Source organism: Vidua chalybeata, chromosome 5 (assembly GCF_026979565.1).
Source record: "Vidua chalybeata isolate OUT-0048 chromosome 5, bVidCha1 merged haplotype, whole genome shotgun sequence".
NCBI classification, from domain to species: Eukaryota; Metazoa; Chordata; class Aves; order Passeriformes; family Viduidae; genus Vidua; species Vidua chalybeata.
Window position 1 is genome coordinate 12,820,058 of NC_071534.1, and position 144,179 is coordinate 12,964,236.

General features: G+C 37.2%; 3 protein-coding genes and 2 long non-coding RNA genes across 5 annotated transcripts in view; 2 read left to right on the top strand and 3 right to left on the bottom strand.

The window, feature by feature from the left end:
• The window catches only part of KERA (keratocan), a 5,628-nt gene extending 2,038 nt beyond the window's left edge, over positions 1-3,590 (bottom strand). Inside the window, exon 1 of the mRNA XM_053943816.1 lies at positions 2,705-3,590. Coding sequence (XP_053799791.1) covers positions 2,705-3,590 — 886 coding nt within the window. The remainder of the gene's footprint in view (positions 1-2,704) is intronic.
• Positions 3,591-14,084: 10,494 nt separating this feature from the next.
• LUM (lumican) lies at positions 14,085-25,161 on the bottom strand. Its single transcript, XM_053942940.1, has 3 exons — positions 24,925-25,161; positions 20,939-21,835; positions 14,085-15,129 (listed from the first exon to the last, which is right to left on the bottom strand). The coding sequence occupies exons 2-3, from the start codon at positions 21,813-21,815 to the stop codon at positions 14,975-14,977; spliced, it is 1,032 nt and encodes a 343-aa protein (XP_053798915.1). The 5' UTR covers positions 21,816-21,835; positions 24,925-25,161; the 3' UTR covers positions 14,085-14,974.
• Positions 25,162-41,064: 15,903 nt separating this feature from the next.
• Positions 41,065-80,281, bottom strand: DCN (decorin). Its single transcript, XM_053943964.1, has 8 exons — positions 80,135-80,281; positions 75,813-76,048; positions 60,428-60,540; positions 50,693-50,906; positions 50,392-50,505; positions 49,119-49,212; positions 43,684-43,822; positions 41,065-42,578 (listed from the first exon to the last, which is right to left on the bottom strand). The coding sequence occupies exons 2-8, from the start codon at positions 76,018-76,020 to the stop codon at positions 42,384-42,386; spliced, it is 1,077 nt and encodes a 358-aa protein (XP_053799939.1). The 5' UTR covers positions 76,021-76,048; positions 80,135-80,281; the 3' UTR covers positions 41,065-42,383.
• Positions 80,282-116,177: 35,896 nt separating this feature from the next.
• LOC128788322 (uncharacterized) lies at positions 116,178-116,780 on the top strand. The gene is made up of 2 exons (XR_008431024.1): positions 116,178-116,416; positions 116,598-116,780. It is a non-coding gene; the product is annotated as an uncharacterized LOC128788322 (long non-coding RNA).
• A 2,534-nt stretch (positions 116,781-119,314) lies between these two features.
• LOC128788323 (uncharacterized) lies at positions 119,315-123,545 on the top strand. Its single transcript, XR_008431025.1, has 4 exons — positions 119,315-119,510; positions 120,271-120,370; positions 123,079-123,235; positions 123,323-123,545. It is a non-coding gene; the product is annotated as an uncharacterized LOC128788323 (long non-coding RNA).
• The last annotated feature ends 20,634 nt before the right edge of the window (positions 123,546-144,179 follow it).

Consider the following 144,179-nt stretch of genomic DNA (forward strand, 5'->3'; position numbering starts at 1 on the left):
AAAGATGACTTCCAAAAGGGGACTGAAAGATCCTTAAGGTGGGATGAATTTCCCTATACAATTGTGTATCCCTTTCCATTGAGTAGGAGGTCTCAGACTCAATGGAAAGGGATACACAATTAAATTAGATTTAAAAATCTAGGATAGTTTATTCAAAGAAGATGAATTCCACCACTTGTCAACAGAATTGTTATGTCCTTTAATATTTAAACATGAAACCTAGAGCTGCTGTAAGGGAAAACTGCCAAAGAGGTTCTCATTAATGGCTAACACTACATGTCTGCTAAAGAAGTGCAGAAGATCTTTTTCCAGTAAAACTTACATTCTAGAAACAAAATTTAGATACATGGCCGAGGGATTTTTCCCTTTCTCTAAACGTGGAATAATATTAGCTCACAGTATCTATCTTGGCCTCCTGGTGTTCTTCCAGATGAACTTACTGTTTACTCCCTTTCATTTGTCCTTTGATAGCACTGTAATAATACCACCTGCTTACCCTTGCTCACTTGTTACATCATTTCATACTGTTTCTTAGCTTACTTTAACATTCTCTTTTCCATTCTTTAATAATTCACCAGAGCCTCACAAATGTATATCCCAGGTAAATGTGTAGGCATGTGTGTTTTAAAATGGCATAGAACAAATGTGTTGCAAATCTGTTAGAGCCATAATTAGTTTCGGACTTAAGTTGATTTTACTTCCAAAATTAGAATAGTTTTTTTCCTCTGTGTATGGAGATCCTTAGGAAAGGGATTACAGGTTAAATTCTTGTTCCACTGAGACAAATGATGAGGCTATCATTGGCTTTTCTGGGCTTCAGAAGAAGACCTTGTATCTTCATAAATGGTCTCCGGAGAAATAAGGCCATGCACTTATATGAAGAATTGATATTACAAAATAGCATACAATAAAACATAGGCAAATGGTATTTACATAGAAATGCTGATGTATGAACTCTTGGAATGACAACAGTGTAACTATGATTCACCAATAGAAAACAAAGCAGTGATTAGCAGTTGTGAAGGAACACCTGAGAATTAATGTTATAAAAAGGGCTTGTACTGCGCACATAAAAGTAAACCTTCAGCACAACTCTTTTGTGAAGAAACAAGATCAGGACTTTACAAATTTTTTTTTCAAACCTTTCATATTGATTTTCTTAAAATAATGAGTGATCTGGGTTTAAGAAGACGAAACCAAATTAACTGAACTAATGTCAGCTATTATTACTCTGGCCTGATGGAATTACATTCCTTGTTTGCAAACTTTTAAGATATTATCTATTAGAGCAATGTCTCATGGAGACAATGCCGTTATCCCTTACTTCTTGAACAATTATTCTATGTGGTAAAATACTCTTACATGATACCCAAGTTTCATTTAAGGTATCAGGTTGCAACTATTTTATATTCAGTTACTAAGAATTCCTTTTTTTTTTTTTTTGTTTTTTGGCTAAAGTCAGTTAGTCACAAGCCAACATGTGCTTAAGTTGACAGTGATTTTTGAAAAGTGGTAAAAGCATTAAGGAATACAAGATCTGTGGAAAAGCATCATGATTCACTTTCACAGGTCATGTGTCATTGGAATGTAAGGCTTGATTTTGTACGTACCACAAAACTTAATTTTCATGGACTTAAGCTTTGTCAAACTTACTCAGGGAAGGAAGAGGACCGGACAGCTCTTTAAATACTACTTAGATGCAAAACTGTTCTTAAACTGGACAGGCTACATTCCATTGATTTCATGTCCACTTGAAGTGACATAATAAAGTCTGCACCTGAGGCATTGCAGTGAAGCAATTCAAATAAATCCCTTAGTAACCAGGGGGCAATTAAATATGTTCAGAAATAATGTCTGCCATAAGCTTTAGCTCTAATTAACAGGTAGAAGTCTTGCAGGCCACTTAAATGTGTGCCAGTTATACAATTTTCTTTTTATTTATATGATTTCACATTTTTATTTTGCAAAACGCAGTGAATAAATATAAATTATCAAGAAGTATCTTCCTTTCATAGGTCTTTCTTTTGTGCAAAAGCCAAGTCACTATTTTTAGTATATCTTTGGACTACAGTGGCACAAAAAAGTGGTAAAGGACCATGTATTCAATTAAATCACCATGATGAGAAGATAAATATAGAAACTTGGCTACCTTCTGTGCAGTGGTGAATAAAAAGTCATCATTTTTATTTTGGCTTTTGGCATGAAACAAAATACTTACTGATTAGATACTTTCTTCATATAGAGTATGTAATGTCCCTGACCACCACACCCCCTCTATACCTGGATGAATTTGGAAACAGTCCTGGAAATGAAACTATTAAAACCAACAGGCTTTTGTTGCCTTGGGTACAAAGCCTTGTCTCATTTACACGAAATTGAAAACTTTTGAGGACATACATTTTAATAGAGCAAATATGCTGTAAAATCAGTAAAACACAAGAATATTTTGCTCAGAGAGGTGGTGGATGTCCCATCCCTGGCAAATTTCAAGGTCAGGCTGGACAGGGCTCTGAGAAACCTCATCAAATATCCCTGCTTATTGCAGGAAGGTTGGCATAAATGACCTCTAGAGGTCCTTTCCTTCCCAAATTATTCAATGATTCCATGATTTTAATCACTTTATCTCAAAGAGCATTTTTATAGTTAAGTAGACATTTAAAATGGATATGGTTTAAAGGGTTCCACACTGGTAATACACACTTACTTTTGATTTTGTTGTGATCAAGATGAAGGTGCTCAAGGTGAGCATTGATTGGTGGAATTTTAGTGAGCTGATTGTGAGACAGCTGTAGGTCTAGAATAGATGAAACATTAAACCCATTTGGAGGGATACCATCATCAGATAGTTTATTGTAGTTCAGCCTAAGGAAAGTCACTTTGGGTATTGCGCTGAAGTAGTTTTCTGGTATAACTTCGATGGAGTTGTTGTCCAAAAACAGCTGCAGTGTATTAGCTGGAATGCTTAAAGGCATTTTCTTGAGTGAATTTTTTGCTATGTTGAGCTGCATAAGGTTGTTGAGTCCTTGGAAGGTGTCACTTTGAAGAGCGCTGTCCAACAAACTGTTCTGGTGGAGGTCTAACATGGTAAGGTTTTCCAAGTGGCTGAAGACTCCTTCTGGGATTTTGGAGATTTTGTTTCTGGCTAGTCTTAGCTGTTCCAGACCCACTGGTAATGGGGCAGGGACCTCTTCCAATTCGTTATCTTCAAGGAATAAGTAAAGCAGTCTTTTCAGCTTGCTCAACACACCACTCTCAATTCCACCATTTGTGATCTTATTCTTGTTCAGATTTATCCATCTCAGATGAGTGGCATTTGCGAAAGGCTTCTCTGAAATTGTTTCAATTTGGTTGTTTTGAAGATAGAGGTACCAAATTCTGGCTGGAATTGGAGGTATTTCTTTAAGTCCTTTGTTGTCACAGTATAATGCATTGGGGAAGCTAGGAGGACAAAAGCACTCCTGTGGACACTCAGAAGTATAGCGAGACCAATGACCAGGATCCAGATCATCATAAACTTGTCTCACAGTTCGAGTCCACACAGAATTGACCAAGACTAAGAGCAAAAGGCTTGTACAGACTTTCAGAATCATGGTGTTAGCCTTGGAAGGGGAAAAAAACAATTAGCTGTTTCCCAATAAAACTCTCTAGCAGCATACTAGATAAACAAAACAGTTTTGCATATAAAATAATATTTCCTTTATAAACAGCCAAATTCTGTCATCTAGGGTATTATCCATCGTCTGTTAAGGAAAAACTGAAAAGTAATATAAAAGGTATATGTGCTAAATGTTGATAAATATTTTCCTGATTCAGCTTAGACTCCACATTGGCTACCAGTATAACTGGTGTTTATGCAAGTATCATTTCCAAAAATATGAAAATATTGATCATTTTTAGACAATAAATCACTACCTCTTTTAAATTTGTTGTAAGTTTTCCTGTACAGATCTATAATCTACATTATATAATGGTTAATCTTCAGAAAAGCTATCATTACCACAAAGATATAAATATTAGTGTATTCAGTGTTCCTCCTTTTAAAATTAATCATACCCTCTTCTCTTTTTTTGCTGTCTCTTAAATTATAATGGCATGTGGATCAGATTTTCCAGGGTCTTTTGTCTTCATTGAAAAGTGGAAGATCAAATAGTGTTTTAACAGCTGTTTGTTGGGCATGTTCTTAAAAGCTTGGAGGGAGTATGTTTGACTAATCCATTCCCCACCTCGTTCACTCTCTCATATCCAAAGTTACAAATTTCCTTCCCTAAAGCAAACAGATAAAACAAATGCCTGCTCTAAATGACACAAAAAATAGTCCTAACCAAATTCTATCCACAAAAAGCATGTCCTGACCAAACTATTCATATATATTTATGCATCTTTTAACTATTTTTCTTACTTAATTATTTGCTTTTTTTATCCTCTTCCACGATTATAATTATGAGCAAAATTATCACTGATAATTTACTCAGAAAGGAAATATTTGTGTAGCACAAAAACAGTGCCTTACAAACTCTGTTATCTTGCTTACTGGCTCATGGAGATTAACAAGTATTTTGCAATGCAGAGGCAAAAGACTGATAGCTGAAATTTCTGGTCAAAATTAGGAGGTTGATTTTGACAAAAATATTATTTAAATAAAAAGCAAGTTCCCTCATAGGATTAATGCATCAGTAAGGTTAAGAGCTCAGTTCAGTTGCTGCATATGATATATAGGAATTTAATAGTTTTCAACATTGTTATTAGTAGTAACAAGTGCAGAATCCTATAGCCTTTCCAGCCCCAGAAGCTGCTATCTGGAAGCATTCCAAAGAAAGGGACAAATAAAGTCTTTTTAAAGAATAACATTTCTATTTCACACAGTGAATTTGCAACCTTCTTACTCTGTAAATATTCATAACCTTAATAACACTTAAAAAAAAAGAAATATAAAGCAATTTACCTTGTTAGTCAAGTTCCTGGAGCTAACTGAAGCCAGTTAGAAATCACTGTAAATTCACCGCTTTTGGCTGCTAACCACTGTGTTTGTTTCCTGTCCTCCTAAGAATTAGCAGCATATAAAACTGGAAGTACATACTAGTACTCCCAGATGTATTTCCATGCACACCTTATTAGCTATTGCTTCTAGTTTGACATTGTTTCAGAGTTTGGGCTTACCTCAGCTTTCTTGGATCTTCTTCTCTTTCTATTGGTCCCTGTTGTTAGACTGTAATAGCTTGAGTCAGGCTACAAGCCGTGTTCTAGGAATACAGCCTCATATATACGCATCAGTGCTTACAGCTTTTAACCCCTGAAATAGCTAAGGCACCTCAGCACCTAGGCAGGGAAAGAAGGAAAGCCTGGCCTTAATATCAAGCAGCCACTGAGCTGAAGGCATTTGATTTTTTATGTTCTATCAGATGATAGGAGCTGGTCTAGATGAAGCAGGTAGCCCAAAGTGTACGTTTATTCACCATTTTTGTTAGAAGATACTTTACATGCAAAGCTGACTTACATCATAACTCATTCTCATAATACCTGACTTGGCCACAAAGGATTAAAACCAGTGCCATCTGTTTCTACGAAAATATTTTATTTGATTTTTATTAAATGCAGATGCCATTTAAAGACAAAATTCTTGATTAGGAGAAGAAGAGAGCAAATGCATTTGCTAAGAATTTTTTAATAACATATTTTCAGTTCTTTAAAGATTAAATCTTACCTTTTCCTTTTTGTTCAGAGATATTTACATGTATTTCTACAAAGTTATAATATTCCCCAGTGTCTCCTGCAATTTTTTTTTTTATCATTGATCTAAAGCAAACTCTTTGCAGGCAACTTGCTCTCCAAAGATAGACACATATTTCTCACATTAAGTAATTTGGAAGATTTTGTTTTCCTTTTTAGTCCAAACTTAACGTAACAACTTCATATCAGAAAAACTATTCATGTTCAAAGCCAGAACAATGGCATAAATATTTTAAGGGAAAAGTTAATGAAAAATATTGAAAACATAAAATATATTCTGTTACTTTAAATTAGTTATATTAGTTTTAAAACTTAGTTTCATAATTATTTTAATTCTGTTTCATCTATTTGATTTTAAACATTAAACATATAACAACCTATTTCATAATTTTCAATCCCTTGCTTCTTAAACTCAGAATGTCTCAAAAGAAGCACAAAAGACCAAAGTAGTCAAAAAAAAGGAAAGCAAATCTTAAATACATGGGCTGCTTTCACTGACTTCAGTAAGGCTAATGTTAAACACGTAATAAATTTTTTTCATTAGTTATGTTTGTACTGCCATGTTTCTTGTTTATGAAAAAATGCATCCTTATCATCAGTAATTTTTGCATTGTTTATGTACTTAAAAACAAAATAACTGCTGAAGTGTTTTACTCTGCTAGCGAACCAGGCCCTTCAACACCTCTTAAAGATTATCAGGGATTTCTTACAAAGCAGGTGTAAAACTGATTCCTTCATGCATTCTAACTATTTTAATAATTTAAATTAATTTACATCTATGCCTAAAAATAAAGGTTCTAGTTTTAAGCAAATCTCTAATTATAGGACAAGAGCCATCAAAACTGCCTATTTTCATTATGAGTGTCACTTTAAACACCTAGAACTTAAAATGTTGAAGACTTGGACCTCCTGCAGCAGAGCTGGTACTCCGCATTACTGACAAGGATTCTTACCAGCTGGAGTCCATCCAGGGGAGATAGGAAGAGGCAGAGGCACCACTGTGTGAAATCTAAAATAGTTGTATGTCTAATTATGAGCCATTTAAGGAGGCTTCACCACGAAAAGTGCATCTATGATTCTTGCAAACAACAAGTAGCGCAGTATAAAACTGCTTTGCTTTTGTGCTAAACCTTCACAAAGTGTGTAGAGAGAATATGGAGGCACTGAGGTTTTTTTGCCAGTAAAGAAAGAGCCAAGTCCTTCCCAAATGTTGTACTGAAGGGTCTAAAAGTGCAAGTCCTGATGGCAGATGATCTGCTGTGACACGCCTAAATGCATGTTGCCAGATGTTTACATTTAGCAACAACAAAAAAGATTAATTTATCTTACTCTTCATGGTGGTCTGAGTTTACCTGCTATTTTTATCTACTAATCATGTCCAGATATTTATTATGTTATCACAGAAGGGATTTACTCTTTACCTTGTGGCAGGCAGTGGTACTATTTGTATGAAATACTGTTCAGCAAGGGGTCACAATCTGCCCTTTGTGGATTTAGAGGCCAGGTATTTGATCCTTATCAAACACACGTTTCCATCCCATTCAAAGGAGGAGTTCTTCACTAGGGGAAGAATATAGCAAAATACATTTTCTAAGACTTTCTCAATAATGTGAATTTCCATTTCTTCTGATGCAAACAAAGCAGAGAAAAAATTACAAGAAATGTCTTCAAAATCAAGAAGCAAGAGTGTTTACAACTGCCACATGTATTTTCTTACATGCTCCCAAAATTTTTTTAAATATCTCTGTAGAGACAAGTGATTGACTGGGTGTCTAAGCAGGCTTTGCAGAAAGCCTGCTTTCCATGAAGATTCAAGATTATGCACATATCATGCATTTTGTGTTGAATCCTCTGTCATCTGGTGTAAAATATTTCTTATTTAAAGGTTACACTCTATGGTGATAAAGTTTTACAGACTAATAAAGACCATGGCCAAGATTTTAAAAAATGACTAATGGTTTGGGAGACTTTTTGTTTTGCGGATCCAACCTAAGACTCTTTCCAGAACCTTATTTCAGTAAGAGACAGCTAAGAATTTTGTGTTAATGAGGTAATTTTTGACTTGAGAAGCTGAGTGATCAAAGGCAAATATCAGTGAAACACAAACTGCTCCTGAGACCATGAACAATCTCTCAAAAAGTAACAGTATGAAAGATATTTGCACAACAATAAAAGGAAGTGGAAAAAATATTACAGTAAAAATACTGTGGATACCCACCCTGAATTTTGGAGATAATTTCTAAGAGATATTGTTGGGTTTGTTCTAGTTTGAGAAAGATGTCGGAAGCCATTACAGGATTTTTACTCCCTGTGTCTCCTTTCAATCCACACTGTTAATCAAGAGAATTTGTATTAAAAATGTATTAAAAAGCAAGGAGCATCAACAACTGCAGGGGGTAGTAACATTTCTTTGAGAGGAGTAATGTACATGCTTGAAACTAAAACAGCTCACAACCTTGAGAAAGACTAGAAGAGTAAAAAAAAAAAACAGACTAGAAAGACCCATTGGGAGGAGAAATGGACAACTGGGAGTGCTGTTTGGAGCTGTTCTGTTTTAGCATCAGAGCTGCTGACAGTGAAAAAATGCATTACTTTCTTTCAGTAATGGCTGCCATATGTCTCAGATTGAATTCGAAGCAAGGTCTGTTAAGCATCAAGCATGTGCATAGTTCATCACCAGCAAACCCAGGAGTGTATTGCAAGCAGAGCTTACTCATTAGCCCTATGCATTGCTCCATTTAGCAGAGGCTGCAATCCAGGGTGCCTTAATTTGGGCAGTACTTTACTAAAAACTATGTGCCTTACTCTACAGGACAATCAGTTCATCTGAAACAGGCTCTTGAACTGTCTTCATGGTTACTAGAGAAAAGGTAACACTTCAAAAGCTGAAGACAGTAAGTCCAGTTTGTGTTCTCTTATCCTATACTCCAATGGTAGCTCCAGATACCTTCATGGAGGCTTGTCTGCCTCTTTCACTTCTGATGACAGGCATGTAGTGGACTGTCTCTTTCAGCATTGCTGCTCTGAGTTGTACTCAGAGTCAAAAAGACAAAACTTCTATTTCCAAACAGTTCCCTGACCACCAGACAGTGATATATCTCAATTAAAATTATCTGCTGCTCCTTTTAAAAAACAGCCAAAGGTCAGCAAGATGAAAGAGTCTAAAAGAAAGCAGATGACTGAGCCCTTCAGGCTAGCCCAAGGGACACTGCACAAAGATCAAAGGACCAGCCCAGATGTTCCAGACCCTGCTCCTATGGATGTATTTTACTCTACATCATTCCTAGTGAACAAAAGAAATTAAAACAAAACAGACTTAGGAGCAGGAATGCTGCACCTCTACTAGAAGTCTAGAATTACCTGCTTAGACCTCACAGTGGAAGAAATTGCATTTCTTATTTAAATAGGCATTTTTTTGTGCATATACAGGCAGCTGAAGTATAGGGAGTTTATGTGGGGAGCTTTCAGTTTTCAGAATACATTGCTTAAAGAAACCCTGGGGAACAGTTTGACTGGCTTAATTTGTTAAAAGGAGATGTCACTTGATCTCTCATTTATATAGGATTTAGAAAGATAAGATCCCATTCTAAACATCCAGAAACAAAACTTTAGCAGTTTACTTTCTGCACAATTTCACTCCCTTATCAAAACTACAGTGCAAACAAAGTAGTTTAGCTGAAAGAGATCATCGCAGAGCAGCACATTTCAGAAAAGAACAACCATGGAAAAGGTCTCAGCTTTTATGGGGAATATATTGGTCTCCTGAATATGCTTCATTAAATAATTTTTGGCACTCTGTTCTCTTGCTTTCTGGTTTGAACTCTTTACCACAGTGACACCAAAAAGGTTCCATAACATAATGCCAAAATCTGATATTTGTCTTGGCTTGCTAGGTTTACTTTAGCTACTATGGAAATGTTACTGTCAATCTCTTACTTTACTTTGTTTTCATGATTTCAACAATTTCAACACTGAAACAAATCTATCCCACCCCTGGGACTCTATTTTTAAAATGCTAAATATATCTCAAATTAAATTATCTAACATGCATTTATCAATTACACACATATATTGAGTTGCTGGGACAATGTGTAGCTATTTAGATGATTTATATTTTCCAGACAACTAATGGTAAATGAAAATATGTATTAGTGATCTGATGCCCATTCTGTAAACATGCAGAAGTTCTGAACATAGACCATCAAGGATTAAATATTCTGAGATAACATAATGACAGTGAAACCAAACTGGTTTTATTATCCTTTAATTATATCCTTATCCTTAATTTATGTTAACTTCTGTTTTCTTGTTTAGTTCTGTTATTAAAGAAGTCCAAAAATATTTTAATTCATCTTCATTTTAGATCCCCACAGTAAGACAATAGATTTCAAGAAGTTTAGTTATACAAAGTTCTGTCATCTGAAATGAATGATAAGGTTTGCATAAAAGAGAACTCCCACAACTTAATGAAAAAAAAAAATTTATTCCCTTTACAGTAATGATCTGCTACAGTGATTTTGCCACATGAGAAATTCAAAGTTCAGGGGCTTTTTTAATATTTAGAAAGAAAAGCCAAATGGCATAAGCTATATGAAAACTCAGCTCTTATTTTCCATTAATTGTAGTCATTTTTGCTCTAATTTTTAATGCAGATACTCTTGGGAAATACTGAAATTAAACATTAGACTATGTGATTTTTATTTTCTTAACTTGCTATATCAGTCATCACTTTCATGAGCTGGCATTTCCCAAAGCACTTGAGTTTTCTTCCAGAGTCTCAACCTCAAGCTCAAATCTCACTCACCATGACTACTCCAGTCACTGATTATCCTTTCAGATGGAATACGTTGAAACTAAGTCTTTATTGTGTAGATGAAATTCCTCAACACCCAGCACCTTGATGCAAACTGACACCACCTTTTTCTTTGAAGACAGCTCTGGAACCCAGCTTTGGGCAGAATTCATCACCCATCCCTGTCCAAGCACCTGTCCAGAGCCCTAAATAATGACCTAAATAACCCTAAATAATCAAAGGGGTGTTTTTCAACACTACCTGCCCTTTTCTTAGATGATTCCATGCTCTTCATGGTGACAGCTGGGAATCCCAGCAGTAAATGCTTAGTTTCCTTCTGCATTTTCTGTGTAATATATACCTCAGCTGTGATTTCCATTAGAAGCAACACACCTTTCCTTCTTCTGAATTGAGGGTGAGAATTATAATATTGCAGGGGATGGTTCATCTTATCCAAACTTAGGAAGATGAACAAAAAAAAAATCTCATTTTTATACACAGGTAATCACAAACTCTTCTTCAAATCATGATTTTGAGAACTTACTGGTCTTGCTGTTTATTTTTTTTTTTGACAGCAAAATGGCTGTAATGATGAAATATAAAAGTGAAGTTCAGGAAACTTTTGTTCATGTAGTTTAGAAACCAGTGTGTGTAGCAAGATGGATGGCAAAATCACATGATGTGATACTAGAAAGATGATGGAAATAGGATTTTTGAAAGACTTGTTTATCTTCAAGACAGCTTATTGGTTTATAACGTATGGAATTGATTTATAGCGTAAGAAATTTATAAAGACTTCCAGTACTTCTGTCTGAAATATTTTGCATGTTTCAATGAAAGTGTTATCATCAACAGAAATATTTTTACAAGTATTATTTAATAGGTTCCAAAGTGTCTTCATAGTTATTTGAATATGTGCTCTGGTCAGGTTGACCAAATACTATGACAGACTTGTACGCATTGCCCCACACTGGGATTCACAGAATAAAGACAAAACTGCTTTTTTTTTTTTTTTTTTTTCACAATGCAGCTTTCCTCTTCTACAGAAGTCAGGTGCATTTGACCAAATCCCTTTGTTTCTACATTGCCATATGGAGAACATAAATTATATTTATCTTCTCATGTATTTACCTCATTTCTTCACTTTCTTCTTAATTAGACTTTATTTTCTGCTTTTCTTTAACAATTTTATAATAAAAAGGTAGCTGTACCACAGAGCTACCACATAAGAGGGATGATACTTAAAAAAAAATTATTCTAGTAATCACAATTTGTTAAAAATATTGTGTTACTTGATCTGTAGATTAAGAATTCAAATTATGAAAATGAAGATAATTCACCTCTTAAAACAGGTAGAAGGGGTTACACCCACAAAGCATCATTTTATAGCACAAAAGAGTAGCAATATGTACATTTTAGCCCACAGACACAATCTTATCTCAGAACAGTGTGATAAAAAGTGCTCCAGCCTCTAAAGCTACTCTTCTTTACATAATGAAGTGATAATTTGCCCTGGTACTTGAACCTGACCTTTCTACATTCAAGGTGAGTGTCCTAAAGTGCAGCTAGCACTCTTTTCTTTCTCATTTCAACTGATGAACTTTTCAGACCAAGTGGAAAAGAGAGTTATTTCTGTGTGAAAGCCTTAAGGCCTACAGATCAAGTTCTTTTTCTTGCAGATGGAAAGCCTTTTAACCAATGTCAGAATCTGGAAAAAAATTAATAACCAACATGTCCTCCATGAGTACTCTGTCTATTAGGATGGTGGCATGTTTGCTAGTGCTGTCCCACATGGGAGAGTTAGAAGGGATGGATCTCTGATTTCTGCCATTACTCAGTAAATCACAAGTGTTAAAATGGGAGCAGATTTGCACAAGCCAGCAAAGGTATAGAAAAAAAGTTCCTGCCTGTGGAATCTATATCCAAATCTATATCTAGATCAACTAAGTTAAGATTCTGTGAGTATCACAGGAGTTGGAATTATGGACTGGAACCTGAAACAAGAAATTTTCCACATGAATTTCATGCTAAACTCTTCAGCTGTAGAACTGGTTAGTAAAATTGATATTTTTCCCCATTGGTTACTAGTATTCTTAGAATCACAGATTCACAGATGTATAAATCAGTTTGAAGAAACATATGAAGGTTTTTTAGTTCAATCTCCTTCTAAAACTAAGTCTAGCTTCAAAGACAAATCTGTCCCTTAGGATGCTGCCCATGCACATTATGAAAATTTCTGAGGATGCAGAGTCCACAGCCTCCTTGGGCAATCTTGTGACACTCACTGGGAAGAATTTTTTGCATGTCCAGCTCAAGTTTCTCTTTCTGGAACTTTGTCTTTCACCATGCACACCCAAAAAAAAGTGATACACTTTTTCTGTATCACTCTTTTCGGCAGTGGAGACTGCAGTAAGACATGGACTGAGACATATGGTATATTCAGAGAGGCTAAGGGAAGTACTTTAGCCTTACCTGGAAAGAAGAAGGTTGAGGGAAGTTCTCTTAAACAGGTTCTAATCTATCATGAGTTGGACTGTTCTCAGTCTCACTGTTCACACTCTCATTTTGTGTAAAAGTACTCAGTGTACTGAAACAAGCTGAAAAGAATAATACTTTTCTGTTGTGTTGTTAGATTACAACAACCAGGTGACGTATCTCATTATCAGTTTGTGCTCTAGAAGTTTTAGTGTTTAGTATATTTTTCCATGAAGGGAACAGTTGGGTTAAAAACTCTCTGGAAATGGTTAAATACCATTTCTCATTCAATTTTCTTTTCTTTGGGGAGTTTTGCATGCACTTCCTTCTTCTTTTTCTATGTTACAATGCCTAGGTGCTATTCCATAGTTTTTCCCACCCTGATGTGTTCAGAAAGCCCCAGATTTAGACTTCATTCTGCAATGAAAATTCTAGCCAACTTGTAACATATTTTACTGTCAATCCTTCCTGTACATGAGTAATAAAGCAGCAACATTTATGAATTCCAAAATGAAAAAAAATAAGGAGGGAAATATTTATATTGTCTTCTGAATCTCTCCTTTTGTTTTAGTCCTAGGTGTCTTTGTGAATTGTGTTTTGATTTTGAACATCTGGAACTGGCAACGTGCCAACTAAATGGTTTGGTATGAATTAGTTTGGGGTTTTTTTCAGAGGTGATAGTTTCTGCTTTTGCTATAGAAACTAGCAAAGTTTCTGTTTGAGTGTTTAATAGTCTAGTATTTGAAAAGAAAACAGTACCCATGGGATGATCTGTACTTGCAAGCAAGCCACTTGCAGCTCTCAGTTACTAACACATTTATTTTAGAGTGTTCCAAGATGCTGACAATATTTGGACTATTTAGTCCTGGGTGGAACATACTACCATGTCTTTACCATGTGTAGCTGCATTTTACTCACCACCTGTGGTTTCTGAGAGATTTCACTGTTCTTTTGACAACACTGAAACATTAATTTGCACGTTTTCATAGTGCCATAATTCCCATACTGCAAACTTCATAAGGTATCTATTTATTGGCCAACACAAGTGTAGTAGTGCATGTTAAATTATGTATACAAACATATTGAAATGTCAAAGTAGAGAAAACAGTTTATTTAACCTTACAATAAATTTTAATAATAATAGAATAGCTTAGATTGTCTTGTCCTAACCTGTTTTTTTTTTCATTTTATAAAAGAAAGAAACATAGTTGTCAACTATATGGACAAAAGGACACTATTTGATATGTTTTATTTTCTACAGTCTGGTTAAAAATAGCATGCAAGTAATTGAATAAAAATATCTGTATATATGATTTATTTTGAAATAACAATTATACCAGCAATGAATAAAAAATTTTATCATGACAGTTAAATGAAAGTATGACAAAAAGAAGAGTAAACAATTATTTAACCTGAATATTTTTTTCCTTGTTATCTTTCATGTATTCCATTAATATAACAATGTCATAAGCTCTGAACACATATTTTCACAAATTTTAAATTGTTCGTATATTGTTAAATCAATTTTTCCTTTGCAATGGGTAACAATATATAAAAGGCAGGATGATTAGGAAAGTTGGACAGGAATCTTGTATGGACACACGCCAGCCCATACTGCTCACTATAACTCACAATGAATCCCACCTAACTTCCCTGTGAGTCTGGAACCTGCTGGCATGTATTGCATGCATGAATATAGATTTTTATGAAGTTGAATCTCTTTCATCAACTCATATAGCCAGATAAAGACATATTTTGCATCAGATTTGGTAATTCTTGTGCTTTCTAAATAGAACCATTTGTAAAAATATGCACACATTCCCTTAAGTTTGCCAAGTCCTTGCTAAATATTAACAAACAGAATGGATAATATGCAGATTGACACTTGCTTTAAGGCATATCCTATTTTTAAAGCACTACCATGGTGTGTTATTCCTGCAGTTACTGCCCCTGGAAGGGAACTGGATGATCACAGGTATCTCACTCCAGTGAAATCTCAGCGGCCACCCGAAGGCAGTTGTACATCTCCTGTGGCAGGTCAGCCCGAGTGAGGTTGTTTCCATCCAGGCGCAGATGTGTGATCCTGGAATAGGTCGTCGGTCCAACTACCTTACAGAAGCTGCTCAGTGGGAACTCTGAAGCAAAGAGAACAGAAATAAGAGAAAAACATGAATAATTAGGAGAAATAGGACAAAACCATTATTTTTCTGCTTTTTTTTTTTTTTATTTAAGTTGAAAATTGTGACTTTAATTCATTTTACTGTTTTCAATATTTTGCATTTACACTGATGAGAATCAATGTAAATTTATTGTAACTTGAGGGGCTTGTGTTGGGAGAGGCTCTTTCTGTTGGTTGTGAGAGGTTCAGAATTTCAAGACTGAGTTTTTCAAATGCCATTTTCTTCCAGTACACATTTGACTTTTAGACTTCAGATTTCATATAGACGTCGAATCTGGCATATAGATAAAAGGAAAAAATCACTCTTTTTAAAAAAACTAGAGATGCAGAGGGATGAATCAGTCAGTTTGTGTACATTACAATGGAAGGGTAAAACTGTTTCATAAGATATTGAAGGAAGTAAAAAATTTCTGGAGAAATTGAAACCATGATACAGCTTTACTCTAAAGTGCAGGCAGTCCAATGGGTGTCTGTATATTTTGTATGCATTTTATTTTACCTGTTTCAGAATGAAATTTGGGTCTAGGGTTGGAGAAGAGTTTTACATTTAAACTGTGCAGTTGAACCTTTTCACATCAGAATTAGGTGAATCTGAATGCAAAAATTACTTATCAAATATATATATTTATTGTAATTTATATATCATGTTATATATGGTCTCTATTCAGTTGAGGTATTATTTGGTTCTCATAACACCAGATAGATCTTGAATGGAAATTTGTCTTGTGTCCTATGATCAGTATGAACTGTAAACTAGAAATTACATGAATCACTGAAATTTTCTGCTCAATATGAAGAGCACACACACTGTTCTGTATTATAGAACTCTTTCATGCAGAGAAGATCTATCCTCAGGAGAGAATGTATGTGAATATATTTGATGTCCCCTGCATACCACATTGTGTAATTTTGCAAAGAGGGTCTTCATTCCCTGTTTCTTTTGTCAGACAGAGGATTAGTCTATTGAAAAGCTCCATAACTACTAAAGAAACAGTCTGAGAGACTTGCTCTTCTTCAGAACACTGACATCAGATGAATTCACACAGAAAATACTTTAAAAGGTTAAAGGGACTCCTTAAATGAACCCATGAATCTCATAATTTCTGAGATACCAGGTTAGTATTATCAAAATCAAATAACATTTGATTTACCTTTCATAAGTCACCTTATGTGTCTTTTCTATGTGGCTGCTTAACTCATCTAAGAAAGTATGATCAAATTGTAGTACTAAAGGAAGTGGAGGAAGTACCTTTCATACCTTCTCATTAACTTTTGGATTAACATCCTTCTAATTGGATTCTTCCAGGACTTGCATTACAATAATTTTCTATCACTAATGAAACATGGCTTTTGCAAACTAAGTATAAATGTACAGGCAGCTCTTAAGAGCATGGGTAATAAGAGCATAGGTAATTTTTTGGACAGAGATATGATGATAAGAATGGGTAAAGACTCAGGTACCTGCCACAAAGTAAGTTGTTTTGAGTAGGGGTTAAGGAAACATAATTTAAAAGTCAGATCTTGATCTCCAATTTCATTAAAGCAAATCAAAGCAATTTCCTAGATTTTGTGTAGTGTGCAGCCTACTTTTGGAAGGGTGTGAGATGAATGGCATCCTTTGGGCAGTCCATGTTGTAATATAGTAAAATTTTAATACTTCAGACCAAATCTAATGCCCTTCTGGTTCAGAATGTACCAGCAGAAACAAACTAATGATTCTTGTTCATTAAGATCATATGATCTGAGAGATGTTTATAGGATTATGTCTGTGTGGAATTTTGCTGAATAAAACCATAAATTCCTGAGATTTAACTCATTTTCTTGGGCTATAGGCTATATCATTGACTATTTAGTTTCAATTTTCTTCAGATAATTTGGGTTTAATTTGTAAAGTTTGAAATAAAACTGAACTCTAATATCGATTTTTTCCATCTTCTTGTCATTCAGGAATGACATGGTAAGTATATTTTTGCTGACGACAAACACTTAAAAACTTTATAAATATAATTTTAGGGTTTTTTCCCATATTGTTACTTTTGAGCATAAATGCTAACATTTGGTTGCAAAAGAAGGTATGCTTATAGAAGCTGGAGAGATGGTTAACTACTCAAAAGGACATAAACTTCATACACATAAACCACAAAATTTAACTGCAATAACAAAATTCTGATCTGTTCTGACTGTTTATGAGGCTAAAACTACTTGGGAAATGGATGGAGAACTTGTCCTCCCAGAAGTTAAATGAACTCAGTCATGGACTTCATTGGGATTTTGTTCCAATATTTGGTCCGCATCATCTGAATGTGGATATCAATTTTTTTATACTCTTTATATAATTTTCAGTTGTTAAAAGCATATTAAAAAAATGTTTCATTTTAGTTGCAGTCTCTACTAGCAGAAAATAAGACCAGTGGTTCTTATGAGTGCACTGGATGAGCTGTTATCTGTATAATCTGTATGGGGAATTGCAATCCTTTAGACTGAAGTACAATGGCATCAAATATCTCAGTAGTTTACTTCCTCTTTTGTTACACTTACTAATGTTTCAGCTGAAAAAATGTCTTCCTGAATTTATGAAATTCATATTCAGCAACAGTGTACCTGGATTTTTTTCCTATATATTTTCCCAACACAGAATTCCTGCATAAGCCAGACACTGAGAGAATAAGAAGTATTGGTTGAAAATTGGATTTTCATCTAACAGTACAGTGGGCAATCCTAACAGGATCTGAAGTTACATAGTCATTATTGTTGGTTTGTTGTCCACTAATCACATGAGACACGTTTTTAGATAGGCCATGTTAAAAAAATCCTTTGGGAATTGTTGGAGTGAGCTGGATAAAAGACAATAAAGCACTTCTACAATTTGATAAATAGTCTCTTAACTGTCCTCTGGAACATTTTCATACTTCCCCTTTCATACTCCATTGATGTAGAGTATCCCCATTACTTCCTGGGGTTTCATGTGGAAGCAACAATTTTCTTCTTAATCTCTTATAAGTACAGATGAAATATGAAGAAGGCCATCTTTGGACCCTTTTCTTGTTTCACTGAACCTCTTTGATTACTGAAGTTTTTTTTCCATCCTGCAGAGTTTCTTTTTGCCTTGAGGAGCCTGTAACATAAGTCTCTGTGTGTGTGTGTGTGTGTGTGCACATGCATATGTGTGCTTATATAATAATAATGTCATCTTAAAGACATTTCAATTTAGAAACTACAGTTTAGGTTTGAGCTATGGAGAAAGCAAAAGCTTTTCTAAATCTTCCATGGTCCTATTCTAGCTTGGAGATCCAATATGCACCAAGTACAGTAGATAAAACTGTAGATTTGACACCTACAATTAATATAATGGATTTATTATGTGCTTCAATTTATTAGCTAGAAATCAGAGGAGTTACTCTGAATCTGATTTCTTAAGAGTTTGCTATCTGCTTCACCCATTGCTTCTTGCAACACAGAGGGAAACAACACATACTAAGGCAAAACCAATTCTAATACATATTTTGATGAGTTTATTATCAGTTCTTGTTCAAAAAAGTCACTCAAATAAGGGTATTTCTCAAACAAATTATTTTTTATGAATGACAATGCACAATGATTGTAGCAAGTCCATGGTGAAACTCATGGACAGTAATTTAGAGAAATATTCTTTCCAGTAATATCAACAAAGTTGGAACCAGATTATTCTTTCTTAGACAAATATAAATGTTAACTGCAAGCTTTAAGGTACCTGAGAAAAAGGGAGACATAGCAATTTAAGAACTATGGAAAAATATCTTTATGTTAGTTCTCAGTATAATGAAAACTTCAAACTAAGCAAGCACAAACTGAAAGATTATACCTTTTGTGTATCTGGGGACAAATTATCATTACTCCTTAGACTCACTGCATATGTGTGCCATAGGCCATTGCATGGAACAGAAGCTGGCCTAGTTTACTTTCATAAATCACTGGTAAATCATAACAATTTATTAAACAAAGGAACTGGTTGTTGGTTTGAGGTTTAAATAATCACAGATCAATCAACTCAATTTCCCAAAAGACTAAGCACTCATAGCTGTAAGTCAGGTGTCATGAATGGTGAAATCCAAAGGCTTTGTTTGCCCTATATTAAGGATTATTTCTAATTAATTTTTATCCCACATTGTCAATCAGCATCTTAGGGAACTATATATTGTGCCTGTAAAATTAGATAGCTGAGAAATTGATTCTTGAAGTCTGCTAGAATTTATGATAAGGGAAAAAACCCAGTAAATCATAATTCTGGTGCATCAGTCCATAGGGTAGCAATGATAGTGTAGCAGTAGCTGGTGAGCATCCACTCCCCACACCATCCCCCTGAAAATGCAGCTTGCCCTGAAAAGCTAAAATTGTTGTCATCGTCCCTGACTCTGATGTCCTTGGAAAAGTGAACACCAGCCAAGCTTGGTACCTGGTTAACTTGCAGAAAGCTCAGATCATTCTAAGCAGGGAAAAGTGCTTATATCACATGAGAAATTAAAAATAATAATTTTTAGCTGTTTTAGGAGTGGCAGAGTATCTGGTAGAGTTCCACAGGTTGCTGTATGCCTTAGGTGGGAACTATTATCTCACTGTTTTCCCTCATGAAAACAAGAAACTAAGATGCACTAGAAAAAAAAAAGCCACTGAGAAAAATGAAACATAGTACATACAAAACATGTAAAAATATCTTGCCCTCGGTCTGGCAAGATCTCCACTAAAAATACTTGGTTTTAAAGTCTACATCTTCATGGAGTTAGCTATGTATGGAGTAGCTAACACTGATACTCTTAATCCTTGATGGATACAAGCAGACAAACAGAAGGGAGGATTTTGTGGTTTACTTTATATCAACAAGCAAGATGATATAAATCTTCCTGATAAACCACAGTCATATTTGGAACATCTCCCTCTCCATCAGGGACTACACTGACAGAGGTGCAGCTGGAGAACTTCTGGCATGGTGGTGAGGCCTCTCCAGCTCTGCAACACCTCTTTGTCAACCCAGGAATGGGACAGCCTTGTGAGAGCCCTGTCTCTGCAGAAACCTTCATGGTCTGATGAAAGTTGTGGCATTTCTTGACTTCAGAAGGAACATTTTTCAGATTGTAAGAGAATGGAGACAAACTTGCCTGATCGTATGATGTGCGAAACAGGAATGAAGAGAAAGAACAGGGGCAGCTCTTTGGATTTCAAGAGAGATTTGGAGGGATGCTGCATGAAGCAAGGGAGGAAAGAAACAAATGCAGTTACTTTGATGTATCTTTTTCACGGCATCTTGTGCCTGCTATCTTATGAATTTGTTGTTTTCTCCCTTTCTCCTCCCTCCAGCATTTTGATTAGCAGCTCCTGAAAGGTTATCATAGTCATATCCTCACATGACATCTCTCTCTTTTTGTCAGCTTAAGAATTTTGAACATCTTTTTGCACTGATCAAACTTTTCAATTTTTTTTCCTGAATTGTATAAGACAACTCCATTGGCGCCTATGTAGTTACTCCAATTTACACAAGACAAGAGTTTGAGGAAAAAATCCACATCAGTATGAAAGCATAAATTTCTCATTTTAAGGATATATTGAGTGTATTCAGTAAATATCTGTCTTTTAACATGGATGTGGACAACTATTAGGTAAATGTTAGTGTGCTAACAGTCTAACCAGTACTATTTTTTCAGACTGGTTGATGTGTTATTTCAGATACTTGCATTGACCATCAGTATCTAGTCTGTGATAAAGATTAATGAATATGTGTAAATTTAACTTACTGTTAATTTTGTTGACTTGGAGGTAGAAGTTTTCCAGGTTCTCACTGACAATTGGAATGCTCTTCAGCTGATTGAAGGAGAGATCCAACTCAACTAGTGATGTGATGTTGAAGACATTACCTGGTATTCCAGAATCTGTTAATTTATTGTGGGATAAACGTAAATATTGCAGGGCTTTAAAACCTTGGAAGTACTCATCGGGAACGTTGGAAATCTGATTATTATCAAAATACAGCATGAGCAAGGAGTGAGGCAGTCCTGTCGGTAGCTTTGTAAGTTGATTGAAGCTTAAGTCAAGATACAAAAGTGAATTCAGGCCTTTAAAAGCCCCAGAAATGGAATCTGCTTTCAGCTGGTTGTTCTGGAGGTGAATGACAGTCAGATTCATCAACCCCTCAAATGCACCAGGATTGACTTTTGTGATCTTGTTGTGACTTAATTGCAGGTCATCTAGAGTTTTGGGAAGTGGTCCAACAGCTTCAGTCAAATTGTTGTAGTTAATGTGAAGTTTCTTCAGGTTCTTTAGTTTAGAGAAGACTCTTCCCTTAATTTTTGAATTTTCCAAATGGTTGTGATCCAGGATCAGCCACTGTAGGTCTGTTACATTGTCAAATGTGTTCTCTTCAATTCCCTCAATCATATTGTTTCGAAGATAAAGGTATTTTATTCCACTTGGTACAATTGGAATGGTTTTCAGCTTAAGATTGTCACAATACATGGCAGTAGGGTAGCTTAAAGGACAATTACATTCTGGGGCACAGACTGCTGCGGATGGCCCAAAAGGATCATAACCATAATCATCTCCAGGACCGTAGTCATACTGGCAAAAACTGCCACCAATCAACAGCAGAAAGACAGCTAGGGATTTTAAAGTCATCTTTCTAATGTGTCTCGTCCCTGTATGGTGAAAGGGAACAAACAGGATATAACATTATTTTTTTATCTCTCTCAGCAATATTTGAAATTTTACCGCATAAAGATTCTATTTAAAAACTAATTACAGTTCCTATTTAAAGTTTTTAATGAAGAAAAAAATATTGGGTTGTTAGTATTACATTGTTAACACTATATTACTGCCCCTGTCTTGTATAATCTTCCTTTGCAATGCAAAATTGCTGGCCATTTTGCTGTTGTAAGTAAAACTTTTTTTCATATCTTTCTGCCTTCATTGACTAAGTCACAAGAAAGATGATGAAGTACAAGATTTTTAAACTTGCCACAGAAGTTTTCCGTTTTGATGAAGGCCACATTCAGAGATAGTGCCACCATTTAAATTCTACCAAGCATTCCTAATGTGCTGAATTGTCTCATTTCTAAACATGTGGCTATTTGACTTAAGTTTGAAAGAGACAGGGAAGTTAAAACTGAGGGTAATGCTCTCATACATAGTGTGTTGTTAAGATGTGTTGTTGTGATGCACTAAAGGGAGTTTCCTACAATGTGTGTAGCTTGAAAGCTCTTTTTCTCATGGATTATGTTCTGTAAAGCATGGTCCACTAAGTTTCAAGCAAACAAATCGGAATATAAAGCATATTATCTTTAACATGCCAAACAACCAGTATTGCATATGTGTGCAGTGGATCTGAAATGACTGAATCTGACAGTGGACCTGAAATGACTGAATTTCAGATAGTGAAAATGTTCTTGCAAATTCTCTATACAACAAAGGTCTTGGTTACATTTTATGCCCATTCTAAATTAATTGAACAATAAAACACTGGCTTTACATAGTTAGTTTTTCAGTTCACATACAGCAAAAGGACATTCGGTGTCTTTGGAGATGTTTGTGATTCAGTATACGTCGGGTGACTTAACTCTTTAAGGCCATAGCTTTCTCATCAGGTACTCCACAAGATGCCAATTAATCTGGGAAGGCTAGTACCTTGTTTATACCTCTTACTGGCTAGATAGATGTTCTGCTGGAAAAGTAAGTCTAGAATCAATAAAGTCAGTGAGCTTACTTTGATTTTCAGTAGTAAAAGACAAGGCTACAAGTACTCAACTACTGTTCAGAGACTGAGAGGATTAAGAAAATCCTTAAAACCTTTTTTTTTTTCTTAAGGAATTTCAGAAAGTATTTGAAGCCTGTAAACAGACCACAAAACATTGATCTCAGATCTGGGCAATCTTCCAGCAGAGTAAGTTAGTCTTGGTATTGGAATTGTTACACAGAGGACTTAAAGTGCAGGGCCATAGCTACAAAATTTTCCCTAATTCTAAATGTCTTTGCTTCTATTGACTTCTTAAAAGCCACATCCTATTCTAGTGAGATAACAATCTCATTTAAAGCATCTCTAGGCAGGGCCTATTGATCTTGTTCAGTACAGTACAAAGAATTTTTTTAAAATGTTCTTATGTTACTTCCACTCAACAACTCATAAAGTTCCATTGCTAGATATTAAGTTGCTGTCCCCTGAAAAAGGAATCTGATTGCATATCATCTCAATGGCATTGGTCCCATCACATTTACCTAATTACAAACCCCAGGATAATCATTGAAATAGTAGTTGTCAGTGTAATTTTCTTTCATGTCTTTCATTACTGCATGAGAACACGCAACATGAACATGAGCTCGACCTTTAGACCCCTGCTGGTATAAATAAGTACAGCTCATCTGAAAGCAAAGACTGAAGTAAGACAATTCATCTCAACATCCAGTCCTATTTAGGTACTAAACATTACAGAAAGGAAATCAAGTACTTCTGTATTCAAAGTATAAAAAGAGGGTAATGAATTCCTTGGACTACATTCTTTGGCCTTACAGTAACATTTTTTACACACCTCCTTAATTTTATAGTTTTAGAATAACATAGACATTTTAAATTCAAATTCTATTTTTCTTCTAGTTTCAAATCATATCTGCAATGCTAAGTTTCATTATTGATATCATAGTCTTACAGTCCTTTAAATAGAGTACAAAATTTCACTGCTCTGCAGAACCCTAGAAGTAACTAAAAATGTTACATAGCAAGTGCTTTGAATTAATTTATCAAAATGTTTTAGAATTTATGTGACAATTCTGTAGTTAAGGGGCATATGGACATGTGTGTAACATAAAATTGCAAAGTAAATAGGAAATTTATTTAACTTGTTTTATTAATGCATTTCTCATTCAGGTATCTGAATGTTTCACTGTCTGAAGTGTAAAAGGTTAATAGATCATGCTTGTTTTTTGCACTGAACTACATAAATCCAAAATATGAAATCAGAATACATTCTTTGATGTTTATCTTACAACATAAACATGCTTTAATTAATTGCCTGTGCCTGTTCTAAGGAGTTGTGTTGCAAAATACCTGTGAAAATATTTGTGAAGTTGCTCAGGCAACTTGCCAAAACATACTAAATGGTAAATCCATGATTTTGGGAAAATGCTTGCTGCATTAGTGTAGAAATATTATTCTAACTATGTTTGACTTTGTCTATATTTCCTTATTAATTTATTGTGAAACAAAAGAAATATAAAATTAAGAGTCAATCAACTTTAATTCTGTAGCTTAACTTATACAGTTTGCAAAAGTCTGTAATTTTAAAAGTTTCACTAGTGTATTTAAAATGTGCTTTAAAACTGATTAGAAATTTAAAAAAATACCTAGTGTTTATCATTGTTTATGTGATTAATTATTTAAATATCAGGATACGTTGTCTTTTTCTAGAATGAAGCAAAATGATTTAGCAAATGGGGTTTACGAAGCTCTCACTATTATGAATGAAAAAAGTAAACAGTGAGTACTCTTACAAATGTCTTTGTACTGTATGTCAACTCTTATTCCGATGTAGAACAAAACAGACTGTAAAAAATTGCAACACTGATGTACAAAATATGTGAAGCTGTTTGAAGGAAACTGAGATAGTGAATCGACAGTAAAACTGTTGATTTGTGCTCAATTTACAAATTGGCAAACTTATCCTGTCATATTTTCGTTCCCATTGCAGCTACATTTAAACAGCTGAACATTACGGTTAAAGCATGCAGCAGCACTTACCTTACTGCCTTCAAGCTGCTTTCCTTAATTCCCAGAGCAGATGCAATAAGAGGCTGTATCGACCAATATATGCTCTAAACAGTGTCAGGAGGTAAAAGTCTGCCAGATCCTCTGTGTTACAAGAGGGAAAAAAAAAAGCCCTAGTCACGCTGTTCTCTAAAGCTGCTATGTCATCATGGTGATCTTGTGGTGTGGCATGTACAAAAATGCAGCTCTCTAATGAAGTGCAGGTGGATACCATATTTTGTACAAGGACAACCCATCTGTTCCTCCTGTGGGATCAGAGAATGATATTTCACAAACCTGAGAAAGTTAAAAAGCCATAGGTTTATACAAGATTTTTTTTTTTTGTATTTCAGAGGGAAAATACGTTATGTTGTAAAAAGAATTGCAAACAGGCTTTTGTTTTCCAACTTATTTTATACTGCTAGACATGAACTAACACACAGCAGTCAGACCTCAATGCTGCTGTTCTTCTTCAGCCAAGTGACTCATTCATTTTTCTGCCTTTTTCTTTAACTGTCTTATGACCACAGTAAAATATGTTTAATGAAAACTTTAGCCTAAGAATCAGATTCAAAATTATCTTTGAATCATACCCTTTTCCACATTGCATACTGAGTTCAAAGATTACATACTTGAGTCCAAAGATTCTTCTGCAAATCATTGGAATTGATTTGGTCTGGAGATTTTTGGTGGTTGAATGTATATTTGTTTAATGAAAACACATCCCAGGAATGGGTTTTGAGCAGTTACTGTAAACTCACTCCATACATTCGTTCATTTTGCACTTACAGTTTTCTCCTGCTTTTTCAAAATCTGGAACTACTCAGCTTTATGTTGTCTGTTTCTTATTCCATGGATGTAGTTCAAGAATGCATCTTAAGGCTTGGATGAGATGTTACTTTCACCAGGCAATGTTGAAAAATAATATTAAGAAAGTAACAGTTTAAAGTAGATCTTAATGCTTCCATAGGAACTTTCCCTTATCTCTAAATGGAGGATGCCTTCCTTTTTATGAGAAACATCTTTTTTTTTATAGATTTGTGTAGGGACAACTGTCAAATGTGCATATAGAAAGCATGCACAAGCCATTTTAAAATGTCTTGTGTGTTTAATTGCATTTGACTGTAATTGTTGGGGGAGAAATTCAGGGATTTTGTCCATTTTCAACTTATCTTTATGAAAAGATGTAGTACAGAATGTGTCTGGGCTGGACAACCCTATCTATTTCCTGAAGAGGAGCTTCTCCCAAAATTTGCTGCTGATGCATCTCAGTCTCCAGAGCAGTGAAGGCTACTGGGAGCAGGGAAAAGCCATTGCCCTTCACCAAGAGCAGGAAAGACAACAAACACTTAAAGAGCTCTGTGCTTCTGCAATGCCCCAATTTGCAAACAATTAGCTCCACATAGTGCAATGTTATGCTTTTGGAGTTCTGACATGGTGCCTGTCTCCCTGGTGTGGGAGAACCATTTACACTCTGGGAAACACGTTGGTGACGGATCGTTACTGCATTACTGCTTGAATGGTGCCAGGAAGTGAATGTGAAGCAGTGGGATTACACTAGTGAATTAATCTAAGTGAAAAACTGCACGGTATCAGCACTAGAAATGTACAAGTGGACAAAGCTGCTGTTGTTCCGCATGTAGACAAATGGAGACCAGATGGAGTTTCTCATGCACAGAATGATATTTATCTGAAAACTACTTCATTAGCTTTAGTTGACCAAAGAAACCTCAGCTGTGAGTTGACTGCAAATGTAACAACAAGCAGCACTCAGCAAGAGATCAGTTGGAATAAAAAAATATTTTTCATGCAGAAAGAGATAACCTTTAAGATAATATCAAGATTTGCTCTATGGAAGAATATATAACAAGGTGAGCAATGAAGCTCATATATAACAAGGTGAGCAATGTAAAGAGAATTTTAAAATCACAGGAAAGGCATTAATTGTGCTTTCTCTGACTATAGATTTGTTTTGAAGGACAAGCCCAACATTATGATAAATTAATGTATATTTTGAACCCTCAGTAATAGGTGTAGTTTTGCATTTGCAGTACAAATAGAATTGAACATTGGCTGCAAGTACAGGATAATCCAGGCTTAATATGCTTTTGGCACAGTTGTATTTATGAACCAGCTTTTTCTGTATATCAAGTATACATCCTTTTTCTCATTCTGATAACAGAAATATAAAACATGCATATCTTTTTAGCTTAAAAATCTTATTAAGCAAACTGATGATATTTTGAAATTAACATGGTAAAACCTTGGGTCACATAAAGTTCAGCTGACACTTGTTCATTCATATAGTTCCTGTCTTGCTGACTGTTTTAAATTAGCTATGTAAATTGCACAGTCAAGATGAAGAATCACATGCCTTCTGAGGTTAAGATAAAAAACAATAGATTTTCCTCCCTTTTTAATAAGATTTTTTCTGTCTCTCCAATCTGTTATTTAATACTGCCCTTTGGCATAATTTTTATGCTTTTCCTAATCTTACTGTTCTAATTCATGAAGCTATCACCTCATAAGCCTGTTTGGGAGAGCAGGTAGGTACTACAACTCAGCAAATGAAGGTATTGCTTCTTCTGCAACAGAGGGTGGGACTGTGGTTGCGTGATTTCTTTATTTCTGGTCCTATTTTGTATTCTGTGCAGTAGTTCTTTTGTTAGCTCTCAGAAGTCATTAAACAGCATGTGAATGAAGTCTAGCTAATTTCCAATGAATACACAAAATAATATGTAAATTCACCTATGTCATCTAAGTTGTAAACTGGTTATGAATATGCTTCACACTGATGATGTCAGGCCATATTAATATTTCACCTTTACAACCACTGTGCTGCAGTTTTTCTTTAAAATTTATTTTCTTTTATACCTTAATTATTCATCTTTCTTTGATGGGAAATATGATCAAAACCTATTATAATCTAATTGTCTTTGTCTTGTGATATATTAATAGAAATATTTCTTTTATGTGATAAAAGCCCCTTTGTGTTTTGTTTTTTTTTGTTTTTTTTTTTTTTAATTTATATTTTCATGGCTGGAGATGGCCAAGTCTAATGGGTTGTAATGAAAGAATCTGAAAGCAGAGCTCACTGAAAGTCAATTTGCACTGGCTGAGACCTGGCCATGCACTCAAATATTCTTGAGTTACAGTGTCACCATTTTGTTTCTACACTGATCAGCGAAATCCTCTCTTTTTCTCTTGTAAAACTGCCTTCTTTATAGCTTCTTTGCACTTCTGCACAAATGGAAGTGCCTCCGAATCTATTTGGATTTAATACCCTTTTCCCCAAAAGACTTAGGTTACCAAAACTTAATAGATACTATCAAAACCAACTCCTTCTTTGTTTTCATCTTAAACCTGTGCGCACATCTGGTACACAGAACCAAGAGAATTGGGTACCCAGTATCAGGAGTAGAGTATTTTTGCCATAAGAATATATAGCTCCAGAAAAATTCCTTGTGGAAATTTTCACACTGCCACAGGAAATGAGCAATGAGGTTTTCTCTCTGATCACTCAGAATTTAAATTAAATATTACTCTCAAGATGAAATGAAGGTTGGCTCATTTTATTTGGCAACCTGCAGCAGGGGTTAAGAAACCTCCATTAAGGGAAAAAGCTGTTCCATGGACACCATGCAGCAAGCCACTTAATTATAAAGAGGCAACATAATGTTCATATATGATGTTTTCTATGTCTCTAAGCAGTGAATATACAGCATGTTAGCCAATATATAGTGAATAAACAAAAATATGATATTGGCACAAATCTCCAGGAACAATTAGTTAAGTATTTCTGTAGAATTCTGCAGCATTTTGAAAATATTACTGAAAGCTGACTCATATTTAATGAGTTCCACTAAAAACAATTCAGTTCCAGATTCTGGAGGCTGTAGGTGCTTATTTTTTCATCTGAAAACTTCCATTCCTCCTAATTGAAATTTTATTTTTTTCAGCCTCTACACTGGACTTACATGTTAAATGGAAAGTGTTAGAGCACATACTATAAGCATTACAAACTTTGTGGTGATCCAAATCCTTCTTTTCCTTTCTCCTAAAAAGGAAATACCAGCTATGGAAACTTACAAAAATGGTAACAGTGTTACAACCTATTAGCAGACCGCAACAGATATTTTAGTTAGCACGAATCTTTGTTTTTGTCCTTCCGAAAGACTGCTCGCTGTTTTGCTTCAAACTTGACAGTGTCTATATTCTAGTACTGTTGTCCTCCTCTCTGTTGCTTTTCAGACTGTTTTTGATTTGATTCAAATAGTCAACAACAAAATTTCTTTGCGTTGATCCAAAGTCTGATCAAAGCTTTTTTTTTTTTTAATTAGGACTAAACATGAAGGCAAGAGTCTGTTTTTAAACCAGACTCCTTAATATATCCTGTAGGTTTTGTCATAACATTTAATATCTGCTGATCCATGTATAATAGAAAATTAGGTGGCCTTGGAGCATGAGACAATTCAAATGATTCCTAATGTAAAGAATCCAAGAGTATCTCAAGGAGCTGTTGAATTTGTGGGTACATTGTGGTTACATGTAAAAATTATAGCAGCATCTCTGTATTTCTGTATTGTAAACAGTACAGATAATTTATGGAAAAGGCAGAGTTGGACTTGGCCAACTTGGTTAGTTCACCACCTATTATTTGTATATGCTAATGTTGTACCAACATAGACCTGCTTTGAAAATCATTGGATACTAAACACCTTCCCAGCATCTAAGCATTATCAATGTCAGTTTGCAATCAGATCACTACAGCTTAAGGTCAGAAGAGATGTTAAATCATCTGGATTCTGTACAACAAGAATATAGCATTTGGACTTCTGCTAGTTTATGTGACCTTGGAGTTAAACAGATCCACTAAGTCATAATTCATCTTTGCCATGACAGTGGGACAGTTTGGGAGCCACTTAATATGCAGCTTTTAAAAATACTGCCCATTGTCATTTCTAAAATGAGGCACCTTGGACAAATCTATAGCAACTACAGAAGATGCTTTTACCAAGTTTAAAACCTCAGCAGCAAGTAAAGTTTGATAGATAATATCTATTATATCATTGGCTACCTATTAGTATCTATTTTGACATTAGCTGTCACTTAGTTCATTACCCCCTGAATGCTGTGTGAAATTTTTATATTATTTTCCCTAGGACTGGTGACAGATTAATAGTCTTGAGGTAGAGACAGCATTTACCTATTTAAAATCCATGAACAGTAACAGCACATCAGTGTTCTGGTATTCCCAGGTTCATGAAAATGGACTGTAAACGAAGCAAACTCTTACATGTCTTCCTGAGATGTTTAAGTACAAACTATTAATGACAACCAAATCTAAAAGTATTTCTCACTATCAAACATTTTTGTTTGTTTGTTTTTTTTTTTTTAGAAAGAACATGATATAATAAAAATACATCAGTCTGAAAAACAGATCTACTCCTTTCCAAATGCAGTAAACAATGATTATTTTTATTCATACTCCATTGCTAACCATTGGCTTGTGTCTTTTTAGTTGTACTAAAGATAGATATATCTACTATATATATGTATAGTAGTAGTAGTAAATGATGTACTATTATAGATAACATTACTAGAATTTCTCTTCCTCAAGAAAATCTCCATCCTCTTCCAACTGTCTTCTGCCATATGTACAGGGACACTATTATTTAATTTGAACCTTTCTTTTTTTCTTTATGTCTCATGATGTTTTTCCCTTCTACTTACATTTTACTTTTCAAGTGAAATAAAGAAAGTTATGGTTAAAACTGCCCTTTTTTGGGTGTTATATCAAGAAACAAGAGGTATATGAAGAGGTATTTTTATTTTTCTTACAATTTTTTCCTTCCAGACAAATTTGTTCATCCTTTTCCTGTTTAGAGACATTGAGCTCCTCTGAAAGACTGGCTGGAAATATGCTTTTGGCCATATTAAATGGTCAGTTTTGGCAACCACAGATTCCAATCCAGTGATTTAATTGTCTTTATTTTTATCAAGAAATCTGGAGTGGATTAACCTCATGCTGTATGAAACAAATTTTGTCTTAGGAATTGTGCAGTGTTGAGAAGCTCTACTAATGCTTTACTACATGGCCACATAGCCCTGCTAAAAGCATCTCAAAAATCAAATTTCCCATTCGAAAAGCTATTTTTTTTTAAAGTTACTCCACCTTATATCTCACTAAGATTTCCTCCACTTCTCTGCAAGCTGCAGACTATCTATTATTATAAATAGTGTCAGATATGTGATGTATCTGACATTTTGGTCCTGGGAGATAGCAAACACAGATGTCTAAATGTGAGATAAGAGTCCAGGCACTCCTCAAGACAAGTGGGGATGAAATAAACAGTTGTGGAGCCTGGGGAGTGATTCAGTTGTCCAACACAGACACAATAACAGTATTCACTTACCTAAAGGTAGACCTCCAGTATTATTTGAGCGGCTCTCAGGTGTCCAACTCACCTGTATAGATTATGGAAGATGACTTTAACACCTGTGCCCTTTTCAAATGGTAGCTGGTGGCAAAGCAAAGAACTTCAAAGTGCTTAATAGCAAGACATCTGCATTTAGGCAGTTGCCTGTGGTCAAGGGGTTTCAGTCAGGTAGTGCAAGGACATCTAATTGTTCTCTGACATGCCCTGGGCTGCACAGCAAAGCCAAGAGGGTCTGGCTACTGTGACTCAGGATTCTGAGCAGACTTGTCCTGTCCTGAAGTAGCAGAAGGACACCAGGCACATATAAGCAATCCAGAATGATATTAGACACTTATCTTTTGGAACATAAGTTGTGCCCTTGGAGCTCCAGTCCAGGAAATAATCAGTCTCCTAAGTAATAGCTTCACTTTATGTAAACTGTCTGAACAGTATTCTCCAATAATTTTCTCCACAGTCCTCTCTTAGCTGTGTATTCAGCAGAATACCTGCAATGAAATGTTGCAGAAATAGAGCCAAGCAAAATGGGATGTACAAATCTGGAAGCAGTCATGGTCTATTAACCCACAGGTATTTTCCACTTTCTTGCCACCTCTAAAAATCACACTAGTAAAAAAAGCCAAAATAAGCAATTCTCTGAAAGGTCAAATAAAAATTTTGAAGACAGTTCTCTGATTCCATTAGACCATCACCTGAGGCCTCACTGATCAGTTTTCTTTTCTTCAGTCAATCAAAGATTTTCATATATAACTGTATCAGTTGTATACATTGGAAAGGAGAGAAACTATTTAAGACATTTTGTGTCACAGAGTCAAGCTTTGTAAACTTATTTTGAATGGACACAAATGTGCTTAATGTCTGAGTTGATCTCCATCCAACTCAAGAATGACCCAGCTGCACTAACTTTTCCCTCATCCTGCAATGTTTTAAGGAGAATACAGCATTTCCCAATTAAACCTGTTCACCTCCCATAGATTTCAGACTTCTGTCTATTTAGCTTAATTCTTTTTTCTTCATCTCATTTTTTTTCAGGCTTCAGCAATCACCTAGTTAATGTATTTGGATAATTCTGTATCTGTATATTTTTAAAAATGTGTGTCTGTTTGTTAAATGGTAAACTGAATTGACCCAAAACCTGGAATCAACATCTGGCCCTTTAGCTTCTGAGTAGACCTTTTAATGCTTCCATACTATTTTAATTTATATATATATAATATATATATATATTATATATAAATACATAAATACTTTATGCTAAAAAAACAGAAGAGCATTTTGAAAGATGCTGCATCTTTTTGGAATAGTGATAGAAAGCTAACTCAGAGGGAATGTCTTCCCTTCTCTCTTCTCAACTGGGTTGCAACGGCTTCTGGGTTGTGTGTATGGAAAGTACTGCAATCAAATTCTGTAACTCTTCCCAAGTCTCAGCTGTTCAAAGATATAAAAAACCCAGAGATTAGCATTACCGTGAAGGATTGCAGAGAGCATTATAGCTGAATGAGAAGAAAAAGTAAGGAAAGCATTCAGGTAACAGGCAGCTTAACAGCATTCTCAGTGTTTGGGTAGATAAATGCAAAATATTAATGTCACAAAAAAATTATTGTATAAAAGGAAATTGATGACTTCTCTCTTCTTTAGGTTTTACCTACACTAATAAATCACATAATGCCCCTGAAAATGGCAAGTTATTCTTTGCAGTATTAGTATATAAGAATGGGATTTTGCATGATTCTAGCCTGAACTAAACAATTCCTAGCCAGGGTTTGGGACTTATCACTCTCAACATAGAGCTTAAATGAAGCCACTGCGTTTCATGAGGCAAGAAAGCCTTACAACAAAGATGAGACTAAGTCATGTTCCAGCCTTTGAAAATGGCATGATTTCACTTAATAACAAAAATGTAGCTTTAGACTCTAGAATATAACCTAAGCCATCAATAAGAAAGTAGACATTCAGGTCCTAAGGTTTGCTGACATGCCCTGATCCACAATTTGAATTTTATCAGATTATAATTTCGTTATTTCCACCATTTTATCAACATTTATATGTGTTTGCCTGTGTATGGTTGTATTTATATACACTTTTGCCTTATACTGAGGTTTTGAAGAAGATACTATGGACTATTTTTAATTTTCAAAGGAGAAACAAATATGCTTGAGAAACAAGATCTGATTCCAAGATTTAGGAGAGGAATAATATTTAAGTGGAAAAGCTGGTTTCACATAGAACTGCTGACACAAACTTAGCTACAGCAGTACCAGTGAGCAGCACTATAATTTAGGCCATTTTCCTACCTCATAGCAGCTTCTAGATAGACACAGATAATATGACTACTCAGTTGTAGTATGGCAAACCCATTGCTCCTATTCAATTTCATGAAAATAGAATGACAGCTGGGATCACATATTTGTAATAACTTCACTCATAAAAGGAAGGGTTTTACACTGTGTTTTAGCAGTTAAATCTTTACCATTATTATGGACCTTTTAACACAAGCATAATTAAATAACCCTGAGACCCATCAGATATGTGTTGTCTCAGAATGGTTATTTTTCCAGGGAGTCTACATGAGGGCCATTCTTTCAAACAAGTAGGGAATAGATGTGTGGGTGATGGCCCACATCAAAATGTTGACTCAAAATGTTTGATTCAAAGCTTGGTGAAGGGAAGGAGGTGTTTGCTTTACCAATTAGCAGGAAATCTTTCTTCTGAAAGCCACCGCTAATGACTTGTCACAAACATCAAAACATTTTTAGAGAAGTGCCTTGCAAGGCTTTGGAGAACAGGGCTTGTGTTCCTAATTAACTCAGGTGATGTTGTAGATGTTACTCCAGCTTCATCCACATTTTCCAGCCACACTGCCTCCACCCACTGTCCAGCAGCTGTATTCCATCTGAATCCCAGTCCTAGCTCTGTCCTGGGTACACTGTTCCTAATTTTGTACCTGGCATTGTATTATTGACTTGCAGTCTGAGCTTGACCTTAAGCCTGCCCTCTCAGGGGACATCTTTTACAGTCACAGACTGTCACAAACAGCTTTGCTGTGCTTCATGGGGTACTGTGGCACTGTTACCTCAATCCTGAGGCTGCTGCCCTGCCTTATGTGACTGCTTGCTCCCAGCTTGCCTTCTCCTGCACAGCTGGTCTCTCTTGCTGAAACCCAGCTGTAAGCTCAGGGAAAAGACAAGGAATTGAGCTAAAATGTAGCTCTTGGACAATGTGAGGTAGAAATCTAGGTGGACAGACGCTGTGGAAGAGATGGTTATGGCAGCAAGAGCCTACTGGTGTACTTAGTGCCCTGTTATTGCATTTGGAATCACAGAATGGTTTGGTTTAGAAGGGACCTTTAGAGATCATGTAGTCCAACCTCCTTACAATAAGCAACACTTTCCATGAGTCCAGCTTGCCAAAAACCCAATCCTACCTGGCCTTGAACGCTGCCAGTGATGAAACAGCCACAGCTTCTCTGAGCAACCTGTTCCAGTGTCTCACCAGCCTTAATTTAAAGAAAATCTTCCTCATGTCCAACCTAATTCTACCATCTTTCAGCTTAAAACCATTGTACCTTATCTTGTCACTACAGGCCATGGTAAAAAGCCTCTGTATTATAAACCTTCATTATATAGTGAAAGACTGCAATAATGTCTCTCCTTAGTCTTTTTTTACCCCAGAACAATTCCAATTCTCTCAGAGTTTCTTGGGCAGGAGAGGTGCCCCAGCCCTCTGACCCTTCTTGTGGTTCTCCTCTAGCCTCACTCTATCAGCTCTTTCCTGTGCTGAGGACCCCAGCACTGTATGCATAACTGCAGGTGGGTTGCTCAGGAACGTGGGGAAGAGGAGCAGAATCAGCTCCCTGCATTCCCTGATGGCCACACTGCTGTTGATGCAGCCCAGGATATGTTTTGCTTTCTAGGCTGCAAGTGCACACTGCCGGTTCATATGCAATTATTCATCCACACATATCCCAAAATCTTTCTTTGCAGGACTGGTCTCAGACTATTCATCGCCCATTCTGTACCAATGCTGGGATTGCTTTGATCCTCACGAGGTTCACATATGTTCATGTACTACATGCTTTCATACCAGCCCAAAAGCTGTCCATGAGGTAACCAAGGGGCTAGAAAGCTCTTTTATCTCAACTTCCTCACTTGAAAGGTGAGGGAGGGTGGAGATGGGCTGGAGGCATCCTCAGCTTCCTCCTCTGTAGGACAGAGCTTTGGTAAATGGGACATGTCTTCTTCAATTCATATTAATGCTATTTCTTTCTGCAGAATAATCTAAAATCCTTGTGCTGTTGCATTTTTTTTTCATACTGTGAGACCATTCCCACTGTCTAAGATGCAGGAAACGTGACATTCCTGTGTGTCAGAATTCTAACAAGGCAGTTCAAAGGGACTATCACCACTTCATTGTAATTTAGTCCTTTGAGAGCAGTAAAGAGCTAATATATTTAACTTTTTCCATAACAATTCAATTATCTGTATCTGTTAAAGAGAAATTCACACAGTCTTCTCTATCTCTCTCTAATCTACACATGCAGATTGGCATGTCTTTAAAGAATTTGGTGCTGAAAATGAGCAGTAAAGGATAGAAATCTAAAATATAGCCAAAAGGCTAATCTTTTTGCTTTATTTTCTTGGTGGCATGATGGAATATTAAGTGACTCGAGGTTTAAGATCTCTCAATCACTCTCGGTTAGGCAACTCTTCAAAGTCAGCCCTTTGTTTCAAGAATTCATTGCAATGTATCCATGTTTTCCTTCCATGTTAGAATTATGTGTATGGACAAAACTCCGATATTCTCAGAAGGGAATATGAAATGCTTTTGAAGCATTTCAATTGTCTAGAGTTTCTAGCATAGGCCAGCAGTAGTTAGAACTATTCTGTCTTTCATGTTGAGATTATTTCATGCATCTTGAAATTTCTTTTTTTTTTCTTCACTCTGGAATTTGGTTTATTCTTTACAAGCTTTTGATTCCTGCAAAGATTCAATACCTTGAAATGAAAAGATTAAAGGATTCAGCATCAGAATGCTACATGATTAGCTTTAATTGGCTCTGAGTTTTTCCTGTTGAAAGGGCTTTCTAACATGCGCTTAGTAGCAGACACATGGTCCCTATTTTCCATGACTTTAGGGATTTGAACACTTTCAAAAATTACTCTGTAGAGCAGTACTAGCCTAATTAATCTCAATTAAAGTCTTCATCTGGAAACAATAATGTAACTTGCATAAACTTGTAGTTTCAAAAATAGCAACAAAATTCTTAAGGCTTTTTTATTCAAATATAATATATGCTTTAATACACTAATTGAAAATGAATAAAAGGTGTAAGTATGATTTATCACAAAATATATACTGCAATGCTGATTAGACAATAATATAAAGAGTTGGAAAAATTTTGCTTGATTTCATGTTAAATATGAATATAGAAAGTTTTATAAATTGTAATAATTCATACAGAATCACAATTAGAAGGGACCACCCTTAGTGTAAAGAAATTTTTCCTCATGTTAAGATGAAACTTCAGGTGGTTTAATTTATGTTCCTCTCCCTGTCGCTGGGCACCACTGAAAATAGTCTGGCACTATCCTCTTGAAACCTACCTTTGAGATATCTACAGGTGTTGGTGAGACCCACTCTCAATCTTCTCCTCTCCAGACCTAACAGGCCCAGCATCCCCAGTTTCTCCTTATAAGAGGGATGCTCTTAATCACCTTTGTAGCCCATCACTGGGCCCTCTCCAGTAGGTCCTTTTCTTTCGTGTCCTGAGAAGCCCAGAACTGGACACAGCACCAGGACTGGCCTCACCAGGGCTGATTAGAGGGGCAGGATCACCCCCCTTGGCCTGCTGGCCACACTCTTCCCAATGCACCCCAGGACATCATTGACCCTCCTGGCTGCAAGGCTGCTGCTGGCTCATGGCCATCCTTGCAGAGCTGTTCTCTAGCAGGTCAGCTCCCAGTCTGTGGTGGTGCCTTGAGCTATTCCTGCCCATGTCCAGGACCCTGAATTTGCCCTTGCTGAACCTCATTGGTTTCTCTCTGCCCAATTCTCCAGTCTGTCAAGGTCCCATTGAATGGCAGCACAGCCTTCAGCAGATCATCCAACAACCCCACTCCCCAGTTTTGTATCATCAGTGAAATTTCTGAGGGTTCATTCTATCTTTTCATCCAGGGAATATCCAGAATAAAGCAGTAAATATTCTACTGTCCATTCTGTCAAAAGCTAGGAACAACACCATATATCAATTAATATTTGTGCATCTAAAAAAAATATCATGCCATTTATGACTAGAAATCATAATTTTCAAGTATTCACCTTCTCTCCTTCTAGGAGTGAGCCAAAGGAAGTACCTGGGCCATTTCCTGGCATAAAAATTTCCTGGATAGAGGTGTTTTAGACAGTTCAGGATTTTTTTTTTTTTTTTGTTTAAAAACAGCCTTTTGTATTTATAGAGTGGACAGTACCTTTTTTTTCTTTTTTTCTATTTTTTTTTTTTTAGTTTACCTTCAAAATTGATGCCCATCTATATTTTTTCAGCTCCTCTGAGTGAAAATATTGGAGCTACTCATGTGGGTAAGTGTTTGCAGATGCAAGGCCTACAATTATTGCTGCTTTTCAAAAACTTCTTCACTTCATGCAGTGGAGGTACACATGGATAGATATAGAAACGCAACCATCACTGCTTCTCATCACGCTGTTATAATTTTGTTATTATTTTTGCTGTAGTCTAAAAAGATATGTGAAATATATTAATAAATATATAATTAGAACAATAAAATTTCTTGCAGTTTTTTTTCTATTCTTTCTCCTGCAGATTTAAATCCAATTCACCCAGGCAGTAACAGACCATTAACATTCTTCTGGTCTGCTGACTTAAGACACCCACATAGAGGTAATCTCCAAAGCTTTCAAGCAGCATAATGTACACACTGAGACAGAAAACTGCCTGACAAAGCAGTTATGGAGAAACCACTTCTTTAAATCTCAGAAAGGAAAGTGTGGTGTTTAAGAGGCAGGGTAAACAGCCTTCAGTAGTGCCTGTATCCAGACTGATCCTCTTATGCACTTATGGCACAGTAACAGCCCTGAACTTCCAGAGCAGGAAGCAGGGCAGGAGGCCAAAGGCTGGTTTGTGTCACTTAAAATGCAGCCATTGATGAGTCTTGCTGTTTGAGTGTTTGTGTTGAGTGTAATCCAAACAGCTAAACAGTTTTTGTGCCTTTTCAGGACATCCACAGAAAGTTTGTTCTTTTGCAGATGGAGCTGCTGGGGCATTGTTAAGATAATGTTTTATGCTAAAAATTATCAACTATTTTTAATTTCACAATTTCATTTTGAAGATGAGGCAGCTAATATTGAACCTCTATCTCACAGCCCATATTTCCACTCCAGTGCTCTGCAAATTTTCACTAACATGACTCTTTAATTTATTTTCCTTTTTTTTGAATGAACTGCTTTCAGCTAAACTAGGGCAACTCTTCAGAAAAAAAAAAAAAAAAAAACACAGATGTAGGCAGTTCTCTGAAGAAAAACTGAATTCGGAGCAATGTATGCATATAGAGAGAATGAGAAACAACCCATCCTTGTTCAAAGCAAATGCATTTGATTGTGGGTGTGCAAAAAGACTATTGATTTCACAGCTCTGCACCTCTGACTTAATAAAAAGAGAAAACCAAAACAACAGATTATGTGAATTTGAGTAATGCAGTAACTTTGTTACTGTCCCTCAGTGACACTAGATGGCACTTCAGAGTAGTGGTGGGATCAGAAAGTCTGTAATCTTTTTTAGGTATTTTGCATATGCTATTAGAAATACATAAGTTAATGCTTGCTTTGAACAAACACAATTTTTCAGCTTTTTCCCATTTTTTACACATAAGTGAGTGTGAGGTGGAAAATGTTCTGTGTTTTAAAAAAATAGCTAACATAAGCAGAAATAGATTATAACAGAGAGGTTTACTAGCAGCTCAAAAAAAAACCCCAAAAAACAAAACAAAAAAACCAACCAACCAACCACCCCCCCTCCCAAAAAAAAAAAAAAGCCCCCAAAACCAAATTATTGGCCAAAGACCTGTTATCAGACCTTGTGCTTAGATAATTTTAGAAACAGTTTGTGGAGCCAGTTGAAAAAATGTATGGTCTTGGAAATGACAGCAACACACTGATGCCAATAATTTAAGAGCTGATCCTTTCCTGGAAATAAAATTAGATTTAGTATCATTTATACATCAGCATTTGAGTATATGATAACTGTCCATAACCTGGTGCATTATAGGAGAAACCAGACTAAAAGATGGCCACACCCTTGTTGACAGTAAGGGATAAGATGCCTTAGGCTGCATCAGGAAACAAGGGTATTAATTATTCTTGATGTGTTTGAGTCCAACAGTTGTGACCATTTACTGTCTTCATACTTTACGAAGAAGTTGAGGATGCACTGCAGGGCCCAAAGGCTTTTTACTTTAGTTTTCTTATTTCTTTCCACCCAATTGTTTATACATTGTTTGTGTGTGGTTTTTTTTTTTTTTTTTTCTTGTTTTGTTTTTAAGTGGAAGTACCATCTGTTCTTTATTTATATGAAAAGCAGTTTTAAAAGTATTGGGCTTCCCACTGCTTTGAATTCTCTGCGGATGCTGTATGTAGATAGAATCCCATCAGTCAAATATTATTGGTGTGGCTGCACAACTTATGGAAAACCAACAGCAATTAGTTTACCTTTCAAATCTGTCATGATCTTGCTTAGGTCTTTTGTTAAAGGATTTGCTTATTTTGTTTCATTGAGAAAGACTGAGAATCACGAAAGTCCTGCTATCTTTGCAGCCTTTGGTTGTTAGAAGGGAATGTATTTTATGAGAAATAACTTATGCTTTAGCAGTAAGCTGCAAGCTTGATAGGGGACATATCATGGGTATTACATAGGAGGACCAGACTCAGATATTTTCTTCTGGACTTGTTGAAGTTTGTTCTATTTTGAAAGAAAATCCTTAGTATGTGAGATTAAAACGATGGATGGAGAAATGGAGAGTTTGTGCATATGTTTGCATGATGCTTTATGTAATTGCTATTATTTTTTGTGTGAATCTCTTTCTGTAATAATGTACATACAAACTCAGTGGAGTTTCTCAGGCTAAGACAATGCCTTTGTTCTCGCTTGAAATGCTAGTGCTTAGTTTTCTGCAAGAAGTCCTTGTCTGCACAATAGCCGACATCCAACCAAGAACCAAAAGGAAAAAAAAAATCATAACTGATGATTTTCTGGAGTGTTTTCCCTCCTCTGACAGAAAGATATCATATACTGTTTGTTTTATTTAAAAATAACTCTCTGAAAATGTGAAATCCAGAAGAAAAACAGATAGAAAGCAGTGAAATAATTGGCTACTATATGAAGAAGATAGCCCAGAAGAGTGCAAATATGCTTTTTTTGTGTAGTGGTTATAGTGAGTCATAATTGTTTCCAATTATTTACTACTGAATAAATGACAGCTATAAAAAGACTAAATTTGTTTGCTCCTAAAAAAATACCTATGAGAGTTAGGCATGAAAAAGTTCCTTGAGGCAAAAGAATTTCACACAACTTATTCTTACTTTAGCTATCACTATGCCAAAGACGTTCATTTTTTCAAGACTTATTTAAATTTCTGACACACTTATGTTATTCTATCAAAACAAAAGAAGAAAGACAAACACTTTGGAGTTTGCCTGTATTACATTATTCTTTAATATAAATGACATATAAGTTTTACAAATTAGAGAGATTGACTTTGGAGTATTAAGAGTCTGCAGAAGATTCTTTTCAGGTGATGTTTTTATTGAGTATATGTTTAGCTTTGAAGATTGACAGTAGATATGTGCAGCCTACCTTTGGTGTGCTTGCTACCCGCTGGTAGGGGTTGAAGAATCCCAATTTACAGAGGGCTCCAAATCACTCTAAATAGATACATCTACAAATGATGTTCCAACAATGTCCACAATAGCAGTTATTTCACTTCATATATTTCTATACTTATAGTTTTTCTTCTAAAGTCTAAATTCCAGAAATTTGTTGGACAGAGGAGCCTGCATATCTCTACTTCACAATTAATTCCTTTTTTTAAAAAACAAAACTAGTAAAGGATGCTGACAAATGTACAATGCAGAACAAGTGAAAAGTGAACTGCTATGGTTTTTTGTTTAGATAAATATATGGTTTGATAACAATTACTAAACCCTTATACCATACTCTGCAAGGCAGTACAGTCATAAAAACTGCTCTTGTGACTAAGGTGAGAAGAATTTGCTCTAGAGAAATTTAGTCATCGAGCTCCAGATATAGGTTACAAGATTTTTACTGCAGACTACTCAATATTTTATTTGTTAGGATGATGTTAGGCTAATTCTGAATAGCATTGCTCTAGAAGAATGGCAAACTTTAAAGAACTATGTGTACAATACAAATTTATTTTATTTTTTTTTCAAAAATAATGACATTAGCAACAACTTTATTTGCTTCTGCTAAATAGATACATTCAGAATTATCTTATAGTGGATATTTTTAAACCTCCAGGGCTTGAAATAAATTTAAAGGAGGTAACTCTTACCTTCTCAAGTCTCAAGATGATTTGAGAGTCTTTTTCCCCTCTGCTATTTTTCTCTGTGTGTGGCTATAAAAATAACCTCAATCAATGTCTTTTTTTTTTTTTTTATAAATCATAACTTGACAAATATTTACTCCGAATTTCATATACAGTGGAATCTGAAAACCTGTAGCATTCAGCAAACTGAAAAATGCCACAGAAAGCATGCTGGAAAAGAAGGCTGAAATAAGTCAGTTTAAAGCACAGTGGGCAATTCTTATTGATGGTATGCTCGCTCTTGTACATCTGTAATGTCTCATTTATTCTACCTCAATGGATCATCTCCACTTTAAAGTGAAGTTTCTGGCATTTGGCGTTAATTGTTAGCAACGGTTTTTTGAACAGGCCTATAATGACAGATACTTTAGCTGGAACACAACCGAGCCCCATCTTTAGACATCTATTTGTAATTTCCAATCTGTACTGCAGAGCGTTCATGGATACACCGGAAAGCAGAGGGCTGGATTTCCCAGTACTGCACGGGGTTGCTGAAGAGGCTCACACCGGAATAGCTGGCCTTTTTGGTGTTGTAGCCAAGAGGGCAGAAGTCATTGATACCAATGGAAGCAATTTTGTTGTTATGAAGATAGACCACCTGCAAAGCATACAAGCACTGAAGTGAGAAATTGAGCTATCATGGCAAATAAGATACATTATTTCACATTAAATGTTTCATATGTGTTTTGGCAACGTTACACAACTATGTCTTCTTTCCAAACAAATCATTGACTCTGTTTACCTTTTGAAAAACCTAGCATACACCCAATTGACATAATTTCTTCAGAACATGCACAAGCTCTTCACATTGCCTTGTGCAGAAAGTGCAAGGCTATCTAATAATGTTGCTATCAACTGATGGTACTGTAACCAAAAGAGGAGACAAAGATGTGAAATTATGAATGCAGTACTGTGACTCTGGAGCATGTGCTGTATACAGAGAATGTATTTGATGCTAATTGGTTTCTCTCTAGCTCCAATATTTTCATTCTCCTGAGTGCAACTTATACAGGACTCAGAGCCAAAGTAACCACTAATGACAATTTAAAGTAGCTGATGAATATTATTTTGCTCCAGATTCACCACTTCTGGAGAATTTTTCCAAGCAACATGTAGTGGATAATTTACATTTGGGAATCTTCATTCTTTGGGAGCTTTCTTTCCTGTAAAATCTTAGCCTGAGTGATGACAGGTTTAAATTGCTCCCAAGATGTAGTATTTCTAGGTATCTGACCAAAAGGACCTCAAAAATACTGGCGATGTGAAATGCCTATTTTGTCTATTTGCCCTCCTGATGGCACTGTTTTGTTAGATAACAAAGGAAAAGTTATTGGGAAAGGTTGCAAACCACCACTTAATAGAAATGAAAAAAAAAATCCCCAGAAGAAATTATCTTAGAAGTTATTTTTTGAGTAAAGAGGAAACCAAATACACAAATAATCCCATTTTTTTATGGCTCTTCAGACATAGAGGGACAACAAATGTAGACTCCAGACCTATACACTTCCATAACCATTTCCACAAAAATTTCAGAGTGAGAGTCTTCCTGTCATATTCAACATTTCCTTGATAATTCAAGCATTTATGAAACTTGCATCAAGTTAAAAATAGTGTGCACATTTCTGTTCAAGACTGAATAAACACACAAATACCATTAGGAATCTTTCAACTATTGCTCTCTGAGACAGTATGATAAACTTTACCTGTATATATTTGTGATCACCCAGTCCACTGGGTACTCTGACAAGTTCATTGTTGTTCAAGTGGAGCTCCCTCAGATGAGGTACATTGTTAAGAGAGCCATTCTCAACTGAAGAAATACTGTTGAAACTGAGACCTAGTCTGAAAAAGTTAAAAAAAAAAAAAAAAAAAAAAAAAAAAAAAAAAAAAAAAAAAAAAAAAAAAAAAAAAAATAGTGTTAAACTTGCTCATCTAACTATCTTTCTTGGGTTGATTGCTTCTCTACACTGCTGTTGCAGAACAGACCCGGCTACTTTTCAGAAGTATATGTGAGCTAGGTAGAGCTAGGTTAAAAAAAAAATTAAATAAGTTTGACATGTGGTGTGAACAATCACAATTATCATTATGTCATTCAACTTGTGCTTACAATACTGCATCCTTTGCTATATGACTAATCCTGGTGTAGATACCTACTGATCACCTCCATAGGCACCATTTTTTCTTTAGAACCTGAAATACTGAATAAGTGATACTTATAATTTTAGGAGCACTGTCTGAAGCTTTTTGACAAACTACTTAACCCATGTTCCCAGAGCTGTCAAGCTTAAAACTCCACCATATCTTTCAAAGATAATTAAGTAGTTAGAGCCACGTTGCATGCTGGAAACAGAAGCTCTGTCATACTTCATGATCCCTTTACTAGGACACAGAAGTGGGACTTACACATTTCTCCTAAGTTCTAATTTAGAGTTTTCATCACAAAAACATTCTTTCTGCTTTACACATCCACATATTAGATTTACAGCACAATTTAAGTTCAACTTGGACAATCTGTTTCTATCTGTGTATTTCTGTTTTGATAGTATTTTGGTTTGCAATCACTAAACTACAGAAATTTTTCAAGAGACTCCCATAATTTACAGTACTCTGTGTTGCAGTAAAGAAACCAGTGACAGTACTTCAGAAGTTGTCATCATCAGGAGTATTGTCATTTGCAAAAATTATTTCTATGAAGGCTAAATTTAGCTCATGTATTTTTGCTCTGCTTTTCTTTAAGCACTTTTTTAATATTAAGGGGGAAAATGCTCTGAGATTTCCTAATAGCTTAATCAATAAGAGGCTTTAATACAAGTAATAAGAAACCTCGTGTTAAAATAATTTGCTAAGGAGTACTTTTAAAGAAAGCCTTCTTCACAGTTATCTAATAACCTGTAATTCTTTATGGCTTGTAGCAGTTTCAGAAGTCAGGGCCTGAAACTAGAACAATATCACAGGACTGAAAATTCTTGCTTGATCTTTATGGCTGAGAGGTTTCCTAGTATTAATTAGTATTACATATAATGCAAATAGTCTTATCATACTAATTTAAATATGGCAATGCTTTCAAACTATTAAATGACAAAGGAGAGTTTAATGAGAGCTCCCACTTACATCAATATGAATTTACTTCAGTCAGAAATCAATTCACAGTATCCCATCTCCTAGATAAAATTTGATAATGAAGAATTTTCATTTAAAGCTATTAGAATGAACTTTCTTTTGAATAGGGTATACCAAAATTTAGGTAAGCTTGAGGAATTGGATACTACAGAGCAATTCAGTCTGAAGTTCTACAGAATGCTTACGATGGACTTCAGTGATGGGTACTTATAGTGAATGCCTTTGAAAAGATTGGAAAAAGAACCCTCCACATTTTGTCAGAGGGCTATCAATTCTTGTTTGACACATATCTAAATATGTGCTCTCTACATATACAGGTCTACAAGCAGATGTGTCAAACCTGGGAGACCAGTACCAAAAAAACCCACTTCTGACTCTCATATTAGTCTATTGAAGGAAAATAGTCCCTTTGCACAGTCTTTTAGGGAAAGAATGAAATTATAGGAGTCTGTAGTGAAGTGGTCCTAAATCCCAGAAGGAGTGAAATTATATGTAATTACATCTCCTCTAAATGTCTTACAAAAACTCTCAGTCACCTGGGGCTATGCTTACAGATGAAGTCAATACTGTTGTGTAAAACAGAGGGTGATTTGAAAGGAATATGGTCTTCATCGCCCTTCCCATAGGAAAAAAAAGGAAGAACTTGAAAAATCATTCTTGCTTCATGCATTGATATATTACTTCATTTTTTTATTAGTGAATAAGTAACATTTTCCCAGCACTTCAGTAGATCTCGTCCAAGTATTCTAAATCATTGAAGAGAATAATCAAAAACATATCTGAAAATTGAAGAAATTCTCAAATACTTTTGCACCTTCTTTCTCCAACATCCCCGCTGAATCATTTCCACTATGTTTTTGAAAGAAACTTCATGATGCTCAACCATTATTGTCATTTTGGGCTTAGAATCATAGAATCATTAAGGTTGGAAAAGACCTCTAAGACCACCAAGTCCAGCCATTAATGTGGCCCCACCACGTTCACCCCTAAGCCATGTCCCCAGGTGCCACATCCACTTGCCTTTTGAACACTTCCAGGAAAGGTGATTCCACCACTTCTCTAGGCAGCCTGTTGAAGTGCCTGACTACCCTTTCAGTAAAGAAATTTTTCCTGATACCTAATGTAAAAGTCCCTTTGCTTGGTTCAATTTTCACTGTATGGAGCTAGACCATTTCAGTAAGTTTTTTTTTATTAGAATATAGACATTAGTAATATCAGATGTGCAATGTGAATGTCCTCTTGGAGCTCATTCCTGCATGTAATTAGCAAAGTCTTTTTGGGTTTACTTTCAGAAGATTATTGGTTTTTCACTGAATCACTCAATGAAGGTTTTTGAAAGAGTTAGGAGTAATTTTACATGGAAAACAAACAAACAAAAAGGACAAATATTGCACATCTACTAGAATGCAAGAAAACTAAAAAGAGAATGAACAATAGACCTACACCAAGCTCTTGCATGAAATATTTGACAGTTTAAAATTCCTTAACACAGCCAGAAAAATTACCTGTTTCTCAAAGCTTATCTGTGCCTTAGGGCAGCTATTAGACTGTCAAGCTTGAGTAGGCATGAACAAGGTTTTCTGACCTTGTCCTAATATCTCTGAAAACTTAGACATATAAAAAAAAGCTGTGGTTCTTTATGGTAGGATAGAGCTCTTCCATAGCTCCCTCCTTTCCTCATCTGTCTGTTATATTTGCTCCTTGTTCAGCAATCTGTGCTCTTCCTTACCTCCCACCTTTGCAAAAGAGCATCACTGACTATGCTTAGGTTACCCACTTAAGCACAGGGCAGAGTGCTTGAATCTCATGGTCTGGTGATTGAGGTGAGCCCGAGAAAGTAAAAGTCCTTGCTCCCAGCTCGCGCAGCCAAAGAAGAGGTCTGAACGCGTAGGGTCGGCTTCTCAAGGTTGTTTATTTTCTCTTATCTATAGCATTCTTTCTCTGGCCTGCTGAGCTCTGTCTAGCAAGTTGGCCATGGCATTCTGTCTGTACTCTGGGGTGGTGTTTACATTTTATACTAAAAACTATGTGCACTATGTTTACAATAACGTGCCAATATCTAACATCTATGTTGGACAGTGTGTCTCTACCTTAAACCAATAGAAAAGTGTCACCATCACAGCAAGACATGGAGGGCAAGAAGAAGGAGAAAAAGGTCAGGACATGCCCAAATCCCTCCATCTTGTCCCCTGGAACCCCATTCTAAAAGCCCCAAAATTGTACTTTTTCACCCTGTGTTAATTCAACTACCACACTACTCAAACCCTTGTGGCTTGTAATTCCTCATACAAAGTTGGCGGTTTTTTCCACAGGCTAAAATCAAAGCCACAGGTGTTTTTGACTTCATACCAAGGTCTCCGAGTCCCCTGCCAGGGTCTCGAGACAGCCAGGGCAGCCAGAGGGATGTCCTGGGTTCTCACACTTAAAAACTTAGAGCCTGCTCTGAGCAGCTCCACATTTCCACATCATGGTCAACAGAATATCTTGTTCCATACAGTACAGCCACAATAGAAGCAGCCCAAGTTTAGATATTTTTAGGACTCCATTGGCACTTGCTGTTTAAAACTTTATGTCTTTAGGCAGACTTCAAACAATGTTGTCCATGTGATGCTGCCTGTGGTGTTTTCCAAGTGTGAATGAGAAAAACAGAAAAACTGTGTCATCTGCAGGGCAGCTCACAAGCACTACAACCTGCACCTCCAGTAATGTAAATTACTCTCTACCTGAGAGGTTATCATCTTCTTTTGGTTTTGGAAGTTTTCTTCATAATTTCTCCGAAGAATGTTATAATCTATTCTAAGCCTCTGTAAAAAAAACAATAACTACTTCACAGTCCTCTAATCCACATTTATAGTATTTTTATTTTTTCATTAAAATCTAGGACAGGTTTTTTTTATTTTTTTGAGTCTGTGATAAAATACTAACATAAAACATAAGATGAAATGTCTTAATTTATAAGATCTGGAAAGCTGTTCTAAGTTTTATATCTTGGAATTTTCAGATTCAAAATAAGTATTAGGTTATTATATACTTCATTGCACTGAACTGCTGTCCAGGCAACTATAAATAGTTGTAAACTTAACTCCAGTTACTCAGTAATTTTTCTCTGATTTCTGTTTTCTACCCTCATTAAGACAAGCAGAATGATGAAGATGAAAATACATTAATCCAGTAATCTGGTTAAAAGTCTGATTATCAGTCTTTTTAAAAAGCATTTTCATAGTAATTTTTTGAATATTAAATTATAAAAATTATTGTAGTAAAGAACCATTTTTCTCTGCTACATGTTTTTTGATGTGAATGAATTCACATCAAACCATTCTGTATAAGGGCTTTTTGGGAATTGTCCTTTTTATTTTCCTACAGTTAATGAAACATTCAACAACATATTCACAGATTAGCAGAGTAAAGTCACTCTGACAGTAACAATTTTTCAATTAAATTTTATGATTTTTTTTTTCCTAATTGTGTTCCTGGACTAATTGCAGACTTGCCTTTCTTGAGAAACAAAGGAACCACTGTTGAAAGAAGTTTTGGTTCCCATGTACTTTTTTCCTCATTTTCCAGGCAAACTGCATGAGCATTGCTGTGTTCCAAGAAAACTGCACAAACCAAAGATGGACATGAAATGAAAAAAACATGATATAATTGTTCTGGGGTGGTTTTTTTTTTTTGTTTTTTGGTGCTTTTTTTTTCCCTGGGTTTTTGTTTGTTTAGGTTTTTGTGTTTTGTTTTGTTTGTTTTGCTTTCATTTTGTTTTTTTGTAAATCACATAAACAGTTGTCCTGAGCATATAACACTCATAATTGAAAACAGATGAAAAGTTTTGTCAGGAAAATAAAAGAAGTGTTTGTTTTCTTCAATCTGTACACAAATCCTTAGAAGCCTTTGCTTCTAAATTATGATTATTTCAATGATTCTAATACTCATGAAGGCCAGACTTATGTTTTATAATTGTGTTTGTGGTGATTGCAATTTCAACTAATATTTTATGTGAAAAAAAGAAATTAATTCTTACTTTGCCAAGTTGGTGAGTCCAGAGAGACTTTCAGCATCAATTTTGCTGATTTTGTTGCCATCAAGGTGAAGTTCAGTAAGGGATGGAGGAAGGCCTGAAAGACAGAACACCATCAAATTACTTTTGATTAAACTGGATTCTTATATTTAAAAAAAAAAAAAACTTGTATTATAACAAGGCTCTTTTACAGTTGACAAAATATTTTTCTAAACATGCCCATGAACTATTCACTAAATGAAATAAAGAACTTTCACAATCAGGGAAATTGAAAACAGATACTAGCCACTTATTTAGCATGAAATGAGATCAAGCTCCTAGAGTCATTATAAAACAGTTAACTCTTGAAAAATACCTAAATTAAATTCTTATCATTTATTAATTCTAGCCTTCATGATTATGTAAATGGGACATGGAAAGATGCCTCATTTTAGCTAGATTATCCACATATATAAATATGCAAACATGTGGCACCTAGATATTTAACAAGAAACATCAGTAGAAAATGCGACTGTAAGTATGAGGCAAAATAATTTTAATGTTATTTTAGTTAGGGTGCATACTAGTTTACAAATTCTGTTTATTAGGAAAAAAAAAAAAAAAAGAGGAAACACATTTTACCTATCAGAGGTCCCTCAAAAGAACATCCAAAACAGGAAATATGGGAAGAAAAAAAAATAAAAATCAGGATTATCATTCAAAAAGTATTCAGCCATTTCAAAACAATCTGTTGGCTGAAGTATGAATCAATAGAATATAATTTCCTCTGTATTGGAATCATTCTTGTTTGTTTTGTTTTTAAGAAATTACATGAAGTTGTTCTTATTTTGTAGGAATTTGCAATTAAGTACTTTGAAAAATAGCAAAAGTTTCTGTTTTGTTATAGGGACAATATTTTTGGTTTCAACCCCAAAGACTTGTGGAGGGCTGGTTTTATGCTTGTACAACTTCAGTTGATTCTACATGAGTTTACAGTTGTGCAATGTTAATCAGGCTCAATAACCAGACTTGGAGGCTGAAAACATTCTTCCATTTTATATTTCAGCTATGAGACAAGAAAAGCAAAATAACATAAAATGACATTTCACAGTGCACCTCTCATGGATCTTCTTGTAACCGAAAGCCAAAACTTTCCAAACAAATAAAAGCCATCCAGTTTAAAAACAGATACTTTAAGGACAGACTCAAAAAGCTTCCATAATATTTTTTCCCAACTGAGTAGAAGTTACCACATTATACCTGTGCAATTCTCTGAAATACTAATTGAATTTCTTACCCTTTGGGATGCTTGTGATGTTGGTGTCTGCGATGCGGATGTAGGAGAGCCTCTTCATTCCCTGGAAAGCTCCATTCTCAATGCCTGAACTCTTGATTGGATTGGTGCCCAGTTCTGCAACAAAACATGGTTGTGAGCTGTGCTGCAGTGTAGGTACCTATATTCTTCAGGTCAAAGCTAATTTGGAGGTACAATTTATTGGGGCATTTGTTGCCTTTCTACATATAATCACAGATCAAACCAAAAATAGCATCTTGAAAAAACACTCAGCTGTGTTTGTTATAATTTCTCATGCTCATACCTAAGACAATCACTTGATTCAGTCCATTAAAGACAGCTTTCCTCAACTTGGAGATCTCATTCTCATGAGCTCGTATCTCCTGGAGAGACTTCGGCATGTTTTCTGGGAGCTCCCTCAGGTTGTTCTTGGACAGGTAAAGTCTTTCCAGTTTCTTCAGAGGAGCAAAAGCTAATGGGCTTATTTTGCTGATTTTGTTGTTGACAAGGATCAATGCCTGTGGAGTAATAATCAAGGAGATCTCAGATGATCACAAGGGAAATTATTTTTGTGGTGAAACATTTTTAAATTATTATTATTATTATTATTAGTAGTAGTAGTAGTAGTAGTAGTAGTAGTAGTATTCTCTAATGCCTTTTGGGGTCTTCTAATGGCAAACTTGGTGAGCTGAAGAAGACACAATGCAGTACTAAAAAAAAAGATTATAATCTTCTGAAACAGTGAAACGTAAGTCCTATAGAACAAATACAAGTGTTACTTTGTTGCTGAGACTGCAATGCAGCTTCTGTTAGCATCAATAATTTATGTTCAAGAATAAGTACTATCATTCTATTTGAAAGTTGTGAAGAGCAAGACAGTCACAAAAAATTTAATTTTTGTTTAGGTTTTTTTTCCTGATTTTGTTTATCCTAAGGATACTGTTATACCTTACCCAACATCACACAACCCTTCTAATCAGTTTCTCCTGAACAGGAAATTCTATTACTCAATAGAGTGAAGGCACAGCCCAGCTTAATAAAAATATGCATAATTTCACCTCATTCCTCTTAGTCTTATAAAAACAGGGGAAAAATCTGAAGCATCATGCTCCAAGTCTTGCCATGGGGAATCATGGACCATAGTTACTTTGCCTTCCCTGTCAGTGCCTAATCCAATTCTCATGACTGTGATATCTAGACTCAGGGTAACTCTAAGATTATCTCTCTATACAGCCAGGGCAGAAAGACCTCCATGAAAGCACTGTTATCTGTAACAGGTGTTCTCTGCATGCCTCTGAAATTTTACATTACTTCTAAATCTCATAGATTAATTAACGATGACACAAAAAAGGGAGAAGGCCTTGTTGTCAGGAGATAACACAGTAAGGGACAGTATTTCAAATACAATAGATACTTGAATGACTCTTATCAGTCCATCTGTTTGCTATCTACTTATCAGATTTAAAGTGCTACATGATTTTGCAGTGGATTATGTAGAATGGGTCATATAAATATTAATATAATATTGATTATTGATATAATATCTACTTATATTTATTAATAGTGAATCTTTTTTCACCACCTCCATTGTGCTAGTTTCAGAAACAGAAGACAAAAATTGTTGTAAATACTATAGTGAACATCAGAGCATTTTCATACACTTTGAATATTTTCAGAATTACATTTTATTCTGTTTCTTGGAGGAAAATGGAGTGTCTGATTGATTCCATAATCAGTTAAGTATTAAAACAATGACAAGACTATCAGTCTCTGTGACAGCACCTCTCCATCATGGAAACTGGAAAGAGGAGTGGGCGGATTGAAATTTTCCCCTGATGGATTCCTCTTGCAGATCACCCTGAGCAAAGCCAGCAGTGTGTACTGGACATGGTTTCATTGAGAACACGTAAAGCTGAACATATCTGGTTTTAATTTTGTATTCTAGCTAGAAATAACTCATATGCAAGAGGAGGTAGAAGAGGTCACCCACAGTTCAGCAGAGTATTTCCCTGACAATAAGCCCATCCCAAAATAAATATGTTGGTCAGTGGAGGCCCTGGCACCAACTCTCTTTGATTTGGGCCTGTATGATAGAATCTGACATAATCTGAAGACATGGATACACATTGGGAGTGGTTTTCTGATTCATGATTGCCAGAACTGTGATAAAGATGTAGATTCTGCCCATAGTGAAATTCAGCTCCCTGTAGAGTATTAGGACATGGCAAACAATCCAGTTATTTATAAGTGGTACAGTTGGAATTATGCAGATTAATCTCTTACATCATTTTTATTTCAATGTGCTACTGCTAATTACATTGTTCTTTATTTTTATTAATTTCACCATGTATTTCTTTCATAGATCTCTGAATCAACACCCAATGAGTTTGGGCTCATGTTATGAGTATTTGAAATTTTTATCCTCTATTTTGTTTTGTACTGATTAACCATTTGTCTCAGCTAAAAGTCTGCCTTTTTTGGATTTCTTTTAACTATGTTATCTTTTAAATAAAAAAAAATGGGCAAGAGTAATCACAGCTGATGACTTGGTGTCAAATATTTCTTGATCGAAATAGGCAGGCATACATTCATCTAGGCACTGTAAATATTCTCTGAGTTGTTGATTGTTACATCTCTTCAGAGTGGAACTGATACCCCTGACCAAACCCAGAAGTTATCTAGGTACCTAGAATTAATCTGTTCTGCTTTTCCAATGCTTTCTCCTGAATATATTAATGTTATCTTAGGGAAACACACAAGTTTTTTTTATTCAAACACTCAAGGAGTCTCTCACATAGAAATGATGGTATTCTATCAAAGGTATGTATAAAACCACTAATTTCACAGTGGGGACATGTGTTTGGTGGTATAAGGTGGGAAAGCACCACAAGTCAGAGATTACAACTTTTTCTGTACCAGAATTTTATTTCCCACTTAGACCCCTCTCTGCAAGTCCCTGCTCCCAGTATTTTAAACCTGCATTATTTTCCCATTGTTGTGCAGCTGTAAAGAAGGAAAAATAAACCCACACACTACAGTTTGTAAGAGAGGTTTTACTGTCTCCCAGAGCAACAACAAATGATGAGGATAACACACCAGTATAGCACCTGGCAAGCCATAGCCCTGGATTCCTTTCCCACTTCACAATGGCTCCATTATATCCCACACTTAAAGAACTAAGTTATTAGCCTTGCAGCAATGCTGTTTACTTTCCTCAGAATGTGTCCCATATGGTTTGCATGTGACAAAAGCTAAACCAAACCAAAATAAAATAAAATTAAAAACTCAGGGGATTTAGAGGTCAATGAAAACAGGAACTAGGGAACAAAAACCTAGGGAGAACATCTGCAGGCAGTGTTACAGAGGAATGGATCTTAGGCAAAAACAGGTTACATGGACCAGCTATCCAGAATAAAGCCCAGATGGCATGATGGGACATTACTTTCAGCATGTTAAAAGACATGAAATTTTTGTACAGGGCAACAAGTACTTGGAGAGAAAAATAAGTCATCCTGAAATGCTCAAGAGTGCTGGAGCCCTCGGTCACAGATATCACTTGCAATGCTGCTGGTATGAAACAACTTGGCAGAAATGACAACTTAGAACAAAAGTCACAGGAACTAATGCCCTTATTTGAAAATCTACCTTCTTCTACACTTTCACTTTTAATGGAGGAAAAAGAATATTTCATTTAGAATAAATATACTCCCTAAGCCCTAACTTCCTCCCCACCCCAAAATTTTGAAGCATATCATAAATTAACAACAAAAAAGACTGAGCATACGAATGCACAGCTTTCAATATGACCTGATATGGGTGCAAAAAAAAAAAAAAAGAAAGAAAAAATAAAGAGGCAAAAATACATCAAGTATTAACACATCAGTTTGTTAGGCTTAGACATTTCATAGCAATTTCCCACAAATAATAGAAAACTCAACCTCCATCCTCATTTTCCTGAGATAAGGTTTTTTCCTTTGTCATAATACAGCATGTAAAATGCACAGTAAACATTGATTCAGTTATAATATTGCACCACCTTATCATGACCAGCAGTTTAAGTGGCATTCAGAGAGGAAAAAAAAATTAAGCTTTGCTCCAAATATGACTTTCTCTTTTAGTGAAACACCTCTGGTATTTCTGTAGTCAGGAGAAAAAATAAAAACCAATGTGTGACAGGAATAGATGCTGGCTACATTGAAGTCAGTGGGAGTCTGGCCATTTAGCTCCCTCTGACCTGGTTTCCACATCAAATATTTATTCCCAACACAAAAAGGAGGATTCACAATTCAGGAAAATTTTGGCACCCATGTTGGCAGGCTTTTGTCAAAATACACCCTGACAAACTGCAGAGGCAGTGTGTGGCAGTCAGGTTGGAATTAGCATAGGGTTGTTCTTGTGGTTACTAAAACTTCCAATTTTTTGCCCTGTCTAGGGGTAGGGAGCAAGGAATTAAATTTTCTGGTGTAATTTCATTATATGAGCATCTCAGGAGACTGTTCTGAGGGGTTTCAAATCCCAATCATCTTAATTTATTATAGTTTGAAGTGAGAGCCTTGCCAAAACCAGAATTAAAATGGAAAATTACCAGCAAACTTTCATCGGCCATATTACATAGTGATACACCTGTTTTGCCAGCTGGGGATGAAACTCTTATCTAACATCAATTCTTTACTGATGCATGCATCCTCCAGGGTTTAAACTGAAAAGTCAATCCCTGACCCAATGGAATTTCTTTAATTTCCTGGGTTATGTATTACATTATTACCAGTTTCTTATTACAGTTCTGCTAGGAACAGTTATATCTTAAAAACTTTAACCTCAAGAGCCAGGCATCCTAATAAAATAATAATAAAATTCATCCCTTTTGTTTACCTTACATTTTCAGTTAAGTCATACTTATAACCTGAGCATAGAGTCAAGGTTTTCTTCCAAATCATTATGGATTTATGTACATTCATGGAAAAACTAAAAAAACCAAATAACCCAAGAATAAAACAAACCAACCAACCAAACAAAACTTGCCAAAAAGCAGAACTTGACATTCTTCTCTAATCATCCAAACCTAGGATCAGAGGACATAGCCAAGAAAAGCAAGGAAAAAGGGATGACATGGAAGCAATACAGATGAATGAATTGTCAAGGAAGGAGATGTCAAGGCACTGAAGAAGCAGCCTGTCAGTACAAACAGAAGCCTGTGGAAAGCAGTTTAATCACGTGCACAGGGCCTTGTTGAATAATGCCACAAAGCAAAGGATCCTGCTGCAGACCTAGTTTGCCTAGCCTTTGAGCTCTCACTAATACCTCTCAGGCAACATGACTCGCACAGATGATGAGGAAACAGGTGGTTCTGCATTTTCCTTTTTCTTTCAACCCTGTCCTTGTCTACTATGACAAGAAATTTTGGTCATTCATTAAGTTTATTACAATTGATCTGATTTTTAAATTTATTCTATAAAAATTTCCTTTTTTCCTAGTATAAATTTCCTTTTAGCCTAGTATGCTTACTCTCTCCAGAATTTTAAGGACCTCAGAATAATTTTGTCCTGTTTTTTTCCACACAAGAAAAAAAATCCTTACCCATTGTACAAGAAAAATGTTTTCTGTGCATGTGGTCTGTTTTATACTCTTTTCTGTGGAAAATCTCATTGTTTCTTAAGCACAATGCAGAGGTGACTAGGAGGAAATGAAAATTCTCTAAGGTAGTGCTGTATTTCAGAAAGATTAACCTTTTGTTCCCCACCTTGAGTATTTGTTAGAAACCTAAAGCTTCACCTCAGTCCTGCCACTGATGATACTAGGAACTGGGTTCAGAGGTAGAACCTGGACAGTGATATCTGTCTTTGTTTTTGCACAGTATGATGGTGGTTACTGATTCTTCTTTCTGTGATTTACAGAGACTAAGTGTTTTCTTAACTTCTTTTCATGTCTGGAAAATGGGAACTGGAGCTCTAATGAGTCATCAGAAGACTGGATTATTTAATTAATATTTTTTGATGTCTCAGGGGGTTTTCTATATCTCTGAAAGATCTTAGGCTTTTCTTCAGGTTTGTTTTGTTTTGTTTGGGTGTTTTGGGGTTTTTATTTTGTTTGTTTGTTTTGTTTTGTTTTGTTTTTTTTAAAAAGGATGGCATGAAGTTTTCTATTGCCATACGTTATTTTTCCATTTGCTGTTACTTCAAAGTGAGTTTCAATTTCTCTGCCTGCACATATAGTGTTGATAATCCTCTAGTGTGGATATGGTCATAACTTTAAGTTCCAAGTTTAAATCTTTTATCTCTTAGATCTTTTCCTTCAGTTTAAACAAAGTTTGCTTTAGCATTTTTGTATGTACAGCCATGGCTTTGAACAATTCTGCTAGCTTCAATTAGGTAATGTTCTATTTGATTTCAGGCCAATAGTGCATTCATCTTCTTTCACTATACTAGCATTAAGCCAATTGAAAAATTCTTGTTGGAGAAGCATGTAGTCACTATCCTGTTGTTTGTGCTGTTCTTACAGTGATCTAACACAGAGCAGTTTCTTTCACCTCTTTTTCCAGGTGCAGGCATTCTGCTGGTTTGCTTTGGCTTTGCCACACAGCCTGCAACTCCATGTGCTGTTTGTGTAGGCTCCTCCTTTACTCTGCATGAGCACTTACTCATGTAGTATTTTGGATTCTTAATTGTGTCCATGGGGTCAAAGTACTGAACTCCATCCAGAAATGTCAGTCTGCCTGGAAAATTCTGACTGTTTCATAGAAATAGAGACTTTTTTCCTGGCTTTTCCGATAGCTTTCCTGTCTGACTTTTTTGCCACAGGTCTAAGTCATAAGCAAGTTTTTTACATAACATCAGACAGTTTTCTGAAAATGTGAAACTCAGTCCTCAGCCCTTAAAAAAAGAGTCTTCATTTTTTCCTCTATTCTCTCAAGTCCTGTGCTAAATAAACAAAACCAAAACCACAGAAACAAACAAAAAATCTTTCATTTTCAAATACAGTGAAGTCTCACTGAGTTTTAACAGTACAACCGTAATAGTTTAGGCACTTTTTCCTGGATAATTTAAAGCTATGAAAATAACAAGTGCACTATAACTGTTGACTCGGATGTTTCTTGGCAGAAATCTATTATTTGCAGGTAAATATTCCTTTAGCTGTGTCCTCTTCTAATTGCTTGCCATATTTCCACAGCTGCAAATTTTAGCTGCACTTGGGAAATCTACTTAGAAAAATTTTCAATACTAAGAATATTTTGGTAGATTCTAATTTCTCTTTCATCTCCAGTGCTGTGTACTCCAGCAATGTGTGGTATTAGCAGTTACACTTGAACTGAAAGAGAAGCCATGAACAAGTTATAGGTAAATCCTTTCTTTTCTTGCTACTTATTCTGGCTTTTAGTACCAGTCAAACATTAGGTTCACCCCAACCTATTCATGAAAATCACTTCTAAAAATAATACACTTGTGGTTGGTGACAGCTACAGTATTAGGAAGGTATTTTAATAGATTATTTAAAAGTAACAAACTGTATAAGCTGTTCATTTTTTCAAGATCTATGAATATAGGGGTTTAAGGAATCATTCCCTTAAGTGATCATTCAAGCAAGAGGTTAACTCCCGTTTCCAATTTTAGATTTTGAACCAATATTACTGTTAATTTTCGTAAATCTTCTTGTTTTAGTCGAGTAGGAAAGTTTAGTAAAGTCTAAGAAATTTTTGAATATCACACTATCAAATGTAACATTAACCCAAGCCATGTTTCTCTGGGATAAGGTTAAAAAGCACATACATTTTATATATGAACCTCACACACTCATATATCTTTAAAATAAATGAGATAATAGAGCTCTGTCAACAACAATGCTTTTGAGTTTTACTTTCTAAAAACAATACTCCCTCTGAAAAATATTTAATTGAAAGCTGGGGAATGGGAATCGTTCCCAGATATTACACAGGAATATTCCTGCTGAGAGCAAAGATGGTGCCTAGTTACATAAATATACTGTTTTACTAAATTATTTTTTGAGGAGGAGATAATAGAATCATAGTATGGTTTGGGTTGGAAGGGGACCTTGAGAGAATCATTATTGGTTCTTGAGTAAATCCAGGAAAATAGCAGTTTTGAAGGTTACTTGTTAAAATTTATGCTAATGTATGATTTCCAGTGGTACCTAAGCATGTACTGGGTACTTTTGTGAGTAAGCCAAACAAATAATTTCTTCCCTGAGGAGTTACTTATTTAATTCACTATTAAATTGTATCTGTTGCAAAAAAAAAAAAAAAAAAAAAAAAAACAAAACAAAACAAAATAAAGAAAACCCCTTAGAGTTAACTTCAATGAGATAAAATAAGTTCACAACAGCATAGCTCACAGCAGGATGTGTAATTGAGACCTAGACCACGTGCCAAGTGGGTAGAAGTCAAGTGGGAGCAGTGATTTTCATCTGCAATACCATGTTCTGACTCATTTAATACAGTGTCATGAAGAAGGATTGCCAAAAGATTAATTTAACTGATAAGAATTTTGTCTCTTTTAGCACCTCATAGATAATCTTCACTGAAGGACTTCTTTCCAAGGTGGAAGAAAACTAAAACAAATGGGCAGGAATTACAGTGTCAAATCTGTCCTGTAGCCATAGAAGGGAATTGAAAAAAAAATCTGGGGAACAAATTGTCTCATTCTTAAACCTAGACTACTGAAATGTGATGTGGAAGAATGCGTTTTGTTGACTTTAGAGGTTATCTATGGAATTAGATCAACTATAGACACCTATGCTAAAATTAGATGACATGAACGTCATCATGATTCACTCATGCAGATCCCTTCATTATGGACAGTCTGGCATTCATATTTTTTTTAAATTGTCTTCTTGGTGTTGCATTTATACAAATATTTAAGAGGGACTTTGGAAAAAATTCAGAGGTACAATTTTATAAGTTTTTCTCAAGTATATGTGGTTGAATGTAGATTCTTGTTTGCAACAGTGATTCTTTAGGTGATGATATTGGCACCAATAGTGGATGAACAGTGGGAGCTAACTTTTTTTTTTTTTTTTTTTTTTTTTTTGTGAATAGAATAGAATAGAATAGAATAGAATAGAAAATAAATAGGCTATAAAAAGCCAGGCAAGAAGAGACAAATAGGATATTCTTTATAATAATAAAGGATCAAATGGAGGAATACACAGAATAAAATAAGTTGTTGAAATGCTACAAAGTAATATTTTCAGGCATATGAGTGAATTAGGATATTACTTTCAAAGAGAGAGAATAGCCCTTTTCTGCTCTGCAGAGAAAAATATTTCAACCAAATTTAGGTAAAAGTACAAGGTATGTATTTTAAAATGTTGATAAAAACTATAGACAGGGAGGAGGACCTCAGACAGAGCAAAAAAATTTAGAAACAGAGAGGGAGGTAGCTGTCTGATGGAAACTTGGAAAAGAAGAGGTGAACCAGAAAAAAAAAAATGTCAGAGAAACCAGGAAGGAAAATACTTCAGCAAAGAGGAAACCAGACATGTGTTATAAGAGACTGGCAGGTAAAGAAGGATGAGGATGAAGCTTTGCTTGGAGAAGGTTATTGCAAAAACACAATTTCATGGCAGGGCAGGGGGCAGAAGAGTAATTTGGAAAGATTCTTGAATTAAAATTAGTACAGAATGTCTGCTGACAAACGTGGCACTTACAAATCTCTGTGAGCCCAGAGGCAGGAGGGGAAAAAGTACAGTAAGAAGTGAGTGAGGTGGCAGGGCTGAGATGGAAATAACCAAGTATCTGTGCCAAAAAGACTGAGAACATAAATAAATATGTGAGAGAAGCTATGGTGGAGATCAGGGGACTGAATGGACAGGATACAGGTATGAATAGCTGAAAAGAGGTGAGAAACTCCTGTAGTTTGGCAAGAAAGCTTTCAGGAGAGAAATGGGGATATAAATAAATAAGCTGGGCTGGTGGAAGAAGATCACAAATTATTGAATCAGTTTTCCTTAAAAAATGCATTACTAGGCCAAAGCCACATTTTCTCCCCAGTTTTGTTGGTAAATATCAGTTCATTTCTACACTTACATGAAGATTCTTCAGGTTCTTGAAATCTCCTTCTTTAATTTCAGTGATTTTGTTGTTCTGTAAGTCCAACAGAGTTGTGTCTGGGGGAAGGTCTTTTGGCACCTTTTCCAGACCTAGTGACAGTGAAAAGAACAATTAATTTTGAAAGAAACTTTAAATAAGGGACAGTGCCTTTCTTAGTAGCATTTTTCTTTCAGTAAACACCATTTCTAGAACTAATTTCCTGAAGCAGCTTATGAAGACTTATTTGAAAGTGTTTCTGTCTCCAGCCAGTCAAAGAAAGTTTTATTTTGCTAAGTTGAACTAACACTTATTTATTCACATTTCCATTATGCCTTTTCTGAGAAAATATCTGAAGTATAGCTTGAAGCAAAGGATTTAGTTTGGGAAAATAATTACTAACATGTTTTATTCCACTGAATTGTGTGGATAGAAAATCCTTTTGGACAGAGATATAGTATTTATTATTTTCACTGGGTCTTAGCTTTTGTAGACAGAGAACTTTTCCAGCTTTTAAAAGGTACTAGGCTTTTTGAAGGAAGCACGATAGTTAATTATAATAATTTCCAGAAAAAAAAAATACAGTTTATTTGACAGTAACTGAGTAAATTGCAGTAAAGTCCACCTTAAAAAAAAAAACCCAAACTACCAATCCACCTCCCCCCTTTTCTTTGAATTGAAACTATGTCCAAGTTTTCTGGAGAACAAATCTCTTGGTTTCACTACAGCTGCCAAAAGAACATCAGACAGTTTAAATTAAAGACTCTCTTTGGGACTATTTTCTGAATAGCTGATATGTAAGTCTGATGAAGTCATGGAAATGAAATTATTTAGTGTTAAATAACACTTGCTTTACCCAGTTTTCCTTTCATACTGTGACTTGGAGTAAAACAAATCTTTTACAGTCATTCTGATTTACCACAAAATTAAAATGTTCTTTCCTAACTAGTTTTTTTTTTTTTTTAATAGAATGTGAAATGCTAAATGAATAGTTGGTAGGAAAAAATTTCTAGATGCTAATGAAGTCTCTATATGGGCATGTATCAGAAGTGGACTTTTCTGGGTAAAATTGTCTTTTTACCAGTAAAGGTTTTAACTAGTGTTCCTGAAGCTATATTTGAACTCTTCTGGGAAAGCTCCCTCTGCAAGTATTTCCAGTGTCTCCCCAGAACAATGGTGAACTGCACAATATTCTTCTCAGAGGAAAGAGATATACATATATATGTTACTTTTTAAACCTATATACTAATCCCAAGCATGGCATTGCAAATACAGTGGGATATGCTTCCCAGAGACAAGATGCTGTGCCCACCATGTCTGTGGAGAATCCACACCTGGAGATACTCCAAAGTTGTCTGGATACAGCCCCAAGCAACACCCTAAGCAGGGGAGTGGCCTAGATGGTTGCAAGAGTTGATGTCCAAATTCAACGATTCTGTGATTCTGTGATACTTATTGCTCATCAAATGTGTTTTCACACACAGAATGAAGGTTTCTCTGTCAAAATCTTATGTTCAGTAAAATTCCTCTTTCAATCCTTTCATAGAATATATGTGTGTATATGTAAAGGAAAAAGTATGGTAAGATAAAAAAATATTAAAATATTTGGATCAGATTTGTATTAAAACTGAGTGCAATAAAAATTTACCTGTCTGAGTTTTAATTACACCAGAATTCAAAAGTTTTAAAAAGCAGAATCATGCAGCCTGGGATGAACTAGTAAAAGCTTCATAAACTGACACCAGCCAAAACTCACATCTCATCCTGTTTACCTTACTGATGTTCAGTGCACAAATATTTGATACAGATTAAGGTTGCTCATATTACTAAAATAACTTCTCCTCATTTAGGCATGGACTTTGTTCTTACTTCAACAGTTGCAAAACCCTCATTACTTCCAGAAGTGTAGTACTAGAGTTCCAAATATATAAGAATATGATACTGTATAATTTGCATGTTGGTTGTCTTTGGACAGTTTCTGTCTTCAGTGAACAGGACTGATGTCAGCAACTAAAAAATTCTTTCCCAAAAAACACTGCATTTTCAAGACCATAATTTTGTTATAACTTCCTGCACTTTAGCAACTTCTATAGCATTCTTTACATATGAAAGGAAAAAAAAAAAAAAAAACAAAAAACCTGAAGGGTTTAATTGCTTATATTCCAAGTAGCATTAGTATGTTCTGGTTGTCAGCACGTTTCTATTAGTAGGCTGGTACCTCTAAGAAGTGCTATGGCAGACATTAGGGTGAAAGAGCTATGCAGCCAAGCTTTATGTGAAGCCCTTGGAACATAATTTGCAAGGGCACTTGGGGAACACTTGGCTTGCCACTGAAGGGATAATTTGCCAGAGACTAAACTTCACACACAACTTCCATCTGTAATTTTCAGTTTCTAAAAGCTTAAGTGTTATTCACTAATATGGTAGAACTGATAATTTCTCAGAGCAATAAAGTTAAGCTTTCAATGTTTCATATTATAAAGATAAGACAAATTTGATAATCAGAAATCCATTTCTGAAAATTATTTATAACATCATTTTCCTGTCTTGTACTAGAAACTAGAAGGTTGTACAATACAATAATTAGCTCTGCATGCAGAGTATAATTGCCGTCACTTGGAGTTGAACATTTTTAATTACTTATTCCATGTATATTGCAATGCGTTTCCTGAAGCTCTTTTTAATTTTTTTTTTCAAAACCACCTATAGACATCATATTTCTTTTTTTTTTTTTTATTGACTTGTTTAGGTTTTGAAGAGCAAAATGTAGAAGAGTACAGGGTGCACACCATCTACTGAGGAGACCTTGTATTATCAGTGAAAGCAATTGAATACATCCTCTAGTTGAAACTTACATCATCTAAAGCTCTCCAGTAGAGGAAAAGTTTATAAATGGGTGATTCTAGACACTGACTTGCAAAATCAGCATTTAAATAATTCAGGACTAAACTGCATTTGAGGTGTAAACTAGATCCACATCTACCTTGCCTTGTGCTTCAGCCTGCAGTTCCAGGTCTCTGTATAAGTTGATGAACCTCCAGAGAGATACATGTAGGAGGAGCATTGGTGTACTGCAAACTCATCCCTGTGCTGCAGGCTCCCAGCCCTGGGAAAAAAGCTTCAAACCTTTCTGGTCAACAGCAGCCAGTTCACACGAATGGGGGAGTCTGAACTGACGTGAGAGAGTTTAAATCAAATGGAGAAAATTGAAATCCCACTGGAAGCTCAAATGGTTACTGGGATAGAATTATCATGTCCCAGAAAGATTTTTTTTTTTGGTTCTTCTGTCTGGGATACAGAAGCTTAGAGGGGAATTGTGGGCTGCCCTTACTGAGAGACTCAGGAGATGCCCATGTACATCTGAAGCCATGTTGTACAGTGTGATTACACTGTACATCCTACAACTGACTTCTGGAGAAATTTATGTAGTGCCAACCAAAAAGAAAACTAGTGTCAGAAAATATCAATTGAGTTTCCTCTCAATCATTTTAAGAACAGTATACACAGATATTCCAGCTCTTGGCTGTGAAGTTTTTATACATTAAAACTTGCTTCTGGAAAAACCATATGAAAATCTCTCATAGCAGTCTGAGTTTTTATGTCAATAATCAGTGCTACACAGTTTGGTATTCAACTCCCTGGAAGTATTTCAGGTTTCTAGTTCCTAAGATCAACTTATAACTGATTAAAAATTTAGATTCATCTGTCTTTCCCAATGTTAAATTGAAAATACATATATTCATATATCTATGTATTTTATACATATTTTATATGTATAAAATGCATAGATCCTCTTTTGAATTGTGGTTGAATAAAACAAAGTCAGTTATTATTAAAGTTGGTAAATAAATTTTTAAAAAATCAATTTATTCACAAATAATAAGAAATTATATAGCTCTACCCTTCCAAAATTCTTGTTTACACCAAGATTAAGAGCTTAAAGATTCTGAAAATAAAAGAGATTTAATTAACCAGTTCACGTATCTTAGTCAAAATACCCTTTTTATTTGCACTAAAATATTTCTTTGGGAGAAATCATTGCTTCCTTATAGAAGCTTAATAGCCATCAGTTCCTGTAGCCCAGGTCAGATCTCTAATACCCCTTTTTATAAGCAAAATTTTTCCTATTTTCCTACATTATCAACCTGGATCAAATTACTCCTGCAAGTATACATTTACATGTGTAAAAACGTATGCATATTAAAACACCTGAAGAACAGAATAAGCCACAGAACTACAAAATGACAAAAAAATTGTGTAAGGAAGTTTGAATATTTCCTTTTCTTAGGATAAGATAATCTTTTAGTATTCATGACAGAAGTTTTCTTAACTTTTTTGTATACCATCAAAATTTATTCAATAAAATCCAGAATAAATGGATTGTTAACCAATTTATTTCTCACACAAGAAAGACTCATCCACAGTCACCTTTGATGGGGAGATGTTACATGGACCAGGAATCTCTGCTTAGTGGGAGGTTGGAGAAGGTAACCTTGCAGAAATCAAACTTGTCTCTGTGGGAGCTCATCCTTGTAGCTTTTTGTCATCATACCTTAAGCAAATGGCAGTGTCTGGCTGTTTAGCTGTGATTGCCTCACCTCCTGGAGAGGACAGAAGGTTGGTGGGTCAGGAGATTTTATGAGATGGGAAATTAGGCAGAGAAGGGCCAAGACTGGCATAATTCATCCCTTACCTGTTCCCTGAGAGAGAATCAATCAGTGGCTAGCCATCTCCCGTGTAGCACTGCACCAGCCCAACTGGCACATGCTGCTCTTCAGCCAGCCAAACAGCTGTAGGAGATGTAGCAAGAATTTGGGAATAGTGTGAGGATGTTATGGGTTTTGGTGTACATACACAGCAGGCTTTATTTCTGCAGCTGAAGGAGTAACCTGCTCAGCTACAGGAGCTGAGATCAAGTGGCCATGGAATCTTTTAAACCACAACGGAGAAGGGAGAATTTTGAACCCTCCTGGTTATGCAGAGGTTTCAGTCCACTGCTCCAGCTTCTCGGCAGCGAGAGCCACAAGTTAGTCTGCGTCTTGGCATGGAGCCACATTTTTGCTGAAGCCATACGACTGTGCAAAAAAGGAATGCAAGATTTATGGGGCCAGCGAGGGAGACTAAGCAAGTAGAAGTCTGAGTCTGCAGCCCAGAGATGAGGGTGCTTTCCTGACAATTGCATCTTTCCCACACTGGGACCACAAAGCCTAAATAACAAATATGTGAACAGTGACAGTGATAAACAATTTTTACAATTTTGTGGTTTGATTTTTTTTTTTTTGGTGTGTTTAGGGTATTTTGGGAGATTTTTCCTCCACCTATCCGTTTTACAGACAGCAGGGATGGGGCTTATTCCTCTGAATAAACCTTTGCTTTCCCAGCTGGAGAGCACGGGCCAAAAGGCAGAGAGACATCTGAAGGCTGTAGCTCAGATACATGTGTTATTACATTGCAACACTTACAATTATTATCACAGGGGCCATAAAATAGTGCTCGTTTCAAGACTCTCTCAGTTTCCGCGAACAGCTGCTGCCAGTTGAGGAATTTGGACTGAGCTCCATGTAATTCCCAGCCGTGATCACCAGTGGCTGCACTCCCAGTGGAGGCAGCCCCTCCAGCAGCTGCCTGGGCTGTCTCTGCACTCTGCTGTGTGCTCTCCTTGCTCCAAGCCCAGCTCTGCTGCATCCCACTGACGGGCAGCACTCCTCCCAGGGGTGAATGACCTTAGCAATGCCCTGCGTGGACTCTGGGGCAAATGAGGCGAAAGGAAAGTTTACAGGGTCAGGATACTTAGTCACGGAAAAATAACTGGATCCAAGGACTGCTTTCTGGAAGGATGGCAAGGAACTGCTTTGAATGCTTTGACTTAGAAAAGTTTACTGATAGTTTCCCAGGCTATGTGCTACAGTATTTACTGGAAATTTGTTCTCTATTGTGTGGGATTTGCAAATATGAGAAATTTCATTATTTGCATCCATGAAATAAGAAACAGTTGTCTTTTTCTACAGACAAGTATCCACGGCCTCCTTCTCTCTCCCACTTTCAAGCTCTACTTTCTCCACTCTTACTATTAAATCAGCAGTAATATTTTTTTTTCTAACAGATATAAAAAGCACTATGGAATGCATAAGATTCTTAAAATATATATTCTTGAAGATGATTCCCAGCTGTTTTTTAGATATTTTTCCTGTTCAGTAGTCTGAAAGTCTCATAAGATCCGTTTTAGGCTTATTTTTATCACAGATTATTGTTTTTGTATATGTCTGACCCTTCCCATAGGAAAGAACAAGAAAACAAACTCCATTCCCTGCTGAGATGGCCCTTCACAAGGGTGGACCTACTGACCTATTACTACACAGAGTATTTTTCCCCCCAAACATTTATAACATTGCTTCCCAAAACAGAGTGAGAAACACAGGAAAATAAAAACGAATTCACACACACTGTGATCAAACGCATAGTTCTCCACTGTGATAGTGCTAATAATTATAAAAGCCCTAGCAAAGGTATATAAGTGAATTCATGGCTTTATCTGCTCTATTCCACCTCCACCCACTCTGAGTAGTGAACACTATTTCAAAGCATAACGAATATTGAAAGCCACAGCTGTTATGAATTATTTTTCAGTGCTAGTCACATTTTTGGTACAGAGAGAGTTATTCTCCTGGCTCCAAAAGTTAATACCTAAGAGTAATGATATATTTTTGAAGCTAAAATTCATGCAACTTTTATTTCTGACTTTTAATTACAATGATCTCAAACATGTCTTCTGAAGAACACTAGCATTTTAGATAGACAGAAAAATATTCTGAAATAATCTTTAGACTTCAGGGATCAAGACATTAAGTGAAATAAAAATCGAGTATTACGAGTTTTCTAGTTAACTCCTAGAATCATCAGCTTTATATTTCCCACTGCTGTGGTTGCAGACATAAAACATCCCATCAGACAGCAGCAACTGACCCATGTGATTCATGCAATCTGCCAGCACCATGTGTATAATGGCTTTACTCAAAGTGGATGCAATGCAGATGTGCAATCTATGAGTACTCATGCAGTAAGGTGAAACATTTATTCCTTCAGTAGACATAAGAGAGCATTTCAGTGACTCAGAAAAGTGAGCATTATCTAAAAAATTATGTTTTGAATGACCCTTTGGAGTAATGCAATTTGATGTTTTCCTCTGCTGCAGTTTAAGTTAGCAACAGGCAACAGACAACAATTTGAGGATAGTTCTCTCAATTTTTACTTTGGGATTTACCAGAATTGGCTCTAACATAATGTCATAAAGAATCATCTTGGGGAGGTCTTCTCTGGTTTCAAGTAAACTTACCCCTTCCTGTTCTGACTACATGGTCATTACACAGTCCTAGTTTATAACCTGAGGGCAGAGATGTGTTCCTGGTTATTTCAGGTACTTCTAAATATAACACAGCCATTTTTCATAAATGTTTTAGAATTGTTGTCAGCCTACTCTCATGCAAACATAAAATGGAAGAAGCTGCTGTGGTCATGTCTGGACACAGTGAATAACAAACAAATTTTGGAAGAGAATTTCCAGACTGAATTAGGAAATCTACAGACCTGCTAGTTCCTTCTTTTGACTAAAAGATGTTATATATACCCTTGTAACTCTTATACATATTTGCTTTGTAACTTTTATTTTGTCAGACATTTAGTGATAGAGCTTCCCCAGGTCTTCTGTAACTCTAACAGTCATCTCCAGCCCAGAAGATGTAAACTCTGTGCCACAGAGTGAAAGAATAAAGAGGAGAAAGTAAATTTTATCCCCTAATTTAATTCTTTGCTTTTGCTCCTGTATCTCTTAGGTAGAGATACTCAGCAATGAGTTTGATTATTGCACCACTATGGACACTTTTCTTCCATGTCGCCCTAAAATATGAATTCATTGAGAAACTCTTTAGTTTCTCAGGCCCACTCTGGAGCAATAGAAGGGAAAATATGTATTCTAGCATAGAAACTGAAATCATTCTAGGTTTTCACGTTTTAGGTGGTAGAGGAGGTGAAAGCAGAAACTGTTTCTGGGATGTCTTATTGCACATTTCTGTTGTGTAATATTGCATTACAGGACCAGACTGTAGCCCCCTTTACTCTTGTACATGTTTTAAAAGCTGTGACATTTCTATAAATAATTTCTCCATTTGGGTTTTTTTTGCCCTTAAGTCCTTTAAGTTACCATCAGGTGGGCAGAAGTGGTTTCTTGCTTTCACTGCTATTTGTAAATTACATTCCATTTCTTATTAAAGTTAAAACTGTAAGCATCCTCTCATTAACAGATTTTTGTAGAAACTAAAAACACTCCAGGTAGGTCTGAGGTAACAAACACAAAGATGGTATGGGATGCTCTCCTGGATTCCTCCTCATATGAGCATGCATGCAGAGAGTACATAAATTCTTTAAATACTGCTTTTCCCCTTTTTTGATTCCTGTTGACTACATATGAGGTTTGCAGTAGAGTTACCTATATAGCAAATGTAACCTTACTAAAATCAGGGTCATTTGTAGAGAGCTGTTTGAATCTCATAATTGGCTCCATAAGTTGAAAACTGCAACACAAATCCAATCTTTTTTTTTTTTTTTTCTCCCAAAAAACCCATACAGGCATGGTCCTTGGTCTTGAGGTCCCTGTGTGTTGTTGTTTATTTTTTCCACCTCTGTCTTTGCAGAGAAGCCCAGTAGCAAGTTTTACTCCTTTGTTCAGCCTGGAGAAAAGGAGACTGAAGGGAGACCTCATTGCAATTTACAACTTCCTCATGATGGGAAGAGAAGGGGCATCACTTTTCTATGGTGATCAGTCACAGGACCCGAGGGAATGGCCTGAAGTTGTGTTAGGGGAAGTTTAGACTGGATTTTAAAAAATGCTTCTTCACACAGAAGGTGTTTGGGCACTGGCACAGGCTCCACAGGGAACGGGTCACAGCACCAAGCCTGAGAGAGCTCGAGAATAACTTGGCAATACTCTCAGGCACATGGTGTGAATCTTGGGGCTGTTCTGTGCAGGGCCAGGAGCTGGACTTTGATAATCCTGATGAATCCTTTCTAACTCAGAATATTCTGTGATTCTGTGATTATCTATCTACTTTATTTTCATAGTGTAAAGGACAACAGTACTCTGTGTGAGCATATTAAATACAATACAGCCAAAGAGACATATAATTCCAGCATTTGTTAATATTTTTTTTGTCAGGGCAGACATGGAAAACAGGATAAATAATTTTTTTAAATGGCAATATATTTTGAAGAATAAAGTTTTTTGTTTGAACTTTAGGAAAAGACTAAAATATATGCAGAAAAATACTTAATTTTCCTGGAACCTGATTATCTTCTTTTGGACCACTTCCTTTTAATCAAAGATTCAGGGCGTGTGTAAAGCAAAATATAGACCACTGAGTCGAAATTTGTTAAGGCTGGGACACTCCAATCTGGGTTTGAAACTGGTGTTTTGAAAATCTGCTTAAAACTAGATTTACAAAATACCATGGTAACTGTGTGAACAGAGTTTTTCTGGAGAGCTGTGTGCTAATACCAGAAGTTTCTTGCTGCTATAATTGGTGACTTTTCACAGGACCTGATTTCCTAGATCTCCTCCCTGTTGCTATGGGTTCTCAGTGGGAAGGAGCTTTTGGAGTCTTTATCTCTTCCTTGGCTGGGAACCCTCCACAATTAAATACCAGAGGCTTTTTGTTGTGAAAACACATGCATTTTTAAAATAGCTATATCTTTTACCAAGTAATGCTCCCTTCAAAGGTGTCAAGAACATTACACACATACCAGTCACACCTGTTAGTCTGTAACACTAGGTCATGTAAGGAATGATTATTTAGCATTTTTTAAACATTGTAATCACCTATAATCACTTATCATTTACTCACATTTTGCTAGCTATCTATTAGCTATTTATTAGTACATTGGGGGATTTTAGAAATGAACAATTGTGACAGAGCAAGTCAGAAAACAGCCACTTATTGTACAACTTAGACTTGGCAGTCTGTATTTCCATTCCTTCCACTAGGCTTTCATAAATGACATTTCCAAGTCTGAAGCAAGCAAACAAATCTAAAAAAACTAAGACAAAAAAAGAAAACACACAAAGCTGGTCACTGTTACCTTGGAGTAAGCAGTAAATAAGGAAGGGATGTATTTAGAGTGGATTAATTTTTGATTAGGATCATGTTTATGAGCTGAAACTGGAACATCAGTAATTCAGGTAGTGATGCAAGCAGGCCTGTCTTTTACTGCCACACTGGCAAAAGAGAATGGCTTTTTGTTAATATAAAGTAATCTACATCCAAGACAATATTTTTTTCTTGACAATTTTTCAAGTATTTTTTTTCAGAATTTACTGAGCACAGGGCTTTAATTCATGTTTTTTTTTTGACTTCCAGGTCATCCCCAAAATTGTATCAAAGCAGAATATATACAAAAAATTTAATAATCCATGCCAAATTTATCACAAAACAAAATGGCAACATGGGTTTATTTTTCCTTGCCTTAATTTTAACACACAAAACCTCATTAATCTGAAAGTAAGTTGCATGACCTCCAGTGGTCATTGCCCTGTCTTGGCAGTTTGGTTCTCCAAGAGGGATGTACCCTTTCCATCAGTAACATCCACCTCAGACAGGATGAACCCTTGCATGGGCAGCCTACCTCACCCCATGTCTATGAAAGGAAAGCACACCTGTCTTAGGTTCTTAACATCCTATGATAATTCCTATAGATCCTCCAGTCTGACCTCCAACATGTTGAGGGTATTCCAATTCACCCAGTCAGCATGTGGAATGCTCAAAGGCTTGTGCTTGCTCACAGCCTAAATTATGTTGGGCTAAAGAATATCAGTTTTAAGGCCAGGGTCTTGTGATGCAGATACCATTCTCAGTATAAGTTACAGAATACTTTCCCAGATTTCATGGCTTCATTTTAATGATAATAATTTGGTAAATGATCCATTCTATGAAGCCAGGGGATTTCATGAGAATATTAGAATCTATTAAACATAAAAGGAGTAAGACTTTAAACTTCATTGTAAGATGAAAAAAAAAAACCTACATAAAAAATGGAATAACTTGTCTAAAGGCCCATCAGTGACAATGTAAATTCACAAAAAAAAAACTTTTTTTATTTAAAAATTGCATTTGTTAATGACTGGCCACTTAAGGATACATGCTTTCTTTTATTGCATGTTTAGTAACCTATAGGATTAGGTAAGATTATTGAACATTTAGCTTTAAAGATTATGTTTCAAGACAAAGTATATTGCAAAGGAGATAATTTCCTTAGTGAAAAATGAGGTGCTCACATGGAGTCAAAATCAGAAGAATGGGTGTTCAGATATTTCTGGAAGATTTCATACAGTGAGATAAATTATCTTTTGTCAACAAATAAATTGCCACGTCACGATGGTTCAAGTGTTGAAGAGCCATCAGTTGATATATTGAGACACTCTATTTGCTCAGATAAACTGCCTCATGCTACCAGATAATAATTACTGGTAATACTTTACATATCTGTGAACCTTTCATCTCCTGATCTCAAAGTGCTTTTCAAACACACCCTCCAGCATCCATGCTGAGCTCTAATGTACTCTTCTTTATATAAGCTGGAGAAACCCTGCATTTCTGAGCTGTGGGCAAAATTTGAATTTTAGCTGTAATACTGCTTGAACTGTGTTTGCTGACATGTCTCTCTCCCACATCTTTAGGAAACCACAAAGCCTCTGTGGATACTCCCAGTAACACAGATGGAGAGACCCCCACTATGTCCTGTAACTCTCCAAGGAGGGCAAGCTCATTGCATCCTGTATAGAGACACTACTCATTTAGAAGGGGCTGCCAGACTTATCTGAAGGTGAAAGAAAGCCCTGACCACCACCTCTGAGTGTGCTTGTGAAGCATTCTGCATCTGCTGCAGGGATGAGTAATCACACATGCATCCTCCTGCCTACCAGGGTGCTCTGGGATGAACTTTACTTGAGACTCCCTTTGGGAGAATGAGACTTTAAATGGAACTGTTAATCCTTGCTAGGGTTTCTGAGAGGCATTTGCCTGCCCATCTGACTGCACATCTTCCCTGTACATATTACTTTAGAAGAGGAAAAGTGGCCTCTGAGCAGCTACATCAGTTACTTTCCATCTGTACTGTGCTCTAATAAGGAAGATGTCTGTGATTCCTATGGAAAGCCTGGATATAGCATAGCAATGCCTCATACTGAAGCATGATCAAAAAGTGAACCTGTGGCTCCCTTTTAACAGTAGGAGGTAGATTAATAAAAGGCAGCACTCTTATAAAGATAGCAGAGTGGCCTTCCTTGATAAGATACTTGAGCCTGTTGGCAAAGGTAGTACTTCTCATGAAATGTAGGCACATGGGGTTCTGCTTTTGATCCATAACCAAGTAACCAAGTAACCAAAAACTTAGAGAGAATTCTTTTTCAGGATGTGAGAAGGCAGAATTATCCTTCTTGTCAACTCAGCTCTTGGCTGGGAGGCAAAATAAATTAATTTGTAGGTGTGTGTTTAGGAAGATGTGACTGAAGTTTAAGACTATAGGAATACAAAAATTCAGCTGACAAGGGTGTAATTGGACTACTGGGCATTTTTTTTTTCACTGTTTTTATTGAACCTGGATTTTATTTTTTTATTATTCCCATCCAGTGTTCATGAGAAAAGGGGCAAACCTGATCTCTGGACTCCGGATTCAATAGTTCTCCTGTGGTTTATTCACATAACCCTCTGTCAGATGGTTGTTTTTTTTCCTTATGAAGTAAGAATCTACAAATACCAAATGCCCATTTAGGCACAAAAGAAACAGGCTGAGGAAGAGGAGACGTTTCCATATGTTGCCCATGTTAGGGTCCTCCAGCTGCCTTGCTCTGGCATGACACCTGCACCCATGGGCTCATGGCTGTAAACACTCCTTCCATGCCAGAGAGTGATTCAGGTTTCAACTTTCCTTTGTGAGAATTTATTTAGGAAGGTCTTAATATGCCCTTTTGAGGACCATTGTTACTGCCTGAAATTTTTCTTCAACTATTATCTATGGGACTAGATGACTAAATTTGATAATTTTAGAGGATGGATGTAGATAATTTAGTTGGGTTGGAAAAGCACAGAGCTGAAGGGAGAGGGAGGCCAGGAGCACATGTTAATAGGGAGGCAGAATTTTCACTGCTTGTTTCAAGCCTTCCATGTGCAAATTGCGCTCCTGATCCCTGAAACACGAGCATCCTTCATCCCACTGCTCAGGAGCACGTGAGGTCACCTCGACAGTTTGCAGCAAAAGGCTAGCAACTGTCTTTTCTCAAGTCAGTAGGTAAATATGATTTTGCCTGGGTCTGTCACGCAGAAGTGAATTCAGAAGAGTAGAGGGCAGGTTTGCCTGTGAGCAGGTGACGCACAGCTCTCCCGTCCCTGCATGCAGGGCAGCCAGCAGACTCATGTCTTCATGAGCCACCCAGCTGGACTGTGTCCCATCAGAGGCTGTTACATGTGACAAAGATGGGTAAAACTTAGTGCCAAGGATGGCACTGCTTGATAAATACTTCCTTGAGCTCTGCCAGGGAAGTATTATTTATTTATTTTTCAGGGCTGTATATTTTGAGCCCAGGGAGATCTCTTTTCCTGTGTACCCAAGGGCTGGATGCTATCAGCCCAGCTGATCCAAAAGCACAATCTTTTCATTGTATGATATGCAGCATGTGGGTTTAAAGAAAGCTCAAAATATATCTCTTCCTTTTCACCCCACATGAAATTATTTGGGAAACACTGACCTGGGACCTTAATTGCTGTATTTCTGAGTCTCCTTGTCAGTATGGGTCTCTACTAACTCTGAAGTATCTTATGCAATGGACTGTAAACCATGTATCTGTGAAGAAGTGCATGACCAGAGGAGCAAGTACAGGAGCAAAGGGTCCTGTGTGAATGTCTTTACTTTTTCACCAAGTGAAAGCTCATTACATTCTGCAGAATTGAAGCACACTGAGAACAAGATCTCTAAATAACTTAAATTCCATCAGCATTACTAAGTGTAACAATAATAAAACCTAAGATTTTCATGGCATGTGGGGCAACCTCCTCCCCACTCCCCATTCCACTCTCTGGCACCTAAATGGTAAAAAAAAAACATCTTTCAGGAGGGTTAGTACTGTGGAAGCTTTCTGAAAGTATAGCTAGGTTAGCCCATGTTGTTTTGTGCAGCTTGGTTTGCATTGCTCACTGAGTCTTTGCCAAACATATCTGTTGCATAATTGCGTGGCTCACATTAATAAATTCACAGAAGTTTCTAAAGTTATATAGCTAAAGTTTTCCCTCCTTTCTGTAATTATACAACCCGCAAAACAATGAGACACAGGTCCTAATTGGTGGATTTGTGCCATGATTTACAGTAATATCAAAGCCAATGTTATAACAGGAAAATAGAAATACCCAGCTATACATTTAAAGAGCTAGGAGGACTAAAAGAAAAAAAAAAAAAAGCTCTATAAAATCATGAGAAGTTATTTGTCTGTTTTCTTGTGAGCAAAACCAACTCTAATTGATTTTCTGCACTGTAACTAACTAAATTTATACTAATTAACTAAGACTGAATTACACTCATTTAAACTAAGAGCAGTCTCACCAAAGTCATCTTCATTACTTGAGATTTCTGCATGGAAAAGTCAAATACAGTGATGGCAGACATGGCTTCATATCCTGCTACTCTGACTGTGCACACAAGCCCTTCCCTTACATAAGGGAGTAAGGAAAGTTTGTGAGGAATGTTCTCATGGTTTCAGCTTATACAGTGTCTTAGAAAGATATTTAATAAGGAATTCCATGCTGTGTTCATTATTTTGGTGTGTTTCCAAGCTCTTTACTCCAAAGAGCTGGTTCCAAGATATATGATTCAGTTGGTTATTTCATGCTCATGTATTCCTATGGAAATGGGATGAGGCACTATGTTGAGGCACTAGACAGTATGATTAAAGGTGTTGGACATTGGACAACACAATTTAGAACCTTTTAAAATGTTTTCATCCCCACATCTAACTTTACTGCATTTATTTATATTAATCTGAAGGAATACTTTGAAAAGTTATTTTCTCTGCAGGAGAAATCTGTGGCATTTCAAAGAACAAATGAAATGTACACATTCAAAATATACATTTAAAAAATAATCAAACATTCCTCATGGTCTCAACAATGCCCATCTTGCCAGGGCTTTGTGGCCTTCTTTGTATAGCAGATTCTGGATAACCACAGCTGTAGCATATTTCTTTGGAAAAAGCCAGTTAGGGAGTGACAGTCCATGGTAGCCTCAACGTCCCAGCTGCTAGCCCGTGACTAGAAAGCGAGTACAGAGCCTCTGAAGATGCTTTTGGGCTTACCTAGGTCAGAGCACTGCACCACGCGAAGATGGCACTGGCAGCGGAAGGGGCACACCGGTCCAAACCCGGATATGACGGGATCATCCGTCGGAGCCATGTCGGCTGACCCCTCATCCTCCAGCATAAAGTCAAAGAGGCCCTGCTGGTGGAAGGGCTTGGCCAAGCATGCTGGCAGCAGGAGCACAAAGAGCAGAGCCAGCCTCTTCATGGCTTAGTTCATCGACTCCCAGCAGAACCTAGGATTCAAAGCAGCGGATTAACGACAAAAGTAGAAGTTTCCCATAGCTGCACAGTTCCTCCTGAAGGAGGTCCAGCACATCCACCAATTGCATAACTGTTCCTTTCAATAAAAGAAAACTGAATTGCAAAAATAGGACAGTTATGTGATAGGAGTCTGGTAACTGCTTGTCAATAGGCCTTTTTTTTTTTTTTTTTTTTTCTTTTTTTTTTGCTGAGCAGTTTGAAGGCAACAGTAAACACATCTGTTTGCATATTTAGAGTAATATGTTTTAGAAACAGACAGCACTGTCAACTTTGTTATGCAAAAGAGTCAAAGCAATAAGCCACATTTTCTATGTGCCTATTTTCTGCCAACATAACAGTCTATTTGATTTCATTAGCATTTATTTCATAGCAATGGGTTTGACTCTGGGGACAAACCTGAGGTTCCCAAACTCACTGTAATTCAGTATTTCATGTCTTGAGAAATATTTTTAAAGTATCGGCTTGCTGTGTGTTTTAAATTATAGCCTAGTAAAACTGACTGAGAAAGAGTAGGATTTAGTGACAGGGTGGAAAGTGAGGAGAAGATCCTTAGTTGTTTAAATGCACTATACTTCTTTCCTAGATCAGACAGCACAATAAAATGGAATACAATGTTGTGTTATATTGAATAGTCTTGGCTTTCTTTCTAAATTTTGACATCCACCCTAAGAATCCTCTGCTCTGCACTGCATAAGCATTTGAATTGATGTCTGCAATGTTGTGTGCGCACTTTCTAATAGGACTTCAGGGCTTCATTCTGCAGACTTTCATGGTCAGGAGCAACTTTATACAAGTAAGTATTGACATGTTCTCAGGACTTAGGCTTAGATGCATTTCAACACACTCTAGGTTGTGCTACCTGTCTAGTTGTCCATTAAGGAGAAATTGCACAACTCTTTGCAGGTTTTGTATCAAGGCTGTAAAGACCAGCAAATTTTCTGAATATTATTTCCTTTTACTGTGTATTTTATATAATGAAGTCTATACTTTACTAATTTTAATTGATTTTTAAAAAGCCACCAAAAAACAACAAAAGCAAAACAAAACAAAACCAAAAAATCCCTCCAAAAAATAAACAAAACAAAAACCCACCCAAAACCACCAAAATGAAATCTGCCTTCAAATTGCCAAGAGACACAAAGGCAAACTTGTCATTTATATAGAAGCTTTTTCTTAAAAAAATGGATGGCATAGTCCTAAACAGAGATGCTGCTCTTCATAATGAAAGCAAAACTGTCCACTTGCTTCTTCAGGTCGATATCTTAGAAACACCTTGCCTGTGTGCTAGCTGGGATTATTTCTTTTTCTAGAAGAAGCTATCAAACAGGCTAGGGGTGTGCTAGAGCATTTTTCAGCTCCATATTGATTATTGGATAAAAAAACTGGGAGAGGCAGAAGAGGAGGACTGCCTCCCTCTCTACTTTGACATATGGAACCTACCAGGTAGATGGCAAGAATGAACAGATGATATTAGGTGAGAGTAGTTTACTGAAGCCTACCTTTCTAACATACTACAATCAGGTATTCTAAAAGAAATTGTTAGTTTTAAGAAAAAAACTAAGTATATAAAAAAGCCATGAGATTGGATTTAGATACAATTTATATTGTGCCTGTGTTCATTTTCCTTTATGAATTTCTACCTACATGTGCCAATAATACAGTTCTCCAGAAACCATTAGGTCTGTTTCTTGAGAAGATTATTAGGCTGCCTAATAAAACATGCTGGTGTCTTTAAACCATAGCCTATATTCCTGTGATTTACCTAACAGAAAGACATGTATCTAACATCTTCAGACATCCCAAAGACTTCAAAGTGAAACCACATGGAGTAAAACACTGTTTATGTTGTCTCTTTCAGGGACATATTTGTTTTCTTAGTTGGATATGAAAGTACTTCTGTTCCTGGAACAGACACCTTACTGCATGTACTGAGGGGGATCACAGACCCCAACATCAGCTAGAGAGTTTTTAGGATGTCCTATCAGCCAGTGCTGTGTAAACTCATGGCATGTAGCAGGGGCAGGCTGTGTCCCCATGTGGATCATCCTCCTGTGCTTTCTCCTGCCCTGGCTCCCCCCAACACTGGTTGTGTGTCCCTTTCTCTCCAACACCCCTGCCAGTGCAGGCAGAGTGCACAGGGACACATCAGGATGTCACAGCAAAGTGCTGCTACTGCATGGCAGTGAGCTGTTACCAGGGTTTCATCTAAAACATGATTTTTGAAAGAGTAATCATCATGTGCAAGTTATTGTAAAATAACAATGCAATTTATTAATAATCTCAGATGAGAAGAAAAATTTGCTAAACCATCACCATTCATCACAATAAGCTGCCTTGTGAAAGTGACCAATAAAATATTACCCCAGTACAAATTAATTTTCAGAATATATATTAACAACAATAAACATTGGGAATGCTGCACACTAATTTTTGAAAGGCAGTGGCAGTCAGGACCTTTAAACACCTTCCTCAGTCTTTTTTTTTATGTATTAATACATTTTTAAAGCATTTTAAAATATTTAAAACTTCTTCATTCCCTCTCAGGGTCACTGCTGAAGTACCACCCATCTCAAGAATGCACAATCAGGATCTTATCCTGGAGTTTAATTACTACCACTCAGAAAAGCCAAAAAAGAAAAAAAAAATGTAAAGGCACTTTGGAAGTGTCTTCACACTTTGCTTCTTATTCACATTAATATTGATGACTTCATTTATGTCAGTTAAACCCTGTAGCAGGCCTTTCCTTTGGTCCCTGTTTCGTAAAAACTTTAATGAAATCAGAAAAATCTGGCTATAAAGGAAAACTGTAGGACAACAAAGGATATCAAGTATATAATCTGAGGATACAGCAGAGAAAACAGGAGACACAAGCTACATATTAATCAGGATATAGGAACAGATATCTTCAGCCATATATGCACTCATTCTGCACACACATGTATCTGTTCCTATTGTTTGCATGTGTAATTGAACATAAACAAAAAGAAAAGATATACACACAAATGTACTACCAAGAAATGTTTACACTTCACTTACAAAAAAAAAAGTAGAGAGGACAAAAAAATTCTGAATTCTGTGACACAATATTTATGTCTGCAGGACATAACTGTTTAAAATTCCTTTAATTGTGTGTTTACAATGAAGAAGAGTTTTCCACAAGCAGAGGAAACTATACCATAGGCTTGGCCACATTTCACTTTAAAATACCACTGAAAATGTGCTTCATCAGTTCACGTCACCACTGTATTGGTGGTCTTCTTATCAGTTTACCTTAATATTAAGGTTAAATTATTAGTCCATCTACCGTCAGAAATCTCTCAAAATTCCACAAAGCCAAGTAAACAATATTTTCCCATTTCAAAAAATTCCCCTCCATTTTATGTTTTGCCCATTTTGTGCAATAAAGTCTACATATGCAAACATAGGAGTTGGAAGTTTTAGAGAATAAAACTCTGTTAACAGGAGTTTCAGCTGCATGAATTTTCTTTTCTACTATTTCATTCATAAGAGCCTCCTTTAATCATGATTCCCTTGTTTGTAGCCTCTAACATAGCACTTTCTAACATTACAAAGGCATGCACAGAGCCTATTAAACTTACTACTACGCATTTTTGCTCTGAAACTGAAATTATATTCATCACTGCCTGAAATATATATGAAGAAACACATGAGAAAGAAATCACAGAGTGCAGTTTAAAGCAGAAATGTAAGCATACACACATTTTTTACACTCTGTATCACCAATTCTAAACACTGGATTGCAGAGAATATACTGCTGTAAAAGTTTACAGCAAAGAAAAAGAAAGGACTAAAGCAATGCTTATACAAATCAAAACAAGAGACAGAACAGTCAAATAAACAGTAGGAAATCTGCACAGTCTTTGAGAATGTATTCTCATGTTTCCAAGAAACAAAAGTGCTGCATAGAAAACTTAACATTACTAAACATTTCGAAGGATTTTTAACTTGCTTCTCTTAAAATTCAAATAGTTCTTGCCATAGACTTGCCTGAAGTTTATTAGCACAGCATAGTTCAGGAGAATTACTAAAAACCGTACCTTTTAATCCAGGGATTTGCAACAGGAGCTCTCAAAGCAGAGATGTAATTAAACTAAATATTCAACCCAGGCAGAAGGCTTTGCAGGTGTGGAAAGGAGGAGGGGGTAAATTCAGCTCAGTGACTGTCACTTGGTGGAAAACCCTCCTGCTTCTATTCCATAGCACAGTTAAAAAATGTTTCTCTCAATGAACACAATCCAGGCTGACACCCACATTAGATCATATGGTAATGATATGTCTCCTGTATTGCAGCCAGAAACTTTATCAGCTCTTTTGCTTTCTTTTCCTCCTTTTTCCTTTTCATTTGCTTTATTTCTCTTTCATCTGTTTACAATCCCAAACTACTTGTACATTATAAGACAAATTCTTAGCTGTAATTCATCCTACTTACTTTATTTATGTCCCTACAACAGATATTTAGGAAAGTTTTCTTGGTTTAACTATGGGGGGTTTTACGACTCATTAATGAAAAAAATGTTTAGCTCTCCTTCTTGTTTATAGTATCTGGAAATCAAGGAAATGATATAAAATTAATCTTTGAGTTAGGCAAACTAGAGATCAATATCAGAAGAAAAGGGTTAGCTTTTAGTAAAACTATTTAAACAGATATCAACCAGCCTTTGCTTATGCTATAATCGTTGTCAAACTAAGTAGTATATAGTTTGATATATTATTATCTGGTCTAATAATAGAGTTTGTATGTATTTTTTCAAACGACAGCATGGTTTTGATAGATATGAAAATCATGTTTTCATTAGTAAAATGATTCTAACATTTGTGGTTAGAACTGCTTTATATAAACTTTGCTTTTTTTTTTTTTTTTTTTTTTTTTTCCACTGCCTTCTTACCAGGACAGCAAAACAGAGGGGAAATTAGCTTTAACTGATTGGGTTTTGTGTTGGTGGTTTTTTGTGTGTTTTAATTTTTTTAGGTTTTTTTTGGGGTGGTTTTTTTGTTGTTTTTTTTTTTTTTTATTGTTGTTGTTAGTTAGGGTTTTCTTAAGAGACAGAAGAATTTTTTTTTTAAACATGGGAGGGAAAATGCATCTGACTTATTGTTTAGATTTATGTTTTATTTTAGTAATTTCTGGTTTTATGCAAATGTTACTGGAAGCCAAAATGCAATTTCTTTATTCCTACATAATTTTGAAAGTCTAGTGAACTGAAATGAGAGAAAATACAACAATTGCTATTTATTTAGTAATCCAAACACATTGTGAACATGTGTAGCTTCACTGTGCTGTTAGCTGTCCTATCTAAATACTGAAGGCTTGTGTCTTGTGTTTTGACTTGCATCCTTTTTATTTCTGCCCCTAGGCAAAGACCAGGTGCAAATCTGAAATTAAAGCCTGTAAAGTGATGCTTAAAAGAAGTCAGAATTTTTTAGAAACATAATAGACTCTTGAAATTTTAGTTGCCCTCCTCATTTAAATTCAAGAAAAACCCTTATGATAGACCTTAAAATTGTTCTCCTTTGGTGGAAGAAAGCATGGTACAATAATTGTCTCTTAGTTTTGGTCTCTGTAGAACAAAGGTGTAATCAGACATCTTACATTACAGATTCTTTATATAGCTCACTTTAAAAGTTAAGGATCAGTTATTCAACCCTAGTCCTTAAGCTAACTTCTCTTCCCTGCATCTCCATTGGATTCAAGACTGCTAATGTTTTTTGTTGTGACATTTTCCTATATATGATTAGTGGTGTTCCAAGCTTTCATGGTTACAACAAAGACTTATCTTTGTCCAGAAGTGTCTCCATGAGTCTTGCTGAAATCTTGGCTGCATCTTAGTAATGTCAGTTATTTGAACCTTGGTCACCAGCTGCATCTGGTGTTTAAAAACATTTCAAAGCAAGATTTTGATGAGGAACAGGTCAGGGTAAACTTGTTGTCAGTTCGCTTCACAAAACCCATTCATATGCTTTTGCAGCACAGCCTTAATACATTTGTTCTGATATCTGTCATGGGGTTGAAAGGTGTTGTAATTTAATGCCTCAGTAATTTCTTTGGAGGCAGAGGGGGGATGAACAGCCATCTCTCCTTCTCCTTGTCTTAGACATTAGGGAGGTTCAAACCAAAATATGAAGATATAGATGGGAACAGGTGGAGCACAGGGTGTCTGCTGGATGGATTGGGGGCTCTGTTTTCTTTCATGAAGTCCATTCCAAGAAGCTCAGAGGGGAAAAGATGTTACAAGCTTTAGGAATGATGAAAATATTTATGTTACCTGTTGATACCCAGAAGTAGAAGAGCTGTGTGTTAGGTGTCCAGCCCTTCCTGAAATGGAAAGTGGAGTTAGGTGGAACAGAGCAACTGAATGGGAGAGGGCTTATGACATTGAGTATTGAAGTAATACCCTATTTATAATATTGATGTAATAACCTATTAATTGTTTTGAATCAAGGAATCACAGAATCATTTAAGTTGGAGAAGACCTCCAAGGTCATTGAGACTAAACTTTGACTGATCACTACCTTGTCAATGAGACCATGGCCCTAAGTGACAAGTCCAGTCTTTTCTTGAACACTTCAGGGATAGTGACTCCATCAGCTCACTGGGCAGCCCATTCCCATGTTTAACCACCCTTTCCATTAATAAATTCTTCCTGATGTCAGCTGCTCCTCTTAGGACTTACTCTCTAGACCCCTCACCAGCTTCATTGCCCTTCTCTGCACACACAATATTTTTATGCTTTCATGGGAATGCAGATCCTTTCTGATACAAGTATTTCTTCCATCCCACTCTTTGCCCCCTGCTGCGTCACTCAGAAGATAAACAATCATTAAAAAAAAAAAAAAAAAACAAAAAAAAAAACCAAAGAACAACATTAAGTGATTATATAATTCTATGTTCCTTGTGACACTACACAGGGCCTAGTGTCAATCAGCTATCCTTCTCAGTCTGACCTACTTTGACTACTGCTTAGTCAATATAAAAAAATCATCATTAGAACAGTCTTGGTTTCTTTGTGATTTTATTACTCTAATTTAACAAACTTTTAGGGCTACATGCTGCTCCAAATACTGATTCCCAGAAAGTTACAGGCAACTGCATGTTAATGTTATTTATATAACAATATTTTTATTAAATTTTGATGGATAACATCTGCTTCATTTGCTCTTGGCTTATTTTGTGGACCTTCCAAAGGGCAGTGGTGGGAAAGGAGGCAGGAAGCCCGCCTGCTGGTGAGTGCTTTACCTGAGTCCAGTGGAAGTCTCTGCAGGAAAGAGATGAACACTGTCCTGAAAGGACAAAGCATTTCCTGGGGAAATTGCTCCTGGAGCACGGGGTTGAGCTGGAGGAGAGGCATGTCCAGCAGGCACCCAGTGCTGCCAGAACAGGTTGAAGACTCCTCAGAGGAACTGACATAATCTGTGCCTGGGTGCGGAAAGAAGGGCTTATTTGAGGGAGTCTGGGAAAAAATGGGAAACATTTATTGCAATCCAGAAGCTCTTGGAATTAAACGAAAGCAGGACAAGATCTGTTCTGCAGGAACATGGTGTCCCATGTCCCAGAGATAGTAATTCTAAGTTTTCATTGCATTTTCTTGGACTGCCTTCTAATAAATCCCAGCTTTGATGATCAAAGACTGGTTAGCATTGTTGTGGTTGTTGTGGTAAAGAAGGGCAGGAAAATCTGCCTCAAAGTCCTCATAAAACAGAGAGTTAAGTGCCAGTCCCCATCAGGTAAGTGTTGAACCCCATCAGGAAGGGGTAAAACCAGATCTCTCACTTGGCTGCCTCATGGGAACCCTCTCCACCTCCTTGGTGTCTCACACCTGGGCTTTTATGAACAGCTTCCTAGCATTTCACCTTCCACATTCACAAGGTACTACAGACTGTCTCTTCTTTCTGCACTAGGCATAATAATGTCTTCCAATTAAGTGCAGTAAACTGTTCTTCACAGTTAGCAGTGAAGTTCCTTTACTAAAAATGTGAGTAAATATGCAACCCAGCTTAGTAAACATTGATCCAGGTAAATATTGACCCAGGCACAGCCTAACAAGGTAGTTAAAGAGAAGAAATGTAATTTCTGGATATTCTGAGTATGAAAGTTTCCTTCAGTGCTCTGTGACCTCAGAAATTATCAGCCTGAACTCCTTCACATTTCTACAGATCAAAAGGGCTAATGTATCAGACTTTGGATGTGTGCTACCAGTAACATTTTATTTATGCTTCTGTGAAAAGCAATGCTTGTACAACTGTTTGAACAAAATGCAGTCAAACTTCAAAAGACAGAGCTCTCTTTTTGGAGGACTAATCTCTTCTGTCACTGTCTATCTTCCCATCTCTCCCTTTCCCACTCTGCAAGAGCATGTACTGTTACCTCTCATGGTCATCTCTCTCCTCTCTTCTGAATGGAGTCTCTGGAATCTATAGGTCACTCTAGGAAGCTAATTCAAATTTTCCGCAGCTGAAGAATCTGACATGTGATCACATCCTTCACTTTGGTCTCTTTTCTTTGGAAAGGCCTATCTGCTCCTAAACTCGACACTGGCTTTCATTTCCACTGGCTTTTCTATTCTCTCCTGAATAAAATAATGTTGTCCAGGTCTTTCTAGTGGTTTTGAAGTTAACCACGCATTGATGTAGCCTTACTGCTCACTGTGATTTCAAACACTCTGAACTTAACTTCTGCCCTTGAGGAGGAAACATTTCCTGCCTAATCCTCATGTTTTTGTAGTGTAGATGTACATTTTCAGATTGATCTTACTTCTCTCCCTCAAAAATGCAGGAAATAGGTAAAACTAGACTTTGTATGAGTCCTACCAACTCCTAGCCACGTTACAAGCAAAGAATGGGGGAAAAGTAAGTGCTTGTGGACCAAAGATCTCAGAACTTCACTTTGACTTTACTTCTTCACCTTTAATTAAAGAAATTGAAAATGCAGGTTAAAAAGTTTGCTCTCACATACATTGATAGGCAGAATATCAGTACTCAGGTGTTCCATTTGCTGTGCTTCAGTGATAGACAGCATTAAATTTTGTTCCTGCCTGGTTTCTAGGTGAGCATCAGCAGCCTTCTGCCCTCCAGAAAAATTTCTTAGATGAAAGAAAGAGTGTGCTAATATCAATAAAGGTTCCAGGAATCTACAAGTCCCTGAGAAAGACACTTTCCCAGAAAAGAGTATCATTTTGGGAGTGTGGGCTGTGAAATAGGAAGTGATGACTGAAGAGGAGAAAGGTTTAGTTTAGGTAAGAGAAGATGAATTTTCTTTCCAGTGAGCAGCTTTTTCATCAGATTTTGGCCTTTCTCTATATATTGCAGTATCTTGAGTTGCAGTCCAATTTCCAAGGTTCAGATGAAAAATCCAAACCTTAATTCTCATTTTGATGGCCCTTAGATCATGCTCTGGATAAGCTTCGTCATCCCAGCTGAATTACACAATGCCCTAGAAAAGGATGACAGTAATTCATGCAAATGTTGTAACTGTATTCCTTGCATGTACTCTTTTAGTCATGGGTTATGAACCAGCATTTGAAATGAGGCACATCCTGTGCAGCTCTGAACAGCCTATTCCCAGATTGTGAAAAACACGTTAATACAAGGGTCAGCCTGGATTTCCAATTTAGTCATCACAGAAAGTAAACTTGTTCAGGGGGAGCTAGTGACTGTTTTACCGAGGAAAGTCCGGAAAAAGGAGTGGAACAATAAAAAAAACAACATTTACATAAGGCTTTGTGTCTTTTCTCTGTATTAAAATGTTCATTTTTGGCAATCTGTTGAGGAAAATAATTATAAATCAGCCAAACATACAAAATGGTGACTTTGAAAATATAAGCAATGTCAACACAAAACTTACCAGTTTTGTATGGACTGTGTGTTGTCATTAAAGAGGAAAGAAGGGTGAAATGGAAGTTTATAAAAGAACGCAGTAGAAGCTTTCAAACTGATTTTCACAATATAAGGACTTAAATATAAAAGTCTTAGGTATTTTGGGAAGAGTCTTTAAAATATCCACTGCATTACCTTAAGCAATTGGAGAATCATTCACTTTAACTTGCCTTAACCACATATGAGCTTTTCTTTGACTACTATTTAAAGTATATATATATATATTTCCCTTTTATTCTTGTAAATAAGCTCTTCAAAGGATTGTGCTGACTAAGAAATTCGCTGATGTTCCTCAACAGAAATTTTGCATAGCCAATCTGCATAAAACATAGTGAGGGTTACTAAAAGAAACAGAGTTTAATTCTACGTGGAAAAATGTGATGGCAATTCCTTCAGTTACTGAATTACAGCAGAATGTTAATTGGAAATCAGAAAAAAAAATGAAGGCTATCATTTTTCTAGACCTTTTTCTGCATTACTCATTGTTTTATTTCCTTCTTCACAATTTGTTTCTCAGTTTACCTTCGGGAATATTTTGTTCCAAAAAGACTGGCTACATTTTAATTTAGAGGATAGCACACATCTATCGTGTTCCAGATGGATAAAAGTTAAACTACTCTTGTTATGAATATTCTTGTTTTGCATTTATGTCACACTTTTGGTTTTTGGTTGGTTTATTTTTTAGATCTGCATATGTAATCGATGAATTTATGAGCATGGTGGGACACAGCTCCAGAAAACACAAATCATACCATCTTATTGAAATTTCAACATCCTGTGTTTTATGCCATTTCAGAAATTAGCCACTGATTTTCTTGACTCATCTTCATCTATCAAAATGTATGAGGAACACAAACCCTTAGAGGTCTAAGATTTGGAAAAGTGACTAACAGTTTTTCAAAATACCCCTGATAGATTTAGATTTTCAAAGAGACTTTCAAAGTGCAGTTTCTGAAAATCAGGTATTGCATAATGCACTGGAGGATGGACACAGAAAACAGCTAGACATCCATGCTATCCAACAGCTTTTGAAAAGATCAGTGTATTGTATCAGTTAGAAACTATATACTAAATTTAAGGATCAACACATTGTGCTTTAATTGTAAAAATTAAATAGGATGTTTCAAAATGAATGTATCCATTTTTTATTGCAAGATAGAAAACTTGCCTCTGAAAAAGCCACATGTACCTGCAAGGAGAAATCTATTCAGAGACTGTTCTCCGCTTAGAAAACAAAACCCACTCCAAACTGGATCTTGAGACTTGGATGGGTTAGAACAGTTATTTCTCAAAATGTTGTTCACTGTGCTCCTGCACACTGTATCTCCTTCAAAAATTTTGAAATCAGCTTCACAAGAGGAATAGCCTATCTTTCAGTCACAATTAGAAATTTCATCTCTCTGAGGAGTTCAGGCTGTATCTAACCCATTTTCAGCCTGCAATGCCATTCATTCTGGTGTCAATTTAAAATGAGAAAGAGTTGACAAAAGAAACAATGGAATTAAGTCAGAGAAAATAAACAATTATTACACAAATTATTAGAAGTGAGAAAAGCAGGTTTTAAAAATACATCCAAGAAAATGGTAGTAACTTGTAAACTCTGCAGAACCTTTTAGGCCTTACAAAATCTTTATTTTTGTGGCTTTATTTTGTTTGGTTGGCTTTTTTTCCCTGCAAGTCCCACTATGGCTATAGGTTAGGTCATATTTTAGCCTGAAGGACTCCTGATATTAGTGTGAAATGCCTAACTAAAAATCACCATCATTTTGTCAAGGGCATATTGGGGATGGAACCATATATAGTTTAGAATGAGTCCATCTTGCAACCCTCTCTTCCTTCCTGTGTCCCAGAGATGTTGCATTCCCCCAGCTTCAACAGAATAAACATGTATTATGGACTGCGGTAGGCTGGCAGGGACAAGCTAGGGTTACTTAGGTTTAGGATTAATTTCATACATCTTTGTTTTGTTTTGTGGCTTTGAAGGGCTGAACCTGAAGCGACTGGGATCTCTTCTCCACTTGGTTATAACTGTTCCCAGGAAACACAGGAGACAGAATTGCCAGCCTAGCCTAAGAGGCTCAAAGACTGATTTGTGTGTTGAGCCCAGCTATCCACCACAATGACAACAAAATGTTGCTCCATGTGTAGATCTCAGTTTCACCCCTAGTCACTATGGCACACAGACTCATTTCTGAATATGTTCTGACTCCCATCCACAAATGTTGCCATTTTATACGAATTTAGTACAGAGTTATGGAGCTGGCACCATCTACTGAAATTCTCCCTTTTTCCCTGCAAGTCTCCCCACAGCCTCTCCATTTTTGTGTTCATAGAAACAATTTGGTGCTGTTTTCCAAATCAAGCAGCCTCTTTATATAGTTTCTTTTTCAAACAGTGAAGTCGTAATTTATTACAGCATGTTTCAGATTAAAGGAGAACAATATTAGTGATGCCAAAAAAGTATGAAATGTAATTGTCAAATACACTGGAGACAGCAAAATGGGTTTTTTAGTTCTTAAAAGTATTTGAATCTTGAAAGAAGGTTCAGCCTGTTTTAGATTATAATTTTTTAATGGCTTTTCTTAAAAGGTATATCTCAGTATATTTTATTTCTAAAAACCAAAGCCATAATATAACCTTCTCTTTGTAGTAAAAGATCACTAGCTGTAGATTATGAAAATTCACATTGTTGTATTTCAGGTCAGAACGTTTTAAAAATAACACTGGATATCTTTCATCAATTAAAAAGAGAGTCAAATTACAGCTTTATCATGAAAGTTTGTACAATATTTACCAGTCTGAGAATTCCTGGGCCTATTCTGAAATTTACCTTCATTTACCTTTTTCATAATCTAGTTTTTAACCAAGACATAAGGGTATATTTTCATCTTGTATGGTTAAGATGTGATGTGCATTTAGGGATCTGCCAGTTTGTAGACTAAATGAGAAGGAATTTTATTTTGGTGGTGTGGATAGATAAATCTTGTGTTGGTGCTAAGTGTGATGATAAAAAATATTGTGCCGATCCTATGATTCCTATAACTATGAACTCTTGACTCAGGGCAGCTGACAATTTTATAGTAAATTACTACAAAATGTGGCTTAATTAAATATGGAATTTCTAGACATTCAGAGTACTTTACCCTCCTTTTTTCCTTAGTTTCATTTTGTTTGTATAAAGCTGGTGAACAGAAGTGACTGATGTGACATATGCAACAGCTTTACCAATCTCTGACCTACAGTGTGTCCTTTTCCCAGATTTTCAGGCTTATCTTAAGTGTAAAAGCTTGATTTTGGTTTAGATCTACTCCTTACTGAATTTTGGATTTTTGTGTTAGTTTTTCAGAAGTCCAAGACCCATAAATACTTGATTACATAAGATATAGAACTCTGTGCATCTGTTTCTTCTTTCCATCTATTTGCTCTTGGATAACAACATACTCCATATAGGCAGTAACTGGGCAAAAAGATATTTTCTATCACCATGAAAAATACTTTTACATCAACATGTATTTTGCTTTAGAAACTGTAGAATTAAACTATTTTATCTGAATATCATTTTGTTTGTCTTTGTAATAATCCATCTCTTTGAAGGCAAAAAGACACAAAATCATCAGAGGAAATCTGATTTTCCAAATTGTGTGTTGAAAAAGTACAATAATATTTAATAGAATCAAAATTGATGTTGTATAGTATTTTTAAAGCAACCAACAAAATCAAATGGAAAATCCATGAAAAATTCTATTCTTGCTAAGAACCACTTTTCTACATCCTGTTCCATGTAAAAAATTCTGTGGAAGCAATTCCATTCAGTACTTGGTTCTCCTGGACTCTGAGTAACTCCTGTACAAGCACATTTATTTTATTCCTATTTCATTCAGTTACTCAGCTCTACTGACGGTTAGCAAAGCTTTCCCAATATCTCCCAAACATGAGTATCTGCTGCAAATTAAACCAATTACACGTTGTTCTACTTTCTGTGAGACATCTCATTGCAGTCTTCTTCATAGCAACATTTTGTGTACTTGAAGTGTCATCCCTTCCTTCTTGTTCTCCAAACTGTTAATTCTCTATTTTGCTTGCTACACTTTTCATCCAAATCTTCTGATTTTTCATTTATTCTTTTATTTATGATTTTTAAGGTTTCTTCCAATCCATTCATGATTCTCCACAGATTCTTTTAATTAAAATGGGGTACTGGAAGACTGCTCCAAAATCTCCACAGGCACTTCTCTTCAATAAAGCAGAACCCAGCAAATCAGTTCTGATCAGATTTGAGCCAAGTTCCATAGTGTGTGTCTTGGAGGCAGAGGAAGTGCTCAGCATCAAAAATATAGATATGGTGGGGAGGTTTTTCCTGAACACTTCTGCATTTAGCAGCAAATGAATGACACTGGACATCCACTTCAAATGTCTGGAGTAAGAGATTTTTCTGAGACTTCACAACAAATAAGTCATGCACAAGGATTGCTGTCTCCTTGAGGCATTGCAGGCTTGGATTTCTTCAGTTTGTCTGGGGTAAATATTGCAGAATAAAATTTAATATAAGGCTATGTCCAACCAATTAAATCTGGGTTTACAACAGTAATTTAAATTGAACTGATTCAATTCTTTTTAGCCTTGCAGAGATTATTTGAAAATGTTTCATGGGAAGCACATATTATTTCAGAGAAACCTTGTGGTTAGTTTAATTTGGTAAAAAAAGATATTCCTATCTGTGCCTGAAGTTAGAAATTTTGGAGTAAATTTGCAATGCCACCGAAGCTGGGTTTTCCTTTTCATTGGTACAATGAAAATGTGGATGCAGATTTTATAGCAATCCATTTCACATGAACCATTTACTTAAGAGAACATATTAATGCTGAGACACACATTTGTATGATTTGTAGGCATGAAAGGATAGCCAGGCAACTTTAAAATTTCAACTCAACAGGACTGTAGAATCATATAAAGACAGCACAGCTGTCTTTTTCTGGCATTGAAGAGCCTGTTTGCCATCCAGATATTTATTTGTGAAAGACCTTCTTGGAGGGTGGATATGGAAAAGGCAAAGTAGTTGTGTTCATTATATTTTGTAGTAAATGTCACTAAGTGTAAGGCAGTCCAGTAAGCAAAAAAATGTATGCCTTGAAAAGTTTATGCTTTAGCACATAGTGCTATAAATAATAGTGATACCTAGGAATAAACATCTATTTTGAAAAAAATACATCAGGGGAATAAATTAAAACATTAAATAAATTAAAGGAGGAAATCAGAAGATGGAAAAGGGGGAAGGAGAGTACTAGATGGAGAAAGATTAAAATCCTAGATACACCTATTGCTCACCAGACTGAATCACTCAAAATTCTCCTCTGCTGAAACATATTTTTCTGATATCTTCTCCCATTTTTCACCAAAGAGACTTTAATAATATGTACACCTGAACATTCCCACAGGGTAATGTTTCTTTCTACTTTCTCTCACAATGACAAATTTCCCTGGTCACTCCTCGAAAAAGTAACCCAGATTGTTACAAGGCAAATTCTATGTTCCAAGTTTCTTAATTAAAACGTGGACTTCCTAAAAATCTCTAAATGGCAGGTAACTGACAGAGTGGAATGAACACTGGAATAGTATCATTAAGTGCTAGACTCCTTTCAAGCCTGCATGTGGCACAGGGGCCATGGGAAGCAGCCTGTCTGCTCTCTGACCTCTGCTGGACAGGGCTTTGGCTGGACATTTCACTGCCTGCCTTGTCACAGATTTTGGGTTTCTCAGAGTAGGATAAGAAGAGTAAGAGGCTGTCAGAGGTATGTTGGAAAGCTTTTGTAGCTTATGTAGGATAGGCCCCAAGGGAAGCAGAAGTCTCACAGACATTCATAAATTAGCAAGCAAATCTGTTTACTAGATAAGCATTGCATGTTTTGGGTATTTTAATAAAGGCTTTTTCCTCAAATATTTATTTCCCATATTTAACAACTTTTATTTGGTTTATTTAACAAATAATGCTACTCTTTGGAGTAAGTTATTCACTAAGTGAATTTTTTTTCTCCAAAAGTGGATTTTTTTTCATCCAGTTTTGCACATAATTTAAAAGAAATCATTTTTTTCCACAAGCCACAGGAAGTTCAAAATGCTTATTTAAAAGAGGGCAATGAACGCTTCCCAGTATGATGTAAAAGTAAAATAAATACCATTCTCAGTCACATATTCTTCAGACAGACACAAAACAGATTATATGAGAGGCCAGGAGAAAACTCCCTGCATTAATAGGCTGAGAAATTAAAATAGTTTGAATAGTATTGTTATAGTCCATTTGCTCATATTATCAGAGTACATTTGCTCAAGGCTATTTTCAGGGCTATTGCTCAACGCTATTATTCACCAGATACACGTCTTTTGCCCTATGGCAGAACACTGAAACACTTCTTTTCTTACAAAAAGTTTGGAAAGAAAATTTCCGTGTGAGTGTGATATTCTGAGTAAGAAACATAGTAATATAGAGATGGTTTTTTTGCAACTGATTTTTATTAACAATAAATTACAGTAGGAAAGACTTAGAAACACATTTCCCAAAATAAGCGTCAATGATCTGAAATAATAATTTTCCTCTGAACCCAAACTCAACTACATTCTTGCATTTTAAAGATTCTTTTCACAAAATTTTGTGTGAGTGAGTGTTTAAATTTAAAGGATGTAGCAAACTTCTTCATCTTACTGCACACAAGAGATTTTTTTTCCTTTATTTCAGTTGATGTTGGATAGGACCACAAATAAATAGGTCAATTTTGCACATCAGCTCAGTTGTGATTGTTCAGTGGGGCATGTGGGAAAACTCAGTCCTTCTAAAATGAGACCACAGATCTAGATATAAGCATATATTTTGGGAATTATATTAGAAAAATTAATCTACTATGAAATCATGTATGAATAAATCATTATGGGAAGGGTAGCAGGTATTTCATGTACTGAAAAAGTGTTGGCTTGCATACACTTTAATAAAGATTTGTATTTTTATTTCTGCAGAACATGTTTAAAAGGACCATCAATTTCACTAATTTGGATTTAGCCCAGATTGCATTTTTCTCCACTAATTATTTAGACATCATTTCACATCTCCCAGCTCTAGTATCTAACACATTGTCCTTTCATAGCCTGGTATTCTTCATGTAAGGAATATCTTAGAAATAGCGTGTAATATGCTGCTGTGTGTTCATGATGGTGAGTTTTATGTTATTACCATGGGCAGAGTACCAGGCACTTATGGTTAAAACACCTTTAGTAAATTATCCAGACAGAATGCACAGGCTTCTTGGCAGCACTACTCTTTTGCTTATTGCTTTTCAGTGTACTAGGAGTACTTCTAAATACCAAGTAGGAAAAGTTTTTATGCCAGAAAACATATTTCTGCCACCTAAAAATTGAAACAATAGAAAATTTAAGGCTGTAAACTTTGTTGGGTTTTGACTAGAAGTGTTTCTTTTCAGATATATATCCAGCTGCATGAAAACAAATCTTATTTGTCATTTCAGTTCTCTAGGAGCTACACTACAAATCTAAATATTAAAATTATATATATTTAAGTGACATTTGAAAGGCTGATTTTTATGTTCCATCCTTGCGATCTTTTAGAAAATGTACTTTGCATTTTGCAGCACTCATGGAAATACAGGGATATTGACAAAGGCAGCAACTAGAAAACAGCAAAAATCACTAAACTTGAGTAACATTCTTGGCATATGACTTGTCTTTCAAAGATGGATCATTTCTGCCTTTGAATTGTTCACTCTCAGCGATTTTAAAATATATTGACAGTTGTTGCAATTTCTGCAGGACATAGCACTCAGATGTTAATTTGAACCAACTTCCATGTGTATATAACTTCAGGACAAACAAACACAGTAAAAAAAAAGGAAAATTGTTTTCAATATGCTTGAATATTTGAAAATATTTTGCCCTTATATACACCTAAATGTAGTGCTAACTCAGAGCTCAGTCTTGCTTAAATACCTTTTAATTCCCATAGGTGTGTGCAATTTCCAGCTCACGTTTTTTCATACAGAGATTTCTATAGACAGGTGCTGAATCTTAGGAACAACTTCACGTTTTCTAAATACACTTACAGCTGTTTGAGATTTTGGATATGATTCATGGAGACAGGCAACCCCGAGGATCCCACAGATAAATTATTGCTTGCATTAGTCTGAGTTAAAATTATACCTTATAAGATGGTCATAAATATTAGTCAATCCACTCACTGTAAATATTGGGTAACATACTGGTTTTGACATGCACATTCATATTTCTTGATTCACTTTATAGATATGCCCAAGTGTGGACACAAAATGAAATTGAAATTGTTAGCATGGAATAATTTTCTTCCTCTAAACACTAAAACATAACCCACATATTAGATATATTGTCTGAAATCTTAGCTCAGTACTGGTTTGCTCATTACTGAACAAACTTGCTGAACCATATCTGTTCATGTCTGAAAATTAAGGCACTTTTCTGGGGCTTGCTGATGATTTCCCAGCAGCTGAGCACACAATTGAATGGATGATTTCTCTTTATTTTACTTAAAAGCCATTGAATCATTCTTCAGATTGCTGGGACCACATCAGTGTAGGTTTAAAAAAACAGAAGGCTGCAAACTATTAATGATTTCATGAAATATATGGTTTGCCTGCTGATAAATGTTAGAGACAGTAAGATGCCTGGTTTAACATCTTTAGCACTGCAAATATGCTACCTTTATAAACATCCTTTGGAAGTGCTTTGCTGCTAATTCTACTGGACCTTCATGAACGTCATTTGTAAACAGACAAAAAAGGAAAGTGTCTGAGTTACTAAAAAGTGTTAGGGCTTGCTAACTAAAATCCTGTTAGCATTCTATATGCTTCCTTAAAATTAATTAATGAGCAGACAGCTGACAAGCTAAGAGTAAAGATAAAAATTTGGGAATTATTAACAGAAAGTAAATGAAACACAGTTTTATGCATCTTGGCTACAAAGAGTCATAAAATACTACTTGTGTTATGACACTTGCTTAAATATTAAGTAGAATAAACCAATTTATGCATAAGAGAATATGAATACAAATATAACTGCAGTCAGGAAACTGTATAACTAGAAAATAAATAATTTAAATTGAAGCCAGAAGCATGGAGATGTCCTATTATCCTTTTTTCCAGTGGGAGACTGTTTTTTCATATGTGCATATCAGCAGGGAACCTTGGCCTCTCCATGGGTGTAGGAGTCTGCCCCATCTTGTCATTTTTAGGTCAGATGCCAAAGAAAGTGGGCTTTTCATCATTAATGACAAACATTTTGCTACTGATTAGTGATTCGGAGCTCTGTCACTAATCGCAAAATTTTCTGATTCCACCTTTTCCAGTGTATACACAGACAGCTTTCCATTGTTTTGTGTTGCTATGGGAAATGAGACAACTTAAATTGTCAACTACAATTGACAAAAGGAAAAGAGAAACTAGACATGAAAAAATTCAAATCAAAATAGGAAGAGGATTGAAAGTTACTTCCATTTAATATAATCTTAGTGGTTGTGTTGAAAGAAACCTTTAACAGGATCTCATTTTCCTGCCATGGGCCTGGACACCTTCCACTAGACTGGGTTGCTCAACATCCCATCTAACCTGGCTTTGAAGACTTCCAGGAATGAGGCAGTCACAGCTCCCCTGGTTAACCTGTTCCATTGTCTCATCACCCTCACAGCAAAGAATTTCTTCCTAATATCTAACCTAAAGCTAGTCTTTTTCAGTTTGAAGTCATTCCCCCTTGTCCTGTCACTACATGCTCTTGTAAATAGCCCCTCCCCACCTTTCTTGTAGGCTCCCTTCAAGTAATGGGAGGCCACAATTAGGTCACCCTAAGCCTTCTCTTCTCCAGGCTGAAAAATCACAATTCTCTCAGTTTCTCCTCATAGGAGAGGTGCACCATCCCTCTCATATTCTTGGTGGCTTCCTCTGGACTTGTTCCTACAGGTCGATGTCCCTGTGCTGGGACCCCAGAGCTGGATGCAGCACTGCAGGTGGGGTCTCACAGGAGCAGAGCAGAGGGGCAGAATCCCCTCCCTCCTCCGCTGGCCACGCTGCTTTGGATGCAGCCCAGGACACGTTTGGCTTTCTGGGCTGGGAGTGCCATTGCTGGGTCATGTCCAGCCTCTCACCCACCTGCAGCCCCAAGTCCTTCTCAGCAGGGCTGCTCTCCATCTGTTCATTCCCTAGCCTGGATTGATACCAGAGGCTGCCCCAGGTGCAGCACCTGGCACTCAGTCTTATTAAACCTCATGAGATTTCATGGACCCATTTCTTGAGTTTGTCCAGGTCCCTCTGGATGGCATCCCATCCTTCAGGTGTGTCAAAGGCACCACTCAGCTTGGTGTCATCAGCAAATCTGCTGAGGGAGCACTTGACCTCTTCATCTATGTCATTAATGAGGATAATAAATAACACTGGTCCCAGTACAGATCCCTGAAGGACACCACTTGTCACTGATGTCCATCTCTCTGAGCCACTGATCCCTACCCTCTGAATGCAACCATCCATCATCTGCCTTCTTATCCATCTAAGAGGCCACTCATAAAATCCACTGTTCTTCAGTTTAGAAGGAGGGATGTTGGGGGGGGATGATGTCAAAGGCTTTACAGAAATCCAGATAAATGACATCCTCATCCTCTCACTTGTCCACTAATGGACAAATCACAGAATATCACCGGGTTGGTCAGACAGGACTTATCCTTGGTGAAACTGTGCTGGCTGTCTTGAATCACTTTCTGGAAGCTGAGAAGACTACAAATGAATATTGCCTCTTTAAGACCAATATTTTTCCTTATTTGAGGTAAGGTGAAGCATTTATGGTAGTTAATGTAGTGAAACAGTTCTTGGTGTTGTTCTGAGTTCTAAATGAGTATAGTGATCAGAGGTTCAAATTCTTCCCTATCCAGCAAGGATAGATAATAGTACTATCCAAATACGAGAGGCTAAGTTTGGGCCTCAAAAGGAAACTGAAGCTGCATTCCTCTTGGAAAAAAAACAACCAAACAAACTTATTAAAAATAATTCTGTCACAGCAAAAGACCCTCTTTCAGAGTAAGGCCAAGGGCATTTTTGAGTCTATAGGAGGAAGGGAATGCTAGCAGCAGTGAGAACCACTCTACAAAACTCCCAATACATGATTTTGAAGAGCCAGCTTTGGTTTCCAACCCCAATATTTCAGATTTCACATCTAATTTCAGACTTCCTTTTTTCTTTTCAAAAAAACCCAAAGTATTTTGCTTAAAAACTATCTGAACTGAGGACAAAATGGCAGCTTTTATTATGAATGTTCTGCTTGTTTTTTGGTTTGAAATACTTCCTGAGGAAATATAAAGACATTTCGTACCTCAATAACATGAGTAATATATACATTGTTTTGAATGATTTAGGTATCAGAGGATTGTCTGAGCATCTTTAATTTGAAGAGCATAAGTGAAAGCATTCTCTAAGGAGTAATATCATATCTTTAGGCAAAAAGGTCACTCAAAATGAAACTTTCAGATAATTCCTGCATATTAGTAGTAGTCAGATCTCAAGAGAGTTGGTAGATATGAAGGCAGAAAGTCCAATAAAAACAGCAGAATAGGCACAAGTTCTTTGTAAACCCAGTATTACCCAAAGCCAAAGGCAAAGTACACTGCTGTCACTACTTATACAGCATTTCAACTCTTAAAAAAGCAAAATAGTGCTGTGGTTTAGATGCCACACTATCATCAAACAGCTGGGTTTGCAGGGTTTTTTATACTGGAGACGAAGAGGGAAGTATGTGCTGCTGTTTTTAGGAACTCCCTCTTTTTTGCTACTTGCCTATGTACAGTTGCTAAACTGCAAGTTCTCCAAAGGAATGAGGTTTTTGATAGAAAACTATTGTAAAATAAAATCATGGTAAGAGATCAAGTGAAAATACAAAAAAAAAAAAAAAAAAAAACAACAAAAAAAAAAAAAAAAAAAAAACAAAAAACCAAAAAAAACTCACCCAAATTTGGTACAAAGGCAAAAAAAAAAAAAAAAAAAAAAAAAAAAAAAAAAAAAAAAGATAAATTAAGAATTCCTATTCAATTGGTCTCAAACTAGCAAAACTTATTCTTCTTAAGCCAGAATTTGAACTCACTATATTGTAAAACTTGTTCTAAGAAGGGACAATTGTAGTAGAAGGTATCAAATCACTGACACAGAAACAGATTGTTGACCCTCCAACCAATCCAGGAACCTGTTACTGTGACATGAAGAGGAGCAGGAAGAAGAGTAGAAGGGGTAAGATGAAGTAGCTGCCGTGTGGCAGTGTCACCCTCCAGGACCATGACGAAATTATGAGAGGTGTTAGTGGAGAAGTGAAGAAGGCACGAGAAGCCTTCTACTGCATTATGCTAAGCCTCACAGACCCATACTCAAAAATTGTATTAAGTGTTGTTGATAGTTGTTAGATGGTAACAGAAAAGAATTTCCAAGGTGCTAAGCTCTTACTGCTACCAGTTGACTTCACAAGGCTTTTGGATGCTACATGGTTAAGTGAGAAGCTGCACCAAACTAAAAAAAATCAGCTTTGTTACTTTCATACATATCAGTATGGAAATGGTTACAAGAGGTGTGCTTGAAGAACATTTGCCACATAAACAATGTTGCATTTCAGTGCCAGAGATCTTTACTCTGTTTTTAAAATCCCATGAAAATGTTTCCAAGCAATGGTGCAGAGGAGTGCACAGGAACTAGTTAAAACAGAGGAGAGAAATGAGGAAAATTTTCCTGAGCAGAGACACAAGCACACATTATTTTACTTCTTGAATTTTTAATAAATCAAAACTTTTTATACTACCAAATACCAATTTCCTGTCCTGTCAGCTAGGAGTGCCATTCTTGCTAAGTGGATTGTAGGAGTTGGGTATTAGTTTGCTCTACAGTATCCAGTATTCTTGCCAACCTGTTTGATTACTTTCTTAACGTGTTCTACCAAAACCAATTCTCTAAAATCACCAGTTTTGACTTCAAATATTACTTTAAAATGCAAATGTTTGAAAAAAGTTCCCAGTCTACTTGAAGAGGAATTTTTGAAATATAATTCCAAGTATCCAAAAATGAAATTTTATATAAGAATTAAGTAAAGAAAATATGAGGACACACATTGTTGTTGCTGTGACTAAAAAAATACCAGAATTTTTCTCTCTCTCTCTCTTTTTTTTTTTTTTTGTTGTTATTGTTGTTGTTGTTGTTGTCTCTTCAAAGCATTTTGCCACTCATAAGGATAGTAGCCACACATATCTGAAGAGATTTGGGCAAAACTGCATGATATGAACTGCATCATTTTTACAATGCTCTTGCATCCTAAACTGATTATTCCAATCTGTGTTATTTCTGAGTACATTTTTACCATGGTATCATTTTTTCCAGTTGTGTAGTTGTGTGACTACAGAGACATAAGTAACAGGCACACTGCTCACACCGTTGAATCACATTTAAATTATCACATTTTAAAATGTACTGCAAACTATCTTTGTGAGCAGTACAGTAGAGGAAAAAATGCCATTTCAATTCCTACTTCTAATCTCAATACTAATGTATTAAATTAATGTGATAGTACCACTGATTCTTGGAGTGTTCCTGCACAGGGCCAGGAGTTGGAAGACCCTGACAGTCCCAGCTCAGATATTCTATGACTGCATGACTCTCACAAATATACCAGGCACCCCAGCTGTATGATATTGCAGCAGTGGAGCACTGTGCTGCTTTTCCCATGTAACTTGGCAATGGAGGCACTGTGTGACAGACGTGCCAGCCAATGAGCCCTATAAATCCCAACAGCATTTCCTGGATCTTTTAGTGAATTTAACCTTCCCTTGAAAACTGTGAAGATCACTAGAGTGTTCTGTAGGAGTGAAGTCATCACCAAACCCAGGTTTCCATGGTTAAAAAATATTTACAGTTCATTTGCCTATATTCAAATACATATATAAACTTCTTCCCAACCAGTAAGAGATTCTGAAGTAATTTATAACTTTTTGTACTAACTCCCAGAAACTGCAAAAACACATCTATTAAGAGAAGGGAAATGGTGGAAAGTGAACTTCCAAACTTCCACATTAAGAAATATACTTGGAAAATAGTATTTTCTATTATTTCATCACATCTAACTGCACTAGCCATCCAATAAAGGTAGATTTCTTGTTTATTGATTCCTGTGTGTTAACAATGGAGAACGACTACACATTAACACCAACCTAGGAGGCAGCTCTGGAAGAACCACAGCTGCAGATTGCTGCTAAAAGCATCTACTCTAAACAGACAGGATAGACTCCTGAATGGTTTGAAAACACAGACATTACCCCTGGAGTGGCAGCAGATCTCAGACTGGTGATAGTGTCAGAGAGAGTGGCGATACTTGGGAGGAAAACACTAAGTAAAAGCAAAGATAAGAAGAAAGGGGACGTCGAAAGGAACAGGGGATAATGAAACAGTGTCAGAGGAGAGGCAGCTGTGGCTCAGATGGAGGTGAGTTAATGGTAGTTACAGGCCAAAATATCCCCTAGGTTGGAATGTCTCCAATCCTCACAGGACCCTCCTTGGGCTACCTCTGGAGCTGCCCTTGTAGCTGAAGTCTCTGGCTAGATCTTGTCTCTGAATTTCACCCTGGAGGATGGGTAGGAAAGGAAGAAGATTACCTGAATTTTAGGTTTCCCAAAATTCTCTTTTGCATGGTTCCAGGGTCAGAATGATACCTGGGACTTCAAGAGTTAACACCTGGGCCCTGTCATATCCCTTCTCCTCCAGGACAGCTGCCCATGCCATCTGGGAGAAATGTGATTTATACCTCACACAAAGTCTCTCACCACACAGTTACTACAAGGCCTGTTTATTCCACTGTTGTAGCATATTCCCTCCTTTGCATTTTTCTGTTCCCAGCCATTTATTCATAACAGATGACATCATCTATGGTGAAGGTGTTTTCAGCTTTTGTAAAAGCTCTAAAACATGTGCAGAAAGTCCATTATTAGCCTAGGTTTGTAAAAAGCCCTCCCTCCCTCTTTTATTGTTTCCTTTTGGTATCCTTTCATATTGCAAAGTCTACGTACACATAACCCAATATTTAGGACCCCAAGCTCTCAAATGCAATCCATGCCTGCTCATTTTCCTTACAGAGAGTAAGGCTGTGATTAGACATGAAATAACTGCAGATAATAAATCTGCTCCCAAGGACTGAGTAATCTTATTACAAGTGAGAAATGATGGTTTACTCATCAACATGTGGAGTGCCTTAAAAGTGCTGTAATAGCCAAACTAATCTAGAGAGGCAGAGAAAGTCTGCTTGAAGAAAAGAAGGGACCTCTGGTGATGTTTTACATATGTAGAGACTTAATGTTGGAAAGAAGAATAATGTATCTTATGTTTACCCTCAAAAACAGGCTAACTATAAAAATATTTGGGATGTGAGGCTTGCATAAGAGCTTCCCATTAATATAGCAGGCGTGTTTGATGTTTTTAATAGAGGCAAGAACATACGTTGTACGTTATGGAATGGAGATATAAATTCACTTGGAAGTGCATTCTCTTTCTGCTTGGCAAAACTCATGGTGAGGTGTCAGTCTGGTGTTACATGAAATGCAAAGGTGTGTTCTTCTGAGCTAGCTGTGGGTGTGCTAGTGTAATTCCTTGGGACAAAAAGAAATGTATGCAATTTTCCAGAGAGAGAATAAATTTTTCTCCTGAGCTGTTTTCTTCTTTGCATGATTCAATACAATGACTATAATGAGAGCTGTTTCCACTGGGACGATGGCTGTAGTATCAGTTGAACAGAACTTGTAATTGTTGACACTCAGCATGGTTTTAAGAACCTTGATTTCCAAACTAGAATGCTTGTCACATTTTTCCTCTTTTCATCTGTGAAATGTGTGTACAATTTTTTAATTCACACAATGAAATCTGAACAAAAATCAGGCTCTAAGCAGCCTTTTCTGCTTTTTTTTTTTTTTTTTTTTTTTTTTTAACGACTGGCCGTGGAGGAGTGTTTGCTTTCAGAGGTCAGAGGTGGTATTCATTCATTGACAGTTCAGGAACTGAAATGAAGTTTTTTATTGGAAAATAAAACACCATGAACATTTTTCTCAGAGCTAAATTAAATGTTGGCTTTGTACCTGTCAGTCTACATCTTTCATACAGTAATCACAAAGACGTTCTAAGAGCTGCTAGGATTTGAGCTAGTTTACCAGCCTTGAATATTTGAATTGTTCTTCATTCTGGCAAAATGGAAGAAACCCTTGAGCTCCTTCCCAGAAAAAGATGACTGGCACCCTTAAAGACAGAGCTCCAGATGTGTGTAGAGGTTGAGTAACACTGGGGAAATTGTCTCCACAAACTGACGAAAGTACAGAACTGGGTGGTTTTTTGGATCGAAACTGGCTACTTGTCAGAATGAGAAAGAAATTCAAAATATAGGCTCTACCATTTGCAAAAATCAGTCTAATTTAATGAACTTTCAAGGTAAATATGAAACCTTTGTTCCTCTGTATCAAAGAGCAAAATTCTGAATTGCTTTTAATACAGAAAGATATCACCCTCATGTTTGATAAAATACATATTAAAAGATAAAAATAGTGTAGCAGTGGTAAGGAAAGTACCAAAGAAAAATAATGACCAGAAAAGTGAGTTAATGGTTTCAGCAAATTGAGATCAAATTAAGAATTGACCAAGGCAGTATTTTAATAGCTTTTGATAGCAAATAGCTTTAATAAGAAAAGAATCAGGGACACTTAAAACCAGGGAAGTAGACAAGACAGTGTCACCACTGTGACAGTTCTGGAGCTTGTCAATAAGTTCCAGAGGAAGCAGAAAAAAGCAACTCGAGGGACAGAAGGTATACTTCTAAGTTTCATCTCATAATGTAGATTAGCTGGTTGAGCGAACACTGTCCTGAGGCTACTTATAGCACCCTGATGAATGTAAAAATAGTTCAGAAATTTGGAAGGTGTTTTATTTAGTGGTTTTTAAAAGTATGTTGAGCCAGTACAGAGTACAGAGGGATAGGCTGGCAATCACAAGTATGAATTCTCTTGTTTATGAAATAGAAAAATAGGCTATAAATAAATGTCTGAGAAGCCCTGGTGCTTACTGCTTAAATGCTTTAGCTGGTCTAGGCAATAAATAAATAAATATTGCTACTCTTTTCCAAGCTGGTGGGTAGAATGCTCTCACAATGTTTCCAGTACTTTATGCCTATGTCTTGGTCACAGACCACAAGTAAAACTTTTCCATGAGCATTTTGGAATTTCCACTTCTGCACAAAAATTGGGAAATGCAGTCATCATTAGCACAGGAGGGAAACAAAAAGGAGTTTCAAGAAACTTCTATCAAACTCCTGCACCACAAAATTGTTTAAGACTTTGTTTTCACACAGTGTGTGTCTCCCATGGCACTCCTTAACTCGCTATTGTGCCTACAAGAGCACAGAACCATCCATAATGGGACAAACCTGAGGACTTCAATCTAGATAGCATCTAGAGCATTCATGAAAAGAAAGTGTCTGGGTCTGTTCTACAGAGGTACCACAGGACCTCAAAAAGGGAAGTAATGGTGGAATGGTCAAAGTGGAGTCTGTGTGGGGAGCAGAGGACAGCATGTGAGAAAGATGGGACAGCTACAGTGATGGAGCTGTCAGTGATGGAGGGAAGGTCTTTGTTTTGTCTGGCATCAGAGCTACTGTTGGGAGCTTTGGTCAGGCTTCTCAGACAGCCAGGGGAGGGAGAAAGAGGTCATTCTCCTCCTGCTTGCTTCTCAGGTAGTATGACATCTTCCAGCACTGGCAGGTTTCAGGGGCTGTCCCTGTACTACTTTCTTGAGAAAACATCATAGAAGCAGGTGGTTGGAAGGTGCCTCAAGAGGGCAGACGTTCAGCTCATCCTTGTGTTTGGGGGCAGCTTCAAGCATACCTATACTGTGAGGTATCTGTGTATTTGAATGAACATATCTTAGGTGTTTAAAGGAATTCTGCAATTTCTCTAAGTAACCATACACATTCTCCATTAATGACTGATCTAAATCTGTCTTGATGCAAAATAAGCCAGTGTCTGCACATCCTATTCCCTGTGATGCAGGAACACAATCAGTCACTGTTTTCCATGTAGCTGTCTTGGCATACCTGTTATCATTTCCTTTTTCAACTTTTTATTTCCAGACTAAACAAACCCAGTTCTCTCAGCTTTTCCACATAAGTCTTATTTTCTGACTGTTTAATAGAAGATCACAGACCAGCTTAGAGGCTTAACCTTGAAATCCAGGACTGAGCTTCGATTATCTGCATACTAGAAATAATAAGGTAATATAAAGCATTGCTAGACAAGTGACAGAAATTTCAGAAGGAAATTTCATATCTTGATAGCATCTAAAAAGCTATGTGCAAAGGGATTTAGTGCTCTAAATAGTTTCAAACGGGTAAGTGGTGAAGATACCAGGGAACTTTTTAACCCCCATGTTTACAATTGTGAAAAATAATCTCTTCTCCCAGATTCCTTTCTCTCTCTAGAGCTCTCCAGACAATTTCAACTGCATGATGTAAGGGAAACTTATGTCTGAAAGCTGAAAAGATGTGTGATCTCATAGGTTCCTACTCAATCTGTCCAAATTTTTCACATATTACAGCAAGTCTCTTGCTCAGCATTTACAATAGATACTTCACACTTTGTGGCACAATTGCACTTGTTGCTTCACCAAGGGCAGTGTTTGTCATTGATCCTGCAACTACTGTCAGCAGTTAGTTGTACTGGCATTGTAGAGCATTTACTGTTTAATAGTTCCAATCAATCAGGATGTGCAATTTTACCCATTTGAGATCACCTTTTACCCATTTTTTTGATCTTGATCTTGCCTAGAAACCATGAGCAGCAGCAAATAGCAAGTGTGCCCATTTTGGCAAGAGCAGTTTCTCCCAGGTTGTAAGTACCTTCCACCCCTGTTAATTCTGTGTTTCTTCAGGAGTCTGTGTGCTAATCTAATGTTTCTCTTCCTAAGGCAACATGGTTGCTATTGGGAGACCTAATTACTTCAACTCCTTCCAGTATGCCTTTTACTGTGACAAGGGGTTAAGGTAATCGGGAAATGCCTACATTTTTAAATTTCTAACAAGGTTTTTGAGATAAATAACAAATATGTAGATAGTGTTTAGTATAGAATAAATAGTAGCTATTGTAAATTAAAAAGTGTGGAAGAGAAGAGTAATTTGGGGCTGCCGTATTCTCTTCAGTCCTGATATACAGGTGTCTGTGCAAAGTGATGTAGTCAAGATGGGCTGGATCCACATACTACGCACATTTCACAATATTAGTTTTTGCAGAGTAAACGTGATTATTTCAGTACAGTAATAATGAGAACAGTTGCTCACCTAGGAAGCAGATACAAAAAGGGTCCAGAGCTTTTCAGATCCATGTATGTGTATTGCATAGTTGCTTAGAAACATACCTGAGACATTTGGATGTATGGCAGCTTGGATGGAGTTTCTGACTGAGAGCAACCACATCTCATCTGCTAGCACTATCAAACAGCTGTTTACCTGATACAAACACTTCCAGGAAAAATTTCATTTTTGAGAAATTGATATTGTAGGGAAAATACAAATATATGGTCTCTCACCTTCTTCATCTTTCCTCCCCTCCCAACAAGTTACCTGCAATTTGTCTATTTTTTTCAGTTGTTTCCTCCATCTCCCCCTCTCCTTCCTTTGCTCTATCTCTCCTTGAACAATTTACTCTGCCAAAGCCAGCTAGTACATAACAGGAGATTGTTTGTTTCAGCATCTTCTGTTGCAGAAGATGCTAGAAATAACACAGGTTTTGAAATTTTCCTGGATTGTGGAGCTGTCATTCAAGCAGGTCACATCTAGGACATCACTGCAGCTTTTTCAGTCGGTTTTCTTTTTTGCTTGGTTTATCTGATCCATGCACCTCCAAGGACTTTCTCTGCTCACAGTACATCATCTAAGCCACCAGCTTTCTTCCAGTTGTCCATGCTTTACCTTTAAATGACCTCCTTTTCTAATGATTCAATCCATATGATCTTTCTCTCTTTGTTTCTTACCTCACCCAATTTCTGACAAAACTGGAGACAGAAGGAGGGCACTATTGACCCTTGACCAGTTTCTGTAACCCAGAACACATCTGAGAAGGAAAAGCAGAGTGATCTCTGATCTCAGCCACATCTGACATTCCCCTACCTCCCTGACTTACTTTCTTTCTCTTTCTGCTGCCCTGAATTCCCAGCCCCCTCCTTTACCCTTTAACTGCTCCCTGACTTTTTATTCTTTTTATTATTCTCCGTCTCTGTGCAGTTCTTCCTTCTTTCCCAAAGTTGCTGCTGGATATTCCTCCAATACTTCCCATCCAGCACGCACATCTTACACTTTCTTTTCACAATCAGCTTCTAGTTAGCTGGAAGACTCTGATTAGATTTCTTCCATGCACATATGCCCCCCTTCAGCAGAGCTGCATTTAAGTGAAACGCCTGCAGAGGTTTCTCAAATTTCAGTCAAGAGCAAGGTTCAGATTTACATTGCTTGGGTGTGACATGGAATCAGCAACCAAAGTATGTTCCCTTGAGCAATTAAGTTCATATAACCCCTGGCTCATGGGCAGATACTTGCTGGGATATTCTGCCTGCCAGTGCTCGCTTTGATTCATCTGGTGCCTTACAGCTAAGCATAACTCTCTGCAAAAACAAATCTCTTTCTCTTTTTTCTTCTTTTTTTTTTTTTTTTCCTCGACTTTTTTTTTCCCTTTTCTTTTTCAAATTAAAAAAAAATCATTTTTCCTGGTCCTGTTTTTCATGGAAGCAGCAGCTTTGTAGTGAGCTTATAGGAGATCCTGGAATAGGAGCCAGGCTTTGCTCCATGGGCATAGAGACATAGTTACATAGAGTTCATTCACATGAAGACACAGCAACAGGTTTCATTTAATGGTGTTTTATTCAGAAAGTTGTATCTTAAGAAACTTTTGCTTATTGACCCAGGTCTGGACCACAAAGCCGATCTTGAATCATGAGAAATTCTAGACAAGACCAGAAAGAGTTTATGGTTTCACATTAAAAAAACCCCCAACTTGCAGACGTAAGGAGTTCTCCACCTTAGTTACAACAAAACTGGCAATGTACTATAATAAAGCACTTGAGGGCTCTGGCAGTCACAAAGCAGAAACATAAATGCAGTCCTACTCTTCTAACATAAGCACTATAAAAACAGTTCTACTGCAATGGGTAAAAGAGCTGTTAGATGAGAGCGTCTTTGATTAAGAAGTCTTAGACCACATCAGACTACCCCATTGTCCCATAACTATTTTCAGAAAACTCACAACATGGACTGGTTATGCCAAGTAGGACATTTTAGGATGATCTGCCACTATCACTGCCTTCCCTTTGTGATCTGGGACAGGGAAGACTGGCTTCAAGAGAGTTGTCTCTCCTTCTTCTTAATGACTCACAGATGACTTTGCTGGCATTTCCTGCAGTTCCTCCCAGAAGAAGTTTACAAAGTGTTTAGGGTTCAATTATTGCTGAATCAGTGCATCTTCATTCAACAGGAAAAGAGAAATGTACTTCCATCATCTTGCACTGAACTTAATTAAAAACAGCTCTTCAGCTGTTTGCAGCCTGTTTGCCAGTTGTATTTTGTCATGTTCTGCAGTGATATCTGAAAGCAGTGGTTCTGCTTGTGTGTTTGTACACATATATATGAATTCTGAGACCTCATTCCCTTATGCCCTATGATTGACCCGGCCATTCATATCAAGGACAACATATCCAACGATCTTTGCACACCAGATGTGATCTCATTTCTAAAAGAGTCAGGAAAATCTTGCTGCAAAATAGCAGGTCCTGAAATTCTTATTTCACAGTTGTGGCACCTCAACTACTTTCAGAAAGCCACCTCCAATATTATATTCTTGAATACTTCCTGTTAAATGGCAATGCAGAAATAAACTCAAAAAAACCAAAATTTTTTACCACATATCTTTTTCAGGGCTATACTCTGAGACTTTTTTCAGAAATACCAAGCTTGCACAGTGCTGTGGTAGCTTTTTTCAGAGGTCCTGCATAAGAATCAAAACTCTTGCTTGTACAGTTCCTCCACTGCCTTCTATCTGGTTTCCTTGATTGTTGTTGGATATTTGAAAATTTCTGCTGAAATGCTAATTACTATTGCAGTAAACATTAAAGACTTCTGCAGTTAAATTTCTCACATAGCACTGATTTTGGTTTGATTTTGTTTTTAATATGAAAACAACAAACATTCCACAACCAATTATACATACCTTAAATATAGTTCAAAGCAGAAAAAGACCCTGATCACTGGTGCTATTTGACTTCCTTTAAGCAGACAAATCACAGAACTACAGATGCAGATAAAGAAAAGCTACCAGTAATCCACAAAAATGTTGAAAACAAATGCTTGGTCAGCCTGTCTGTCTAGTAACTGTCTGCAGTTCATGTCATAAAGGCCACTGCTTATTGTTTCTCCAGAGTGCTGGTTTTACACAGGGGGCAGTGGTGAAGGTTTCTTAAAATGCAGACCCTCCCTTCAAAGACAATCCCACTGATTTTTGTCCTGAGAGGTGTTGATTAGCCCCTTTTTGACAGTGGGGAAAATCTTCTACCCTCCAAGCTCGTATGATGAAAGGTATGAAGAGCATTAAGGGAGTGGTTTCAAGAATGAAAATGCAAAAGATCAAAAGGACACCATTTGGATTTGTCTTTAGTTGGGGCTTGACTTAGGTTCTACTAACAAAGAACCTCTTTGATCTAGAATCTATTATACCTGCAGAGAATAAATGCAAGGAAGAAAATATTCATTTTAATTATTTTTCTCTGTTCCTCTCCCCTGCCCCAGGAAAGTGAACAATCCAGATTGTGATGTAGTTCTGGAAGTGAAGATGTGTACTGTATGTCCAAGTTTCTTTTTTAACTTATATTTCTAGCAACCAGCCACAAAAGTTATAAAAAGTAAAAAAAAAAAAAAAAAAAAAAAAAAAAAAAAAAAAAACCCAAAAAACTCTGGGTTTGGGCTCATGCTAAAATGAAAGACTGATTCTCTAGAAATCCCTGAGGCATAGCAAACTGTGCCAAGTGTAATTTCGCATCCTTGCTGATTGTCCTCTTTCTCCAGTGTAGTCATTCATTTGCTCTATCACATGTTCCAAATTGTAAGAACAGTATAATTTATCACCATTTATCAGAACACTTCTGGCCTGTGACTGTCAATGACTATTTGGGCTTCTCTGAAAGTTTCCATAATTTTTTTCTTCTCTGTTCCAAAAGATATTGCCTATTTCTATTTTCAAAAAGGAACTGAACTGTTATTCCCCTAATTGCAGAGATTATTACTATGTTATTCATACTTCATTTTTCTGCTTATGCAGAACTACCTGGAATGTTTTGGGGTTTTTTGTCAGGCTTTAACTGGCCAGTAAATCTAAATAGGAGCCACCTGATTTTCCAGGGGTTTGAGCAACACAAACTTGTATTTGAGGCTTTGAATGGGATAAGGCTGAGGCAGTTCCTCCACTCCACCCACTTTATAAGTATGATTTATTAGTAATTTTTTTCCAGTAAAGCTTCAACTACAGATCAGAAGGTATCCTGTTTTAGTTTCAGAAGTTCCAAGAAATTTAATCCATATCCTTTAGCCTACGCGAGACAGAAGTCAGCTTGCTCTAAAAACAGAGTAACAGATGCATGATGCTTCCACCAGGGCCTCAAAGTCATTATATTTTAAATTACAAAAAGAGAAAAAACACCCAGCTTTTAAAACAAAGTCATACAGGCTTTCTTATCATACTAGGAATGAGCTCAATAAAAATCCAGAGAGGAACTTTTTTACATTTGGAAGCCCCAGTTGTTCTACTGAACCTCTTACAATTTTCTGTCCAAATTTTATTTCTTATTTACTCCTCTGCTGTCATTTCCGTGATAGCTGTCACACTTCAATAAAGTGTGATCTTTTCAGGATTAAAACTATTGGCCTGAAGACTCTCATGAAGTGGGTCTTTTGAGTGATGATCCTTGGTGTAATGTAATCTCATATTCAGATACAAAGTAGCAAATAAGCAAAGGAAGAAGGAAATGTTATGTTTTCAAGGCATAACAAGGGAATAAATAACATGTAGTTTCACTATGTCTACCTTAGTGTTTGGATCAGCTGCTCCCACATTAGGAGCACAGTGTTCAGGGCAGCTCTGTCCCAGAGCAGGTAACAAGATGAAAGGGCACATGGGACAGCAAACATACAGGAACTTCCATTTTTAAAACCATGACTGAGAGGGAGGAGTCTTGACAAATACGTGATTCTAATTCACTCTATTTTGGTCCAGACACTGGTTAGTTGTAGTACTCAATTTTCTTCTTATTGTGGTTCTGACAGCCACAGACTCCCTCTGTAAATGTCAAACAGGAACTGTGATGTAACTAATAAAGTCTGAGTTTTCATTTTTTCCATGCTGTTTATGTAGTGGACTTTTGAATAAATTAAATTTAAAATAAAGCTCCATGGATTGATCTTGGCAGTTAATCACAGGATGTGAGCAAGAAGGAAGCTTCTACTTCGCATTTCTTTAGTTGCTGACTCCTATTTCCTAAAAACTGTTCATCTACTGCTGCCATTGTTATGAAGCAGATCTCTCTGAAAAAAAAGGCTCTGTGGAAATTTGGGGGAAATGAGCTTCTTTTCCTCACCATGATATTGAGAGACTCACTGTACATAAGAGAAAACCTGAAGTCTCTCCAAAGTTATAAGGAACTCTGCAAAACTATTTACAGTGATGTTAACCCTTGGAATTCTTTCAGGCAGCAGTTTCGATGAAGGACTCTGTACAAAGAGAAAGGAAACATAAAGAACTTGGGGCAAGTTTTACTCAGTCATATTTGAGTTTAGACTTGCAGATTTTTGTGCTTTTCCAAATAGAGTTTGATGGCAGCACTAATGTGTAGCATAACAGGAGACAGAGACCAGCTGTGCTTTGAGAGTTAATCTCATAAACTGCTTCCAGAGAAGGTCACATTCAGAACCCTGAGGGCTTCCAATCTGCTCAGACTTGAAAGGTATGTCAAGGAGGAATTGACTTTAAACCATCCAATTTTAGCGTGCAGTTGGGTCCCAGCACTGTGAATCCCCCAAGCACACATCAAAACACCAGAGGTCTTGAATTTCACCTCTCCAGGAGGATATGTGTAATAACCAGAGATACACAACACTTGGTGATTTATTTGACACAGTACCTCCTATGACCTTTAAGATAAAAAGGTGCATTTCCTCTCACAACAGTTGTACTGCTTGCAGTGAAACACTGAGTACGGCATGTAGGGCTCTGATTTGTTAACTTCCATGCTCTGTGAGTGTTTTAAGACAGAATGTCCCTAAAACTGCTGGACAAAAGTTCACATAACTTCCACATACTTGGGAAGGGAAGGGAAGGGAAGGGAAGGGAAGGGAAGGGAAGGGAAGGGAAGGGAAGGGAAGGGAAGGGAAGGGAAGGGAAGGGAAATTGAAAGTTCATTCAATATTATAACTGTGTTGTAAAAGACCAGCTGTAAATCCAAGATCTAGGATCATTTTACCCAATAAAGAAATATGTAGAATTCATGGAGGTTTCATCCAGTTCCTCTTTTTACTTGCTTTTAAATTGCTTAGAATTTTAGTAATGGTCACTTAGTAACCAAGGTGAAATATCCAGAAACTTCAGTAAAATTCATTCTTTCTAAGGTTGTTATGTGTTGTTTATGAACAGCCTATCAATCTCATTTAAAGCATAGGTAATGTATTAGTAAAAAGATACTTGTCTGGAATCAAAATGAGAAACCATTTCACAAGGACTGAGAAAAATCTGACTTCCATCACAGAGTGTGGAATATCATTGGGCAACTCTCTCAGCAAAACCCACTGTTCTGAATGAGATTTCATTCATTCTTGTATTCATTCTTTATTAACACCTGAGTTGCCTCAAAACAGGACAAGAAACTTCATGTGGGGAATTTGAAAATTTTGTCATGTGCATCATTACTTTTCACAAGTTGCACAATTAAAAGTTACAGTGCTAAGGGGAAAAGACTTTCATTTCATCTAACTTCCTTTATCTGCAAGTGAAGCAACCAAAGTAATCAGATATGTGTGCAAGCTTTTTAGTGCATGGAGAGGGTTAGGCTGTCATAGGAAGTGATTCACCCTACATCAGCATCAGACCTATATTAAGATGATTCAATGACCATGTTGCTGTGCAATTTCTTTCCATAGGCCACAGAAGAAGCCTAGAGGGATAGCTGAGATTGGATATCTAAGATCCATAAACCACATCCCTAAAGTACTGGAAACACTTTAAAATCTGCTCTTTCCACCATCTTGGCATCCCATCCATCATGGCAGTTTTAAGCTATGAGGAATAGTCACTATTTTAACATCAATACCTTGCATCCAGGTCCTCCTCCCATTCACATGCTGGTTTTTCCACGTGCTGTACCCATTCAGTGACAAGAACCAGGCCTTCCTTATAAAAGGAAGGCAGTAATTATACCACTCACCTGTCCAGGATTTCCATCCTTTACATATATATAGCTAGGGTTTACAGTATAGCTAGGGTAAGGACATTAACTGAATTAGTATTTTTACTTAGGGGATAGTGTGAGGATGCTGCTTCAGAAACATTTTTCTGTGAAGTTAGTTTATGCTTGTCTATCTTCAGAAAGTGAAACTCCATGGCATGTTTCTTCTTACAACTTTCCAGAATATGAGAATACAGTATTTAAGTCCTATTTCAAGCCTGTGCTTTATGGTACTCACTGTAATGGAGATAGATTCATCTGTCAAATACTCTTCCAGAATACTGAAGCCTACTTTGGTGTTGATCTTTATTTTATCTTAAGACATTTAAAGAATGTCCTAAACCATCCTAAGCTTTATAGATGTTGCAGCCTTTGATTGTTGTCATTAATGGCAGCACACTGGGATTTTGAATTTTCCTCTGTTTCCATAAAAATAACATGCTCAAAATGTTGCCACTTGAGTTGGTCAACATATTTTCTGTATATCAAAATTTACAATCTCAGAAATACAACTGAGTGGAACTGCATTTCTTGAGGTTTTATAATGGCCCTAAGACTTCATATATTTTCTCCTTATACTAAAGAGCAATAGGAGAAATCATTACATCCCAAAATAGTCACATTCTGCAGAGCTGAGGCGTCACCTCTCGTTTGACAAACACAAGTTCAATGATCACTTGGGACTCGCCCTGGGACTAGCACAAAGTTCTTGCAGTGCATTGTGTGCTCTAATGACCAGGCAACTGGGTGTGTGTGGGAGATGTCTCTGCTTTTCTCTTTCACACTTAATTAGCAATTCTATCCTGAACATAAAAAGGTTTTCTTACATTTTGTTTAAATAGCACATACCTGTGGAGAGGCTCAGTGATAGGAGACAGATATTTTCTGATGAAAAAAATACCTTGTTTGTCAAAGAGGTTGTCTGACAACTATATTAGGGCAAGGAAAGTTAATTTCACTTTTCAAATTAGCTGGGTGTGCTATTAGGATTAAGCACTTGATATCAGCTCACACTCTTAACAGGTCCTCTCATGCTCTCCTTGCAAAATTCTATTTGGGATCCCTAAAAGTAGAATTTGAAATGATCATCACAGTTTTCAAGAATTGCCAGCTTTCATGATATTAATCTAAACTTGTAACACTTGATGGTTTCTGGGAAGCTTCAGTTCTGCAAGTTTCATATGGAAGTTCTCTTGAGGCATGATCTATGAATTGTATGCTATTTCTTAAGGTAAGTTTTGGACATGTTGAAGAAAAAAATCAACATAAATTAGCATTGAGGGTAACTATGAAAATAAAAACTCCAGAAGGTAGCACAGACTTTACACTTACATTTACCATTCTTTTTTTCTTTTGGAAGACCACAAATATTGGCAATTCCAGGAGGCAGGGGGAGGGGAGAGGGATTTAGCAGAGTTTTAGCAAAGGCCCTTGGGTACATTTTGTTAATATTAGAGACAGAGCATTTCACAATATTTATGGAATCTAGACAAGGAAGTTGAAAGTTTGAGGCAGATGTCATTCAATCCTCTGTGTTATTTTTCTCATTCAATGAGAATTTTCTTCACCTTTTGACTTCTTCTGTCATAATCCCTTCTGCATCTATGTCTAATGCAAAGTGTAAGAAGGAGCAGCTATATATTATTACTTGTCTCTATCTCACCAGACTCAAAGATGTCTAAGAGTTTATTAAAAATTATCCCAACCCAGGACATAAGAGCTTGCCTGAGAAACTAGAGCGTTTCTGCTTAAGGTTACATGAAAGTACTTCTTCAATATAATTCTGTATTTATTTTTGTCATGGGAATTCCATAAACATTGCTGTCATTGCACTCTGCCCATACAATGCTGGTTTGAGTTTCTTGTGAGAAGACCAAATTCATAAATCTCAAACCCAGCAAATTGGTTTTTCCTCCTGCATTCATCTTTTTTGCCCATTATATGTTTACTATTTTCTATTCCTGGATACTTGTCTGACATTGTGAGAAACACAGAACAGCAATTATGTTATGAAGTAATTAAATAATGAATACTTTCTCATTGTCTTGGTGTCAGAAACTTCACAATAAGTCTGAAAGCTTGTATTAGACAGATGAAAGAGTTTGGTGGAACAGCATACATTGTAATTTGCTATTGCTTTACACAGTGCCATAAAATACATATTATAAAGTATTTTATAATACTTTGGGGTTGGGAGAAGCACATTTGATATCTATGCACAATCTACAAAACTGCTTTAGAAACTAGAGCTCTTTGTGTAGTTAGAGAGTTCATAGTTTTATAATACACTACTTAGATTCTTGGGATCAAAAGGTAGAGAAAAGTACAAGGATAAAATAAGAAGATTACTAACTTTAAGTAAATAGGTAAAGCAAGGACAAACAACACTTCTTTTTCACTGCATTAAGCAGTTCAGTGTTTGTCCAGATGCTTTGAATTGATGTTCCTTATTGACTCCTGTCAAACTGTTATCAAAGCACTTTCCTGCTGTGACTATTTTCCTTTTCCCCAAGTGAAAATAGGGATATGTGGTATCTGTGCTCTGTTGATCTGCACCAAGATCAGATCAGCTGCCACACACTAAAAGCAGCAGCAGTGAGGCAGCTGGGAGAAAAGTACTATCCCTTTTAGCTTTGAAAATATGTATTCAAACCTAATGGGTTTTGGTGCCAGAAATTCTTGTATGAGCCTCCTAGAAAGCTCCCAAAGGCCAGAACTGTCAAACTCCATGAAGAAATGGAAGCAAGTTACAGAAGAGGGGAGTAGTATTGCCATTGAATGGGTCTTGGACAATGCTGTTCACCTTCAACTGGTTTTCAAAGTGGAAGGAGAGAAAAAAAATTAAATTAATTTGTTTTTTACTTAGTAAAATTTTCACATAACAACTTTCTTTTTTCTCCCAGATTTTTTAACATTGCTTTATTAAAGCATCTTTCCTATCTGTTTTCCCTCACCTTGTGTCAGGAGTCCCTGCAAACTGCTTTATGTAGTCCCTAGGAAGACACGAGGAAAAAAAAGTAGCTGCAGCTCCTTTCATCAGCTTTCAGGCTTTCCCCACTGCCAAGATCCTGACTATCTTATTTCATTAATGAAAAGTTAAAGTATCATTGACAGTGAAATTAATTGGAAGAAGAAAATTATAGCCCTGTACAAAAGAAAAAAAAAAAAAGGGAAAGGAAAAAAAAAAACAACCAAACAAACAGGCTTCTTCCACCATGCTCAGAGTATCATTTTCCAGTGATGAAAAAAGAGCAAAGGCTGTTTCAGCAAGGCTAAGGGGTCCAGTTGCACTGAGCTGGGCTGGCAGTTGTTGTACATGGAAGTTTATAACATGGCACTTTGCAGGAAAAGCACCAAGTAAAGGAATAACATGAAACAGAGAAGGAGGAGACAGGAAATATGCTCCTGCAGTCCCACAAAAGGCAATAGCCCAGCATTCACCAGAGAACCCTCTGCAAAGTGCTACTATGAGCAGTCACAACTTTGGGAAGACACCCTACACGTCACCATGCCCCTGCCCCCATAGCCAACCCCACAGCCTGTTTGTGATGCAGCTGGGATACCCTACAAACCAGCCTGAGAGAAGCACTGGGCTGCTCTGTGACGTGGGCTCCATGGCTCCAGACACTGCAGCCAGAGAGCTGCTCCCTGAAATCCCCTTTGCTGAACAGACAGAACTGGGGAACTCAGTAACCCCACCACTTCTGAACTCGTCAGCACAGTTTATATAACGATGAGCCACCAGCTCTTTCGCTTCAAATACTGCCTCAATTTACGTGGCATAGCAGCAATCTGGCTTTGATGGAAAAAAATGTGAAGGAATGTGTTCCCTGGGGAGTAATGCAATACACAGACAATGTAAGAAGGAGGCTGTGCTGTTAAATGATGCACATTTCTATCCAGAACATTTTCATTACTCTTGGAACAAAATTAAAGTTTCCACACTCATTTGATGAAGATTAATCCAGATTTCCATGAGATATGTCCAGATACAGATGTAATCTCTTTAATGAAATGCTCTGCCCATTCATTTCTTCAGCTTTTCTTTTTTTTCTCCTGCATTGAAGATACTACAGACATATGGAAAAGAATGAAAAAGAAAAACCATGTGCAATCAGAGAAACTTCAGACTGAGATAAAATTCCTTTCAGCCACAAAGTCAATACAGGACTGGCTAATGTTTAAACATTAAAAGGGAAATGAAGATTATAATTAAAAATTACATGACTGTATTACAACATTATTTTAAATTCCTATTTTTCTACCTTTTTCAATCTTCTAATGAAGAATTATATTTTTGCTCTTAAAATACTACCCTTTAGGTCTTAAAATGTAAATAAATTATTTCCATTTCCTAGTGTAGCAGCCAACGTTCTGCAGCTTGTATTGTTATTGTCTGTAACTCAGGAAATCCACTGTTGAGTATTTTTAAAGTTTCTAATTTCATATCACTCATTTTATTTCTGAATTTGCTAATTTTTTTCTATCATTCTTCCTTTGCACCTCTTTGATCTCATGCTCATTCCCTTAAAATAGTATATCTCAAGCAACATCTCAGCTGAATTATCACTGGTAAAAACAGATGTTTAAAAGCCACCTATCACTTGCATAAATTTGTGCCCCTCCTTAAATGCCTATTAAGATTCCTAAGGCTCCAATACAGCTGATTATTCTTTCTCAGACTTCCTGAATCAGAGACTGAAATATTTAGGTCTTCAATAACTTTCTTAAACCCTCTTTATTTTCATCAGACATCCTATGTCTCATGACATACATTCCATTTCGCTGACTTCATCTGATGGCATTTCCAATTTGTGGAATATTATTCTTTGCCTCTCAACATTTGCAATGTTTTCATTGCCTGTTCTGGATTTGGTGTTCTTCTTTCGTGATATCATACTTAACATGCCAGCAGCATTTATCCCTCCCCAGTCAAACAGAGCTCAGGAATAAACCAGCAGGGTCACTCCAAAATTTAGCACCTCCGCTGGTAAGTGTAGATCAGCATTAGAGAAAGAGAGAAAATACTTCAAGGGAAGTCTGACTAAGAAAGAATAGGTTCTCGACCTTTGACAGATCACCAGTTTGCATGCTATTTGAACAAAATCCTGCAAGCAATCTGAAAAAACACAATTAGTGACTTTTGAACTTACTGCCTCAAATCCAGAAAATATGTAGAGAATGAAACTCATCAGGGGTATTATAGCTCCTACAGCAATATTGGAATGGTGTTTCTGCTTATGTTTTGCTACCCACAAGCTCATGTTATGTCTGTGGTTATTAAAGGCATAACTGAGACATCAGCTGACCTAAGCAGAGGGGTGATCAAACAGTCAGACCACTGAGTGTCTGTGAGTGACTTTTTCCTCCCTGAAATCAATTGTATCTTTGCCATTAACTGCAGGAGACCGAGAATCAGATCCTGATGACAGAGAAAGTGATGACTTACTTGGAAATTAAATTCCAGGTACAGTTGAGAATAACACTGGTGTCTACAGTTTCTTGTCATCTACAAACTGGGTGTGGAGAGTAAGCAGGGAAAATCACGTGGGCTCTATTCCTTACCAAACTCTCATGTCCTGTTCTACAGTAAACAGAAGGGCTTCTTGATACTGCTAAAAGGACACTTTGCTTTTTCCAACTTATTTTTTTCCCACATATTCTCCATTTTCTCTCCACTCATGTATTGCTAGCTTCCCAAAGAAGGAATATAAGACAGCTAATGAACTAGTGATATTCTTCTGCATCACAAATATCCCAAAATCCCAACTGGTCTCCATTTCTTCTCCACATACTTTACATCTCATTCTGTAGTTTCTGCATCTATGAGCTAAATCTATAAGCTTCGTGTCACTATGAATCAGAACACAAGCTGGCTCTAACACTTTAAACCTGATGTTTGATGTTTGATTATCACACTGTAGAGGAATAAATTCTCTTAAATTCTCTGCCTTCATACATGTTTTTTTTCTTCAGTATTCCACTTTAAAAGTGGCTGATCAAAAAATTTCATCCAGAATTTTCACATTATATGTACATAATGTCTAGGTGGATTAGTTTTTTAAAACAAAAAAAACAGAAAATCTGAGAGAAGGATCCTTTATTCCTTTTATTCACTGGGAACACAAAATGGCCCCAGCACTCTTGCATTGCAGACAAAAATGTGGACAAAATGTGCTTATTGTGAAACTTTCCATCAATTTTAAATAAATGTCAGGTTGTGTTATTACTAACAAATTATGTTTCTATTACTTCACAACTTCCCCGTGTTAACTTGAAAGACTACATTAAAAAAGCCAACCTGTTTTTCACCATTAACAGTTTACCTTATCTGTTCTTTTTCCCATTTGGATTTCTTCTCTTTTTGGAAACTGATCAACTTCTGACTCAGAAGTTTCCCCAGATTTTCAGATAATTGACCTTAGCATTTCATCAGGACTGAAAGCAGAAGCAGGTGGGAAGAATCTGCAATTTTGTTTACAAGGATATATTTCCAGAAACCTCGTTTGAACTTGGTGGAAACATAGCTTTAATTTTCCTTCCATAAATGACAGAGTAAGTGAGGTTGCCATAAAATACTCTGCTTCAAACATTTGACTTCATGCTCTAGCAGCCAGTTAGAGGCCTGTTAAGGTTTATGACAGTAATGCGAGTTTGTGTGACAGTTTGTGCCTTTGAATCTACGTCATAAACCCAAGGAGCTGGAGCCAAAAGGAAGTCACCCTCAAACAGTCCCTTGCACCATGTGATGGTATGAGGGCCTGGAGATGGTCTCTCTGCTTGCCAGCAGAATTTTTTTCCATAGACTTTGGTCTAAGAGCAGGAAAGAAGACATGGTCAGAGTTTGTATCACTTTAAAAGGAAAGTTATTATAGTCCTGTCTAGGCGTCTTGTCTTTACTGTTTCCACCAGAAATACTTATTAGAGAATAATTTTCATTGACTTCAATATGGTAAGCAAGATTTACAAGTTTAAAGTAATGGATGATTAGAACTATCTGGAAAGGTGACAATGGCTGAGTCATAAGAAAAAAGTGCATTGTACTTAGAAAGTACAGAGGGCCTATCAAAAGAGTTGAGAGTAAACTTTGGGTAGTCAAAAGGCTTTAGATGTTTGCATCAAGACTGGGGTTTTAAAGTTATCCAGCTGTTCTTTGTTCATCTCCTTAAAACACAAAAATACAAAAGATTTAGGAAAATGAAACAAAAAGTTCAGTTACTGCAATATCTACAAAAATGATTATTTAAAATAGTCTGAAGTATTTTCTTGTATTGGTATATTTTTATATGCTATATCTCCCCTACAAAATATTTCTCCCAGGACTATTTACAGAATATCAGATAAAAACGTCATAAAAATAACTGAAATATGTTCCAAACAGTGATAGAGATGCCAAAGCAGAACAGAGTTCTTCCAAACCACTTATATTATGATTACTTAAATATCACTGGCTAGTCACTAGTGTTGTGAGACATTCCTGTGTGGCTCAGTCAGATTATTGTTGAATTAAGAGTCATGAAGAACACAAAAGGTGTTTTAAACAACAAAAATTAACTGAAAACATCAATAGACACAAATTAGAGAAAACAAAACAAAAAAATCTCCCCACCTTTAGAATGTAATACATATCTTTTATTCCTAGCTAGAATAAAAGCCTGTACCCTTGCAGACCAAAATATTTGGCTTCATAAGTGTTTTCCGTTTGCCCAAAGAACTGCCAGAGGAGTGGGTAATGACGAGCTAATTTATCACTTCATTAGACCAACTGGGATCAAAGAATCCTTTTGTGGTTTTCTGAGACATGAAAAAGAGGTAACTATGAAAGCTAACTCCTAACTTTCTACTATTTGTACAGTTGCTTTTTCTTGTTTTCATTTCTCAAATATGTGCAACTATGAAAGCAATGAAAATAAAATAACTTTGGTACTTTTACAATCAGAAAAAAAAAAAAAATCTGTATTTTCCTGTTTTCAAAGTACTTGAAAAGGTAGAGGAAAATACTGAGCATGAGAATTTTATATTTTTGTTGCTGTTGTTGTTGCTGTCACTATTATGGTTTGCCAAACAGTGAGGTAGGTCTGTGTCATTTTCATGAAATGAGACTTCAGGAGTAGCAGAAGGACTTTTAAACTCGGAAGATAGGTTTATTTTCAACAAAAAAAAAAAAAAGAACTTTTCCTTTAAAAAAAATCAGAAGAGAGAACACAGAAATAGAAGAATATAAGTCCTTTCTCTTTATCCATCCACTCTTTCCTTTCATGACAAGCCTTTTGCTCCAGACCTTAGTATCAGCAACTAGGGAACAACCAGTGGTACAATATATTTTACAGTTCTTTTTGAGTCCTTAGTAAAGTCTAAAGAAAAACCTAAGGATATCCTGATCCTTCTTTGTGTGCCTGCTTCCATAGATGTTTTAATTTAATAATTTTTGTCTGACATTTTTTCTGTCCTTATATACAGTTTTTTACCAATTTGTCTGTGATCTGTTTTGTCCTAGCCTTTTAATTCAATTCATAAAATACACAAGAAAGAAACACTGAAATAGCTGAACAGCACCCTACAGTCCCTTTTTAGGGGACACTTCACACACTAATAATCTAGTCCCCTGTGCAAGAAAAGGCTGTACTAAGATGGTTATTCAGCCTATCTGGTAGGACAAAGTAGATGGAATGGCAGAGATGTTGAAAAATTAAATTAATGCTTCTCAGGCCATAAGTACCTAATACTATGCTTGAGCAGAATAATTCTAAAGAGGCCAACATCTCTTGTAAGGAATGCTGAAAGCTGGAACATCATAGTTGCTGCAGAAGAAATGAAATTTGCCTTGATCATTATTTTCTTTTTTTTTTTTTTTTTTGTACTTTCTCTCCACATTATCCTTTGGAGATTAATAATTTATGCCCACAGACTCAAAGTATAATTTACCCTAAAGTTTCTCACTGTTTGCCTTTTTTTTAACCTTGCATCAGCCTTCTCACCAGTAATATATGCACCATGTCTAACTATCTGGAAACCAAAAGAGTATTTTTAACAAGTACAGATAAAAACCTCACAGGAGATGAGTGGTTCTCACCACTCCTGCTCTCCTCTTGGATACATTCAGTCCCTGTGCACATTATGGCTTGGTTTATTAGGCTGTAGATATGGGATTGAAGCAGTTTTCTCTCTTTTTTGGCATGGATTTACTTTATATCAGCAACTAGACATTAATTGCATTAGACAGCTAAAGACCAAGTCTGGATGGTAGGATTGGGTGTAATTGGGTGTATAAAGCCATAGTTCAAGACCTTACTCTGATTGGACAAGCCTGTTTTACCACATACCTGCCAAATACTATAATGACCTCCACCCCACAGCCACTAGCAATTTTAGGATAAATCTCTCTCTCTCTCTCCCCGTTTCTCTGTTTCACATTACTTTAATTAGAAATGCTATCCAATTAAAAAGCATGGCAATATATTCCTTTTTTTTTCAAATACAAATCCACTTCCCAGAAGATTGTACCAATGAAACAATAATAGTAGTATTATAGTTGTTAATAAAAACAACAACAATAATAAAAACAACAACAATAATAATAACAATAATAATAATAACACTAACAAGTTTAGAAAACCCCAAATAACAAAATCAACCACTGTCAAGATAGGTTAGGAGTTTTTCAATTGCCATTAATGGTAAGAAAGTGAAGGCTTATTTTTAACTGAAGCTTTTATTAAAGCAAGCAATTCTTTTTATTTTCAACCAAGATGGGAGTGTCTGGAATGTTACTTTTTATTTTTAAAATAAGCCATCATTTTCACCATCAGCACTCAGATAGGAGCCACACTGATTGCAATACTAGTGGTTGAAAGGTCTGAGCATTTTTGTGGCTTGTTGAATAAATATCAGTAATTCAATTTTGGTGTTCTTAAATTTGTGGTATGTGATATTTGGAAGAGTATAAGAATGGAAAATCATTCCATTCCAAGGAACAAATGCTTTCAATCTTATAACACTGCATGGAAGGGTTTTTTGGTGTTTTTTCACATAGGAGGACAAGAACAATTAAAGTCTGTGCAATACTTAACAGTAGATAAAAGTGTACTCAGTGATCAAAAGACTTGGTTTCTTTTAGATATGCTAATCATACTTAGCTCATCAATACTCTGTGTTGCTGTCCGAGAGTAGCATTCAGTCCTGACATTATAAAATGTTTTATGAGAGTGACTCTAAAACAAGCTTACAGAGTTCCTAATTTGATTTTCATTTTTGTCAGGCAAGGGACAAGGTGGTTTCCAGCCTGACAGTCTTGAATATCTGTCTCTGCTCAGTGTCTCCTGTTCATACTGGAGACATGCAGAAGTCCAGCCCCAGGAACTAACTCAATAGTACAGTATTTATTTTCTCTGTGAACTCTCCATAGACAAACAAAAGATATTTTCAAAAACAAAATAAAATACAATAAAGAAAAAAAGGTAACATTCATCCAGAGCTCAGTACACAGTTTATGCTGTGGACTCTTTATTTTCTGTTACTAGGTTTGTGCCACATGGAATCACCTCTGCTGCTTTACTATTGCCAAATGGGACACATTCACAAGAAGTCACATTTGAAGTAAACAACATCTGGGAGCACTGCATACAGTAACTGCTCTGGTCACAGGCAGAGTTTCTCCTCTTGGATGATAGCTGTCATGTGAGTGCCAAGAACGCCTGTAGCTGGAAAACTGTTATATTGCAAAAAAATAGGGCGACTAACATTTCTCTTTGGTACTGCTTGAAGGATCCAGGACCCTTGAGACCCCATAAACCCTGAAAAGTACTATTTCTGGAATACTGTCCATAGCATTTGTATCTTTAATTACATGTCACTCTTAGAAGTGTTACTTATGAGGTTTCAGTTTGGCCTAAACTGAATAAAACTAATGGTCCAAAGGAAAATGAAAAAAGACTAGATGGATCTGCTATAATACCTGGATCTGCTAGAGGAACCTAGAGTACTGCCTGCAGTTCTGATGCCCACAAGGTAAGAAGGACATGGAACTCTTGGAGCAAGTCCAGAGGAGGGCCACAAAGGTGATCAGAGGGCTGGAACACCTCCCCTGTGATGACAGGCTGAGGAAGTCAGGGCTGTTCAGCCTGGAGAAGAGAAGGTTGAGTGGAGACCTCATGGCAACCTTCCAGTGTCTGAAGGAGGCCTACAGAGAAGCCTGAGAGGGACTCTCATCAGGAACTGTAGTGATGGGACAAGGAATAATGGGTACAAACTGAAAGAGGGGAAATTTAGGCTACATATCTGGAAAAAATTCTTTCCTGAGAGGGTGGTGAGATATGGAATAGGTGAAGCATCCACTGAAGCTGTGGATGCCCCAGCCTGGCAGTGTTCAAGGCCTTGAGCAACCTGGTCTAATGAGAGGTAACTCTGCCCATGGCAGGGGGAGCTGGGATTGGATGATCTTTGAGGACTGTTCCAAGCCCTAAACCTTCTGTTTCTATGGTCATTGAGTTTGCTCCTTTGGTGGCACTGTTTCTTCTCCGTGCAGCCCCATCTATAAGCGTTTCTTGCTACATCTAAAGAGCAATCAGACTTTGCAGCAACTCCTGAACCTTCAGAGCATTCATCTTATACTGTTCACATGGCATATTTTCATATCCTGTTTTTGTAACTTTTTTCTGGTGCCAACAAACAAAAGTGCTGAAGCAAGGGAAGAAGCAGAAGAAAGTTGAGAGGAGCCAGACTTGCACATGCACACAAAAAAGCAAATAAAAAGAGAAATGGAGAAAGGACAGAGGGGAAAAAGGAAACAAATAGTAGAATTTAACAGGGAGACCATGCTTTCAACCAAAAGCAGCAGGAAAGACAGTAATAGCAATGAAATGCTCAGTGGGGTTTTCACCACTGTTCTCCTGCACAATGTTCAGATCTGTTTGGAGCCTGGAGAGGGCAGGAGAGATCCAGGTGGGTTACACCTACCCTCCCATGCATCAGACCTCACTGACATGGCACTGGACACCCTCTCCTCATCCTTGGCAGGACACTAGCCCTGTAGCTCTGTCCCAGGAGCCACACATTCTCCTGTCTGGCTACAAGCAAGCAGTGAGCACCCTCTCTCCCCTCTCTGTCCCCATAGGAAGATCAAGGGTGCAGCACTGCTAAGAGAAGATTAGAGAGCTTTTAAATTGCATCTAACATCATTTCTTTCATCCTCAGATACAACTGTGCCATGTAAATATCATGCTGTGAAGACTTAAAAAGATGAAAGACTTGAACCTCCATTTTTAATTTTTTTCAAAAAATATATCAATTCTATGCAGAGGAAGGGTCCCCTACACAGTGACCCAAGTCAATGGCTTTCTATTTCAGTACAAGAACTGACAATAAAATAAGTATCTGTCTTTTTTACAGTCCAGCTAGAGGCTACTGGCAAATAAGAAGTTAAACAAACTCAGAAAGCAATAAGATCAGTTATTAAAAAACCCAAACATTCAGATGGTGTGTTGATTTCTATATTGAAATACTCCCAAATAAAATGAAATAAAAGCCTGGTTTTGTGTGTAGTAGAGATGAAAGGTTTTTGGAAGGATTTTTTTTTTTTTTTGTAGAAAACCCAGCTAGATGCATGGTTGATGCAATTATGATCTTATGCAGAATTTCTATGCAAAATTTCCCTCCCAGGTTCTTAGAGGAAGAATATTCATCTGGCAGAAGAAAAATCTGGCAGCTGGTCAATCACTAATATGGAGATGTGTGAGCAGAGAAAATTATGGGTGGAGAAAGACAAGATGGGAGAAGTCAGGGGTAGGAAGGAATTGTGTAGTTTATGATTGTTAAATAAACTGGATTCCAGAATGAGGGGATGACAGTGTGGATGGATGCTATATAGGATTGATTTATTGATTACTGGGACAAACACCAGAAGAGGGAAAAAATAGGACATCTTTATAAATTAATCTCAAACCATTTCTGGGACTACAATATGTTTTTGTTTAATTGCTGTCTTCCTTCTCAGTTTTGTAATTTGTTTTCCTTCCTTAACTTTAAAATAGACAATGACAATCAGTGTTCTCAAAGTGTGACCAAGATTTTAAGATTTAACCTAGAAGTGGGTCTGGTATGTACCTAAACACATTTACTGAATTAATCTCCATGATTATATTACAGGGGCATGGGGAGGGAGAAAGGGAGGAACATCCATTCATACATGGAAATTGTGGTGAGGAATCATCTCTTTCCAAAGACAAGTTACAGTCATTAACACATATATTCATAAACAAAACAGGTATCCCTGAGCTGTCCAGCCCCCTCAGCCCTCCAGACAAACAAACAAAATGTGCAGAATTTTATGCCTGGGTTGCACAAAATGACACGTTCCTCTTCACTTGCAAAGCTTCTCTGTTTGTATGAGGCAGCTGCCCTGGGCACAAGGGCTGTGCATGGCCTTCAGCACTGTGAAGCCAACACAGGAGGAAGCCTGTGCCTCCCTCCCTCTGTGGCTGGTTTCACAGAGCCAGACTGGTAAAAAAATAATGTGTGAGAGGTAATAACCACAATTATTACTGTAGTAGAAACAGTAACCATGATGTGGTTTATTTCCATTCCATTGAAATGTCAAGAATCAGAATTGCATGGCTCTGAGAAGTAAATAGTATCTGTGGCTATCACAGCCTTTACACAGGGGCTTCCTTTGTTCCTTTTATTTTAACAGAAAAGCTCTGAAAGCAAAGCTCCTCTGGCACTCCAGTTATGTGTGTGAGTACGTGTGCTAATGTGCATGGAACAAAAGGGTGGAGAGGAGCTCTGGGCTGTAGTTACTACTTGGAGTATGTCTGCTTTGTACTTAGTAACCTTCTGCTGCTTCCAAGAACAGCTCGATAAATCATGCCTCTTCCACTGAAACTGCATGCACACACCACTGTACATTTTCTGCAGGGATCCAGATGTAAGCAATTAGGCCACGCTGGGCTATTCTGCTGCCTCCCCTATATGAGACAAGTCTAAATAAGAATAATCCAGCTCATTCTTAAAAGCATGCACAGTTCTTCCCACACAGGCAGTGGTTAGCCCACGCTGGCAGATCCAGCGAGCACTTTCCAAAGTCATGGTCTAAATAGATGCCTAGACAATGCTCTGACTGCATGTTGGGACAAGGTCCTATCGTCCACCAGACCTCACTTCCCTCTTGCTTTCCTGATATGAAGAGCTCCAGCTCTGAGGTGCAGGGAGGTTGGATCAGATGACCCACCATGGTCCCTTCTAACCTGACCCATTCCATGATTCTGTGAAGCATAATGTACCCTAGGGGTAAGGGACAGCTATTTGGTCTGGGTCCTCCAAGAACTGTATTCAGGATTGCTCTCAGTCCTTCTTGGACATGAGGTTTGCCAGGCACCTTGGAGGATGCTGTCATTTCCACTTACTGTCTGCTCTGTGATGAAATTCCAGCAAAAAAAAATAACAGCTAGGGAAAACTGGTATGCTGAAGGGAAAGGTTTAGGCCTTCAGTAATGTCTAAACAAATGGCAGGAAGCCACTTGGGCTGCTCTTCATTTCTTCAAGAGATTCAAGAGATTTCAGACTGTTCTGAATACAATAAACAACTGCCACTGGGGAAGGCAGACATATTTTTCTTTTCTCTTGAGGTATTGTAGATGTTATTCTATGTTCCGTGGTGGAAAAAAAATGTTTCTTGAAGCAACTGGAAGGTTCCCATCAGTGAGATGCAGAGAGAAAAGCTCTAAGCAAGCTATTTGCTCTTTGGAAAGCTGCCAGAGGTGGATGGCATTACAGAGAGACACTACAGGAAGGCTTTATGACATTAAAAATAACATTCCAGCACTCTTTCAACTGTAACACTGGATTAGCTACTAGTTGGTTACTATGATAGCTCAAATGTTGTTCTAGTCTTAAAATACTTGACAAGTCCATTGGACTGGGCTGCACTGACCCCAAGAGATGACTATGGTAAAAACATTCAAGTCATCCTACATTTCTGTCCCTAGAAATATTTTTGCAGTATGTAGACACATATTGAACTATGAAAGGTATAAAGTTGTCTATGATAAAGGAGGGTTTTTACAAGGAAGTTTAACACTCTCCAAATTTCTTCAAGCTGTGAAAAAATTCCTGAGAAACCACTGGGAAGAAAGGAGCATCCACTTACAGGATGGAGAAAAAAGGAGCATCCACTCACTGGGTGGTACAGCTTATGACTGCTCAGTATTTGTGGGGTAGGGGAGAATAGCAACCACTTAAATGGATATAATGTCTTCAGTATTCTGGAAAAGCTATATTTAAACACTAAAAATTTCATATACACAAAGAGTATACTATAAAAAAAAAAAAAAAAAGGTGGTCCTTTATTTCCCATCATGTTTACATCTCTTCTGCACAGAGTCTGACACACACTAATGTCCTAAATATTTCTGGAGTTCAGACATCTTATATATAATTTTTATATATATATATATATATATATATATACATAATAAATGAAGTGCATATATACATACATGCACACTTTTGGGCTAGATTGTCAAATGCAGGAAAGCATCTCATTGTCTGGCCTTTAAGGCTGGGGTCCCGCAAACAGCTATGGAAGAGAGGTTTGGCTTTGCCTACTGGCTAATGTGCCACCTGTCAGAAAGCCCTTTCCTTTTGGTGCAGATTCCTGGTTGATATGGGCAAGCAGAAATGTTGAGTGCTGCAGGGAGAACTCTGCATTTCAGTTCCCCCACAGGAATGTCTGGGGCTGTTCCTCAGGAAACATCCTCCTCTAATGCCACAGGCAGCCAAGGAAGCAAAGAACATGCTCCTGATGGCCAGAACACCCTTAAGAAATGTTCATCTGCAGGTCTGGCTGTATTTTTTTACTACTTGACTGTGACAAAAACAAAAGGCTTCTCAGTAATGGCAGATTTCATTTACACCACCCTTTCCTTCTCTAGACTCCTTTCAGTCCGTCTCAGCATGCCATCCCACCAGGCTACTCAGCAACCCCAGTAATATTTGTTCTTGTTCTTTATCTGGTGTTTTCTTCTTTTTCTCTTATGCTTTTTACAGATGAAGACTGTTATCCAGGGAGGCATAAGCATATAGCATCTTCCCAATTTCTCTTTCTTGAATTTCCCTTTCTTGAGACTCTTAACCAGGGAGACATAAGCAAATAGTTTCTACTTAACTTCCCTTTCTTGAGAAAGTGCAAGTTACTGATGCTGAGCTTAGAAGGCAAGAAATGCAGGCAGCCTCTTACTTTAACTACTACAAGCAAACAGTGTTTGTGCGTCTGTAGGCAGCAGTGAGAGATGACTTTTCAAACCTCCTCATACTAAGATCATGGCCAAAAGCAGTATGAGGTGTATTTTCTCTGACTGTTTCAGTGGACATTGAATCAGAGAGATAGACCACATGTCCATGGATATGGAGCACCTACAGAATAACACAGCAATGCTATCCCCACATGTTCTAATCTTTGGACTTTCCCAGCATTCATCAGGTGACCAATAAAGAGATCTTGCCTTCCTGTGCCGCACAGCACAAGCACACCTTTCAAAAAGTTCTCCTTCTTGTCAGCTGTTTCTAGGTCTGATTCTTTTGTCATTGGGTTTCTAATTTCACTTAACTTCCCAGCTACCCAGAGTTTCACCTCACAGTGGTCTCTGAGATGGGTTCACCAGTTTCTCATCACAATCACTCACTTTCACACAGCCAGTCCTAACTCCCTAACTGACAGTCATTTGGAGATAGAGGAGTATTTGAACCCAAACTTTCGGAGCAAGCTCTGCCAAAAATTTTCATTAAGATAAACATGACCGCCCCTCAGATTCTACTAACAGCTGTTACCAGAGAACAGACTTCCTCATGCAGCACGAGAGGACAAGCTTGTATTTCAACTCCTCTGGCAGATGATGGAAATAGGGGTTGGATATGTTGTGGAGGATTTGTTATTTGTTTCTTTTCTTTTCTTTTTAATTTCAGCTCCAATCTAATGACCAAAGTGGTAGTTTACAAGCTCTCCAAAGCTCAATATATGGAACATTGCTCAGAAGGAATGTATAAAAAAAGTATCACATTTATCTCATGAAGTTATAATGTAGGCAGTAATTATCAGGAGCCTTCCTCTGTCATTCCATGCACAATTCTTTCCAGTCTCTGCTACATGGTATATTAACAATCCCTTTCTATCCAAAGCAGTGGTAAGGCATGCTTCAAAACAGTGCATTTTTTAAGGCTTTGTGTGACCTTTTCATTCCATTGGCCTTTCCAGAAAAGGATGATGAATACAGTCTAGCTTGTTTGAAAGTTGCAAGTGGTCAACAGCGTTTCTGTGGCATGTGGTGACTACAAAGCCTACTATAAAGTACATAGAAGAATGTTTATATGAGAAGTTACAGCGCTGGTAAAACTGGACAGCTGTACCTCTGAAGAAGCCATCTGCAAAGACACAACAGGGAAAAAACCCACATGTTGAATCCAGTTAAAAGCTTTCTGAGACTGCCTTGAGACCCTAACTGCAAGAGTAGGTGTATATCAATACTTTTAATTTTTGACCTGACTCCTGGACTGCCAGCCTGGACACCAAGCAGCTGAGCAGAATGCTGGAGGTGTGGCACTGGGGAGGGCTGGCGCAGCTTCCTGCCCAGAGACCCTCAGAACCAGCATGTGGTGATTTCTCCACAGTGCTCATGGCACAGCTGCCTCTGTGCTGGGGACAGGCTGCCCCTGGTCACCAGCCCCCCCAGCTGCCTGACTCCCACACATTCACTGAAATAGATGCTACAGCAGGCTGGGAAACACTGGCAATCCTTGGGACGCCATAGCTGTTCTGCCCTGAGTTTTAAGCAAGTGTTTTCTCCTCTTTTGATCAGCATCCATGTTCTCCCGTCACCCTCTACATCTCCTTTCAGATCTGTTTTTATTTAATCTTGAAATGCAAGAGGAGGTTAAAAAAACCCAAAATGAAAAACACAACAAAGGACCCCCTCCCTATTCCATCCTCAGACGCTTCTGCAGCTGCAAACCAGAATGCGTTTTTTTTTCCATTCAAAGCCACAAACTGGCCTGAATTTGCTAAAATGCTGGGTTTAGTGCACATGAAACCTTCAGTATGCCTGTGAACTGCCCTGCAGCTCAAGAAATTCAGAACTGGTCTGTCTGTTTTCCCCCCGGAGCCCCCCACATTTTCTGCCAGTGCTGCCAGTGCTGTTGTGAGCCCCAACATCGCCCCTTCGTGGCTGGAGCTGTCCTTCATGTGGCTGGGCCAGGGGTCCCTCCAGCTGCTGTCTTGCACACTGAAACTGAAAAGCACTAGCATGTTTACAGAAAGGGGTGGGCTCCCCCTGTCATCCCACCCTCTCCCCTTAAATTCCAGTCTGAACAGGTCAGACTAAACAGGCTGTGTGTCCTCCAAAACAGACTTTGCCAACACCACCCTGCATCCAAGCCCTAGTCCTGAGTGGTCAGGAACTGCAGCTGATCACACAAAGCTTTTATGACATTTTATCAGCTTTCATTTCGATCTCTGAAAATCAAGGTTCTGCTTATGTCTGAGACTAGTTTCTCTTGCAGACAACATGGTACAGCAGCCTCAGTGCAGATGTGTGTGGGGCAAGAGCAGTGATAAGGAAGAGCAAAAGTGTCTGCAGCGCATCTTTGCGCCTCCTTACACTCCTGACAGGACTGCGCTGTACATTAGACCACTTACAAAGTTGCTTTATTCTGCTTTTTGCAGCAGGCAAGAATACTCAGCACACAGTCACCTTCCAGCCCCAGTGTGACTGTCACCCAATCCCTACCTGAAGACTTCTAGAAGTGTGGACAAGAGCCATTTTCCACACACATCCCTGCCTAGGATCCCATTTTCCCTTCCTCTATCCCAGTGTCAATTGCCAAGGAGCACCACCAGACAGAGTGGCAGAAACACAGAGCACTCAATGACTTGTTCAGGATTCCATTTCTCCATTGAAAACTTTCTTCCTCCCTGGCTCACCCCCCCGCATCCTCCACTCTCCCAAGAAGCTCATGGCTCCTTTATCGGAATCAGGCAAGGCAAACTGCTGGATGACACAAACCAGACGGCCAGCATCCGCTGCAGACTGGGACGAAAGATGGAAGCAAAAGATAATAATGGAGCACAGCTGGCTGATAAGCATGTTTAAATTTTGCAGAGATTAGTTGTGAGAACAGGAAGGAGTTCTTTCTCCCCCTTCTGTTTGTTTAGCTTTCTTTAATTGTTTATTTTTAGGATGAAAAACATGCCCATGCAGACTTATCAAGCAAGTTAAAGCAAGGCAGAGGGAGAAATTTGTCTCATTAGAAACATGAAAGCCCCGTCACAGCCAAAAGTAAACAGGACTCTCCATTTTGCAGAGCCACGTAAGCTGGCGAAGCGCTGCGCGGCTCCTGGCTGCGCTCAGCAGCGGCGGCTGCGAGCGGGGCCGGTGCGGAGCGGAGCGCTCAGCCCTGGGTCCGCCTGGCTCCCCTGGCTCCACGACAGGGCGCGGGAGGGAGCAGGGCTGCACAGGCGCCTCCTCACTCACTGGGGGGATGGATACGGCTGAGCTGCCGGGTTTCACAGCTCCTCTCGCACGGCAAAACCTTTCCCTTATTTATCTGGGCTGTCGGAGGGTGAGCTCTAAGTATAGGCTATTTAGCAGCAAGCCTCTCCTAAAGTCCGTGAGTGAGCGCCTGTGCCTGGCCTCCACAGATGTAAAAACAAGCTCTGGAAAATAAGGCTTTTGTAAGGGAAACCAGCAAACAAAACACATTTGAAGGAAGAGTTGCAGTTTAAGGGACTGATGCTGCTGTCACAGGATGAAATGTAAGTTTTCCTCATGTATTTCACACAGGGGAGTCACAGGTTGCCACCAGCCACTAAACTGTCATCATAAAATAGGGTGTTTCACTGCTCTTCTTCCCTTGTCTGCCCTAAATCTGAACCTGCCTCTGCTCAGCTTCCACACATGCAAACCTACAGCCCATTCTGTGGATCCCCACTGGTGTGAAAACTGCGGGATCACATCAGTGGTATTATAACATCTCACTTCTCCCTCCTCTCTGACTGACAGCACACACAGGAGGTCTTGCATAACACGCTTGTACAAAGATTAGGCCAGAAACTCTATCTGAGCTTCCTGTTCGCACCTGGTAATGCTATGAATGAAGAAAGAGGCCACAGGGTCAGCTGTACTCAGAGTATTTCATGCTCCCCTTGAGAAGCAAAGCTGTGGTAGGGCTGGGTTTCCTACAGTTGAGCATCCCAGGGTGCTGCCAGGCAGCTAGAGGTGTGGCATTGGATGTCATCACCCTTTGCTGGAACAGCTTGAGCTCAGGCAATCATCACACCGTGTGAAAAGATTTTGGTCCAGGTCTGTAGGACTATTTCTTCACTGGTCCCAAGAGGCTGAGGCAAAATCAGAACAGGAGGGTAGTTCTGTGATGCACCCCTCTTACCTTACCTTTAAAGTAGTACCGGCATGAAATGGAGAACAAAATCAAGCCATTGAGGTTAAGCGTGTTCTCTCAGCAGTCATTTTCACTGGGAAGAAGTTTTTCTCTGTTTTTCAGAATATATTAAGAGACCATTGCACTAAGATGTGGACAAAAAAAGTACAGTTGATAGAAACAATGCGCTTCTTGTGTTCTAAGTGCTGTGGCTTGCTTACATGAGCCATCCTTTTGGACGGCTACATGGGCTTGTTTGCAAGACTGGCAGTGCAGAGGTAGAGAAACAAGCTGTACTCATAAAGCTTGTTAGTTGTGCTGAAGCCTGACAATCCCCATGACTCAGCTGAACACAGACCTGCTGCTTCCCCCGTTGTTCCCCTTGTCGTTATCACTGCAAGAATTTTTGTTGGGAAAACATTCATGAAAAAAAGACCTTTCTTTTTCTGATTAAAAAAAAACCCACCAAACCCTCCAGAAGTTGATTAATACCTCTGAAAAGCTCTGTGGTTTGCTCCAGAAGTCCCTTCAACACAGCAATACAGACTTATGTCAGTCCCAGGGGCGCTGCAGCCTCCAGAGGGCTGTGCTGCTCAGGCTTCACCAGCCATGTGTCTGGGTGGGAATGCTGGGTGGCTGGGTGGGGATCCATGGGGTGTCCCAGTAGTAATTCACTGGGGGCCACTGGGGGTCTGGCTAGTGCCAGCACTCCCCCAGCAGTGCACAACTCCCTGGACACTGCCAGCACTGCAGAATTGTAGCATACTCCTTCTCAGAAACAAGTTTATGATTTATTTCAACAGGTAAAGCAACTGAAGCCTCCTGGGTAATTATAATCAGCAGTAAAACACAGTGTTTGCCCTGAAAAGCTTCCTATCTAATTATATCTATTACTCCAAAATTATTGCAAAGCATTTTTTTTGCTGTCTGGGTTCATAAATGACAAGTATTTTAATAATCACCTGAAGAACATATCAAAGACTTAAAATGCCAAAAGGAATTTCAGGTACTTTGTAAATGCCTATTTTCTGTAAAATCATGGTATTATGACAGCTCACGTTAAGACAGAAATACAAATGCACTGTATACCTAATCTGAAGGCCTGCATATTCCCAGTGTGTGTTTTTGCATTTCTACACTTAAAAAGATAAAACAGGATGAATCAAACAGGATGAATCAAACAATCACACTCGTGGTTCTTGAGTGCTTTGTTGCAGTGGCTCTCTCAGAACCCAGAATATATTCATTCACTAGCATGGAGTGACTTTTTCCTTTTCTAGTAGTCGGGATGAGACGGAAGGAGCATATTTGTGGTGCCAAAGGTGAAGGATAGGCATTGATGCAGGGAAACAAAACTTAGCTTAAATCAAGAAAAGCACCAACATGGCTGCTGTGAGATCTGATTTGTTGCCTTCATACAATGTGTTCTTCCACACAGGAAAAAGAGCAGTAGGAGCAGTGATACTCTGCACCCCAGCGTGTGTGAAACAAATAACTGGACTGGCCAGATAATGAGGTACAATGATTAATAACTGTGGGCTTTTTCACTGTTTTTAAATAGGTCACCTTTTTCCTCTCTGACTCTGAATCGAATTTTCCTCTGTGCTGACTGCCAAGCATGTGACTCCTCGATGCTGTAAAAAAGAAAGCAGCAGCAGGCCCTTGGGGTATAGAGAAATTACAGCAGCCACGCAACACATTTCTGCACTCAGAAAAGCTTTAGCATTGGGTCAGGCAACAGCTACTAAGCAAGGACATATGAATTTTTTTCCATGTTGTCAGAAGAAAATGTGGAACTGATAAGAAACACCTGTGGACATGCAAAGCCATCTCAGAACCCAGGGTTGGTTTAGTTGATAAAGAGATAAAATCCGAAGGCATGTATTGCAAGGGAAGATAATCTTCAACAGAATGTCTATTTTGAAAAAAAAAAAAAAAGGAAATAAAGAAGTGGTATGTTTCAGGTAATTGGCTTTCTCTGCAAAGAAAGGTCCTTGAGGATCATAAGGCAACATTGGTGCAATATGTAAAACTGTATGAGTTGCATGGATGCTGTTCATTCATTTTTCTTCATGGAAACATGATGCTGTTTAGATTTTATTTGCATCTTGTAAATATTTTCTTAGAACCCCAGCAGGACACTGGAAAGCATAAAAGCACACATTACCAGCTGAACATATGTAACCAGAGTTTTCTCTTTGCTTGCAGCTCAGCCTGTTCCATGTGCTCTGATTTAAAGCCCTGTAATACACTTACCACATAAGAATTCTGTTTAGCTACATTTAACATTTTTGAGGGAAGGTTTGTCAGATCATTTGTTTTACTTAATGCATACGTATTTTCATGCCTTTGTCCTGCTTGATGTGAAATAAGCATTTTTTAAAGGAAGTCGATCTCAATATTTCTTTTCATAATTTGGAAAAGATGCAGTATTTAAACACTGAGAAATGTGCAGTGCAGTGTGGATTTAATGGAAACATTGCCACAATTCTACGCTTATGTTGTGGCATTAAATCAGTCAGAAGGGAGAGGCAAACTGCCAGTGTGTGCAATGCCCAGAGGAGAAGGCAGTTCCAGTAATAATTTTAGAGACTGTAAAGTGACTTTAAAATGGAAATATCAGCAGCAGCTCTAGGAGGGCTCAGCTGCACAAGATGCATAAGCGCATGCCCAATTTTAAACACACAAGTAGCTCCAAAATCAATGAGACCACCCACAGGTTTACAATCCTTTGAAGAATTGAGCCCTTAATTGCTCAGTAACTGCTGCAAAAAGACATCAAGTTTCCTTTGTTTTACTTATTATTAAAAAAGAGCTTTGCCAACATAAAACACTGGAGGAGCCCAACCCAAACCAAATGGATAAAGTGAGGAGCCAAAGCAGCCTTGCAGAAGGGCTGCTTTTTGCTACAATTCTCGTGTTTCAGCTCAGGATGAGTTGCTCCTCCTGCTGTGGTCCATGCTCAGCAACACTTTAGGCAGGACCACCAATTTACAGTTTCTTCCACTTTGGATGATGAGCAATTGACAAGTTCAGAAGGTTTGGAGATAATTTTCTTTGTACACAAAGTCCTACTCAACAACCCTCTCTTAGAAAAGAATATTATTTCTGTAGAAAATCTTTTTAAGACCTACTTGGGATGCCAAGCTTCTTTGTCTGCCAGGGCATTTCTACAGCTTCACAAGCTCCGTTACATGTGAGGCACAAGAACTTTAACAAGCTGATCCTTCTGCAGTGTACGAGGCAGGGAAGTGTTAATATTGCTGCTCTACAGAGACAACTGATCTGCAAGGGGTCAGAAACCTCAGCTGCAGAAAATCCGGAAAGCCAAGCTAACTTTATTGGAGCTCTGCTGATTTATACCAGCTGAACATATGGCCTCAGAAGATTAAGTAGTCTGTGTGAGAAATCTGTGGCACATCTGGGACACTCCAGGGCCTGAGTCACAAGATCATCCTTCCTGCCCATGACAATTGCAAACATGCCTCTACTATGCAGGAGCCTCTGCAAACTTTATTGTTAACCTCCTGGCAAAGCAATAATGAAATTGTTTGAATGGCTGAGCACAGGGAAATTTGGGGTTAGCTTATGCTGTTAACAAAGCCACGTTCTCTGATTACTTTGTGCATTACACTATTCTATACAGGTAAGACAAAACTATATAAAATATTGGATTTTTGTGCTTGCAGTCATATTCAGAACAGAGACATAGCAGAAGGAATTTTCAGTCCATCATGGGGGAAGAGTCTGTCAAAATCTTAAAAAATGGGATCTGGGTTTCCTTTTTGCCTCAATTCTCTGCCATACTGGATATGAGTAACTGAGGACAAATGCATCACTGCAGAGATGTTTCCCTGTCTATGCTTTTTTACTGTCAAGGGATTTATGTTAGGGTAATGCCATACACATATTTCCCTCACTGTCTTTTGCCCAGGCAATAGGGAATTTCTGGAAATACAAAATATCTAAATAAACTCACATATATGCTTTAATAGACTGCTAAAGCATGATCATTTTGTATCTGGGACATCTATTTTAGCTGAAGCAATATTTTGTTAACTATTGCTCCAGGACAGGAAAAAAAAAGTTTAAATCTTATTCAAACAGGTTATAAAAATATAATAATTTTAAAAAATTGGAGCAAAGCCTGCACAGTTTGGGGGGGAAAAAAAGTGAAACTGTTCACCTGCGGGCTCTGATTGACATTTGGGCTGCTGTGATACTCCAGGCTTAGCTTCAAAATGATACAATGGGAACTATTCACAACCTTCATGTTACAGGGCTAATTTCAGATAATAGTACTGGTGAGAAAGGTAATGGCACCCCTCTGTCAAAAGAAGCAGAACAATACAATGAAAACTCATTTAGAAGTCGATTTATTACCACAATAATTAGTAAAATGTTTCATATTGGAGGGAGTATTGCAAATGACATGAAACAGCCATTGAAGAATAAGCAACACTGCGCAGCATTTGTAATTACCAAGGGGAAAATTAGAATTGAACTGTATTTAAACAAAGGCCAAAAAAAGGAAAAAAAAGGAGAAGGAAAAAAAAAAAAAAAGAAAAAACAATCATACACACCCTAGTCTGCAAAATTAATGAAAAATGTAATCAAATGACTCCATAAGTTAAGAAACACAGAAACACTTCACCAGTTTTCAGAAAAATATGACACACATCAAAACTTTTAGAGGGTTAATAACATTCTGTGAGCTATATTTATCCTAACCTTGCAAGCATTTATTTTAGAAGGATTTATTTTATAACAGACTTTGTTAAGCTACTGGACAAAAAGGGCTAAACATTGTGACCCTCAATAAGGAGGGAAAGAAATGGAGAAAAGTTTGCTTAGCAGCCATTTTCCGCCTGTTATTCAACAACGAAGCAACATCTGTCAGCAGTTTCCCGAGAGCTCTGTGTAACCCAGCACCACCACCTGCTGTTTGGGAAGGAAGACTCAATTCCCCTTGTCCTACACACATTAAAACTCCAGTACCATGCAGGCAAAGAGAAAGCATCCATTTAAATATTTGAAGATGAGGAGGACAAAGAAACAACACAACAAAGGAAAGCAAACTCCCATCACCCACAGCAGCGTGTGCAAGAGACAGCTCTGCCCATTTAAACTACGGGGCAATCCCTCCTCAGAAATGGGGTGAAGAAGCTTAGCTGGTCACAACAGCCATAATAGCTGGCTCTTCTGCTCTCTTGGCAAGGGCTGCCCACAAAATCTTTATAGACTTTGGCACTGGATATGACTTGCCTCAAGTGTGCTGCCTGTCTTCCCCCAGATCCTGAAGCTTATTGGAAAAAGAGGTTCTGTTGGGTGCATTTTGGCTCTTCTGGCTATGGGGGGCTGCTGAAATTTTCTTTGTATGATGCTTTCTCAGTGATGGTCAACTGAATACAGGCCTCCCAGGCTCATACATATGGAAAACAGTAAGGTCCAAACCTACTGAAAAAGTCCCTCATTCCTTCCAATGGGTGTGATGAAAAAGTGAGCCTGTGTCATTTCCTTTTAATTAGTAATGGACCAAAAATAAAGAGAAATATAGCTAAGGGCACCCCAAGAAAGCCAAAAGAAGATATTCAATACCAATCTGCTGCCTGTGTCCAAAGCTGCACCTAAAAGCTGTGTCAGCTGCACCTGAGAATTTGACCAGACTCCACACTGCAGGAATAACTGAATCACAATCAATGGGAGCAATTGGGGGGGAGCAATGCTCCATTTGCACTGCTAAATCACAGCCCAAAATCTGCTTTTTTTTTTTTTTTTCCCACCAGCTTTCCCTTTAGACAGGTAAATCTCCAGCTTGGCCCATCTGCATATCTAATTCTTCCCAGGATGAGTGCTCTGTCCTGTATCTTGTGCAGACATGAACAGAGTGTGTTCAAAAAGGCATGTCACTGATTAATGGCTAATGGTGCAATTCTTAACAGATAGTGAAGTATCCCCCAGCTGCTAATCAGTACTGTCAATGATCTGTGATGTTAAACATGTGCCTTTCTGCAGTACAAAGCTTGTGAAGCTCCAGAGTCTGGCTGCAGTGTCCAAAATTCTCATTTACCCCAAAGAGGAAAGGGCTTGAGTGGATGACGGGAATGTGTGTACTGGTTTTTGTTGGGTTTTTGTTGCTGTTGCCTCACCCCTAAATGAGAATTTGCTCATGCTTTAAGTAAGGCTGCTCTTTCTGCATTGTCTGTTTCCATTCAACTCCTAAACTGAGGTGATTAGATTTCAGTTTATTTGCATGACCAGTGCACACCTGGGAGTTGTAGAACTAAGCTTATTATCAGGTTGATGCACGTTACATTTTTACCCTCTCCTGGTCTGGAATCCCTGAGCTGTTGCACGAAGCACAGTGCAGCCTGACTACCTCAAAAACATCCAGACCCTGGAGGCTTCAGTTTGCAATTTCTGCCACCCCTTATTTCCCTGCTCGCTTTAAACCATTAAAAGAGCTCATGACAATTTTAAAACTAGAGGGAGTTTTGTGTTATTAGCATTTTTATTTTGTTTGTTTGATTGATTGATTGATTGAGCAGGGTTTTTTTTAATACAAAATGGAAGAAATATATCTTTTGCATCAACAGAGCTGAAGGTATTTGAACTTGGAGCTGGACCAGGTGAGTGGTGCTGGAGCTGGGGGAGCAGGCACAGAGGACACTGCCTGCCTCACCTCTGCAGGGGTCGGCCAGAAACCCAGACAAGGCAGAGAAGTAACTGTGAGACACAGGGGTTGGAGTCCCATTTTCAGCCTTTTTCCTGTGCCTGTCTCTGCAGCAGGGATGCACTGTGAATGTCGTCTGCCACAGCAGCCATTGGGGTTAGGTGGGGAAGGTTTTATATCCACCTGATAGCTGAGATGTGGATCAATGAAGGATTGCTTCCCTCAATCAACTAATTCACAAACACCTGAGCCAATGTTCACCTTCACTAACTACAGGGACTTCTAGAAAGGGATCAGTTTTTAAGTACTAACTTGTTTCTTTTGGCTGAAAAAGAGCTGAAGGGAATTGCTATTAAATGTAGGTGTCGCTGTGTGTGCTACTGTTCACATCCTCTGAGGTTGGAGGCTACATCACTATTGGCAGCTCAAATGACTACAGGATCAGAAAGAACATATGGATGTTCAAATTGTCACGTGTGTAAAGTGAATATGAAATGAAACACCTAAAAATATATCAGAATTTTAGTAAAAGCTAAATGAATGCAGCAGAAGTCTGAAATATTTCCTAGAATTATCCTTATCCTAGCAGTGGATTTTTGTAGTGGAAAAGCTGCAATGTAACTTAGAAAATATAATCACTAAAAAAACTCTGATGGAACCCAGAAGTGACATAATACAGCACTGAATTTATCAGTGACTTTTAATCTGAGTATGCTGGGAATTCCCCTTCTGCCATGTTTAAGATTTTTTTTAAAAAAGGTCATCTTTTAACTTCAAATATGCAAACTGTCAGTTGCATAACATGGACCACAAACCTAGCAGAGTTTTTACTTCACTGAGCAATTAAAAGATCAATTTAGTTACCTCAAGGAAGTAGAGAAAAAAAAGACTATTTTTAAATATTCTAAAATAAATCTGGTGTTCTCCTGCTCTTTTCCCTGTGATTAACTATATTTATTTAAACAGTTTATTATTGAATCAGCAGAGGTCAAAAGCTAAGATCTATCCATCCTTTCCACCTAGAGGAAATTCCTCTCTGATGTCCCTATGTTCTCTCCATCCCCTTTTCAATATATTTTTAGTAATAGCGGACTTCCTGAGAGCCTTGCAGGCATCTAAGTGCATATACATCAGCACTATCCAGGTTTATCTGGTTATTCACTAACCATCCAAGAGGAAGATAGCTCTCAACATTATGACTGTCAGAGAGAAAGTCCAATGGCATAGAGTGAAAATAAGTATTTAAGAGAAAAAAGGATTATAATGTGATCAGAAGTTGTCGATTAATTTCTGATGACTTGTTATGATTTAAATCTAAGGGAACGGACCTTACAGGCCCTTAAATCTTCCATGCTATATAGTGTACATTTTTATTTCAGAGATCAACCCAAGATTTTCTACTTTCAGAAATGCCTCTTGTCTCATTAAATCCTTCTCTTTCTGTCAAGCCTGAGCTCTTTCAGAGATGAGTGCAAATTCTGAGGTACTCCAATGAGCAAATACTCTGCCAAGTTCAAGTATTCCAGTTTAATCATGTTACCAAAGGCTCCTTTCTTGATGCCCTTCTCAGTAATTTGATTGTGACTTTCTATCTCTGACAGCTCACTGAAGACATCAGTAGGAATTACTAATATTTTACTAGATGCTAAATATAATTCCTTAAGGGCAAGGGTGAGAATAAAGGGAATGAATGTTCCTCAGTGGACTGAAGTTCATCATGTGCAAAGATGCTACGGAGCCAAACTCCGCTCTGGGGAAGGGCTGGTGGGTTACCCTGCTGCTGGGAAGGCTCAGTGCTGCCAGACTCCTGTGCTGAGTCAAAGCATGATCCATGACAGTTCAGGTGCCCCAGCTCTACCAGGACACATTTGCTGGGATGCTCCTGAGATTATTGTCAACCTCCTGAAGACAAGAGCCTTTGCAAGCCTTCACAGGCTTCTTTCATAGCTCCATCCCTAAGCTGCTTGTTCTTCAGAACCGAGAAATCTGGTGACAATTACACCTTCAGAAGACCCAGCTATATGAAATTTTTCCTGTTATTCAAAAGTCATAAATATCTACCACTAAAGGGAATTCCTTCAGTGTCATCTGACAGCCTTTTGCTTGAGAAATAAACCACTCTGAAAATGAGAACAGTGAAACTACCACTCTTTCAGCCAAAGAAGAGTTTAAAAGCACTTTGTGTATAAATTTCTTTCTAATACCCTGTATTAGTTAAATTGGTGTAATAATAGCTGTAATAGATATATTGTCATTTCCTTCTCTGTATCTGTATTTGAAAATAAAATTGTTGGTGTTTACAGTTAGAGCACTAGTCCTCTGTCCTCAATATCTTTTATAAACTAAGTTCTCTAGGGTTGCATAATTTGTTTTTTATCTTGAGCTCCGAGTGTCTATGACGTGTGCTCTGACACCAGTATCCCTCTAATGCTTTTTTTTTGAGCATCTGTTTTCTATGTTTTCACAATTTTTTTCAAGAAAGGGTAAAATAATAACTCATGCTTTGATGTATGCTGATGCACAATTTGCTTATTTGGTAATCCCATGTATGTGATGAATAACCACAAAAGAGCCTTATATTAACACGCCTCTAATTATTTATATCCTATGACTAAGTCATTATTCACCTATGACTTTTGAGCATCCATCATCATGTATAGCTACATACCTTAAGGTAATTATTTTTAAACAGCTGACTTTCCAAATGTAACTAAACAACTTCAGCTGGAGGGTTCAACTGCCAGAGCAGGCACAATGGAGGGCAAGAGTCATCCTCAAAACAGGCTGTTGATCTGATCATCTCATCTTCCACATCTTTATAGCACTATTGCTTTTAAAAGAAATATTATTCTTCTGCCCTTTTCTAGCTTTCTGTTTGTTTATCAGCTTCTTACTTTTACTTTTTGCTGTTTTAGGAGTTTTAATAGACCATACAGCCTTTTCTTTTGCATCTTTTGTTAACTGTTCCTTTTTCTACCATTTGCTAGAAGGAAACAATGCAGCACTCTGGCCTGAGAGAACACTCATCCTTGTTTGATTTGTGACTTATACTTCTGACAACTGTAAGGTTCCTCTGCCTGCCCCTGGAGATGCTGAGAAAGGGCCTGCTGGGCTGTCCCTGGATGTCAGGAGTGATGCTCCCACCCAACAGAGTGGCCTTGATCTCTGCAGGGGACACCTAAGGTGCAGCAACAAACAAAAAATCACTCATCTACCCACAGTTTTGCCCTTCTGCTCTTTTACAGCTGCTGGCTTAACTGTGAATTTCAAGACTGAATTAGTGCTAATATGATTCAAAGACAAAGCTGTGTTTTTAAACTTCTTGTTGAACATATGGGCCAATTTTAATGTTTTCCTGCAATTTTTTCCTGTTTTCTGGGTTTTCCTTGTTCCTCATGCATTAATTTCTGTTTAGGTAAAGACACAAAGACTTCTGGAGAAAAAGACATGCATACACAAAATCATAAGCTATATAGTCTATTAGCAAAAAAGTCTGTTGATGAAATTTTTAAATGAAATAAATTCAGAAAATTTTGATTGATACTCTTACTTCTTTTCTGATTTATAACAACCCTTGCGAGCTGGATCTTCTGGTGAAAGAGAATGAAGAGAATGTAATTTCTTCTTCCATTATAAATACTTGAGGATATTGAAGCTAAAAAATACATTTTTTGCATTTCAGTGTGGGTCTGAATAACACTGGTCGTTAAAACGTTGTATTTAACCTGCCTTTCAGCATACTATAAAGTGATTTCAGTACCTTTAGGTATAAGGCACGTGTGATTTCTTGTGTCATACAGGGGATACATATTGCTAGGAGAGATTTAGAATTATCAAAACCTTGTCAGATAAAAAGTGTTAATACATACCTGTTTGAACTGTGCTTTTTAAATAATGGATTTTTGTCTGCCCACTCCAAGAAAGTAGAAAGAATGGAATATTTATGACAGCTAGTTATTTACATCCCTACAATTATAATTAATTAATTTCTGAAATTGTTACATTCTTTCCTATCTCCTTGTCAAACTATTCATCCATTTTCCAATAGAGAGTACACTAAACCAGCAAGTTTCTCTCAAGAGCTAATTCTGTTTTATCTCCTGATATTTCTGAAAATACTCTCAATCCCAGGAATTCAGATAGAAAATCTAAGCTTGCTTAAAACTCACAGTCATTTCTGAGGCTGAGAGGAAGAGAAGTGACTTAACCATAGTGATCATCGTCCCCATTGACTCAAGGAAAGTTTTCATCCTTTGCTTAAATGGATATTTTAAAAAAAGAAAAAAAAAAAGAAAAAAAGAAAAAAAGAAAAAAAGAAAAAAAGAAAAAAAGAAAAAAGAAAAAAAAGAAAAAAAGAAAAAAGAAAAATAATTGAAATAACTAAAAATTACATCAAAAATAAAATGAAAATATGTCTTGCAACATCCCTTTGGTTGTATTCTTACTTGCATCCTGCGAGTATAATCTCCCACAGCCTGTCATTTGGACACAGAGGTCACCTGCACCCCCTGTGAGGACTCTGTTTGC

Excerpts from the sequence above, each read along its gene's own strand:
- LUM (XM_053942940.1), bottom strand. The coding sequence starts at position 21,815 with ATGACTTTAAAATCCCTAGCTGTCTTTCTGCTGTTGATTGGTGGCAGT. Across the intron at positions 15,130-20,938 it reads CCAAGTCAACAAAATTAACA|AGTTCCCACTGAGCAGCTTC; the intron begins GTAAGTTAAATT and ends TCTTTGCTTCAG.
- DCN (XM_053943964.1), bottom strand. The coding sequence starts at position 76,020 with ATGAAGAGGCTGGCTCTGCTCTTTGTGCTCCTGCTGCCAGCATGCTTG. Across the intron at positions 50,907-60,427 it reads AGAACCTGAAGAATCTTCAT|GCATTGATCCTTGTCAACAA; the intron begins GTAAGTGTAGAA and ends ATTACTCCACAG. Across the intron at positions 43,823-49,118 it reads GGACTCACCAACTTGGCAAA|ACTAGGTCTCAGTTTCAACA; the intron begins GTAAGAATTAAT and ends TAACTTTTTCAG.